The 109,013-nt window shown below is 54.8% G+C and overlaps 5 protein-coding genes and 1 long non-coding RNA gene across 15 annotated transcripts; 4 read left to right on the forward strand and 2 right to left on the reverse strand.

The window, feature by feature from the left end:
• The first annotated feature begins 670 nt into the window (after window positions 1-670).
• FANCE (FA complementation group E) lies at window positions 671-16,194 on the forward strand. 4 transcript variants are annotated; one of them, XM_066233580.1, is made up of 10 exons: window positions 671-1,106; window positions 4,631-5,261; window positions 5,797-5,841; window positions 6,133-6,192; window positions 6,486-6,632; window positions 7,449-7,572; window positions 7,693-7,771; window positions 10,197-10,263; window positions 13,207-13,332; window positions 15,678-16,194. In XM_066233580.1, exons 1-10 carry the CDS (start codon window positions 859-861, stop codon window positions 15,777-15,779), a joined length of 1,629 nt encoding a protein of 542 aa, XP_066089677.1. In that variant the 5' UTR covers window positions 671-858; the 3' UTR covers window positions 15,780-16,194. The 4 variants fall into 4 exon arrangements, with proteins under 4 accessions (XP_066089677.1, XP_066089868.1, XP_066089961.1 ...); XM_066233674.1 differs by having other exon boundaries at window positions 672-1,106; window positions 6,489-6,632; XM_066233771.1 differs by lacking the exon at window positions 5,797-5,841.
• A 1,151-nt stretch (window positions 16,195-17,345) lies between these two features.
• Window positions 17,346-19,778, forward strand: RPL10A (ribosomal protein L10a). The gene is made up of 6 exons (XM_066233939.1): window positions 17,346-17,451; window positions 17,751-17,825; window positions 17,902-17,982; window positions 18,331-18,479; window positions 19,112-19,284; window positions 19,576-19,778. The coding sequence occupies exons 1-6, from the start codon at window positions 17,447-17,449 to the stop codon at window positions 19,744-19,746; spliced, it is 654 nt and encodes a 217-aa protein (XP_066090036.1). The 5' UTR covers window positions 17,346-17,446; the 3' UTR covers window positions 19,747-19,778.
• A 5,854-nt stretch (window positions 19,779-25,632) lies between these two features.
• On the reverse strand, window positions 25,633-51,056 carry TEAD3 (TEA domain transcription factor 3). Of its 7 annotated transcripts, none has more exons than XM_066234008.1 (13): window positions 50,925-51,056; window positions 41,400-41,646; window positions 38,931-38,995; window positions 33,031-33,093; window positions 32,763-32,825; window positions 30,212-30,349; window positions 30,046-30,095; window positions 29,394-29,455; window positions 28,668-28,801; window positions 28,376-28,549; window positions 28,033-28,173; window positions 27,304-27,456; window positions 25,633-27,107 (listed from the first exon to the last, which is right to left on the reverse strand). In XM_066234008.1, exons 2-13 carry the CDS (start codon window positions 41,575-41,577, stop codon window positions 26,994-26,996), a joined length of 1,335 nt encoding a protein of 444 aa, XP_066090105.1. In that variant the 5' UTR covers window positions 41,578-41,646; window positions 50,925-51,056; the 3' UTR covers window positions 25,633-26,993. The 7 variants fall into 7 exon arrangements, with proteins under 7 accessions (XP_066090105.1, XP_066090290.1, XP_066090075.1 ...); XM_066234193.1 differs by lacking the exons at window positions 32,763-32,825; window positions 50,925-51,056 and adding exons at window positions 31,935-31,946; window positions 50,499-50,590; XM_066233978.1 differs by lacking the exon at window positions 50,925-51,056 and adding an exon at window positions 50,499-50,590.
• Window positions 51,057-51,199: 143 nt separating this feature from the next.
• Window positions 51,200-62,488, forward strand: LOC136307811 (uncharacterized). Its single transcript, XR_010726008.1, has 3 exons — window positions 51,200-51,314; window positions 53,070-53,143; window positions 61,973-62,488. It is a non-coding gene; the product is annotated as an uncharacterized lncRNA (long non-coding RNA).
• TULP1 (TUB like protein 1) lies at window positions 51,461-66,893 on the reverse strand. The gene is made up of 14 exons (XM_066233963.1): window positions 66,786-66,893; window positions 66,627-66,678; window positions 66,146-66,275; window positions 65,752-65,910; window positions 64,942-65,094; window positions 63,939-64,034; window positions 63,751-63,864; window positions 63,311-63,429; window positions 58,308-58,478; window positions 57,368-57,480; window positions 56,390-56,504; window positions 56,206-56,304; window positions 53,543-53,714; window positions 51,461-52,021 (listed from the first exon to the last, which is right to left on the reverse strand). Exons 1-14 carry the CDS (start codon window positions 66,830-66,832, stop codon window positions 51,888-51,890), a joined length of 1,674 nt encoding a protein of 557 aa, XP_066090060.1. The 5' UTR covers window positions 66,833-66,893; the 3' UTR covers window positions 51,461-51,887.
• A 5,026-nt stretch (window positions 66,894-71,919) lies between these two features.
• LOC136319159 (uncharacterized) lies at window positions 71,920-72,811 on the forward strand. The gene is made up of 2 exons (XM_066252555.1): window positions 71,920-71,949; window positions 72,185-72,811. Exons 1-2 carry the CDS (start codon window positions 71,920-71,922, stop codon window positions 72,809-72,811), a joined length of 657 nt encoding a protein of 218 aa, XP_066108652.1.
• Window positions 72,812-109,013: the final 36,202 nt, after the last annotated feature.

Consider the following 109,013-nt stretch of genomic DNA (forward strand, 5'->3'; position numbering starts at 1 on the left):
GACCCCATTCTCAGGGATATTTGTACATCAAATATGTCTGGAGACGATTGAAACCCGAATGATAGCAGTTGATGGCCCCGTGAAACAGGTGACGTTATCGCCGGGTGGTGAACTGTGATCAAATCCTATCAAAGCCCACGGTCTACAAGCAATATGGGCGTCAGCTAAAATTAAATGATGGTTTGCCGGACCTGTGGTGGTGCAGTCGATAAAGCGTTGACCTCAATGCTTAAGTTGCTGGTTCAAAACCCTGGGCTTGCCCGATCAATGCACATAGGAGAAGCAACTACTGAGTTGATGCTTCCCGCTCCTGCCCCCTTCTCTTTCTCTCTCTTTCAAATTAATAAATAAATATCTTTAAAGCAAAAAACGATGGTTGGCTTCTGAAGTACAACAGGATTCCTGACATCCATTCAGCACCCCTGTCCTACTACAGACAGCAGTGGAGGAAAGCTAGAGTACAGCAGGCGAAAGATCCGCCCCTCCATCAAGCCCCGCCCCGTCCGGCTAGCTCTGGGATGACCCCTCCCAGAAACAAACTCCGTTCGCTTTGGTCCCGCCCCTTCCAGAGGACCCACCCGATTGGTCTTCCCGCTGCCCTCGCTCCGGATGGCCCCGCCTCTTCCGGCCCACCCCCCCAGACCCCGCCCTGCCCCACCTGGCCTCTAGCTTCCTTCCCTTTCCCAGCGCACGCGTCTCCCGGGGTACCGTGCGTTCCGACGCACTTTGGACACTGAGGAGGGAATGTGGGCGGGTTCCCGCCGTGGCGCCCGGGCGAAGGCTGGAGTCCCTCTCCCTTTCTTCAGGCGTGGGAGCTAAGGCTCGACACGGAGCGCGGGTGACACGCAGGCCCCGGGCATGGCAGCCCCGGAGGCGGCGTCCGCTTCGACTGAGCGCGCGGAAGCGGCGCCCTGGGCTCCGCTGGAGGCCCCCGCCCGCCTCCTGCTGCAGGCGCTGCAGGAGGGGCCGGACGGCGCGCGGCGCGGCCTGGGGGTGCTGCGGACCCTGGGTCGCCGTGGCGGGGAGCCCTTCGCCTGGGGCTACCTCCTGGAGGCGCTGTGCCGGGAGGAGCCCGTCGCGGAGGGCCCGGACTGCCGGCTGCAGCTGTGAGTCGGCCGCGGCCGCCGGCGGGGCGTTGGGCGCGCGTGTCACCCTTCCCAGCCCGGCGCGGGGGGCCGGGGCCGCGCCTCCCCTGCCGGGCACCCTGCGGCACCGCATGGAGACCCTGTGTGCCGGCCTGCACGTGAGGCGTGCCCCCGGCAGGGTGTAAATGAGCGATTATAAGTCACTGGGCTCTAGTCGATTTTAATCGCACATAGTCCATCTCCGGAAAAAAACCGAGCTCGTACCTGCAGTATAGGCATACGTATGCACGATGTTACACGCGTGTTAAAATACGTGCATTATAAAGTACAGAAATGGACATTTAAAATGAGATAAATGACAAACTTCTGGTGGCGGTTGCTTTGTATTATCAGTTTTCAAAGTATGACATACGTTTCAGGGCAAGATCACTTTCGTGATCATTTCTAGTCTTTGGGTCCATGTGCACTTATTTATTTATTATTATTATTAGTTTTTTAACCACTTCATGAGGCTGGCAGTTCCTACTAGGAGCTGAAGTGCTGGCCCTAACCTTTTCTCGTTTGTTTGGTTGTGTTTCCTTATTGGTATTCAGTTGTTATTTTTCAGGCGTCCTTATAAAGTCATTTTGTAAGGGTTCTGGTTTTCTTTTTTTTTTTTTTTTTTGCATTTTTCTGAAGCTGGAAACAGGGAGAGACAGTCAGACAGACTCCCGCATGCGCCCAACCGGGATCCACCCGGCACGCCCACCATGGGGCGACGCTCTGCCCCTCCGGGGCGTCGCCATGTTGCAAACAGAGCCACTCTAGCGCCTGAGGCAGAGGCCACAGAGCCATCCCCAGCGCCCGGGCCATCTTTGCTCCAATGGAGCCTTGGCTGCGGGAGGGGAAGAGAGAGACAGAGAGGAAGGAGGGGGTGGGGGTGGAGAAGCAAATGGGCGCTTCTCCTGTGTGCCCTGGCCGGGAATCGAACCCGGGTCCTCCGCACGCTAGGCCGATGCTCTACCGCTGAGCCAACCGGCCAGGGCCGGGTTCTGGTTTTCTTAAAAAAAGATAATCCTGTATCCATAAATACAATTAACTATCATATTTAACTAAAATACCCAGAAAGTAAAAAAAAAAAAAAAGTGAGTAAGGTGCCACCTGCATCCCCTAGGCATCCGAAGATCCGGCCTTCCACTCTTGGAAACCCCTACCTCTGAATTAGGCTAGAGACTGGAATATGGAGGGCCAATCATATATTAAAAATTCATAATACTTAATTTCTTATGTTTTAGATAGGTAGAAACAGAAGTTGTTGTATTTTTATATTTTCTTTTCATACTCCCAAGTGATGGGTCAGGAGAACTTTCAAAACCCCCAAATTGGAGGCTATAGAAATATTTTCCAGATATCTGGTTTAGTCTAGGGGAGGGGATCTTAACGTAAGGCCCTGGATAGAACTTGTACTTCAGTATCATTCTTTTGTAATTCTATGTCTTCTTTTTCTACATTTAACACTTAACTCCAGTAAGGGTGACCATGCACACAAAAAAGCTAAAAGCCCACCTCTCTACTCCCAAATATCCACCTCAAACTTTTTTTTTTTTTTTAAGAATGAATTGAGGACTTTTTTTTTTTTTTTTTTTTTACAGAGACAGAGTCAGAGAGAGGGATAGATAGGGACAGACAGACAGGAACGGAGAGAGATGAGAAGCATCAATCATTAGTTTTTCATTGGGACTCCTTAGTTCATTGATTGCTTTCTCATATGTACCTTGACTGCGGGCCTTCAGCAGACCGAGTAACCCCTTGCTGGAGCCAGCGATCTTGGGTCCAAGCTGGTGAGCTTTGCTCAAACCAGATGAGCCCGCGCTCAAGCTGGCGACCTCGGGGTCTCGAACCTGGGTCCTTCTGCATCCCAGTCCGACGCTCTATCCACTGCGCCACTGCCTGGTCAGGCAGGACTTCTCTTTATTTTTAAAATGTTTAAGTAGGTCCTGGCCGGATTGCTTAGTTGGTTAGAGCATCATCCCAAAGCACAGAGGTTGCTGGTTCAGTCCCTGATGAGGGCACATACAGGAACAGATCGATGTTCCTCTCTCTCTCTCTCTCTCTCTCTCTCTCTCTCCCTTCCTCTCCGCTAAAATCGATAAATAAGCATTTAAAAATATTGCTTAAGTAAAGAAGATCCCTTCTGGGATGAAGCGGTGTGCATTTCTGAGTCCTGGCATATGTTGATATTTGTTAGGATGAGTCTGAAACCTGCACAAAAAGAAAGGCAAAACCAAGGGAATTTTACCTGATGCCTGAACCCTGTCTCCAGTTTAAATCTTTTTAACTTTTATTCTAGTTTTCTCTTTCAGTGTTTTTCACAAAGAAAATTTGGGGTTTTTTTTCCCCCTCACATGTATCCCCAGACCTGTGTGTGGTGTTGAACAGCTCTGCCCAGCTGTGTACAGAGAGGAGCCGCAGCAGGCTGGGTGGTGGGCAGGCTGCACCGTGACTAGCTGGCACCAGCAAGCCTCAGGTCACACAGCAGCTGGACTTGTGCCCTCACCACCTTACAGACAGCTATAACGCTTTGTCCACGGAAGCCCTGCTGGTATCTGACACTTATTCTCAGAGTCAGTTCATTCAGCAAATGTGCACCAGGTGCCCGCTGGGGACTGGTGCCGTGCTGGGCGCGGGGGCTCAGGAAGGAGACACGGCCTCTGGCTCTGGGGAGCTCATTCTGGTGAAGGGAGCATCAGAGCTGACAGATGGCACCCCTGAGTTCCAGGGCAGTGCCAAGCGGAGCACTGGGCCACAGACAGCCTTGCACAGCATCTGGGAGTATCTTTTTGTAAAGTTTGGGAAAGGACTTATTTTTTTTATGTTTATTTATGTATTTATTTTATTTTTTTTACAGAGACAGGAACGGAGAGAAATGAGAAGCATCAATCATCAGTTTTTCGTTGCAACACCTTAGTTGTTCATTGATTGCTTTCTCATATGTGCCTTGACCGCAGGCCTTCAGCAGACTGAGTGACCCCTTGCTCGAGCCAGTGACCTTGGGTCCAAGCTGGTGAGCTTTGCTCAAACCAGATGAGCCCACGCTCAAGCTGGTGACCTCGGGGTCTCGAACCTGGGTCCTCCACATCCCAGTCCGACGCTCTATCCACTGAGCCACCGCCTGCTCAGGTTTTTTATATTTATTGATTGATTTTTAGAGACAGAGGAAGGGAGAGAGACACAGAGAGAAACACTGACTTATTTGCTACCCGTGCCGTCATTGCTTTGTCTCTTGTATTTTCCCTGACCGGGGGTTGAACCCACAACCTCGGCCTGTCAGGAAGATGCTGTAATCAACTGAGCTACCCTGTCAGGGTCACTTTTTTTTTTCTTACTTTTTTTATGTAAAGAAAAAAGTGTGGGCCTATTATCGAGTAGTCCCGACAAGAATTTTTCAGCTGACTTAGGAAATGTCAAAGCAGGGCCCAGGGTAGGCTAGATGCCCAGTGAACACTTGCTGAATGACTCTAGCAAGTCTCTTAACCGCTTGCCCCTCTCCCCTCTCTGCCACCCAGGAAGCCACTGCTGCTGCTGTTGCCCCGGGTGTGCCGGCGGAACCTGATGTCCCTGTTGATGGCCGTTAGGCCGTCGCTGCCTGAAGACCGGCTGCTCCCTCTGCTGCAGGTCGCCCGGCAGGATCGGAGCCCTGAGCCTGACGCCTGGCTCCGGGCCCTGGGAGAGCTGCTGCGGAGGGACCTGGGCGGTGAGGCGCCCGCGCGGGGAGCATCCCCGCTGTCTGGCAGGTGCCGGAGACAGCTGCGGGACCTGTGTAAGCAGCTGGGCCCCGGGGGCAGGCGCTTCCCGGCGACCTCGTCTCCAGACCCTGAAGAGGAGGAGGAGGAGGAGGACGAGGAGGCCAAGGACCCCCAGCGGCCCGGGAAACGTCGAAAGGAGTCCGAGGAAGAGCCTCCCAGTCCCGAGGGGGAGAGGGCCCCCAAAAGGTTCCGTTGTTTGGAAAGGGAAGAAGAGGGAAGTCACGAGGAAGACAGGGCCAAACGCGAACCTTTGGAAACCTTGGCAGACGGAGGAGGCGCTTCTCCCACGAAGACCCAGCCGGCTGTGGGGGCCGAGCCCAGTGAGGCGGGTCAGAGGCCGCAGGATGCCAAGGGAGCCGCCGCGAGTCTGGAGCTGCCCGAAGCTGTCCAGGTACCAGGACGAGGAGGCGGGTGTAGAGTGGGCCTGCAGGAGTGGGGGGCTTTGTCCAGGGCAGAAGCCGGTTGGGACACTGCCCCTGCTAAGATAACTGGAGGCCGTGGAGCAGGGGACAGGAGGGTGGGGCTGAAGGAATGTGGTCTCTGCTCTACAGACTCTGCTGAAGGGAAGTCGGAAACCCTGGCCCTAATGATCTGTCCCATGAGGCTAAAGGGTACCAGTCAAGAGGAGAGGCTCGGGAGCCCCCGTTCTGTGGGAGCCAGGGTTAAAGCCGGCACCCCGCTCACGACCTGGGGCTGCCCCGTTAGGGTGGGTGCGGAGAAGAGCAGTCGAGACAGCTGGATTTGCACGGCCCCTGTCTAGTTTGAGTTCGTAAGCTCTTTTCAGGGTTTATATTCTTGGCACTCTTGAATCATCCTTGCCTGCCAGCTCCCACCGACGACAGGCCTTCTCAGGAGAGGGAGCCGGGACTGGGCTGGGGGCCGGCGGAGCGGGCGGGACTGGGCAGTGACCGGGCTCTCCTCCGCAGGCCCAGGTGCCCAGGCTGCAGCAGCTGCTCACGACCTTCGGGGAGGTGACTGGCCCTTCCATCTCCCCGGACCTCGGCTGTGCCCAGGCGGCCCCAGTGCAGGGAGGCCCCAGCTGGGTGGTGGGTGGCTGAAGGGGGGTGTGGAGTGAAGATCTGAGGACAGTCGCTGCTGCGCAGTTCTTGCCCGAAGTACAGATATCTCATCTCATCCCAAATGAGTCCCTCCCCTCTGGTAACACCTCCGGGGTCCTCAGCCACCCACTGTAGTCGAAGGGGTGACCTCAGTGACTGGTCCCTGGGCACTCTGCCAGCCCTAACCCGGGTTTGCCTCCCCAGGGGTTGGAGGGTGCCCCGCCAGCTGAGCTGCAGCTTCTCCATGAATGCAGCCCCGGCCAGGTGAGTCCAGAACGACTGCCTGGCCCTGAGCGCACACCCCTCTCCCTGCCCTCTCCGTTCCACTCCGCCTCCCTGTCTCCAGTGGCGTTTCTCGGGCGGGAGCTTGTTGGGTTGTTTGGTCTCAGGCAGGGCTCATCCTGAGAGGTTTCTTAGTCCTCTCCCACAGCCCGTAGGGAAGCCCGCCCAGCCTCACTTTACCCTGCAGTGTCCTTGCCCTCCCCCTCGGCGGCCCGGTTGGGCTGAGAGCCTAGCAGAGACAGAGTGTGTGTCCCTCTGTCCCCCTTCCTGCTCAGCAGGTGGCCCTGCTCTGTGCCCAGCTGCAGCTGCCCCAGCTCTCGGACACAGGTCTCCTGCGGCTCTGTACCTGGCTGCTGTCCCTTTCACCAGCTCTCAGCCTCGGCAACGCCACTGTGCTGGCCAGGAGCCTCTTTCTTGGACGGGTAGGCACATCCGGGGGCGCACTCGGGCGGGCAGGCCCGGCGAGGCACGCTGGGACGGCCGGGTACACTGAGGGAGAGGGTCTGAGCGCTCAGAAGGGTGGTGCTTGCGGGAGGCTGTCCCCAGCCTTGCGGGCATCTGGCCCGCCCAGGCAGCCTGGGGCAAGGGAAGGGCATGGACCCCAGGCCATCTACCCACATGGCCCCTCGTTCCTCCTTGAACCTCAGACCTTCAGAAGGATTTGGGAACTGGGGAAGGGAGCTAAGTGCTTCTTCCAGTGGGCGGGTCCATATAGTCCTCCATGAAAGAACTTTTCTTTCCCTCTGTAACACATACCACCATCTGAAATATGTGTCTAGTCAGCACTTAGTGAAGAGAAGAGGAAACGGATTAAATAGTATTTTCCTTGGCCCTGGCCGGCTGGCTCAGTGGTAGAGCGTCGGCTTAGCATGTGGAAGTCCCGGGTTCGATTCCAGGCCAGGGCACACAGGAGAAGCAACCATCTGCTTCTCTACCCTTCTTCTTCTCCTTTCTCTCTATCTCTCTCTTCCCTTCCTGCAGCCAAGGCTCCCTTGGAGCAAAGTTGACCTGGGTGCTGAGGATGGCTCCATGGCCTCCACCTCAGGTGCTAGAATGGCTCCGGTTATAACGGAGCAACACTCCAGATGGGCAGAGTATCGCCCCCTAGTGAGCATGCTGGGTGGATCCCGGTCGGGCGCATGCATGAGTCTCTCTGCCTCCTCGCTTCTCACTTCAGAAAACTACAAAAAATAAAAAATAAATAAAATAAATAGTATCTTCCTCCCTGTTGGCTGTAGATTCTGTCCCTGACTTCCTCAGCCTCTCGCCTGCTGACAACTTCCCTGACTTCCTTCTGTGCCAAGTACACCTACCCCGTCTGCAGAGCTCTCCTTGGCCCTGTGCTCCAGGCCCCAGAAGCAGGTGAGTCAGAAACCAGCCTCCACGGGTGGCCCTGGCAGGAGCTGGGTGTCCAGCGAGTGTAAACCTGTTACTTCTCGGACGAGGCCCCTGTAACGGACCGAGCGCTCTGTCCCTACCCAGGTCCAGCTCAAACAGAGCTACTGTGTTGCCTGGTGGAGGACGAGGCCCTGGAGCCAGACAGGCAGGTCCACGTGCTGGGGTGAGTGTATCCGCCGCCATGCCCCTCCCACGTGCTCCCTCGGGCCAAGTCTGTTCCTGGCGTTGTGGAGTGGGAGCCAACTGGGCATCAGACCCTGTGCCCAAAACACAGGAGGTGCCCCCTCTCGCTGTTGTTGAACCTGGCTTTTGCCTTCCCATGTGGGCCCGTGCAAGTTGCTGTTCTGTGCCCACTTCCCAAGCCCGGGCTGTCAGTCTTTCATGCCAGGTGCCTTGTGGAATGCTGAGATGAGGTTGGGGGTCCCAGCTCTTGAGGAGTTCACAGCGTAGTTGGAAACTGGCACTGTGTTGCCCTGGTCGAATAGCTCCATTGGTTAGAGCAGTGGTAGTCAACCTGGTCCCTACCGCCCACTAGGGGGCGTTCTAGCTTTCATGGTGGGCGGTAGCGGAGCAACCAAAGTATAAATAAAAAGATAGATTTAACTATAGTAAGTTGTTTTATAAAGATTTATTCTGCCAAACTTAGCGAAAATCCGACATAAAGTACTTGGTTAGTAATTATTATTATATGCTTTAACTTGCTGTAACTCTGCTTTATAAATTTTATAAAGTAAAGTGACTTTCTTACTTTATAAATCACCATTACTGTGGAACCGGTGGGCGATTAGAAAATTTTACTTCTAACAGAGATACAGAAGTGGGCGGTAGGAATAAAAAGGTGGACTCCCCGTGGGTTAGAGCATTGTCCTGATATGCTGAGGTTGCTGGTTCAGTCCCTAGTCAGGGCACGTAAAGAAACAGATCAATGTTTCTGTCTCTCTCCCTTCCCCTCTCTCTAAAATCAATAATTTTTTTGAAAAAGAAAGAAATTGGCACTGTGGTTGAGAGCAGTGGCTCTGTAGTCAGACATGGTTTCAGATCTCAACCTTGTCCTTTTTTTTTTTTTTTTCTGTATTTTTCTGAAGCCGGAAACAGGGAGAGACAGTCAGACTCCTGCATGCGCCCGACCGGGATCCACCTGGCACGCCCACCAGGGGGTGACACTCTGCCCACCAGGGGGCAATGCTCTGCCCCTCCGGGGCGTCGCTCTGTTGCGACCAGAGCCACTCTAGTGCCTGGGGCAGAGGCTGAGGAGCCATCCCCAGCACCCAGGCCATCTTTGCTCCAGTGGAGCCTCCACTGCAGGAGCAGAAGAGAGAGACAGAGAGGAAGGAGAGGGGGAGGGGTGGAGAAGCAGATGGGCGCTTCTCCTGTGTGCCCTGGCCGGGAATCGAACCTGGGACTTCTGTGCGCCAGGCCGACACTCTACCACTGAGCCAATCGGCCAGGGCCAACCTTGTCCTTTTTTAAAATGAGTAATTCAGACAGGTTATTTCATATCTCTGAGCCCCACAGAGCTTCTTCATGTGAAAGAAGGGGATAATATGCGTTCTGTAGGACTTCTCCAGATAGTAAATGCAATAATCCATGTAAAGACTGCAGTATAGTATTTGGCACTTAGTGAATACTCAGAAATTGTTATTAAATTGATATTAAAACTGGGGAATCAGGACACAGACATGCAGGAATAACGAGTAGGTAAGACCCCATTGGACACCAACATGCACTGTAGAATGCTAAGTCTAAAATAAAAAGGGGACAGTCTTGAAGACTATCAGCCACTACATAGCAAACCCCGTCTGTGCTTTGTTTATTTATTTATTCATTAGAGATTTTACTGAGTGATTCTACAGAGAGAAGAGAGTGGGGGAGAATGAGAAGTATCAACTCATAGTTGCTTCACTTTAGTTGTTCACTGATTGATTGCTGTATGTGCCTTGACCAGGCATGCCCAGGGTTTCAAACCGGCGACCTCAGCGTTCCAGGTGGACACTCTGTCCACTGCGCCACCACAGGTCAGGCAGCACTGTCTGTGCTTTAGAGTCATTATCTCAGTTAGTCTTCGCGCACCTGCTGCCACCATAGAGACGGTAGACTGACGCTCAGACAGGGTGAGGGGCGTGGCCAGAGTTCACGCAGCGAGCACGTGAGACAAAGCCGGGGATCAAATCCAGGTCCGCACCCGAGAGGCCACACTGTCCGTGTGACATGCTGCCTTTCCAGACAAGCCCAGGGCCGCGGTAGAACAGGAAGCCCGCTGGCGCGGGCCGCCCAGTGCATTGGGCCCCGCAGGGAGGACTCGCCTTCGGGAAGCCTCACGTGGGTCATCCCATCCACCGTCCTGTTCCCCGGTTGCCCGCACCTTTTGTACATCCCACTGCCAGCTCCTTATCGTCAGCTCCCGGGGTCTTGGGTTGTGGCCGGCCGGCACCAAGTGTGGGCGCTGCTGCAGCAGGGGGCTCTGACCCCTTCCTCTGCTAGCTGGGGATCCCGGCTGTCCCCAGCCTGTCCCTGCCTTGGGGAAGGAGCAGTAGAGACCCAGGCTGGGGTGGGAGGCCAGGCCTGACCCCGGCGCCTGTGCTTTGCAGGCAGATCCTGGAGCTGCCCTGGAAGGAGCAGACATTCTCGGTGTTGCAGTCACTCCTGGAGCGACAGGTACGGGGCTCCCTCAGGGAGCAGGGACAAAACAGTGCTGCGGAGCTGTGGACGGGCGTGGGCGCCTGGGCTTCCAGTCCCTTGGTGATCACTGCCCTACAGCAGGGTGCCTGTGGCAGCGGGAGGGTCCCGGGGCATCAGGCTGGCAGCGCAGAGCGGGCTGTGTGGTAAATCCCTTCTCTGCCTCTCACTGGCTCTGTCCTTGGGCAGGGACTTTCTGTGGTGTGTGCATAAATTTCATTTTATTTTTCAGGAGGTTATAAATTTATATGTTCACAATTTTGGAAGCTCAAAAAAGAAATAGCCTGATAGCTCTGTTGGTTAGAGCATTGTTCCGCTGCACAGAGGTTGCCAGTTCAATCCCCCGTCAGGGCCACATACAGGAATGGGTTGATGTTCCTGTCTCTCTCTCTCGCCCTCTCCCTTCCTCTCTCTAAAATCAATAAAATAAACTTTTTTTAGGGTTGTTTTTTTTTTTGTATTTTTCTTAAGTTGGAAACGGGGAGGCAGTCAGACAGACTCCCCCATGCGCCCAACCGGGATCCACCCGGCATGCCCACCAGGGGGCGATGCTCTGCCCATCTGAGGCATTGCTCTGTTGCAACCAGATCCATTCTAGCACCTGAGGTAGAGGCCACAGAACCATCCTCAGCCCCCGGGCCAACTTTGCTCCAGTGGAGCCTTGGCTGTGGGAGGAGAAGAGAGAGACAGAGAGGAAGGAGAGGGGGAGGGGTGGAGAAGCAGATGGGCGCCTCTCCTGTGTGCCCTGGCCGGGAATCAAACCCGGGACTCCTGCACGCCAGGCCGACGCTTTACCACTGAGCCAACCGGCCAGGGCTATTTTTTTTTTAAGAAAGAAATTTTCTTTCCTCCCTCCCTCCCTCCCTCCCTCCCTCCCTCCCTCCCTCCCTCCCTTCCTTCCATTTATTTTTTACAGAGACAGAGGGGGAGTCAGAGAGAGGGATAGACAGGGACAGACAGACAGGAACAGAGAGAGATGAGAAGCATCAATCATTAGTTTTTCATTGCGTGTTGCAACACCTTAGTTGTTCATTGATTGCTTTCTCATATGTGCCTTGACCGTGGGCCTTCAGCAGACCGAGTAACCCCTTGCTGGAGCCAGCAACCTTGGGTTCAAGCTGGTGGGATTTTGCTCAAACCAGATGAGCCCGCGCTCAAGCTGGCGACCTCAGGGTCTCGAACCTGGGTCCTCTGCATCCCAGTCCGACGCTCTATCCACTGCGCCACCACCTGGTCAGGCTAGGTTTTATTTATTTTTCAGAGAGACAAGAGAGAGAGAGAGAGAGGGCGGGAGGAGCAAGAAGTATCAACTCCCATATGTGCCTTGACCAGGCAAACCTTGGGTTTTGAACCAGCAACCTCAGCATTCTAGGTTCAGGCTTCATTTACCGGGTCATCACAGATCAGGCCAAAATGAACATTAAAAAAAAGGAAAGAAAGAAAAAGTTTGCCTGACTAGATGGTGGCACAGTGGATAGAGCATTGGCCCGGGACACTGAGGACCCAAGTTCGAAATCCCGAGGTCACTAGCTTGAGCGTGGGATCATAGACATGACCCCATGGTCACTGGCTTGAGTCCAAGGTCATTGGCTTGAGCCCAAGGTCACTGGCTTGAGCAAGGGGTCACTGGCTCAGCTGGAGCCCCCTGGTCAAGGCACATATGAGAAAGCAGTCAACTAAGGTACCACAGCTGTGAGGTGATGCTTCTCACCTCTCTCCCTTCCTGTCTGTCTGTCCCCCCACCCTCATTAAAAAAAAGAAAGAGCCTGACCTGTTGTGGTGCAGTGGATAAAGCGTCGACCTGGAAATGCTGAGGTTGCCGGTTCGAAACCCTGGGCTTGCCTGGTCAAGGCACATAGGGGAGTTGATGCTTCCAGCTTCTCCCCCCTTCTCTCTCTCTGTCTCTCTCCCTCTCTCTCCTCTAAAAATGAATAAATAAAATTCAAAAAATTAAAATAAAATAAAAAGAAAGAAAGAAATAGTGAAAAATGTCCCCCAGTCACCCAGATTCTGCCCCCCTGGGTGAACAGCTGCTAGTTTCAGGGGAACCTCCCAGAGATGCTTTGTATCGACAAAGACACATGTTTAAATGTGCTTTGCTTTTGATATAAGATGGTAACACCAAGCTCGGTGCTCTGTATTTTGCATTATTCACCTAACAGTATTCAGGTAGCAGTGGCAGTTTTCCTGTGTCAGTACCTAACCCTCTGCCTCACTTGTATGTAACTTAGGTGCTGACCTAACCTCTTTGCCTGCTCCTCATTACAGAGGGGAGTGAGGATAGCACCTGCCACTTCAGAATGGGGTGGAGGGTATTGTGTTTCTTAAAAATCTTTCTTCTTTTTCTTTAAAAAAAAGATTCTATTTATTGACTTTAGAGACAGAAAGTGAGAGAGAAAGGGTAGGGAGAAATGGGAAGCATCAACTCATAGTAGCTTCTTGTAAGGGCCTTGACCAGGCAAGCCCGGGGTTTTGAACAGGTGACCTCAGCGCTCCAGGTCGATGCTTTATCCACTGCGCCGCCACAGGGCAGCATTAGGTGAGGTTTGAACGGGATAACTGGTGTAAAGGGCTCAGAATGGTGCCTGGTGCACAGAATGTTCGCTAACTGATTGCTATGAAGCGCTGTTGTTCTGCGGGCAGGACCGCTCCTGTGTACCTGCTGCCACCACGCCAGGCTAGGCATCCTAATCTGAGCCTTTGCAGCCCGAGCCACCATTCCCTGAGAGCGCTGTGCCAGGCTTTCTCTCATTTAATCCTTTCCCCAGTCTTCCAAGTTAGCGTTTATGAGTCCCATTTCCCGGACGTGGAAACGGAGGCTTATCTTGGCTAAGTGATGGCATACGGTCACCCCGTTAAGGAGCGGTGGAGTTGCGAATTGAATGCAGGGCCTTTTCTTGTGCTCCTGTCCCATGTGTGCAGGTGGAGATGACCCCCGAGACGTTCGGCGTGCTGATGGAGAGGCTCTGTAGAGAGGGGCTGGCCGCTGCCACGTCCGTCGCCTATGCCAAGCTCATGCTGACAGTGATGACCAAGTATCAGGCCAGTGTGAGTGTTCACGGGGCCACGAGGGCTGCTCCTGCTGCTCTGAACCGGCCAGGAACCTGTCCATCTGTGTGCCAGGGTGAAAACCCCGAGTGTTAGCGGGGAAACCACAAGTTCACGCCCAGGACTAGGGAATGAGACTCCTTAGAAGTCTGCGCATCCAGCCAACACGGCTGTGGGCCAGATGCTATGTGGGGAGTCAGCAGTAACTGTATCACACTCCCTGTCTTTGACTTGACCCTCTCCCCTAACACTGGGCCAGCCAGAGGGGAGAGGGGATGAACAGATTATTGTAACATCTGCTAGGAGCCAGGTGACAGGTGTGCACAGGGTTTCCGGTGGCAGAGGAAGAGGGGACAACTAGCCCTTGTTTGTGGTTGTGAATTGGGACAGGGTCCCTGCCTCGTAAAAGGTGAGTGGTAGTTAAGGGCCAAGGTAGAGGAAAGGACGTTCCAGGCAAAGGCAACAGTGACCGTCCAGGGGGCTGCGGTAGCTCACTGTAGCTGGGCCCTAGAAACGTGGGACTCGGTAGGGTGAGAGGGCGGAGAGCTGGAGCACCAAGAGCGGGTACCTGCGTAGCCCCTGCTACCTCTCAGAGCTGAAGCACCAAGAGCGGGTACTCGCGTAGCCCCTGCTACCTCTCGGAGCTGAAGCACCAAGAGCAGGTACCTGCGTAGCCCCTGCTACCTCTCAGAGCTGAAGCACCAAGAGCGGGTACTTGCATAGCCCCTGCTACCTCTCGGAGCTGAAGCACCAAGAGCGGGTACCTGCGTAGCCCCTGCTACCTCTCGGAGCTGAAGCACCAAGAGCGGGTACCTGCGTAGCCCCTGCTACCTCTCGGAGCTGAAGCACCAAGAGCGGGTACCTGCGTAGCCCCTGCTACCTCTCGGAGCTGAAGCACCAAGAGCGGGTACCTGCGTAGCCCCTGCTACCTCTCGGAGCTGAAGCACCAAGAGCGGGTACCTGCGTAGCCCCTGCTACCTCTCGGAGCTGAAGCACCAAGAGCGGGTACCTGCGTAGCCCCTGCTACCTCTCGGAGCTGAAGCACCAAGAGCGGGTACCTGCGTAGCCCCTGCTACCTCTCGGAGCTGAAGCACCAAGAGCGGGTACTCGCGTAGCCCCTGCTACCTCTCGGAGCTGAAGCACCAAGAGCGGGTACCTGCGTAGCCCCTGCTACCTCTCGGGCACTGCACTAAACCTACCTCACATCCGTTCACTGGCTGGTTTCTTACAGGCGTTAGCACCAGGTGACAGTAACTGTATCAGCTCCGTTTCATGTATTTATTTGTATTGTAAACATTTCCCCATGTCATTACATTTTCTTATCTAGCTCATTTTTAAAAATTGATTTTAGAGAGACAGAGAGAGGAAGGGAAGGAGAGAGAGAATCACTCATTTGTTGTTCCACTTAGTTGTGCATTCACTGATTGCTTCCCATACGTGCCCTGACCTGGGATCAAACCTGTAACCTTGGCATTTTCGGGGGCGATGCTCTCGCCAACTGAGCTACTAGCCAGGGCCATTAGCTTCATTTTATAGATAAGGAAACAGACTCAGAGAGGTCAAGGTAACTTGCCTAATGTCACAGTGCCAGGCCATGGTAGCATCTTAGGAAGGGAGGGCCCTGTCGGTTATGGTGAGGAGCTTGGACTTTATCTTGAAGGTCTGGTATTCTTGGCTGTGGTCTCTTTACCCTTTTCTTGGGAGTCACAGGCCCATTTGATGGTTTGGTGAAAGCTATCGCTCCTCCCAGGAAAATGAATACATGAACACATATCAGACAGAAGGCCCCTGGAATCCTCCAGAACCTGGAAGGAGGAACTCCTGTACGAGGCCTCCGGAGCACACCCAGGGCCTTCAGTTGGAGTGGCTTGATCAGATTCGCATTTTATCAATAAACCTCTGACTTCTGTTAGGAGTGGGCCTTAGAGAATGAAGACGCAGGGTGGAGGCCTATCGGGAGGTTGTAGCAACAGGTCAGGAAAGAAACAGCGTGGCCCGGAAGGACCGTGGCAGCTGCAGAGGGGTGACCAGAAGCCGTCTGCTCACCTGTGACGGGGAGGGTTGTGAGGATCGTAGGTTGTCATGCCTGTGAGGTGCTGCCACGTAGGAAGCACTGGGCTGTCAGGGTTACTGACATGGCAGTTAGTACTTGGCCCAGGCCCCCCCGAATCCGAAGACCTCACCTCACCGTGGTGATACAGTGAGGTTCGGTGGCCCGGGAAGTCTTCGCCTCCTTCCATCATCTGTGTGTCCTGGTTCCTCTGCTTTCTGAGCAGAGCCCGTGGTCAGGTGGGAGGGGAGGGACCAGCCGCTAGAGTCCTGGCACGGTTCTTCCTTCTCCCTAGATCACCGAAACCCAGAAGCTAGGCCTGGCCAGCCCGCTGGCGCTCAACACCACTTTCCTGAGGAAGTCCCTGCAGGCCGCCCTGAGACGCCTGGCCCCCTGACCCTCCACCGCGGGGCGCTCTTCTACAGCTCCCTCACCAGCTCCCTGAAGGACACCTCCACCCTCCGCACGGCGCCCGGACCCCTGGGCTGGGGGTAAAGGCTGAGCCTGGCCCTCCCAGGCTCCAACTGCCTCCCTGTTCCAGCTGCAGAGAGGCCATCTTGGATGAGCTGGATTTCCAAGGGCTGCTGACCTCGGCTCTCTCCTTGTCACTTCTGCCTCAGGCTGCGGCGACAGAAACTCTCCTATAAACCCCATAGGGTCCCAGCAGACCCAGCACAGACAAATGGTGCTTCAGGAGCCCTGGGGGACCTGGATGCTCAGTACAGATCTCTTGTTCTCCAGTGTATGTTATGATCCTCTGTTTGTTCTATAATGTATCTGGTATTTAATAAAAAGCGAGAGGCTCAATAATATCTCATTAGAAGCAGTGCCCGCTTTCCTATGAACTCAGGGTATTTGTTGAAAATCAACTCACCCCCCCCCCCCAGCACTGCATCCTGCTCAGTGAGGGGGCATCTTTTCCCCAGTGAAATGTTTTGTGAGGGGAAGGTGGTCCAGTTCTGGAGTTCCTTCATTCCTGTTCTGTGTGGTCCTGCACCCCAGCCCTATTAGGTGCCTGTGGAGTAGGTGTGGGCAGTGACCACTGGGGGCCGGGGGGGGGGGGTGCTTGAGGTGGGAGTGAGTCAGTCTGGAGTTGGGGGCTGCTTTTGGGGAGATGCTTGAGTAGGGCTCCAGGGCTCTTGGGGTTACTGTGGGCCGAGAAGAGGGTGGTGCCTGAACAGGAGGGGGCGGACAGGGTGTGCAATACTGTGGGCATGTCTAACTTTTCTTTTTTAAGATTTTATTTATTGATTTTATAGAGAGGAGAGGAGAGACGGGTGGGGTAGTGAGAAGTATAGTTGCTTAACTTCAGGTGTTCTTGGCTTGCTTGATGCATGTGCCTTGACCAGGGTCTGGAACCCATGGCCTCAGCATTCCAGGTCGAGGCTCTGTCCACGGTGCCACCACAGGCCAGGCCTGTTTAACATCTTTATGTTCCCACAGCACCTAGCGAGGCGCCTTGTTCATAGGAAACGCTGAACAGGTAGATGCTACTGAAGCAACAGTCGGGTGAACGTTCATTCCAGCCCTTCCCCACTGCAGGCTGTCAGGGGCCAAGAACACAACTGGATGGCCATGTCCCTTCTCACAACTCTGTCGGGAGCGCTGAGCCCCCCATTAGAGCGAGGCGATGAGGATACAGAGGTCAGGAGTAAAGCCTGCTTTTGAGAACCGAGACAGGTGCGAAGGTGGGCAGAGGAAGTCTGGGGACAAACATGCAGGAGTTGCAGCACCCTCTCAAACGGCCATTACAAATGCGGTGCCCAGTATGCGTGACTTTTGAAGCTCGAGCCCTAGCCTCTTCCTTAAGGACCTGGCAGCTGCTGACGCGAAAGCGGAACGTCTCAGTGTGCCGCCTGGCGTCCCAGACTGCGGCATCTCTAGCGGTGCCACGTGCGGCTGCGCCCTCCAGCGGCCGCGGACGGCGGCGCTCCCGGGGATAGAGCGACCGACCACGCTCTGGAGGGAAGCGACCGGGCATCTCTCGCGAGAACAAGATCCCCTATTTGAGCGCCTGCGCGAGATCGTTGAATCTCTTTTCCGGTTTTTGCGGCGCGAGGAACCATGAGGTGACGGTTAGGGTGCTATCCGTACTCATCCACACTTCCAGATCTCCCCATGGGGAAGGAGGCCTCACTGACGGAGTCGGGGTGGCCTTGTCCTTGCTTCGCTGCGGGCCCCGCAATTCAAGTTCATGAGCCAAGCCCGGCCGCCAGGAGGGCCCCTCTTCCCCGGGGCCTGCGCCTGGTCCTGGGGCTCAGATCCTCCTACCTAGTGTCCAGAACCCCCAGTGGCTAGATCGGAGGCTCCTGCGACGCCGGGGGTGTTGGTCCGGGTCCTGAACGCTCGTCTCTCTTGTCTCCCGCAGCAGCAAAGTCTCCCGCGACACCCTGTACGAGGCGGTACGGGAGGTCCTGCACGGGAACCAGCGCAAGCGCCGGAAGTAAGCGCGGTCCTCCGCGGGGGGCGGGTGGGGGCCGGCGGGCGGCCGGCTCACGTGTGGTCCGCCCCTCCCCCAGGTTTTTGGAGACCGTGGAGCTGCAGATCAGCCTGAAGAACTATGACCCTCAGAAGGACAAACGCTTCTCGGGCACCGTCAGGTTGGCACCGTTCTGCCCCCACCCAGCCCTCAGTGCCCCCGCGGCCCCCGCCCGCCCGCGAGGCTCCTGTTGAGCCCGGGTGGGCGGGCACGCGCGGCACTGATGCGCCCGGGTAGTTCAGACCCCCTGCTCTCGGGGCAGGCGCGGCTGGACGGACCCCTACCCTGGGTCTTAAAACAAGAGGGGAGGCGTGGTGAGGCCTGGGCCGAGCCCGCCGGCTAGTTTGAGAAGCCAGACTAGCTGTTGGTGAACGTGGACGCTCTGGGTAAGGCTCGGTGGCTGCAGCGGTCCCAGACCCTGTCCTTGGGACCTGGGTCTGGGCCTGACCTGACCTGTCCCCAAACGCAGGCTAAAGTCCACTCCCCGCCCCAAGTTCTCCGTGTGTGTTCTGGGGGACCAGCAGCACTGCGATGAGGCCAAGGCCGTGGACATCCCCCACATGGACATCGAGGCGCTGAAGAAACTCAACAAGAATAAGAAACTGGTCAAGAAGCTGGGTGAGTGTGGGGAGAGGGTGGGCCGGCAGTTCTCCGGGGAGGGATCCAGACGAGGTACCAGTACCATTTATTTAAAGGCATTTTAAATGATACGGAGGGTAGAATTGTGACCCAAAGGATCTGTAGTGGTTGGTTAACTTGAATTAGGAAAGTTCTTTATGTATTTGCTTTGAGGATCGAATTTTATAAGGGAACGGGCTGGGCGGTGGTTCATTCTGAACAGGTGAGGTCCCGTTAAGTGGGTTGTCAGGTGCTGTTGTGCTGAACAGGAATTTCTACTACAAGATCCAATTTCATTTTTTTTAAATCTCTGTGGCCTAAGCGTTTTACAGTTAGGAAAGGGTGCCCCAGTTTCATGAAGCGAGAAACTGGGAAGGCAGGGGTACGCAGAGTGCGTTTCCCATTGCAGCACGGATTGTGGTCAGCCTGGGCTTCTGGTACTGGGGTTTGTGTGAGTGTTGGACCAGTAAAGGTCGGAGGGTGGAGCTGATTAGTACTGGAGTGAGGCGAGGATAAAAAAGACTTAGTACCTGGAGAAGGAATAGATTGCACGGGTGTGGTGGGCTCACAGCCCTGTTTAGACAGTGGCCTTGCAGGGTCCTAAGCGTCCCATGGCTTGCTCTCTCTATCAGCCAAGAAGTATGATGCCTTTTTGGCCTCGGAGTCTCTGATCAAGCAGATCCCGAGAATCCTGGGCCCAGGCCTGAATAAGGCTGGCAAGTTCCCCTCCTTGTTGACTCACAATGAGAACATGGTGGCCAAAGTCGATGAAGTGAAATCCACCATCAAGTTCCAGATGAAGAAGGTGAGGAGGGACGTGGGGCTGGTGTCTGGGTTGCGGCAGGGCCTGACGTGGGCCCACATTCTCCACGGGGGAATCCGGGTGTCCGTGTCTGCGGATACTTTGGATAAGTGATAGTCCCTGGGCGCAGTGGAAGCTTTTCCGGGAGCTCCCGTCTTCCTGGTGTGGAGCCAGAGTACTGCTCGTTAGGTTCCTGAGAGGGACAGGCAGGCCATCGGCTGTGTAGCTGTCCCACGCTTCCCGTATTTTCTTCCCTCCAGCCACCGACCTGCTCTGACCTTTGTCCCCCCATAGGTGCTGTGTCTGGCTGTGGCTGTTGGCCATGTGAAGATGACAGATGATGAGCTCGTGTACAACATCCACTTGGCCGTTAATTTCCTGGTGTCACTGCTCAAAAAGAACTGGCAGAACGTCCGGGCTCTGTACATCAAGAGCACCATGGGCAAGCCCCAGCGCCTGTACTAGGGTGCAGCCTAATAAACCAGAGTGCTACCGTGTCCGCCCTCTGCCTGTGGCTGGGGAGGGAGGTGCGGGTAGGCTGGTGCTGGGTGCCACAGCACAGCAAGGGGTCGTCTTACCCATCCTGTAAACCAGGGAGGGAAGGCCGACTTACTGTCAGCAAAACTGTCCTTACTCCCATCACTTGAATGTTTATAACCTGTGACGGCACAACACTAACCAGTACTGAGCTCCGGCCCTGAGAGGGCAGGTCAGGGCCAGGACTCCAGCCTGGGTGCTCGCTCCTGCAGCACAGGAGTCCACGGGCTGCTCTGACGTTGACGCGGCCCTTGGCAGCAGGCTTATATGGCCCGATGGGTGCCTGGCCCCAAGTAGGATATACTGTGTGATCAGGGTAGCATTTTACCCTGTGATGTTTGGGGAAGCACAAGATGACCTTTTTTAGGGGAACAAATGGATAGGATGGGGCTCTGGAGACTTCCAGGCTCTGCTCCTTCCTGACCTGGGGGACTTGGCTGCTGTTCCTGCCTTGAGTGCTGGACCCTGGAAAAGGGGCTTGGCCAACGGGGATTTATACCTGTGATTTAACCTTTGACCTGAACCTGCTTTATTAACCTTGCTAAATGAACCAGTCTACCTCGCCAGTCTGTGTGACAGATGGACAGACGGGAAGGGAGAGGGATGAGAAGTAATCATTTATTGCGGCTCCTTGGTTCATTGCTTTCTCATGTGCCTTGGGGGTGGGGCATGGGACCTGCAGCAGAGCTAGCGAGCCCTTGCTCAAGTCAGCGACCTTGGAGTCCTGTCTATTCAAACCGGTGACCTTAGGGTTTTGAACCAGGGTCCTCTGCACCCCAGTCTGATGCTCTACTGGGCCACTGCCTGGTTAGGCCCTCTCACCAGTTCTAATAGAGCTGCCCCTCCAAACAAGCTTCACCTGGCCCTGAACGAGATGCATACAAGGTTCTCAATAAAGAGCTTGAGCAGTTTTAGTTCTTTAGTTTGCAGGTGAAATAGCTACACTAATGGGGTGAGCCTAACTTGTTCTTAGGTTATTACAGTATTAGGAGTAATAAAGTAGGCTTGTTAGACGATGTTCCCTTTACTTAAGGAGGGACAAAGCTGGCTGTAAAGTTAGGACCTGATTTTATTGAAGTGTTTATGTATAGTAAAGATTATTGGGAGTTTACATAACATTTGTCCATGTTTAACTTAGGAGTTGGGATTTTTATTTGGGGATTTCTAAAGTTCTATAATCTGTAACCAAGGGGAAAAAAAAGGGCAATACTTAGAACGGCAAGAAAATTTGATTGGCTGTGGAGCGAAATACAAAAGTAATTTACAAGTGTGAATGTACTTTATGCCTTCTCTGGCACAAAGCTGTTTGCAGGGCACTGAGCAGTTAAAGAGAAAATAGAGCCACGAGGTAAAGGCTTGAAACACCCGTCGTGAGCGATGTCACACTGAAGCCAAGGGTCTTAGAGACCTCATGACCTCAGATGCATACTCAACTTTGTGGGTGCAACACCAGGCATGTGGCTACCTGTAGGCTGAAGGTCCTCCCACTGCCAGTTGGAATCCCAGCTCACTGGGGAGCCATGTAAGCCTGTTGAGCCAAGGGTATTAGGGTCTCTAAAACTGGTTGTCTGAAAGTTCAGGTGGGCCTGGCTGGTTGGTTCAGTGGATAGAGCACTGGCTCAGCATGCGGACATCCCGGGTTCAATCCCCAGTCGGAACACGTGGGGCAGCTGTGTTAGGCTTGCTCACTGGTTTACCTGATTGGTACATGAGCCACATTGTATGGTCCACGTGAGGCAATGGGCGCTTGTGCTCAGGGGGATTGCGGATGGTGGGTTGCCTGCCCGCCACTGTGAGGGGCCATTTTGCTGTTTGTTTGCCTGAGAAGCGGTTTCCCCTGCCTGTGGGCTTGCCCACCGTTGGGAGACTTGATTAAACAGAATGGCCCAACACTTTCCAGTTCCCGAGTTCCTCTACCGTCTGCCTGAATCCAGTGTGAACCTGCTTGGCCTTGGCCACTAGTGTCACAGCCTACATGAGAAGCAACCATCTCCTTCTCTTCCTCTCCCTCTCCTCCTTCTCTCCCTCTTTCTCTCTCTCAGCCAGTGACTCAATTGTTCCGAGTGTCGGCCTCAGGTGTGGAGGGTATCCCACTGGTCTGAGTGTCTGCCCCAGATGAAGGTTGCCAGGTGGATCCATTTGGGGAGCACCTAGGAGTTTGTCTCATTATCTCCGCTCCTCTCACTTAAAAGGAAAAAAGTGCAGGTAATGATGGTACTTACCTGAAAAACAGGAGTACCAACATAAAATCATCACGTGTTTTGCATTGCTAGGCACATAGCACTCAATTACACAACAGTGATAAGATGGTAATTTTGGCCTGACCAGGTGGTGGCGCAGTGAATAGAGCGTCGACCTGGGACACTGAGGACCCAGGTTCAAAATCCTGCTGGCTTGAGCACAGGATCACAGACATGACCCTATGGTTGCTGGCTTGAGCCCAAAGGTCACTGGCTTGAAGCCCAAGGTCGCTGGCTTGAAGCCCAAGGTCGCTGGCTTGAGTCCAAGGTTGCTGGCTTGAGCAAGGGGTCACCGGCTCAGCTGGAACCCCCTGGTCAAGGCACACACGAGAAAACAATGAACTAGAGTGCTGCAAGAAAGGTAATGCTCTCATCTCTCCGTCTCTCAGTTAAAAAAAAAAAAGTAATTTCATATAACCACATCCATAAATGTACTGGATGGACCTGGTACACAAATGTCAGACTGAGTGGAGGCGTCCCAAGGACACCTCAGCAATGTGCTGATGAATGGGGAGACAAACTCCATCACCCCTCCTGTCTGAAATGAGTCGAGGAGTAAAATCCTTAAAAAGTAGTTTTGGAAACTAAGGCAAAGGAAATGGGTATGTTTCAGAAATGCTTGGAAACTTGAGTCTTCCTGCATTATGAATCTGAACCTGAATCTAATGAAACCTACTCCACTTTACAAATCTGAGCCTTCTGTATTAGGGAAAAGAGTCTCTACAAACCAGCTCGATCTGAAACCCTGACGGCTTTCAGCTGGGCTCTGGGGTGTCTGATCAAACGCGTGGCTCCCTCAGGAGACTGACCGCACGTCAATCAAGAGAAAAGGTCGGCAGCGGAATGGTTCTCCCAAAGGGAGAACACGTGTGGGGCGGGCTGATTCTACTGTAAAGGAGGCTTGAACTATTTTCATCAAATCCCAGCCTCCAGAGCTCGGTGTGCAGCTGAGTTAGAAGTCGGGGTGCAGGTTTCTGGGGAGCCCGTTTTCCAGCAGTTGTGCTGCAGGGAAGTCAAGAGCCCTCAGGAACCCCCAGGACACTCTCGGGAGTTGACTGTGGAATTGACAACATGATGGCACCCCTCCCTCTTCCCCGGGAAACAGCGGCAGGAAAGACAGAACTTTGGGCTACAGCTTTGTTGGCCCTTCTGTGCAGCTTCCCACAGAACCGGAAAAGGAGAGAGCCACTTCCAGGAAAACCGTGGGCTTCTGGCTCCGAAGACCCGTCTTCTTACGCTGGCTCCTCTCCTACTTTGGTTGGGGGCAGGGAGCAGAGAAGAGAAAGCAAGGAGGCTGCTCATATTTCACTCCTTGAATTTTCTGCATGAGAGACCGTCACTTTTTATTATTTTTATTCAATGAGTGGAGAGGCAGAGAGACAGACTCCCGCATGTGCCCAGACTGGGATCCACCTGGCATGCCCACTAGAGGGCGATGCTCTGCCCATCTGGGGCGTTGCTCTGTTGCTCAGCAACTGAGCTCTTTCTTAGTATTGTGGAACCCAACCTCAGCGCCTGAGGCCAAGTGAGCCATGGCTGCAGGAGGGGAAGAGGGGGGGGGAGAGAGAGAGAAAGAGAGAGAGGCTAGAGGGGGAGGAGTGGAGAAGCAGATGGGCACTTCTCCTGTGTGCCCTGACTGGGAATAGAACCTGGGACCTCCACATGCCAGGCGGATGCTCTACCAACTGGCAGGGCCCGACATGGTGCTTACAGAGGTTACCAGACAGCTGATTACTCCAGAAGAGCAGCAAAGCCAGCAACCACATGACAATGCTTCAAGCACCCAATAGATGTAATCACGTATTAGTGCAGAGATTAGATTTTGCATCTAGCCCCAGGCCTCACACATGATGAGTCCGTCACAAACCAATTTCTCCAGAAACCGCTCCCACCTGGCTGGAGCTCTAACTAACCTCCCCATCCTGCTCGTGACAGTCCGGATGGAGTCTCCAATGTGGTGGACCAAGACCAAGGCCACCTAATTATTATTATATTTTTCAGAGAGAGAGACAAACAGGGAGAGAGATGAGAAGCATCGACTCGTAGTTGCAGTTCTTTAGTTGCTCATCGATTGCTTTTTCATATGTGCCTTGACTGGGGGGGCTCCAGCCAAGCCAGTGACCCCTTGCTCAAACCAGCGACCTTTGGACTCAAGCCAGTGACCTTGGGCTTCAAGCCAGTGACCTTTGGATTCAAGCCAGCAACCATGGGATCATGTCTATGATCCCACACTCAAGCCAGCGACCTCAGGGTTTCAAGCCTGGGTCCTCAGCCTCCCAGGTCGACGCTCTATCCACTGCGCAACCACCTGGTCAGGTAATTATTTAAGAAGTATATCAGATGCATGGACTTAGGAGTCAGACAGACCAGGTCAAATCCTGGTATTGCCACTGACTGGCTGAGTGAGGAGAGGGACCTGTGTGTTTTCCATCTGCCCAGTTGGAAGGTTGGGCCAGAATGACCTAGAAGACTAGATTCTGGAGCAGGGTTACCAGAGTTAGCAAATGAAAACACAGGATGCCCAATGAAATCTCGGTGTCAAACACTGCATGTCCATTGAGGATACAGTTCCCCCTCCCCCCACAGGGTCCCTGCTTGGTGCTTTTCCAGGCAGACAGGAGAAACTTGGAGTCTGGTTTCCCCTGCTAGGACCACCCACTTGGGAGCACTCTCCCTCCCTGAGGCTCTTTCCTCCTGAGCAGCATGGCGGCGGGTGAGAACAGCAGTGTACACTGCGAAGACCGTGGGGAGTTAGCACGGGGCCCGTCGCAGTGGGTGTATGACCTTCGGCAAGTCAGTTCACTCAGAGAGACAGAGCTATTCCTTGCCTGGCCTGGGGTGGTGCAGTGGCTAGAACGTTGACCTGGAACGCTGAGGTAGCCATTTTGAAACCCTGGGCTTGCCTGCTCAAGGCACCTGTGACATGCAACAAGCAAGCAATGAACAAATAATGTGAAGCAACTACAAGATGATACTTCTCACCCTGGCCTGTAAAAGCAATAAAATCCTAAAAAAATATACACAACAGAGTGAGACAAAGCTATTCCGTCCAAGTAACTGGTTCCTCTGAGGCAGAAAGATGCCAAAGGTGGTCTTTAGTTTGAATTTTAGATCATAAGACAAAAACAAATGGCACTGTTATCAAGAGAGAGAGGCAGCAACAGGAAAAGCTCAGGGCAGCTCAGGGTACAGTTCACTGTTCAACTCGTGGCAGGAGAGGCTTGGAGAGAGGTAGGGGCTGGACAGCTTCCATGGGACCCTGGATCACAGCTTTGTATTGATTTTAGAGAAAGGAAGGGAGAGAGCCAGAGAGAGAGCCACATCGATTTGTCGTTCCACTTATGTTTACATTTAATGGTTGATTCTTGTATGTGCCCTGACTGGGGATTGAACCTGCAACCTTGGCATGTCAACATGATGCTCTCACCGAGCCATTTGGTTAAGCCTGACTCATACCTATTTTGAATGTGGGTACGGCTTGGGGTCGCCCAGCAAAGATGGGGCGGGTGACACACCAATACCTAAGGTAGGAGCACCCCCCCCCGAAGCTGTTCCACACAACAGGTCACACGACTAACCCACAAACAAATAACTTTAATTTCATTTTTGAGCAGGCCTTGAGGGCGCCTGCCCCAGCCCTGCGCCACGTTTATGATATAACCCATCACAGCTGGATTTAAAAAATACACAAAAAATATATAATATACATTATAAAACCTAGGTTGGGTTTGGAGGTGGCCTGAGCGATAGGCAAACTGTGAGGACCTTCAGGAAGCTCAGGGGCGGGGCGGGTGAGGAAGGGAAGGCACAGTACTTCATATGAAACTCATAAATACCCGGCGGCCGGGGCTGAGGGGCCCGGGTGTCTGGGAGGGGAGGCAGGCGGGGTGAACCTTCCGCCCCAGGGCCAGGTCTGGGGAGCCGCTGCTCCAGGCGGGAGACAGGTGGGCATCACGGGGACAGGCACCCACCAGCAGTTCACCAAACCAGCCTCGGGCAAGAGAAAACACCAAAGCCTCTCACTGCCTCCTGTGCCCTGGCCACAGGCCTGCCCAGCGGCTGGGACGCCATCTTCTACCTGACCCTCAAGTCTACGTCTGAGCCTGGCCTGCTCCCGGAGGCTTCCTCCACCCGAGGCTGCTGGGTGGGGCCGGGGGCGCTTCACAAAGGGCCCGGGCCAGGGCGGCTTCGGGGAGGCGGAGCAGGCGGCCCCCGAGGCCGTGGTGGATTGTGGGCTGACAGGGTGCCCCACCGGTGCCCGATACCCGTTGCCCACCTTCCCGGGCCTGGTCAGACGCAGCTCTGCCGGTGTCAGGGGGCCCCCAAGCCAGCTGGCACCAGCGCCTCAGTGTGGGGCCGGTCCGCTGCAGGGAGGTAGTGTAAACCCGTCTCTGGGGGGACAGGCGGCCCTTGGTGGGAACTCCCACTCTGCCTACCATCTCTGAGACACCGAGCCCACGCCAGAGCCCACGCGGGCCTCGCAGGGTCTGAGGATGGCACACAGCAGGTGCACAGACAGTGCGGGGCCCCTCCCTCTTCTTCTCAAGCCAGCCGCAGCCCCTCGCTCCTTCCTGACCTCGGTCTGCACCAGATCCCCCCGCAGTCCGCCTCACCCGAGCATCACGTTCTGCCGATAGGCTGGCGGCCGCACACACCCAAGCCCACGCGGCCCTCTCATTCACGCAAGGCTGGGAAACTGGGTGGCGGTGGCTCGGCATCCCGGCCAGGCGGCCCCGCCGCTGAGCCGCCCCTCTCCGCCCACAAATAAAGCGCAGAACAGTGGCAGGGAGTGTGTGTGCTGGGGGGAGGTGGAGAGGCCTCCCGGGGCCGGGCCCAGCAGGCAGATGAATCCGCGATCTCGGGCCCACGGGGGTGCCAGGCAGGTGTGTGAAAGGACGCTCGCCCCGCATCCTGCTAGTGGGGGCAGAGGGCACCCTAGTCTTTGACGAGCTTGTAGACGTGGTGCTGGGCCCCGTGCTCGCTGGTGGAGACTTCGAAGACAAAAGCAATGACAAGCAGGGTCTCCTGGGAGTCGCGGCTCGTGACCACCTGGGGGCCGGGCAGGAAGATTCAGGTGGGTAGGCAGCCCACGGCCTCAGGGGATGGGGGCTGAGCAGACCCTGCTCCCCTCTGGGGCTCAGTCTCTGTCTCTGTCTCTGAGCAGTGGGCCTGGCCACCTCCGCTTTGAGGTCCCTGAGCCTGGCGCCCTCCTGGGGCCTCCACAACCCTCACCGCCGCCCCTCACCTGCAGGATGGTGAAGTTTTCCAGGACACTGTTCATCATGTACTTCTCGGGCAGGTGCTTCAGCTTGTGGATGAAGTTGATCATGTACTCACACATGGGCGAGCGGTGGATGCGGTACACGAAGCGCCCGTTCTCTAGCCGGGCGTATTCGGTCTGCGGGGCCGCGGGAAGGCATCACTTCGCCAGCCTGCGCCTGGCACCCCCATGCCGGCCCGCCCACCCACCAGCCTGCCTGCGTCTGGCCCCTCACCCCCCCACCCTCATCCCACCCCCCCATCCCCCAGCCTGCGCCTGCCCGCCCCCACCCTGCCCATCCGTCCCCCAGCCTGCGCCTGGCACCCCCATGCCGGCCCGCCCACCCACCAGCCTGCCTGCGCCTGGCCCCTCACCCCCCCACCCCCATCCCATCCCCCCCACCCCCATCCCATCCTCCCCCATCCCCCAGCCTGCGCCTGCCCGCCCCCACCCTGCCCATCCGTCCCCCAGCCTGCGCCTGAACCCCCGCCCCCTGCTCATCCATCCGCCAGCCTGCGCCTGGCCCCTCACGTCCGCCCACGCCCACTTCAACCCCATCCTGCTCGACCCCCAGCCTGCGCCTGCCCGCCCCCACCCTGCCCATCCCTCCGCCAGCCTGCGCCTGGCCCCCCTCGCCTGCCCACACCTCCCCTCCTCACCCCTCCGCCAGCCTGCTCCTGCCCCCACCCCTGCCCGCCTGCAGCCCCCACTCACCTCCACCTTCTCCACCACCTGCTTGCCGAAGGAGCACACCTTGGTGGAGACACTGATGGTCATACTATCGGCCGAGCTGTACTGGGAGCTGACCCCGTAGAAGGCGCCCGGGCCCTCCTGGATAGTGCTGTTGAGGTCCGCCTGGAGGGGAGGGAGGAGGTGGCATTAGGCGCTGGAGGCCGGAGGGCGGCTTCCCGCCACGCCACCTCCGCGTCCTGCCCAAGCACCCATCTCCAGTGCTGCCCGCCTGCCCCAGAGAGAGAGGTGGTCTGTCCTGTCGTGGCCCAGCTGCACTGCCCGTGGGGGAAGGGCTGTCCGCAGCAGGGAGGGTGGGGCAGCTCACCCAGAACTTGACCAGGAAGAAGGCGTTCGGGGGACCCTTCTCGTAGAGCTCCTTCAGTCCCCCCTTTTTCTCCGGGAACTTGTCGTAGATCTGACGCACGTCGACCGCCTCCAGAGGCGGGTCCGAGAAGGCAGGGTTCGTCTGGCCGATGTGCACAAACAGGTGTTTGCTGTACTGTGGGGAGGGCATAGTACCGGGTCAGGAGGGCACCCAAGTGTGCAGGCCCGGGGGCAGGGCCAGACCTGCCCTGTAGCTGCCCACCCCGTGACCACCGTGCCCACGAACACACTACCGTGTCAGGGTCGCGCTGCACCTCCATGAAGGCGGAATATTCGAGGAGCCGCAGCCGGGAGGAGGCGATGGTGCGGTCTTGCCACACGGGCACAGAGGCAGCAGCTGGGGGTAGTGGGGCCAGGGGCTCGTAACCTGGGTGACAAGAAGGACCCTCATTGCCATGGGTGCTTGCACGTGGTTACATACACAGCTGCCCCCTCAACACACACACGCAGAGCCTTTGTGCAAATTAGAAAATGGGAACCCAGGCTGGACCTTGACTACTCTGCCCGGTGTCCTTGTTCAGTGTACAACCTGCGGGACTGAGTGTGGTGGCCCCAGGGATGAACAGCGTGAATATCTCCTTTGTCACTACTAAGGTGTATTCAAACAGAAAATGTACAAGTCAAGAGGGAAAAATAAAAATTACCCAGAATCCTAACACCTAGAGAGACTGAGGCCCTGTTAAGACTTTGGTGGATTTCCTTATAAGGAATTTTATATCCAGACGGTCTATAAGTGTAATACTGTTAGTGCTGTGTGCTTCTAGCAAAGTTGTGGAAGCAACATTGTAAAAGGTAAGGGGGCTATTCCTGGTCTGTCCCATCCCTATAGAGGCCACCCCTCCCCCTTCCCAGTGTGCATGCGTGTGCACACACACACAGCAGGGCCCCAGGTCTTCTGAGCAGAGGAGCAGGTGCCAAGGGAGGGACAGGTGGTGGCGGCAGTCTCATGGGGCACTTACTGCTGAGCGGCGGCGGCAGGGGCGGCTGGATGGGGTAGGCTGGCTGTGCAAAGGGCTTGATGCTGCAGACGGGAGCACAGCCAGGTTAGAGGGTCACACCCTTCCCTACCTTCCGCCTGGTCTAGTCACTTGGGTTCTCATCTGGGATTTCCCAACAGGGAGCTACCCAGACTTCCTGCAGAGGCCCAGAAAGGCAGGCCCACGAGCTAACTCACTCACAAGCTTTTGTTTTCTTCACATTGTCACTTTTGTAAAAATCCTGCTGCATCTCACAATGGACGTGCGCAATACAGCATTTTTCAACCTCGCCCTAAACCGCTGCTCGTTACACTGAGGGTGTGTCTCTGATGGAAGTCATCTTAGAACTGAAGGAACCAAGTGTACTCGACTACTTGACTCACTGACTGAGAGGTGAATTTGGAGATGAACTGAGTGGAAAGTAATTGAAGGACAGAGGACGAGTGAGGCCATGAATGAACAAACACACGAATGAATAGACACACACATTAGCTCTCTTACTGGCCTTTGCCATCCCTCTGTTTTTGAATGTAAACTTTGCTCAGCTATTGCTGGAACCCAGATGGGAGGGGAAGTCTAGTGGGGCTGCCAGGGAAAAGAAGGGGGTGTGGGAGGGACGTGTCACCATACTCACTCCTGAGAGGGTCCAGGCTGCTGTCCCAGGAGAGGGGGGCTGCTCCAGAACTGGGGGGATGGGACAAGGCCCAGTGGTGAGGCGAGGTCGGTATCCACGACCCTCACCACGGCCAGGCCCTGAAGTGAGTGCCTCCCCCCAGCCCCACCTCCCGGGACCCCTGTACCCGTGAGGAAGTAGAGAAGACAGCCTGGGGCAGAGGGGAAGGTGGGCTGAACTTGTTCTGGAGGACACTGGCCGAGACGATCTGGGCGGAGGACATGGACGCCATGCTCTGGAGGGCCTTGTCCTTGGAGACTTGATCCTAGGGGAAGGACGGGTCCTGTGAAGCCCGGGTCAGGCCAGGGACAGGACAAGGGCTGGCTTCAGGGCCCCCCGCCCAGGCCCTCCGGGCTCAGGGAGCCCAGATCGGGACGACAGCCCCCAGCGCTGCTCTATGGCCTAAGGAGAGCCTCGCCCTTCTCTAGGCCTGTCTCCTAAGTGTGCCTCGCCCTCTAACCACAGTCCACAGTAAGAAATAATTTTGTTGTTATTATTTTTGCAAGAGGGGGTTAGAGACAGACAGACAGAGAGAGACTGATAGACTGGAATGGAGAGAGATGAGAAGCATCAACTCATAGTTGCAGCACCTTAGTTGTTCATTGACTGCTTCTCATATGTGCCTTGACCGAGGCTCCAGCTGAGCCAGTGAACCCTTGCTCAAGGCAGAGACCTTTGGCTCAAGCCAATGACCTTGGTTGGCTTCAAGCCAGTGACCCCGCGCTCAAACTGATGAGCCTGCACTCAAGCCGGATGAGTCTGCGCGCGAACCGGTGACCTCGGGGTTTCAAATCTGGGACCTTGGTGTCCCAGGTTGACGCTCTATCCACTGCGCCACTGCCTGGTCAGGCAAAAATAATTTTTAAAAAGATTTTATTTATTCATTTTTAGAGAGAAAAGAGAGAGAGAAGGGGAGAGGGGCAAGAAGCATCAACTCCCATATGTGCCTTGACCAGTTAAGCCCAGGGTTTTGAACCGGTGACCTCAGCATTACAGGTTGACCTTTTATCTACTGCGCCACCACAGGTCAGGCCAGGCAGAAATAATTTTATTTTATTCTATAACCCAGTATGTACCAGAATAGTTCCCCTTATTTTGTTTCATGCACTGTCATATTTTCTATTCTAGGTCACCAGTGGTTCTCAAAGTATGGTCCCTGGACCAACAGCACCAGCATCACCTGAAAGCTGGTTAGAAATGCAAATCCTCAGGCCCCAGCTCAGATCCACTGACTCAGAAAGGCTAGAGGGTGAGACCCAGAAACCTGTCTTTGTGTGTGTGTGTGTGTGTGTGTGAGAGAGAGAGAGAGAGAGACAGAGAGAGAGACAGAGAGAGGGACAGACAGGAAGGGAAAGAGATGAGAAGCATCAATTCTTTGTTGCAGCACCTTAGTTGTTCATTGATTCCTTTCTCCTATGTGCCCTACCTTGAAGGGGGGCTACAGCAGAGCGAGTGACCCCTTGGTCAAGCCAGCGACCTTGGGCTCAAGCCAGAAACCATTGGGCTCATGCCAGCGACCATAGGGTCATATCTATGATCCCATGATCAAGCCAGCGACCCCACATTCAAGCTGATGAGCCGTGCTCAAGCCAGTGACCTCGGGGCTTCGAACCTGGGTCCTCCGCATACTAGTCCGTCACTCTATCCACTGCACCACCACCTGGTCAGGCAAATGTCTTCACAAGCCTTCCAGGTGATTCTGGTACATGCTAAAGTTTGAGAACCACTATATTTCATTTAACAAAATTCCATTTGCAAACCTATGAAATTGATTTACAATCCATAATCTGAAAAGCTTGTATTATATGCTCTGCCCCAGGCCCCCCTGGAGGAGGGGCGCTGCTACTCACCAGGTTCATGGCCTGTGAAGGAGGGAGAACAGGTTAGAAGAGGCACGAATGAAGGTGACACGGGGTGGGGACGTGTCTTTCCCCCTCCCTCCGCTCAGTGTCCACCTGGCTCTCAGCTTCCAAGGAGCCCAGGGGAGCTCAGAGGTGGCTGTGGACCTCCGCCCCCCTCACTGCCACCCAAAGGGAGTGCTTGCCAGCTGGGGGTGCCCTGGACAGGGTAGGATGACGGAGGCCACCCTGGCACCCCTTCGTCCGTCCACGTCCTCAGGAGCTGTGCTGTGAGCACTGAGAGCGGGGGAGGGGCAGCCTGCCAGCCCGCCAGCCTGCCGGGCAGCGATGGGCAGAGAGGAAGGCGCAGCCTACAAGGGCCCCAGCACGGGCCAGGCCGCGAACCCCAGGATCTGACATCCCCAGGCGCAGAGCAGCCCAGTGTGAGTGTCCAATGCAAGGGACGGCCGTGTCCGCGGCAAGAGCGCTTCCAGCCCATACCCCGAGTCCGTCCCCCCCCTCCCTACCCCAGCCCACCTGCAGTCCCCATGCAAGGAGCAAGCAGCAATGAGGAGGAAGGAAAACAAGGAAAATGGAGAAGGGAAGCAGGGCTTCGCTGGTCTTCCCCTTCCTCACCGCCCCGCTGACTGTCCCCTCGGGCTCCCACCCCGTCTCTGGGGGGGGGGCTGTAGCCTCTGGGCTCCTTGTTGCTGCGTGTGTTTCTGAGACCCCACCCCCACCCCCAACAGTTCCTCAGCCCCCTCCCTGCCCTGACCTGGGGAGTCAAAGAGCAGCAACAGGCCTGGGCAGGGCCCGACCGAGCGGCAAGGGACCCCATACCTTCAGCTTGGACTGAATCTCCCGAGATTTCCGCCTGGCTAGAACCTGCAAGTGGCTAGAGACCTGTAGAGAGACAGAGAGAGAGACAGAGAGAGAGAGAGCAGAGAGTGGAAGGAGAGGCCAGGACAGAGCTTCAGCCAGAGGAGAGGCGAGGCGGGGCCGGAGAGCCGGCCAGGCGGAGGCCCGAGACGTGCGCAGACAGCGGCGGAAGCGCTGTGGGCGAGGGGCCGCGGCGGGGCTGGACGCCCCGGTCAGGCTCCCAACGTACCTTGATGCCGACCTGGTATTCCCGCACCTTCTTCCGAGCTAGAACCTGTATGTGGCTGGACACCTGGGGGCCGCCCCGCGCCCGGCCGGAGAGGAAAACACAAGACAGTGAGGAGGCGCAGCCTGGGGCGGCCGCGGGCAAGGGGCATCCCAGCCCTCGTCTCTGGGGACAGAGGTGAGTGGGGGTGGGGGGGTGGGATGGACTCCGCAGCCCTGACAGTTCTGCTTTCTGCTCAGCCCTGTTTAGAACCAGAGCCTATAGTGGCTTCTCGGGTCGCACGTATTTATAGTGGTATAGGTTGTTTATGGCATGAGAGCTCCCGGCCCAGTGAGTGCGGACACCCACTCCAGGCCCTGCTGGCCAAGCTGTGCGCCCCGCGGTGGACTGCATCTCACTCGGGGAAGAGGACCCACGCGTTTCCCCAGGGTGCTGACTCTCCCTTACTGCGCTTCTCATAGGGAGACATCTCTCTGATTCGCAACACAGGGGCCCGCAATCACCACGATGTTCCTGCAGGCCATTAGCTTGCACATGAGGCCATATTCTGTAAGGAAGCCCCCCACCCCCACCCCGTACCCCTGCCAAAGTCTCCCTGTCACCCCGACAGCTTGCTGGCCTGCAAACCAGGCCGGTCCTACTCCCGCTCTGCTCGGACAGCTGCTAACCCAACACGCCTGCCTTCTGCTCAGACTGACAAGTGGCAGGAAACACCAACACACAGTAGGTGCTCTTAATTACACGTCTTCTCCCAGAAGCTTCCCTTCCCCGGCAAACCCGCGCTAGTCACGGTCCGGAGCTGGGTGCCATGGGCTCGCACAGCGTCTTAGACCCTTGACCTCGTCAAGGGCCTGGCCTCGAGCCTCCGAGGACCGTAAAGGTCGCCGTTTCCCCTGAAACGCAAGGAAGCACACGGCTCCTCTCGGCTGCTTCACGCTTTTATTGTCAGCAATTGCTGCTGGCTTTCTTTGCAAGTTGGCTTTATCCCGCCCACACACAAACACCAGTTCCTTTCTCTCTCTCTCTCTCTCTTTTTTTTTCATTTTAGAGAGGAGAGGGAGAGACAGAGAGAGAGAGAGACAGAGAGGAGAGACAGAGAGAGAGAAGGGGGAGGAGCTGGAAGCATCAACTCCCATATGTGCCTTGACCAGGCAAGCCCAGGGTTTCGAACCGGCGACCTCAGCATTTCCAGGTCAACGCTTTACCCACTGCTCCACCACAGGTCAGGCACCCTTTCTTTTTTTAATGGCAGACTAAACGGTACTATGTATCTGATGCCGAGCAGCCCCCACACTCCGTGGTTAGGACACAGCGGACGCGCAGGAGTCCGACGCAGGTCCAGCCAGGTTACCGCCCACTTCGCGTCTGGACAGTGACCAGCGTTTAAGAGCACACCTCCTATGGTCCTCAGCACTTTCCCCACGCCAGAGCTAAGAAGGCGTTATTAGTATTATTTCCGATTTACAGAGCAGGGAGCCAGAGCACAGAGAGGTTACGCAGCTTATCCAACATCCCACAGCTGCAGGCGAGGTGGAGCTGGGAATCGAACCCAGCTGGCGGGGCTCCAGAGCCCGCCTGCTTCACCGCCGAGCTGTGCTAGCTGGACGCTTCCCGAGCCTTGGCACACAGGACCATCTCCAAATGGCCAACTCTGTGACAGCTGAAAGTCACACAGGACTTAATCCTAATGTCATATTTAGCTGCTGCTCTGGTTGTTTTTTTTAATATGGAGGCTTTGGGCTTGCTACCAATTACTGTAAATATCTGTAAAAAACAAAAACTGAAACTGTATTTTTAAAAAACTAAAGCGACCTAGCTTGTTCGCTGCTTGCTCTTTGAGACACACAGAGGCATCCTCCCAACCATAGGATGGGTCCCCCTTTAAGGAGCTATTAGAAGTCAGACTTCTTTTTCTTTTTTTTTGTATTTTTCTGAAGCTGGAAACGGGGAGAGACAGTCAGACAGACTCCCGCATGCGCCTGACCGGGATCCACCCGGCTCTGCCCACCAGGGGGTGATGCTCTGCCCCTCCGGAGCGTCGCTCTGTTGAGACCAGAGCCACTCTAGCGCCTGGGGCAGCGGCCAAGGAGCCATCCCCAGCGCCTGGGCCATCTTTGCTCCAATGGAGCCTTGGCTGCGGGAGGGGAAGAGAGAGACAGAGAGGAAGGAGGGGGAGGTGGAGAAGCAAATGGGCGCTTCTCCTATGTGCCCTGGCCGGGAATCGAACCCGGGTCCCCCGCACGCCAGGCCGATGCTCCACCGCTGAGCCAACCGGCCAGGGCTAGAAGTCAGACCTCTAAGAAAAAAAAATTAAGTGAGGGGAGGGTCACCCGTGCGAAATGACAAGGCCAGCGGTGTTTAATACTGAGGCGGCCCGCAGCTGGTTGTATTTATAATTATTGCTTTATGCTTTCATTTTGTAATTAAAATAAAGCCTTGCTGAACAGTCAGCCCTCGTGGATGCCTGGTCCAGAGCAGATCTGATGCTGGGCCCAGAAGGAAGGCCGTTCTGCTACCCTCTCTGGACCTCACGTCAAAGTGACCAAAGTGACAGAGCGCAAGGCCCCTCGGCCCCTCCCCGCTCACACGTCTTCCGGCTGCAGCAGGACCCGCTGAGTCGGTGCCTTCCCTCACATCCAGGACGGCTTTCTGGTTCTAACAACAGTACTAATAGACAGTACTAATAACCGCAGCAGCAGAACCTTGTAGAGCAGTGGTCCCCAACCTTTTTTGAGCCACGGACTGGTTTAAGTATTTTTTTTTTTCTCTTTTTCTTTTTTCCACCCTTTCTGAAGCTGGAAACGGGGAGAGACAGTCAGACAGACTCCTGCATGCGCCCGACCGGGATCCACCCGGCACGCCCACCAGGGGAGACGCTCTGCCCACCAGGGGGCGATGCTCTGCCCCTCCGGGGCGTCGCTCTGCACCAACCAGAGCCACTCTAGTGCCTGAGGCAGAGGCCAAGGAGCCATCCTCAGCGCCCGGGTCATCTTTGCTCCAATGGAGCCTTGGCTGCGGGAGGGGAAGCGAGAGACAGAGAGGAAGGAGGGGGTGGGGGTGGAGAAGCAAATGGGCGCTTCTCCTATGTGTCCTGGCCAGGAATCGAACCCGGGTCCCCCGCACGCCAGGCCGACGCTCTACCGCTGAGCCAACCGGCCAGGGCTGGTTTAAGTATTTTTTATTTTATTTTATTTTATTTTATTTTTTTCTTCACAGGGACAGAGAGAGAGAGTCAGAGAGAGGGATAGATAGGGACAGACAGACAGGAACAGAGAGAGATGAGAAGCATCAATCATCAGTTTTTCGTTGCGACACCTTAGTTTATTGATTGCTTTCTCATATGTGCCTTGATCGCGGGCCTTCAGCAGACCGAGTAACCCCTTGCTTGAGCCAGCGACTTTGGGTCTAAGCTGGTGAGCATTTTTTATTTTGCTCAAGCCAGATGAGCCCGCGCTCAAGCTGGTGACCTCGGGGCCTCGAAACTGGGTCCTCGGCATCCCAGTCCAACGCTCTATCCACTGCGCCACTGCCCAATCAGGTCCACGGACCGGTTTAATGTCAGAAAATATTTTCACGGACCGGCCTTTAGGGTGGGACGGATAAATGTATCACGTGACTGAGACAAGCGTCAAGAGTGAGTCTTAGACGGATGTAACAGAGGCAATCTGGTCATTTTTTTTTAATGTGAAAGGAGATCATAACTTTATTCCATAGATTTCTGTATATTTGAATTCTCACATTTATTTACAGATTACATTAATTTTTAAATGCCTTTTGGAGCCCAGTAAAACCATCCTTTCCATCTATCATGTTAATCAAAGCTACTGTGTCAAGCAGTCTGTTCAATAATTTCTAATTTCCCGCTATTTTGCTTGCCCCATTTATTTAGCAACTCAAGATTTTGAGCCTGTACTTTTTTTTTTTTGTATTTCTCTGAAGTTGGAAATGGGGAGGCAGTCAGACAGACTCCCACATGCGCCCGACCGGGATCCACCTGGCACGCCCACCAGGGGCGACACTGTGCCCACCAGGGGGCGTCGCTCTGCTGCGACCAGAGCCACTCCAGCGCCTGGGGCAGAGGCCACAGAGCCATCCTCAGCGCCCGGGCCAACTTTGCTCCAATGGAGCCTTGGCTGCGGGAGGGGAAGAGAAACAGAGAGGAAGGAGAGGGGGAGGGGTGGAGAAGCAGATGGGCGCTTCTCCTGTGTGCCTTGGCCGGGAATCGAACTTGGGACTCCTGCACACCAGGCCGACGCTCTACCACTGAGCCAACTGGCCAGGGCCAATCTGGTCATTTTTTAAAAATAAAACATTGTTCAGACTTAAATATAAATAAAACGGAAATAATGTAAGTTATTTTTTTCTCTGTGGACTGGTACCAAATGGCCCCCGGACCGGTACCAGTCTGAGGCCTGGGGGTTGGGGACCACTGTTGTAGAGTGCTTACTCTGCTCGGAGGGTCTTCCTGGATTTGCTAATCTACTGGCCCAGGAAAAGAGGCTGGAGGAGAAGCGCCCCCCTCTCCGCAGGTAGGGAGCAGGGCTTTGAACCCGGGGTGGGGGGGTGGTTCTGATCTGTCAGTGTTCCCCCTGCCGTCCCAGGCTCCTGGGAACAGGGCCCTTGACCGCCTGGTTCCCAGCTGCATCCACAGTGCTTGGCACAAGGTAGACGCTCAATAAGAAAATGAAAGGCTGTGTGACATGAGCTGGCCAGGAGGGTGTTCATAAATGCCTGTCCCATGCACGCGGAGGGTCTGCGGAGATGGGTGCAGAGGGCCCACCCCACCCAGACCCCAGGCAGGCGGGGAGGGCTGAAGGTCAGAGGCGGCCTCCACTCCTCTGGGTACGCGCCTCGCCTCCAGCCTGCCTGCCACCCCTCCCGGGCGCCCCCCGGGCACCCCACCCAAACCCACTCCCCTCAGCCTTCCCGTCCCCACACCGCCAGCCTCCCTGGACTGCAAGTCGGCTCATCTTTATCTCTCAAGTCGTCGTGTTTCCATGCCCACCACCACTACCCTCTCACCATTGCCACCAGCCGGACCACCACTGACTGCTGGTGATCTAGGTCCCTGCCTCTGCCTGGCCCTAACCTACTGCCCGAGGGCTCCTGGGCCAGCATTCCTGCCACCTGCCACGCCCCGTTCTAGCCCCTTCCAAGGCCCGCAGTGCTTCCTACCCCTCCCTCTACCCGCCACCACAGCCCACGCTGTGGACTGAAGGCTCTTCCCTGCCTGGTGGACTGAACCCTCGGTCCCCTGCCCACCAGCCGAGCGACCCCGAGGAGGTTACTTAACATTCCCATGCCTCAGTTTCCTCATGTGTAAAATGGAGATAATGACTGTACCTATCTCGTAAGGTGGCTGTGAGGACCAAATCAATTAATATCAAGTTCACTCTGTATGGATTCACAATTATTATCTGCGTACCCAACCTCCTCAGCCGGGAGGAACCCCACTCCCTCTTCCCGCCTGGCTAAATTCTGTTTCTACTTAAAAAGCTTCTTGAGTGTCACCTCCGCTGGGCAGCTTCCCAGTGCCCCCTCCCCCTGCGTGGGCTGGGTCAGAGGCTTGTCCCCCAGCCAGCGACAGCGCACACCCCTCTCCCCGGCTGCCTGCTCTGCGCTCACCCGTCCACCCGTCTGGTCCCTGCCCGGTCAGTGGGCCTCTCAGGGCAGGGACCACGCAGCTGCCACAGCTGCCCTGTGGGGCAGATCTGTGGTCACTGAACCAAAGGTCTTGGGCGGGGTGGGGAGGGGGTCAGACAGGACGGGCAGAGCGATGACGCAGCGCGGCGGGGTGTGAAGTCCCACGGAGAGGGCGGGGGCGGCCAGACAGTGGGACAGGTCGGCCCCTTCCTGTGCCGAGAGCGCGTGTGGGCAGAGGGGCCACGGCAGAGTCTCTTTACCTGCTTTCTGGTCCGAGTCTTCCCGGTCCTCAATTTGATGTAGCGTGCGATCAGCTCGTTCCGACCTGGATGGGGGCGAGGGGGGAGAGTGAGGAGCTGGTGGCGGGAGACGGGAAACCATGCTGGGCCCCTCCCCCCCCTCTGCACCACAACCCCCACCCTCAGGGGCACAAGCCGGCAACCGAGGGTGCTGCTGGGAATGTCCCGGGAGTTCCCCCCACAGCCTCAGGACTGGGGGCCGCTCACTGGGGGAGGGGGCTGGTAGGGGCAGTGGAGGAGGAGGAGGAGGTGGGACGATGTCAGGAGGCCAGACAGGTTCCCGCAGACAGACAGGAGCAGGTGTGGCCCAAGGGCGACGGGACAGCTGGGCCCCTCTCTCCCAGCCCCCAGCAGGGCTTCCTTCCTGCAGGGCTTGTCACCAGCTGCAGATCTCTGAGTGTACCTATTCCTGCGTTGAGTGAGGCCTGGCCCAGGCGTAGATGTCGTGGCGACATCGCCGTGTGTGTGTGTGTGTGTGTGTGTGTGTGTGTGAGAGAGAGAGAGAGAGAGAGAGAGAGAGAGAGAAAGAGAGTGTGTGTTCTGGACTGGGTCCTAGCTGTCCCACCATGTCCCAATCATTATGGGAGACCCTGGACAAGTCCTTTTCCTTCGCTGGTAAAACAGGCAGGAGAGAATAGTTCAGGGGGAGTCAACCTTTTTATACCTACCGCCCACTTTTGTATCTCTGTTAGTAGTAACATTTTTTAACCACCCACCAGTTCCACAGTAATGGTGATTTATAAAGTAGGGAAGTCACTTTACTTTATAAAATTTATAAAGCAGAGTTACAGCAAGTTAAAGCATATAATAATAATTACTTACCAAGCACTTTATGTTGAATTTTCACTATGTTTGGCAGAATAAATCTTTATGAAACAACTTACTATAGTTAAATCTATCTTTTTATTTATACTTTGGTTGCTCTGCTACCGCCCACCATGAAAGCTGGAACGCCCCCTAGTGGGCGGTAGGGACCAGGTTGACTACCACTGGGATGGTCTCCAACATGCTTCCTTCACTGATAATCTGTGTCACTGAGCCTGTCACTGTGACCTTGAGCCTGTGCCCCCCGTGTCACTGGATACCAGTGTCTCTCCCGCCCTGTGAGAGAACCCAACTGCCTGTCAGTCAGCCTTGGGTAGAGGAGACCACTCAGCACCATGGACTCTCTGAGTGTCCAGAAGCTGGCCTGTATCCAGGGGACTCGGCCCTGGGAGAGGGGGGCCCGGGACCCATGGCCGAGCCTATGTCAGCATCCCCATGGCGGGGTATACGTCTTACCCCCCCAAATCCTGGTCCCGGAACCTCACAGCTCCCCAGAATGGCCACATTCTCCAAATTCCTCTTTGATGACAGAACCAGCCCCGCTGCTCCTCCCTTCCAGCCTGCCCCTCTCCACCCCTTTCCCTCCACCCCGTCTAAAAATACCCTGTGGGGCTGCCCCGGCCATCTGGGTGGCGGCAGTGGGGGCCTGCCGCCCCCGCCCTGTGGAAGGCACCCGGGAACATCTGTTTGCCCCGGGAGTGGCACTCTGGTGCTAGGGGCGGGAGTGGCAAGTGGGTGGGGCAGGGGACATGGGGCAGCCCCGAGCCTCGGCCCAGCGGCCTCCTTCCGGCCTCCTTCCCGTGCCCGCCATGGTGCTGGACGCCTGGAGGGACAGGCTGAGGGCCTGTCTCACTCAGTCCTAGGCTGTCAGGGAGCGCTGGGGGGAGCTGGCAAAGAGCCAGGCCAAGAAGGGTTGAGTTATCCCAAAAATGCGGTTCTGGGAGAGCCCTCTCAGAGCTGGACAAGAGGGGGACACTCCCTCCTGGACGCAGGTGGTGGGCACGATGGCAAAGGGAGAGGCCAGAGGAGGCGGAGGGACCGGGGAGGGGTCCGAGGAATGAGCGAGTCTCCCCAGCCCCCCCCCCCCCCCGCCACCGACCCGTGTCACCGCGGGGCCTCCCCTCCCACAGGCAGACGTTGGAGGGAACTCTCAAGTGGGAAACCCTGCCTGCTCAGTGCGGGGACTCCCGCCCCAGGCCTCACCCCTCGGGCTCCCCCACACCCTCCCAGGGCCAAGGACCTTCTCTCAGGCCTAGCCCGGAGCACCCTGGGATGACCCAGTTTCCTGGGCCCACTGAGTCACCCCGAAACCTCCAGGCCAGCAGTGGGGAGGAGAGGAAGAGCAGATGGGGGTGTCGAGGTGTGGGCCCAGCTCTGGTGGAGGGGGCCGGCCTGGCTTGTTTGTGAGGAGGATCCAGACACACAGGCTTGCGCGCCCAGACTCGCCCCATGGCGGGCTGGCAGCCTCGGGACTTGGCCAAACCGGTTGGGTGAGGGGGCAGAGAGCAGGAGGAGGGGCCAGGAGGGCCCAGCTGGCTGGCTGCCTCCCCAGGACCCGGTCCCGTCTGCCCTGTCCCTGCGCCTCCCCACACGCACGCACCGTACATCTTGCCCTCGTCCGACAGGATGATCTTGCGGCGGCCACAGGGCGGGTAGATGGCCAGGGCCTCCTGGAAGCTCTGCTCGATGTCCGGGCTCCACACCCCCTCGGCGTCGTTGTCCAGCCCCTTGTCCAAGCCCTCGGGCCCGTCCTCCCGGGCCTCCCCGGGGCTGCTGCTGGCATTCCAGCTGTTGGACGCTATTGTGCTGGTTGCCCTGGGCTCTGGGCCTGAGCCCACTGGGGAGCCTGAGCCTGGGGAGCAGACACAGAGAGGTGAGGACCAGGGCCGTGCCCTTCCCCAGGTGCTGGGGCGAGGTGCAGGGCCGGCCCCTTCCCCAGGGCCAGGTGCTGGGGTGAGGACCAGGGCCGTCCCTTCCCCAGGACCAGGTGCTGGGGTGAGGACCAGGGCCGTCCCTTCCCCAGGCCAGGTGCTGGGGTTAGGTGCAGGCCACCGGAGCTTATGCTTATTCGGGGCTGCGTGGCCTTGGGGAGGGGGCGAGTGCCTTCACCTGTTTGCACCCCGGTCCTGTAGAAGGAGGAGAGGGTCCCCTGAGGTTCGGAGGGTAAAATGGAATGAGCTCACAGCAAGCACAAGTGCATGTCTGGCTCGTAACTCCACTCATGACAACACTGGGGGGGACCAGTAACAACACTACTGCCTTTTGTCGACCCAGCGCTGCTGTGGGGGTCAGAGCACCTTCTCATTCATTCAGTGCTCAGGGGCAAGGCAGGGAGGGCACGGGAGTCATGCCCACTACTCAGGTGAGAAAAATCGAGGCTCACAAGGTCACACAGCTGTCAAAGGCAGCATGGCATCCAAGGGGAAGGGGGTCACAGGGGGGCCCGGTGTGTCTGCAGCTCTCAGAGGGGCTCCCAGCCGTGGGATCCCCATCACACACCCACCCCACCCCCGCAACCACACTCCTCTGTCCACCCCCAGCACCAGCCCCCCAGCCGTAGGATCCCCATCACACACCCACCCCACCCCCGCAACCACACTCCTCTGTCCACCCCCAGCACCAGCCCCCAGCCGTGGGATCCCCATCACACACACACCCCATCCCCGCAACCACACTCCTCTGTCCACCCCCAGCACCAGCCCCCAGCCGTGGGATCCCCATCACACACACACCGCACCCCCGCAACCACACTCCTCTGTCCACCCCCAGCACCAGCGCCCCAGTCGTGGGATCCCCATCACACACCCACCCCACCCCTGCAACCACACCCCTCTGTCCACCCCACCCCACCCCCGGCACCAGCCCAGCTGTGCTGAGGACCTGCTGTGGGCTGAGGGTCCCAGGCCCAGGAAGGGTGAGGTTTTGCCCTCTCCAGGAGGTAACACTGGAGAGCCCTGCCAGGGAAGCGGGGCGTGGGGCAGGAAGTGCCTCGGGACTGGCAGCAGAGAGACATCGGCTGGCAAAGCAGCCACTGAGAAGGTGCCCGGCCAACAGCCTTGCTCAACCCGGCCGGCTCCTCCATCCCACTTCCTGTTCTTGCACCTCTGGGCCGACAGCGGCCGGCCCGTAAACCACCCGCATGCCCGCCCCTGCCTTGGCCCACATCGCGGGCAGGCCAGGGATCTGCGAACTCGGGGCTCCCTGCAAACGCCGGGCTGGGTTATTCATTCAGAGCACACCGGCCAGTGCCCTCAGCACAGGCGGCCCCTCAACCCTCCTGTCCCCCATCGACTTCGGAATCCGCGTGCCCCGCGTATACCAGGGTCCTGGGCGCCCCAGAGCCCCAGACGGCTAGATCCTGGGACTTCCTCCGGGCTGCAGGGTGACCAGGGGCAGGGGTAGGAAGGTGGGGATGCCCTCAGAAACTGGAAAAGGAAATTCTCCCCCCCCAGACATGAATTCCAAGTCCTGCCGAATGGGTGGAGGTTCTCTCCCTGTAGGGCTCCCTGTTTGCTTAGGAAAGCTGGAAGGGGCCGGCTCGTGGCATGGATGGGAAGGGCCCGGGGGCCTGAAGGCAGGGGGATGTGCCATTTAGACTTAATGACACTGCTAACGACAGCACCTGCCAAAGGCAGGCCCGTTCTGGGATGTTACACACACCGACTCAGTTCATTCTCATGATAAGCTTTAGGGCAGACACTAGTATTATTCCTACTTTACCTGTGAGGAAACCCATGATCAGAGAGAGGTTAAGCAACTTGCTCAAGAACACACAGCTTGTAAGTAAGCGCCAGAGCGGAGTTCTGAACCCAGGCAGTCTGGCTTCCATCTCCTAACCAAGGAGATGGGGCTAAGACACTCCACCATCTGAAGTGAGAAAGGAAGGCCAGCTGTCATGGCACCCGACCTGAGTCTCCCCACTGGGTCCAGACCAGGGCCCCGCCCAGTGTGAGTGGCTGGAGCAACCTCAAGTGTTACTCCCAACACCACGGCAGCCCTTTCGGTGGTCTCTTGGTGAGACCACCAAGACCACCAGGAACATCTCCTCGGGCAGAGGGCAGCCAGGCAGAGAGGGAGCCATGCCCCAGACCGGTCAGTGGCCACACACCTCCACTCCCCCTGCCTCTCACCCCAGGGAGCTGTCTGGCCATCACCTGTCCTCCTCAACCTCCGAGGCCAAGTCCTTGGAATAAAAACGTGAGGGTACAGGGACTCCTATACTGGAGAAACTGGGATACAGGGCCTCCCCCCAAGTCTGACACTGTCACAAGCTCTCAGGGGGGAGGCAGCAGAGGGGCTACAGTGAGCTCAGACCCCTCCCCCACGTTCCCCCCAATCCTTCCCAGCGGCCTCCCTCAGGGCAGTGGAGGCCCAGAGCATCAGGGGGCCCTGGCGGCCGACTTGTCAAAGCAACTTTCCTGCCTCCCCCAAGTCTCTGTCCCCTCCCCTCATCCAGGCGGTGGCCCCCCTTCTCGGGGTGATGTCAGCCCCGCCCCGCCCCCCGCAGGAGCACTGTGGCCAAATATGGCGAACACAGCGGAGCTTGGGAGCTGGGACAGACTTGGGGGGGTGGGGCGGCCCCTGGCCGGGACTGCTGGCAGCTGGTGAGGGGGAGGGGAACCCAGGGGGTGGCTGCAAGGACAGTCAAGGAGAGAAGAAGGACCACCTTCCGGCCCCTTCCACCCGCTTAGCGACACATACAAGACTCACTTTCTAGGAACACTCGTGTGGGCAGAGGCACCAACACAGGGGCGCACAGGTGACCCCCATGCCACACAGCCGTGCACAGAGCACATGTGCCCACGTGACACCCAGAGGAATCTATGTGTCCCCCAGGCCGAGGCAAACCCACGGGCAAAGGTGGGCAAGCAGCTGTACCCGGCTGGGGACTGACTGGGGTCTGGGTCCTACCGCACGCTGGGGCGGGGGGGGGGCAGCGTGAGGATCCGGCCTGCTGCTCGGGCTTCCCAGACTCACTGCTGAGGGAGGCACCGTCCTCCTCCCCTCAGACCCCCCAAACACCGGGTCTCAGCCCAGGGGTGTGAGGGGGGGCTGGGGCTCCCCCAGACAGACAGCTGCAGGGCTGGACACTCAGGCGTGGGGGAGGGGGAGGGGAGGGGGAGGGGAGGCCTCTCGGGCCCCTGCCTGGGGTGAGGGCAGGGCCCGGGCATGGCAGTCCTGGCCCAGGGCAGGGTCTCACTCCCCGTACAGAGAGGGGCTGGGAGGGCGGCAGGTTCCTCAGCCCACCCCACTCCAGCCCCCCAGCCCCTGCTGAGGCTAGTCCAGGACTAGAACCTCTGCCTTGCTGGGCTTTGCCCCTAACAGGGGACAGAGGGAAAGAGAACCAAGTGAGCCAGACTGGAGAGGAAGGGGGGACAGGGCGGGGCAGAGAGGAGAGGGGTGCGGGGCAGAGAGGGGAGAGCTCAGTGCCCTCAGATCCAGTCAAGTAGGGGGGCAGCGGGGGTGGGGAGCGAGGACAATGACAGAAGGACCCCGGGGCCACATCATGACCAGGAGAGCCCTGCTCCTGTCCCGTCTGCCCCTCCCCTCTTCACAGGTGACCTCCCTCAGCAGAGGCCCTGGTATGACACGAGGCTGTGGACCTCCTGTGGCCTCATCTACCTCTGCCCCCTGTCTGACCAGCGGGCCCTCTGGGGCCTGAGTGCACAGGCTCAGGAGCCCTGGGGAAGAGAAGGGGCCCCAGCTGCCCACTCCCCACCCCAGGGCCAGGCCTGCTGCCATGACCGGCTGGACAGCTCCAGGGCTGGAGGCCGGAGGCTGGAACTGGGGCGGCAGCAGAGGCCCCTGCAGCCTCCAGACCACTCTCCCCTCCAAGGTTAGGGGACAGTCCTGAAGCTTGGGCCCCCCAGAGCCAATGCCCTGGTGGGTGGGGAATGCGGACAAGACGAGTCCAGGCAGGGTCCCCCCACTCTCATCCCTCCCCCTCACCAGACCCACTGGAAGGACAAACTGAAGCTGGTGGCCCGACCAGGTCCAGTAGCCAGCAGCCGTCCCCTCCTGCAGGGACCCCAGTGAAATCAGCAGTTCCGTTCGACTCCCACCCCAAACTTGGGCTGGGCTGGCCAGCCAGGGGATTGAGGAGGGGGGGAGTTGATGAAGGCTAAGGGAGGCCTTACCCCCCCATCCCCCCACCCACCCCCACAGCAAGCCAGCTGTTCTCCAGCTGCCAGAGGCTCCCACCCTAGAAGTGGCCCTGCTCTGGTGGGAACCCGACAGTGGGGGGTGGGGGGGTGGGGATGGTGTCTGCCTCCCCCAGCTCCGATCCAAGGACCCCTGAGGGACCCTGCCAAGCGGCCACACCCTGCCAGGCTGGGGAGGGAGTACCCTCCTCCCTGGAGCAGGATTGGGGTTTTTACAGGAGGAAGCAATTTGCAGAGCCAACTAAAAGGGAGGTGGGGGGGGGCGGGGAGACAGCTCCTTCCCTCCCTGCTCATTAATGTGCTTCCAATTTGGGAATCAAGACACTGTGCACCCCCCCCCCAACTACCCAGGGCACAGGCTTCTCAGGGACAGGGGAGCCCATCAGGCTCCCTTCCTCAAAGCTGGTCCTCACTGCCAGTGCCTTCCCCCACTGCAGTACAGGGGGAGGTCGCCACTCAGAGCCCTCCGACCACCTGCAGGGAGAAGGGACCCGTTCCCAGACCTCCCTGCACCCCCACGCTGAGCTTCTGTCCTGTCTCCTCGTCTTGTCCCACTCCCGTGACAACCGGGTATCCAAGTTTGGGGGGAACGGAGATACAGCTGGTGGGTATCTGGGGAGACTAAGTCCCAGGTTCTCAGGTCACATGCCAGTGCCCCCCCCAGCTTGCCTGCACCCGGGCCCCTTGCCCTCCGAGTCACCCACTAGCTGCCACCAGTCAGTCCGTCCGTCCCCCGGCTGTGAGTCACAATGTCATCTATAAACACACAGGTTTCTCTCACTCAGTCCTCTTTACCCTGCCCTGCTCGCCCACTGTTACCCGCAGCTCTCTCCTGGCTTTTTTCTTTTATTGTGATAAAAAATATATAAAATAGAATGGATGATTTTAACCATTTTCTGTGCACCATTCCGTGGCATGGAGTACATCCCTTCCTGTTTTTAACAGCTGTCTATCTGATGGTCCTCCACATAGACGCCACAGGCATCGGGACCACAGGCCCCCGAGTTCGTCACACACGGTCTCCCACGCCGTGTCTGGTACAGCCCTGAAGGACGTCGCCCACACTGTCCCACAGTCCCAGGCAATCCCAGAGAGTGACCACCCACAGAGCCGGTCTCAGGCACACCCCAGTCCCTCAGCATGCTCAGTTTCACCTCCACACCTTACTGCACGCAGTGTATCACAGCAGCGTCTGAGCTCGCTTCCACGGCATGGGGTACAGCCCACCATGTCCCAGAGCTTACATACACATACATACACACACACACACACACACGCACACACCATCAGACTTTATATAAATGTGGGCCCATCTCCTACGCTGTTTGCACACACATAGCATCATAAGTGGTCACGCTACAGTGTCGTATGTCACACGTTACTCATTCCACTCCTGACACACACAGCAACATACAATCGCTGTGCCCCTCACACACACACAGCATCAGGATCCCAGCCAGCATCAAACACGGGTGCGCACTGACCATCAAGCGGACAGCAGCCTTCACAAACACCCCGTGTGATTGGCCACTCACAGTTGCACCCCGAGAACATCTTCCACACAGCATCTCTTCGGCACACGCAGTATCAGTCACACACAGAGAACGCCAGTTTCTCTCACTCACAGGCAGGTTACAAAATCACCGACAACATCCCATACAGGTTCTCTGTGTGTCCGTCCAGCCTCACGCGCAGCCGCACACAAGCAAACTGGTTTTACCTGGTTCTCCCACGCGGGCACCCACCCGCCCAGGAGGTCCCCTCCGTCTCTCTCACACACAGCCAGCGTCACTCACTTCCACTCCCGCTTCCCTCCATCACTTCCTGTCCTCTCGGGCCTGACAGAGAGCACAGGAAGCAATCAGCACTCTAGGAAACCTCAAGGGCTGGGACTTCGGGGACCTGCAGTGACAGGAGTTTCTGGCCCCTGCCTACAGTCTCCTGTGGGACCCTGAGGGGACAAGTGGACCCGGTGTCCCCTCCATGGGGGCAACACCTCTCCTGCGGACGAGCCTAGGCTGGAAGGACACCAGGAGGGAGGGAAAGGCAGGGCAGGGCCACAGGGACAGAGTCGAGGTGATCTGCTGACCTCTGCTCCAGCTCTGACCAGACATGCTCCTGCCGTGGCCCCAGGGCTTCCCCAGAGGTCCACGGGGACTCAAGGCCACCCGTGGGACCTCACAGCTTCTGCAGCCTCCGTGTGGGAAGAAGACAGTGTGACCTCCGGGCCACCTCCGCAGAAAGCTGCAGTCGGTAGAGCCACATGACCCCCCCAGCCCCTTGGGGCCTGGCAATACCAGCACCCCTTCCCCACCCTCCTCACTGGGAAACACGAACTTCTCTCCCCAGTTCCTCCTGAGCGAGGGCGTGGGCAGGAGGACTGACAGCTCCTACACCCTTCCAGCTGAACACTGAGCCCCTAGAGGGGTCGGGGAGTCAAGCAGAGGGGCCCGCTATCCAAGTGGCCTCTGAATACCAAGCGTCCCTCCCAGCGTGCCAGGTTCCATCGCTACTTCAGAGCGCAAGCCCCCCAACTCCGCCTGGCCATCCTGGCCCTCGCGGCTGCTGCCCTCAACTTTTTCAGCCACGCTCATGTGGTTTAGCTACTCCTCCGCGACCTTCTTCCTCAGCCCACGGGATCACCACTCACCTCTCCAGGGCCCGCCAGGGTCAGCTTTCATGATGGGAGGGACAGAAGGCTGACTGACCAGGAGACAGACTCCAGGAGGGGCTCAGAGAAAAGGGACCTGAGAAGTCATTTATTCCAAACAGGGAAACTGAGGCTGAAAGAGGCCCACCAAGATGACAGTTGATGCCCAGCTGGGACCAGATATCTAACTTCTTGACCTCTTCCATTGAGATGTTTCCTTCTAGTTTTTAATATTTCTTCAACTGACAGAATGTACCAGGTACACTCTGAGGGTGAGGGCAGGAGCAGGGCCCAGGGCAGGCAGGCAGGCAGGCAGACAGACAGACACACACACACACGACAGACAGACAAACACACAGAGCGCGGTCCTGCCAATCACCGACCATCCTACTCAGTCATTCCCCAGCCCAAATGCACTAATTAACATTAATCACTGTTTTCTCCCTAAAGGGCTAGGGAAAGGCCCAACAGGTCGGACTCCCATTGGCTCCCAACCTCTCTCTGAGGAGGGGGCATCAGGGCCCACAAGGTCACCCTCACCAGAGCCCTATTTCCTAGGAGATACATCTGTCCATCCCCTGCCCACAGAGTGAGCTGGGGTCCAGCGGCCCACAGGTACATGTCCCGGGGTGACACTTTTCAAAAAGGAACTACAAAAAGCTGGACGGCAGGAGAACATAGTTCTCTCAAACCTGCAGCTTTGGGGGACTTCGGATTTCCCTCCGTGACCAGGCCGCCCCGGCATTCGGGTCAAGGAGGTGTCTCCTCTGGGTGGATGGTGTGTATGTAGAACCAGGCCCCAGAAGACAGGACACAGCGCTGCCATGGGCACCAGCCCCTCAGGGCCGTGTCCAGCCCCCACCCCTATCCCCTGATCTCCCGAGCTGCAAGTCCAGGCCTGACCTGGCTCTGCCTCTACCTGGAGGGAAGACACAGAGGGAGGTGCCCCCTGAGAAGCCCTCCCCGCAGGGCCTCATTCTCACTTGTCCAGCAAGAATCTTTCTGCCCTGGACTGGGCCCCTCTCCTAGAAAGGGGACAGAGTGGGGTCTCAGTGACAGGGTCTGGCTAGGCTGGAAACCAGATGCAGACAGGCACTGCGGGCCTTCCCTCCCAAGGCAGGAATAAAGGGCAGGACAGACAATGGTGGTGGTAGTGGGGGCGGTGGTCAGGACAAGCCTCCTTCAAACTTCAAGTCTAAACAAGGGCTCCGGGGAAGTGTGGTGAAGAGAAGGCCCCAAATCCAGCCGCCTTTGGAGCGCGGCTCGCTGCGCTCGGGGCACAAACTCCGAACCTCCACCCCGACACGGGCAGCAGGACTGGAGGGACCTTAAGCCCCTGCGTCTCAGGGGGCACACGCCCAGGGAGCGCCGCTTTGCTCCCAGACACCCGCCACGATCCAGCGCCGCCGCGGGCACCGCGCGCAGGAGCCGGCCTGGGCGCCGGGAGGCCGGGCCCGCGGCCTGCGTGAAGCCGGGGCCGGGCAGGCTCCGGAGAGCGCGAGCCTGGAGTCCAAAGGGCGGCGGGGCCCGGGGCTCGGTGCCCTGGGTACCAGCGCCTCCGTGGCAAGACCCCCAAACCATGTGGCCCCCGGACCCCTGTCTTGACACCCCAAAGGCGGACTTTGGGACAGCCGACGGCACCGGGGACAATCTCCCGGCTTCCCTACCTCCCCCGACCGACTCGTCCGGGTCGCGGCGGGGTGGTAGGGTGGGCGGGGCTTCCCGGAGAGCTCCCCCCTCCTTCCCTCTAAACTTCCCGGCACCCAAATCCGGGGCTCCGGCTCGGGATGGACAATAGTTCGGGGATCCAGCCTCCCGCGAGTACCCCCTATTCCTCGCTTCACAACCGAGCCACCAAACCACGTCTCCCAGCAGGGCCTCCTCCCGGCTTACCTGGTCCGAGCTCGCGGGGGCGCTCCGGCCGGGCCGCTCCGCCGGGCCCGAGGGAGCGGAGAGGGGGGCCGGGGAAGGGGGGTCGTGGGGAGGGGGCTGGCCGGAATGTGCGGAATGAGCCAGGCAGGAGCGGGAGGCGCCGGGCGCGGAGGAGGGAGCGAGCGGGACGGAAAGTTTGTGTTGAGGAGCCCGGCGGGGGGTGGGGGCTGCGGGAAGGAGGGGGCGGGGCGCGCAGGGGGCGGGCACCGGCCTGCGGGGCGGGGCCACGCGGGCCCGCCCCCCGGCGCTCGCGCTGCGCACCCCGCGGCTTCGCTCCCCGCGGCCGCGGCCGGCCGGCCTGCCTGCGCCCGGGTGCCCCGTTCCTCGCCCGCGGGCGCGGTGCTTCCAACCTCCCCTTGCGCCCCGAGCCGAAGCCCAGTAGCCCACCGGAATCTGCAGCTCGGGCCTGAGCGGGGCCGAGGGCGGAGCTCCCGCCTCGGGAACCGACTCCCGTCGATGTCGAGGCCCGGGTGCCGCGTCACGAAGCGCCCGGAGCGCACGGGCCTCGGGGCTCCCGACCCCACAGCCCAGTCCGGAGCGGCCGAGGAGGAGCTCCCTTTCCCGCCCGAGAGCCCGCCCCCCACTCCGGGGCCCCGGACCTGGCCCCGCCCTGGCGGCTGCGCCCGCCCTGTCCGGACCCGGTTTGTCTGGTTCTCCCCGAGAGGCTTGTTTCTCGAATTTCCCCCTTTCCCCCTCTTCCCGGACCTCCGGGGCCCTCCCTCGCTGCCCGGGGCCCCCGTGGGGGGCGTCTTGACCCGGCGAGCTCGCCGAGTTTCGGTAGGACCGGCGCTGGGCTCTGGGGAGGGGATGCGGGAGCGCCCGGGGCCTGGGCGGGAGCCGGGAAGGGAGTCCTCGAGCCCGCCCTGCGGACCCCTCCCGCCGCCTCGTCCTCCGCACGCACTGAGGCACCACTGCTCCGCCTGGCCCGGGACACGGCTTTATTGGGGATGTGGGTGCCTGGCCCTCGTCCCCCACCACCCAGCCCCGTCTCCGAGCGGCCCCAGAGGGGGTTAGAACAACACTGACTACTGATCTTGGACAGGAAGTGACTGGGGCGCGGGGTGGGGGCGGGGGCGTGTGTGAAGCGGCGCAGGCTAACTCTGCGACCACATGTGCGGCTCCAACTCCAGATGTTCTTCATCTGCGTCGGACCTGCCGTCTGAGCTCCTCCCCTCCCTCGGCTTGGGCCAGGCTGGGGAGTGGAAGGAGGTCACCTGGAGACAGTGAGGGGGTCAAGCCCCAACAAAGGAGGAGTCTTGAGTGGAGGCTTTGGTGAAGGGACCCTACAAGCCTCCACTGAATCCTTGCCCTGGCTGGGGCGGGCACTGGGGACGCCGCGGGCTGCTGGAATCATTCGCAGGCTAGCTTCCCGTCGAAACTGGAGAGGGCGATGGCAAAGGCCTGCAGGGCGCACAGCGGGTACCGGTAGTCTAGGGTGAAGGCGTCCTCGGCCACGCGGCCGAACTGCAGCACGATGTAATCAGCTATGAGCAAACAGGGGTGCGGGCGTCGGGGGACCTCCTGGGTCCCATCCTGGCCGTCCCTGCCCTCTACATTGGGGAAGTCCCCCTCGCAGTGGGGCCCCCCCGATCCTCAGCCACTTCCTCAGTTGTTCACCCTCCACCCATCCCCCCTCCTTATCTTACCCCACCTGCCCCACCTGCAGCTCTACCATCCATGACTGCAAGCCCCTGAGGACAGGGACCCTGCCTTATCTTTTGCCGCCCAGGGCTGTGCATGCAACTGCCACTTAAGTATAGGAACCCGTCAAACTTCCTCAAGCCAACTTTTCCAACTATTTTTGCCCTCTCTTTCCAATGTTTCTGTTGTCTTCTGACCCCCTTTCTTCTCCCCGCCCCTCCCAACCCATCCCAAGTCCCATCTTAGACCACCAGCTCAATCCCTTGACTAACCCCCTGGTTCCCTTCTTCATCCAGTGGCCCCAATCATCCCCCACACCTCCCCCAGCATCCATAGGGACAGGAAGCTGCTAAAAATACTCCCAACCTCACCAGACCAGGCTCCACCAGAAATGTGATCTGGAGAGCAGTTATCCAAGGGCTGGGACAGGTGACACTGGGAGCACATCCCTAGGATGGAGTGGGGGATGGGGAAGTCGCTCGTGTTAGTGGACCCTGGGAACCAGGAGTCCCATGGGAGATACCTTTCCATTCCCAAGCGTCCTTACCCTAGTGCGGACTTCTCCCCCAATCTTCTAACAGGGACATTTTGACTTAATTATGTTAATGGGTACACCGTGTTTCCCTAACGCTTCAACAGCCGGTCTTTCCCCTCATTTGAGAGGAGACAATAGAGTAGGCACTCGGAAGTGCTTGATTAATGTTCCCTACTCCTAAAGGTCTAAAGCGGTTAGGGACTGAGCCCTGGAGCCAGACTCTCTGGGTCCCAGTTCCAGCTTTACCCCTTAATAGCTGTAAGATCTTGGGCAAGTTACTTAACCTCTCTGTTCCTCAGTTTTCTCACCTGCCAAATAGGGATAATAATAGGGCCTTTTTTTTTTTTTTTTAACAGGGTTGTTGAAAAGATGTAAGGATGCAATGTCTGTAAAGCCCTGAGAACGGTGCCTGGCACATAGGAAGTACTGTGTAAGTGTGTGTAAAGTTAAATGTGGGGGCCAGGGTAATGCGCGGAGGGGCTGAGAGACCGGGGGAGGCGGCCTCCGAGCCTCAGCATCCTCTGACCACAGAGGGATCGGGCTAGCAGTGGTTTTCAAACTCCAGTAGCTTAACTCTCCCTTCAATACAGAACATCCCAGTTTCTACCCCAGGACCCTGGTCAATGCTAGAATAAGGGCCTGGAATAATGACCCCCTAGACACCTGAGGCTCCTGAGACCACAGTGTCAATGTTCCTGGGGAAGAGAGCGACCTCCTTAGATGTTCTGGCTCCGGGGTGAGAGAGAAAGACGACAGGAAAAGCCCCGAGGGGGGGTTAGGGTCCTGGAGGTGGTGAGGAACAGCCTGGCCCAGGCCCTCAGATACTCACGGTCATCAGCGTGAACAATCTGGAAGTTCTTGACAGAGGCCTGTGTGACTCTGCCTTGGAAGTTGAGGGTGTAGGAGCCACTGTCTTCGTTCCAGACAGGTGGCTTGTTGTGCAGCTCAATGAGGCTCTCCAGGGTCTTGTTCTGCCAGCGCACCAGCAGCCCGTCGCTGGCCTGGGTGCCGGGGGGGGGGGGCGGAGAATTGAGGAGACGACAGTTAGGGGTGGCAGAGATATTTTAGGACTGAGGGGAAGGGGTCCGGGGACCTACGCATGGCCTTGCGCAGCCTGGATGTCGGCTTCCCATTCAGAGTGTCCTTCCTTGAGAGCATGCTAGGTCTCTGTGGCCCTTGCGGGCAGGGTGTGCCTCTGGGAGAACAGGGCTTTGCTGTGGGATGCCAGTATGGAGGGTGGAGAATGGAAAGGAGTGTGTGGCACACAGTTGGTGTCCTGTGCCATTGGTACCCAAGGGGTCCTCAGAAGGGCCAGCTGATTACAGGATGAACCAGACATCCTGGGGCCTACAAGGAACGCACAGTTGAGCTTGGGGAGGCGAACAGGTCAACCGTGGTTAAGATAAAATGCCCTGAAAGGGGGTTTCTGGGAAGAAGGATTGGCGTCTGTATGAGGTGCTCTGGAGACATTTCCTTCCCGGGTCTCCTTGCCGCCTGTCATGTTCACGGCTTAGTTAGAGCAAGTCCGCTCAAGATCATGTCCTCCAGGAAGCCTTCCTGACGCCATGTCTGATTTAGATGTCTTAGCTCCGAGCTTCCCTAACACCCGGCTCTTCTCTCTCCCACTGCACTGAAAGGGACAGAGTAAGATACTCTAAGGGCAGGCATAGTATTTGAGTAATGGCTCTGTGCCTCAGTTTCTCTCAGTTGTGAGGATTAAATAAGTTAATAGCACAGTTCCTGAAACAGAGTAAATGCTCAATAAATCTCTGATACTGTTTGGATGGTAAGTGTTGTGATGGTTTTGGATCTCCGGTGCCGGGTTTGGTAAATTGGAGTGGGATGAAGGAACTGAGATGGTGAAGAGAGACCCGAAGCAGCACCGGCTAGTGCTTACGGGAGACACAGCCTCCGGAGGGCATGTGTGTTTATTCCAGGTATGGACGGAGCAAGTGTGGGATCCACAGGGTCCTCCAGGCCAGAACCTCCCACGGCTGGTGCCCCATGGGCGGGTCGTGCCTGATTACCCTGTGACTTTTCAGCAGGGAAGTAGATGGGATCAGCTGATAGGGACATTATTTTTTACTGTAAACGAGTAAAGTGACTTTACTGTGAGTATGGGGCCTGCCCCCCATCTTGTCTCTGAAGTCCTGGGCTCAACGAAGCCACAGTGGTAAGGAGCAGGGCGGGGAACTGAGTCCGGAGGAGTCACCTTTCCGTGGGACACCTCTCCATCTTACCCTAACACCCCCACACACACACACAACAAACTTTGCTTTTAAAATATAAGTAAAATCATGTCACTCGGTGTTCCAAACCCTCCCCTGGCTTCCTGTTTGTCTCAGAGTGAAAACCAGTTCTACAGGCCCTATCTGCCCCTCACTCTCACCTCTTACCTCATGTCCCTCCAGCCACACTAGCCACCTGCTGCTCCTCAAGCCCATTAGACACCTTCCTGCCTCGGGGCCTTTGCACTGACTCTTCCCTCCACCCAGGTGATCTTTCCCTAGATAGCTACCAGATCGCTCCCTCACCTCCTTCAGGACTTGGCTCAAATTCGACCTTCCCAACGAGGCCCATGCTGACCACTGTATTTAATAATACAGAAACCTACAGACACCCACTTCTCATCTCTCTCACCTTGTTCAACTTTCCTATCCCCCCCACCATAGAACTTATCATCTTCTAACATACTACATCATTTACTTATATCTCACTATTTCCCCCCCCCCCCATTGATTTGAGAGGAGGGGGAGAGAGGGAAACATTAACGCATTGTTCCACTTAGTTGTACACTCATTGACTGTTTCTCATTCGTGCCCTGACGGGCTCAAATCGGTGACCCCGGGATGGAGCCGGTGTCCCCAGATCAAGCTGGTGACCTGGGGGCTCCAGGACATGGCTCTATCCACTGCGCCTGCGGCCAGGGCTTATTTCCCACAATTATGATCTACTCTCTTGCACCCAGAGGAGGCCAGCTTCCTGAGGGCAGATCTTTGCTTGGTTCACATGTCTTCCAGGTGCCCAGAATAATACTTAGCTCTCAGTAAATGGGTGCCGAGTATTATTCATGCGCGGAATGAATACATACAGGGTGGGACAGAAGTAGATTTACAGTTGTTTGCATGTAAAATCATACAATAAACAATAAAACAAGAATAAACTCCATGTTTTGTGTACTCACGACTGTAAACCTACTTTTGCCCCCCTCCCAGTAAATGGATGATTCGGTGTAAACATATATATATATATATGTTGTGCTTGTTTCAGTGAATTCAATTACAAAGACCTCGAATTCATTCCACAAGTCGCTAGAAAGAATTTGCACGGGGGTGGGGGTGTGCAGTGTGCTCAGGAGGTTGGGTGTTGGGAAAGCTGACCACACACACACACACACACACACACACACACACCGCCCTAGCTCCCTGGGGGTGATTCACGGAGTGAGTCACGTAGGGAGTCGTGCCCTCAGGGAGAGGGGTCAGGGCTCACATTTCGGGGCCGGATGGGGACCCTCTCGTTGTCCGCATTCATGCCCGGAATGATGACGGTCATCCTCCGGGGACCTCGAAAGCCCAGGACGTTGGTTTCCTGGGAGGAAGATGCGCATTAGACCAGCCCCTGCAAGGAGAGGGGCCTGCCACCGGGGTGGGGGTGGGTACAGGTGGAGTCTCACATAGATTACAGCGGCCAGCTCCTGCCGAAGGCTCCCCACATCGGTGCTGCGGCCTCCACGGTGCGGAGTCTGCCCATTGTCAAAGACAGTGAAGCGGTTGCCCAGGAGGTTGGACCTGCAAGCAGGGTGGGGCTGGGGGCGGGGCTTGAGGGTTCCACGCCCCTACGCTAAGACCCTCGCAGTCAAGCCGCTTTGAGAGCTCCTTGATCATCATCAAGGATGAAGATGTCTTAGTATTGAGCAATTCGTGTCCCCTGCCCGAGGCTTCCCCTAAGAGGTATTTAAAAAAGATGGACCTTGGAGACTGGGCGGCGTTCCAATCTCAGCTCTATTTCTTACTAGCTGTGTGACCTTAGACACGTTACTTTAACTGGTCTGAGCCTCAACTTTTCCATCTGTAAAATGGGTATAAGAATAGTATTTCCCTCATTTGGTTGATAAGAGGATTAAATGAGTTAATATTTAGAAGTTACTTAGAACTATGCTTGACAGATACCTACATTGGCCTTATATGGGTTTGTTAAATACATAAATAGAAGAAATAAGGTTGACTCAGGGGTCCACCCTCCACCTCTCAGATTAGTGGTGAGGATTAGATGAGGTATATGGGGAGATATACGTCAAACCTCTGCTCAATCATTCAGTTAGTAAATATTCATTGAATAGCTACTATGCGCCAGGTGCTAGGACCCCACATGAACACGGCAGGCCTCGCTCTCACAGAACGTGTTTACTCCAAGTGAGGTCCCTGGATGAGCAGTGCAGGCATCCCCTGGGTCATCACCTGGGTCATTATTAAAAATGCAGTTCCCCGCCCCATCCCCGACCCACTGAACCATTTTAACAAGCTCCCTAAGGGGTCTGTACAAAGTGAGAGAAGCCCTGGGCCAGACTGCTCCGTGTAGTGGGCACTCTCAGGCAACAGAGCACACAGAAGACTGGCATGGCCCTCCTGGAGCCAAGAGCTCCCCAGCCGACCTCAGTTTCCCGACAAAATTCTCTCCTCCTCGGGACAGGTTGGTAGGGTCACTGGAGATGAGGTAATTGGCTGTCTTGCTCCGTTTCCGTTTCCTGCCAGCCAAGAGGAACACCTGGGGAGAGGCGGAGATGGGAAGAGGAGGGGAAGAGGGGATGGGGCAGAGGAGGGGAAGAGGGGATGGGGCAGAGGAGGGGGAGAGGGGATGGGACAGAGGAGGGGAAGAGGGGATGGGACAGAGGAGGGGAAGAGGGGATGGGGCAGAGGAGGGGAAGAGGAGAGGAGATGAGATGGGGCAGAGGAGGGGAAGAGGAGAGGAGATGAGATGGGGCAGAGGAGGGGAAGAGGGGATGGGGCAGAGGAGGGGAAGAGGAGAGGAGATGAGATGGGGCAGAGGAGGGGAAGAGGGGATGGGGCAGAGGAGGGGAAGAGGAGAGGAGATGAGATGGGGCAGAGGAGGGGAAGAGGGGATGGGGCAGAGGAGGGGGCAAGGGGAAGAGAAAGCTTGTTTACCTGGTTGCCCGACTCACATCTTGGCCCCAACCCTCCCTCAGCCTGGGTCCTGGCCTTCACCTCCCCCTCCCCCTCTCCCTAACCCACCTTTTTCTTTTTCTTTTTTTTACAGAGTCAGAGAGACGGATAGATAGGGGCAGACAGACAGGAATGGAGAGATGAGAAGCATCAATCATTAGTTTCCGTTGCGCATTGTGACACCTTAGTTGTTCACTGATTGCTTTCTCATATGTGCCTTGACCGTGGGGCTACAGCAGACTGAGTAACCCCTTGCTTGAGCCAGCGACCTTGGCCTCAAGCTGGTGAGCCTTGCTCAAACCAGATGAGCCCACGCTTAAGCTGGTGACCTTGGGGTCTCGAACCTGGGTCCTTCCGCATCCCAGTCCGACGCTCTATCCACTGCACCACCGCCTGGTAAGGTTAACCCACCTTTTTCTCTGTGTCCAGGTGCAGGAAGTAGGAGGGATACAGGCCCCTGTCCATGCCCTTCTTGTCCCGGGTCAGCCGGCAGCGCACTGTCCGGCCCTGGGGGGCGGGCTGAAGCACAAACTCCCGGGGTTCGCCCACTTCCACAGGTGGGGACGGGGCCCTCTCCTCCTTCTGGGAGGGGGCAGAGGGTGCATCAGCCCCGAGCACTAGCTCCCCTGCCCTCTGCAGGTCCCCAGTGCTGGAACGCAGGCATGGGAGGCAGGACAACTCACCGCTTTCTGTGTGGGAGAGAACAGAGTGTGGCTGGCCTCTCAGCTTCCGGCCAGCTCTGCAGCTGTTCGGAAGAGGCTGGGAGGCTTGCGCTTTAATATTATTTCATTTAGCTTGTAGTTAAGAGCCCAGGCTCTGGAGCCAGAGAGCCTGGGTTCAAATCCTGCTTCCACCATTATCAGGTATGTTAAGTGCCCTGATTCAGTTTTTGTGACAGAGACAGAGAGAGGGACAGACAGGGACAGACAGGAAGGGAGAGAGATGACAAGTATCAATTCTTTGTTGCGGCTCCTTAGTTGTTCACTGATTTCTTTCCCTTATGTGCCTTGCCCAGGAGGCTACAGCAGACTGAGTGACCTCCTTGCTTAAGCCAACAACCTTGGGCTTCAAGCCAGCGACCTTTGGGCTCAAGTCAGTGACCATGGGACCATGTCTATGATCCCACGCTCAAACCAGCAACCCCACACTCAAGCTGGTGAGCTCGCGCTCAGGCCAGATGAGCCTGTGCTCAAGCCAGTGACCTCAGGGTTTTGAACCTGGGTCCTCTGTGTCCTAGTCCGACGCTCTGTCCACTGTGCTGCCACCTGGTCAGACCTGGTTTAGTATTATATCTAAGAAGTAGGTAGGCGAATCCCTGGGGCAGCCATTACTTAATTTATACATTTAACAAACACTCATATAAAGCTGACTAATATGCCAGGCATAATTCTTTTTTTTTTATTTAATTTATTCATTTTAGAGAGGAGAGAGAGAGAGAGACAGAGAGAGAGAGGAGAGAGAGACAGGGGGGAGGAGCAGGAAGCATCAACTCCCATATGTGCCTTGACCAGGCAAGCCCAGGGTTTCAAACCGGCGACCTCAGCATTTCCAGGTCGACGCTTTATCCACTGCGCCACCACAGGTCAGGCCCAGGCATAGTTCTAAGCACTTTTCAAATCCTAACTCATTGCTCATCTTCTTACCAATATCCACCGAGGTGACTAACTGTCCCATCGTATAGATGGGAAACTGCGTCTCAAGAGGTTAAGAAATGTGCCTGACCAGGCGGTGGTGCAGTGGATAGAGCGTTGGACTGGGATGCAGAGGACCCAGGTTCGAGACCCCGAGGTCACCAGCTTGAGCGCGGGCTCATCTGGTTAGAGCAAAGCTCACCAGCTTGGACCCAAGGTTGCTGGCTTGAGCAAGGGGTCACTCAGTCTGCTGAAGGCCCATGGTCAAGGCACATATGAGAAAGCAATCAATGAACAACTAAGGTGTCACAATGAAAAACTGATGATTGATGCTTCTCATCTCTCTCCGTTCCTGTCTGTCTGTCCCTATCTATCCCTCTCTCTCTGTCTCTGTAAAAAAAAAAAAGAGGTTGAGAAATGTGCCCAAGTTCACATGCTAGGAAGAGGTGAAGTTGGGATTTGACGCTGCTCAGTCACCTGTTGGATCAGAGCCTTTAGGAAGAGCTTCCTTCATGTGGATACACTCTCAGGTGGGGGGACGGAGGCGGAAAGTATCGATTACTATGTTCCAGGCACACAATGCAGTGGAAGTGTTAGCTACTGCTGTTACTGTGAGCACAGAGTAAGTACTCAGTGCTTGATGCAGGAGCCAGCCTCCACGGTCGTCCTCCCTGGTCCCTGCTTCCAGAAATTCACCCCATGTGTTGTCTCCGCCCACGTCACATCACAGCTGGTCCTTGTGACCAGCAAATATGGCAGAAGCAATGGGGTGGTCACTTCTTTTTTTTTATGGTTTGTTTTGTTGATTTTAGAGAGAGAAAGAGAGAGAGAAACAGGAACATCTGTTCCTGTGTGTGCCCTGGCTGGGGATCAAACCAGTAACTTCTGTGCTTCGGGAAGATGCTCTAATCAACGGAGCTACCTGGCCAGGGCAGGGTAATCACTTTAGTGCTAAATCATAAAAAATACTATGGCTTTTCTTTGCTCTCTCCTGAGCCATTCTTGGGCTCTGGGGGAAGTCGGCTGCCATGTCAGAAGGACACTCAAGCTGCCCTGTGACAGGCCTCCAGCCAACAACCACAACCGGGAACCTTTTCTGAGGTGCATCTTCCATTTCTAGTCAAGCTTTCAGAATGACTGCCAAACGTACATGACATTTTTTTTTTTTTCATTTTTCCGAAGCTGGAAATGGGGAGGCAGTCAGACAGACTCCTGCATGTGCCTGACCGGGATCCACCTGGCATGCCCACCAGGGGGCGATGCTTTGCCCCTCTGGAGCGTCGCTCTGTTGCGTCCAGAGCCACTCTAGCGCCTGAGGCAGAGGCCACAGAGCCATCCTCAGCGCCCGGGCCATCTTTGCTCCAATGGAGCCTCGCTGCGGGAGGGGAAGAGAGAGACAGAGAGGAAGGAGAGGGGGAGGGGTGGAGAAGCAGATGGGCGCCTCTCCTGTGTGCCCTGGCCGGGAATCGAACCTGGGACTCCTGCATGCCAGGCCGACGCTCTACCACTGAGCCAACCGGCCAGGGCCACATGACATTTTTTTAAGTTAATTTTAAAATTGATATGAGAGGGAAAGAGAGAAAGAGAGCGCAGCATCAATTTGTAGTTCCACTTAGTTATGCATCCATTAGTGGATTCTCATATGTGCCATACTGGGGATTGAACCCACAGCCTTGGTGTATCAGGATGGCACTGTAACCAACTGAGCTACCCGGCTAAGGCCCTCGATGACACCTTGACTTGACTGCTAATTCGTAAGACCCTGAGCCAGAGCTACCTTACTAAGCTGCTTCTAGATTTCTGACTCACAGAAACTAAGGAAATATGTGTTTGTTGTTTTAAGACACCAAGTTTTGGGGTGGTTTGTTACACGGTAACACATGGTTTAATATAATGAATGAATATACAAGCAAATTGTGCTTATGGAAAAGCTAGTAACAGTTTGGTTGTGTTAGGTTCTCGGGGGGCCTGGCTTGGTAACCCACACTGTCTCTGCTGTTCTTACAGACCTGGTGTCCTTTCCCCCGTGTTCTATCCCTCACAAGCGGGGGAGCAAAGAGTCTCTAACTCCCAGCTTTCCCAGCAGGGGAGAGAGTGGCTCTCTGCCTGGGTGTGTGGTTGAGGATTGGACACTCTGTGAGCCTCGAGGTCGCTCTGCTGGGCTCGGGTGAGAGAAGGTTTGCACTCTGTATGAGGGGAGACAGGTGTTAGGAAGCGACCCCGTAGCCTGTGGGCAGATGAGCATCTCTCCTGCACCCTAGGTGGCTCCAGAAGAAATTCGTGAAACCCAGGAGTATGCTCGGAATGTGATGTGGAGAAAGCCAGCGCGTATTCAAACACTTGTGCAGCTGCGAATTTCAAGGGCCTAGGGCACCGATGGCTGTCCTGCCTTTGGCTCCAGTCCTCCAGGGACAGAATAACCTGCTCTTTCTGTTTCTACATCAGGACCTGGTGAGTGTGGCTAATGTGAATCAGCCCCCACGACCTGACCACACCTGGACAACCTAACCAACCCACACGGCGAAAACCCTGGCTCTGCCCTCCTGGCCACCTCTCCACATGAGGAGACCAGTTTCTCACGCTTTCTCTCTCCGGTTGGCCCTCTCTCTCTCTCCTGCTTACTTGAGTTTGTGCATGTTGGTGCCTGAGTTTATAAAAGCAATATTCAAAATAGTTAACAAGCGCCCTGGCCGGCTGGCTCAGTGGTAGAGCGTCGGCCTAGCGTGCAGAGGTCCCAGGTTCGATTCCCGGCCAGGGCACACAGAAGTGCCCATCTGCTTCTCCATCCCTCCCCCTCTCCTTCCTCTCTGTCTCTCTCTTTCCCTCCTGCAGCCGAGGCTCCATTGGAGCAAAGATGGCCCGGGTGCTGGGGATGGCTCCTTGGCCTCTGCCCCAGGCGCTAGAGTGGCTCTGGTCGCGGCAGAGCGTCGCCCCCTGGTGGGCGTGCCGGGTGGATCCCGGTCGGGCACATGCGGGAGTCTGTCTGACTGTCTCTCCCTGTTTCTAGCTTCAGAAAAATACAAAAAAATAAAATAAAATAAAATAAAAATAGTTAACAAGCTGCTTTGCTGGTGGAGAATGCCAGTCAAGAGAAGGAAAACCAGTAGGCCTGGAGGAGACGAGGCCCCCCCAGACAGCTAGCTTTAACCCTTCAGTTGCTGGAAGGCTGGGAGGTCCCGAGTGGGGGAGCAGAAAGCATTTGGGAGTTCAAAGCAATGGGGTGGAAATAGACTAACGCCTCGTACAGCTGGCGATCGGTCCCTCGGTGTGCCCAAGGGTGTGTACACGTGTGCCTGCTGGCCTGTGTGCCTGCATCTCCCTGGCACAGAGAGCGTGCGTCTCCATTGGGGCATCTCTGGCTGCAGAGGGGAGCGCTTAGAGACCAGAGGACAGAAGCCCCTGGGTGGCCAGTCCCAACCTGATGACCCCACAAGTGCTTCTTCTGCGCTCACAAGTCTGGTGCCCTTTGTCCTCATACCCTGTCACCAGAGGGGGAGCCACGAGGCGAACCCCAAGTGCACAAGGTCCCACACTCGAGTCCCCCAGGCCCAGGCCCCAGACCTGCTCCCTGCACTCGAGTCCCCAGGCCCAGGCCCAGCCCTGCTCCCTGCACTCGAGTCCCCAGGCCCAGGCCCAGCCCTGCTCCCTGCACTCGAGTCCTCAGGCCCCGGCCCAGCCCTGCTCCCTGCACTCGAGTCCCCAGGCCCAGGCCCAGCCCTGCTCCCTGCACTCGAGTCCCCAGGCCCCGGCCCAGCCCTGCTCCCTGCCCCTCTGAGACCCAACCTTTTTGCCTTTTCCTTTCGCTTTGCCCTTCTGATTGCTGTTCTTGGTCACCGCGGCGCCCGCCTCTTCTTCCTCATCTTCTTCCTCCTTCTTCTCCTCTTCTGAGCCTTTGGGAGGGCCTGGAACAGAGCGGGGACAAGCGTCTTAACCCTGGCAGAGCACTTCATGGTTTGCAAAGTGCTCCTAACCGCCACTGGTCACTTGAACGCTGCCCATGATGCCAACAGAGTAACCCAATCCTATCGCTATTATCAGAGCCTCAGAAAGTCAAACACACCTGCCTGAGCCCACACAGCTACTAAAATGGTGGTCAAGAGGTCCCCCAAGTGTTCTGACTCTAGAACCCATACTCCCTCCCTCACACTGTGTCCCAGCTCCCCGCCCCCAGGACAGCTGCTCAGTGTCACGCACCAGAGGCACCCAAGACCGCTGCCACTCACCTTTCTTCTTCAGCGCTTTCTCAGCTGGGCCATCGGCCCCAACCAGAAACATGGCTGGAATCTTCTGCACTCTGGATGAGCTCACTGAGGGGTCTTTGTCAGCTTCCCCAGGCCCTGTGTGTGATTGGGAAGGGGTCAGAGCCCTCATCACGCTCAGAGTCCCCTGTTCTTCCAGAGACCAGACTCACCTTTCTTCTTCGTCTTTCTGGTCTTGGGCCCTTCCCCTGTTGGCACCTTCTTACTGCGCAGAGGTTTTGGTGGGGGGACAGGGCTTTCCAGGTCCCCTGGGAATGAAGGGTAGGGGTTAGACAGTCCCCAGGGAGGCAAAAGCCCTGACTGGGGCACAGAGTCTGCCTTCTGCTCAGTTCATTTCTAACACAGTGTGAAAAGGGCACCTTTGGACCAGACCGCGGTACTTGTAAGACAGATGCTCAGGCCAGGGAGCCGCTGTGGCATGTAGTTACTGATGGACTTTTACTGTAATCACTTTGATGCTTTTATAAAAATCATAACAGTAATTCATATTGGGTTTTAAAAAGAACTAAACAAAGGGGCCCTGGCTTGTTGGCTCAGCGGTAGAGCATCGGCCCAGCTTGTGGAAGTCCCAGGTTTGATTCCTGGTCAGGGCACACAGGAGAAGCGCCCTTCTGCTTCTCTACCCTTCCCCCTCTCCTCCCTCTCTGTCTCTCTCTTCCCCTCCCGCAGCCAAGGCTCCACTGGAGCAAAATTGGCCTGGCACTGATGATGGCTCCATGGCCTCCACCTCAGGCGCTAGAATGGCTCTGGTGGCAACGGAGCAACGCCCTAATGGGCAGAGCATCGCCCCCTGGTGGGCATGCCTGGTGGATCCCAATCAGGTACATGCGGGAGTCTGTCTCTCTGCCTCCCTGCTTCCCACTTCAGAAAAAGAAAAAAATAAAATAAAATAAAAAGAACTAAACAAAAATCACAAAGAAAACCCAAATTCTCAGCCTCCCTGGCTCATGGAGCACATGGGGCAGGGACCGGGGATAGTGATGGGAGCGCATATTGAGTACGTCCTTAAGGACCATCAGGGAGAAACCCTCAGGTCCAGGCACCGGTTACGTTGATGTTTCAGCTCCTGTGGATCATTGAGAACAGAGGTCCCCAAAGGGCAGGGCTAGATTTACCTGTCTGTCTGCTCCCTTTGTGCTCTCAACACCCACCCACCTTTGGGAGCCTGGGCCTTGGCCCTCCTCTCCCTGATGTTTGCAGAAGCCTTCCCTTTAGGGGGTTTCTTGGAAGGCAGAGATATTTTCTCTTTCTTTTCCTCCTCCTCCACCTCTTCCTCTTCACAGTCCTCCTCTTCCTCCTCCTTATCTTCTGTGGGTAGAAACTCCTCTTAATGGGACCTGGGGTGGTCCCCATTATTTGGGGAGCCCAGCCCTCCAGGTTGGTGGGAGAGGTGAGTGAGAGGCAGGGGTCGGGTTTTCTTCTGGGACAGGGGAGAGGAAAGGGGTTCCAGCACCTTCCTTAAAGAATGGGGGTGACCCCAGTCTTCAGAGGTCTACAGGCTGGGAGGGCAGCTGGAGTGGGGGTGGGGCGCTGGGGCTTGGTGGTCCTGCTCTGGGAAAGCACGCAGACCGTGGGTCCTTCTCTCTCTCTCTCTAGGATCCTTGCCTTCTCCCCTCCCTCTCTTCTCTCCCCCCCGCCCCCCTGTCCTCTCCCCTTCTGTACGGTTATCCCCGCACTTGCGCTGTTCCTGGCCTGTCACAGTTTCTGACCTTGAGCCAGACCCGCCGGGCTACTTCCGGCCCCTAGCTGTCGTTTAAGGCAAAATTCTTAAACAACTCTGTGCCTCAGTTTCCCCACCCTGAAAATGGAGGAAAGAATAAAAGAATAAAGTTTTTCTTTTTCTGGCTCAAAGACGAAGTCAGAGAAGTGGGGGCTGTTTCCCGATGCTGGTGCTCGCCCAGCCCCGCCCGCCCTCTCTGCGCCCCGCCCGCCCGGCGCGCGCCCCGCCCGCGGACCCTCCCTCACCGTCCTCTGCGCCCGCGGCGCCGGCTACCCGGAAGGTTTCTCGCGGGTCGCGCTTCTTGGCCTCGGGGTCCCGGAGGAACTTGGTGTAGACGGTCAGCGACGCTCCGGCCTCGGCGGGCTGCGGGGCGGGCTCCTCCCGCGGCCGCCCCCTCCGCCCGGCTGAGCCGAGACGCGCGGTCGGTCGGGGGGACAGGCTGCGCCGACCCCTGCGCCGCACGGACGGCACCCCGACTCCGCCCTCGGGGTCCCCCCCACTCCCGGCTCGGTTTCCACCGCGGACGCCCCGCCCCCGGCTCTCACTCGCCCCTGCGCACACCCTGCACCCCCTCTGCCCCTGCCCCGCGCCCCGTCTCAGCGCCCCCTCCACCGGGTCGGATCCCCTGGCGTCCCTCACCCTGCGCGGCGCCCCCGGGCTCGGCCCCCCGCCCGCCTCCAGGTCTCCGAGGCTTGGATCCCGCAGGGCAGGGGGACTCGGGGGACTCGGGGGACTCGGTCCTCTTCAACTTCTGTCCCCGGGCGAGTAGCTGCGGAGTGGGGGGTCGAAAGGAAGAACAGGAAGGAGAGGGGGGCTCCACGGCTGCCTGTCACCCTCTAATCCCTTGAGCCTCCAGAATTAACCGCGGCTTATCGAGAGGGGACCGGCAGCCTCCCTCTAGGGGCGAGGACCCCTCCCAGGCGTCACGGCCACCGCCAGAGCCCGAAGTCCTCCTGTGGACGCCCCCGCCCCCAAACACCCCTTCCTCCAAAGGGAAAGACAAACGCCCTCCGGGAAGTACCGCCCGGCGCTGCTGGGGGGGGGCGCCCCCTTCAGGACCCACCCGCGCCGGCTGCCTGGGGGCGTCTCTCCGCCTCCTTTCCAAGCGGGGGTGACATACCTGCTTGGGGCGCCGCTGGACCTCGGGGCTCCCGCCTTCCTCCTCGTGCCCGCTGAGGGGAGCGAAGGAGTCAGTTCGCCGCCCCACCCTTTCCTGCCCCTCCCAACCCCTCCGGCTGGGACCCCAGGGCTCAGCTGGGCCGCCGGGGTCTTTCCGCACCTGTCGGAGTTCCACACCTCCCGGAGGGTGTCGTTCTGCAGCGGCATGGTGCGCCCGCCTGTCCGCACCCCGGTCCGTGGCCGCCCCGCAGCTCCCGGAGCCGCGCTGCCTGCCCGCTAATCCGGGCTCAGCCTCACCCCACCTCCGGCTGGCTCAAGCAGGTGGGGCCCTGCCGTGCTGAGCGGGTGCTCCCGCTGCGACCCGGGCCCCAGGGAGCTCACGCTGCGGCCAGACCCGGGCCCCACGGGGCTCACGCTGTGACCCGGGTAGTGGGGCCCAGGCTGCGGAGTAGAGGCTGAAGCCCCAGGTTCTCAGACCCTTAAAAGACTGAGGATGGCATCACTATACAATACCAGCTCCCCTCCACCTCCCCGCAGCTTGAGGTAGAGTCACTGATTTGTAATTTGTACATCCGATCCTGTGTCTTTATTTTTTCATTAAAAACTACGAACTAGAATTGACTAATATATAATACATAGGGACTGACAGAAGTAGGTGTATACACTTTATAAAAAATATGCCTATATGGTGGGTGTACAGTTAAATATATTTGCTGATAGGCGACACGCTTTTTTTCTTTTGCTTAAATATATTTTGCTGATAGGCGACATGATTTTTTAAACTTTAGAAACCAGTCTGGATTTAGAAGACAGACACGGCTGTCTAAGAGGGGATTTGTTTTTTTAAAGATTTTATTTCTTGATTTTAGAGTGAGGGGGGAGGAGAGAATAGGGGAGAGGAGCCAGAAGCATCATAGTAATTGCTTTCCATATGTGCCTCAACCAGGCAAGCCCAGGGTTTCGAACCGGCGACCTCAGTGTTCCAGGTTGATGCTTTATCCACTGCACCACCACAGGTCAGGCTTAGAGGGTAATTTTTAAATTTTTATTTATTTATTTATTCATTTTTAGAGAGGAGAGAGAGACAGAGAGGGAGAGAGAGACAGAGAGAGAGAAGGGGGGAGGAGCTGGAAGCATCAACTCCCATATGTGCCTTGACCAGGCAAGCCCAGGGTTTCGAACCGGCGACCTCAGCATTTCCAGGTCGACGCTTTATCCACTGCGCCACCACAGGTCAGGCTAGAGGGTAATTTTTAAATTGAGACTGGAAGGATTTCAAAGATGGGAAAGAGAATGTTCCAGGCATAAGGCACAGCTCAGGCAAAATGTTTGTTGGCAACCAAGAACTTGGCACAATGCAACAGTACCACTGCCTTGACCAGGGCAAGTGTGTTCCTGCCTAGGACATTCACTTCAGAGAGGTCCTGATAATCTGAAACTCGAAACAAACACAGAACTAACCACCACAGGCACCGGAGGGGTGGGGCACAGACTGTAACCCTAAACATCTGCATCCTATCACTGCCAGGCCCAGGGAGCACGTCTCCACACCTCCTGCCCACTGTCCCCCAAACCAAAGTGGATGGCAGGGGTAGACATTGCTTTGGAGTGCCGTCAGGAGAAGCTCTTAAGCAAAAAAAAAAGAGAGAGAGAGAAATTCATTTTTCAGATCTTCCCTCCCAGGTTGCATGGATGTGATAGATACTTGCATCCCAAGTATCCATTTTCTTGCTTCTTTTTGTGTTTTGAAGGTTCTCATGAATTAGCACGAGCCTGACTAGGTGGTGCAGTGGATAGAGCATTGGACTGGGATGCAGAGGACCCAGGTTCGAGACCCCGAGGTCTCCAGCTTGAGCATTGGCTCATCTGGTTTGAGCAAGGCTCACCAGCTTGAGCCCAAGGTCGCTGGCTCAAGCAAGGGGTCACTCGCTCTGCTGTAGCCCTCCCACCCCCCCCGTCAAGACATATATGAGAAAGCAATCAATGAACAACTAAGGAGCCTCAACAAAGAATTGATGGTTCTCATCTCTCTCTGTTCCTGTCTGTCTGTCCCTATCTGTCCCTCTCTCTGACTCTTTCTGTCTCTATCAACACACACACACACATGAAAAATAAAATGAATGAATAAAATCTTTAAAAAAATGAATTAGCACGGTATTCACAAAAGTGCACATGGCAACCAAGGGGCATTTTGCCATATTAAACAATTTATACGACTGTTCGTTTTGTCTGTAGGTCGGTCTGGACATCATGCGTGGAGCACGGTAGCAGTTCTTCCCGTAGGCAATAGTGGGGCACTGGATGCTATTTTGTGACTAGTTTTAAAAATATTTAAGAAGATGGAATTAAATTTTTCCAAAACCATTTAAATTTGGTTGAATTGTTTTAATGATTATCTTTTTAAGTTTACTTATTGATTTTAGAGAGAGAGGAAGGGAGAGAAAGAGATGGAGACAGGAACATCACAATCTGTTCCTCTATGTGCCCTGACCGGGGATCGAACTGGCAACCTTCATTCCCAGGGACAATGCTCTAACCAGCCAAGCTATCCAGCCAGGGTGATTAAACTTTTGATATTCATTCATTATAAACTATATCTGTCTTTTAATTTTAATACTTTTTTTTGGAGGGGGTGAGAGAGAGGCAGACAAACAGACAGGAAGGGAGGGAGAGAGATGAGAAGCATCAACTTATAGTTGCAGCACTTTAGTTGTTCACTGATTGCTTCTCATATGTGCCTTGACTGGGGACTGTGTCTTGACCCCTTGCTCCAGCCAGCGACCTTGGGTTCATTCATATCTATGATCCTATGCTCCAGCCAGCGACCCCGCGCTGAAGCTGGTGAGCCCATGCTCAAGCCAGTGACCTCAGGGTTTCAAACCTGGGTCCTCAGCGACCCAGGTCGACGCTCCACCCATTGTGCCACCATCAGTCAGGCTTTTTTTTTTACTACAGGGACAGAGAGAGAGTCAGAGAGAGGGATAGACAGGGACAGACAGACAGGAACGGAGAAAGATGAGAAGCATCAATCATCAGTTTTTCATTGCGACACCTTAGTTGTTCACTGATTGCTTTCTCATATGTGCCTTGACTGTGGGCCTTTAGCAGACTGAGTAATCCCTTGCTTGAGCCAGTGACCTTGGGTCCAAGCTGGTGAGCTTTTGCTCAAACCAGATGAGCCCGCACTCAACCTGGCAACCTCGGGGTCTCGAACCTGGGTCCTCTGCATCCCAGTCCGACGCTCTATCCACTGTGCCACTGCTCTGTCAGGCTCAGTCAGGCTTTAAAACATAATTTTGAATATATTAGAAAAGTCACTTTTAAAAACATGTGAAAAATAATTGTAATTTAAAAAATATTTTAACCTTTATCTTTGTTTCTTTTGAGAGAACATATTCAAATTTTATATGCTTTGAATGCAATTACACTTTTAAAAATCCTTTGAGAATTAGTACGGGTCCAGGCAATGACAGGAAGTAGCTAAGTGAAACTCAGAAAAGAATGAAAAGAAACATCTGGGTCTCAGTGAGGCTGAGCGGTGAGCACATGTGGGGAACTTAGAGACAGTGTAAATGTTCAGATTTTGTCGGGCACATTTAAGATCAGGCATCAAGGGTTTTTGTTTTTACTTTATTTATTCATTTTAGAGAGGAGAGGGAGAGACAGAGAGAGAGAAGGGGGGGAGGAGCTGGAAGCATCAACTCCCATATGTGCCTTGACCAGGCAAGCCCAGGGTTTTGAACCGGAGGCATCAAGGTTTGGGTTAAGCCCTGGCTGGAGGGCTTGGTTGGTTAGAGCATTGTCCTGAAGAGCAGAGGTTGCTGGTTCGATCCCCGGTCAGGACACTTACAGGAGCAGATAGATGTTCCTCTCTCTCTTTCTCTCTCTCTCTCTCTCTCTTTCTCTCGCTCTCCCTTCCTTCTAACTAAAATCAATAAATAAAAATAAAAGATTTTAGTTAAAATGAGGGTCAGTTTAGGGATAAGATTCAGGGTAGGAACACTGGTAATCCCTGGGACCCTCTAATCTGACACCAGGACAACAGAAAACCAGGCTTGAGGCGCTATAATTACCTTGTTTGGATCTAAAAAATGACATTTCTCTACTTGATCACCAGCATTAGTCACCAGACTCAATTCCATATGAATTTTAGCTGTTTGCTCACATCAAATCCACTTTCAGAAGACAGAGATTTGCGACCACCAACGATGCACGCTGCAGCTCAGCCATGCGTCCTGCCATGTGCCAGGCACTGGGCCCGGAACTTCCGAGCCACCCTCCCAGCTCACAGAATGTCTGCAGCTCAGACGGGGTCAGCAGCTGCCCAAGGCCACACAGCTGGTGCGGTGGAGGCGCGCCCCAGACCGGACACCTACTATGCGCCTGTTATGTGCTATTTCGAGTCCCCGTGGGAACTTTGAGAGGAGGGTGGGCATCTTATTTCACCTCTCCCTGCCTCTGTTTTCCGGCCTTCGTAAAGTGGTGACAATAATTGCCCCTGGCTATATGGAAGTTGTTGTGAGAACCGAATGGTTTGCACATGTGTGCGCAGTGTCTCGCGTGGCGTCTGGCACAGAACGAGGGTCCTGCCACCACTGGCTGTGTGTTCCTTCACTTTCCATTCACAGACCAGGCGATCGAGGCCCAGGGCCCTGCCAATGTGGTGCGAAGGTGCAAGAAGGGGCGTTCTCCAAAGTCTGTGGCTGCGGCTGCGGCAGCGGCAAAGAGCCAAACAAAGGCTTTGCCCAGAAACAAAGCTACCAGCTGGGCACTCTGGCAAGCTCCCCCCTTGCTCAGAGCCTCTCGCCCTGAACCTCAATTTCTTGATCTGGCAAAATAATAAATTTACATCGCAAAAGGATCCGTTCAGGTGGGTTGACCAGCAGCCTGGGAATTCTGCAGCCTGAAGGTGTCATGTTTGGGCTCCTCCGAAATGGAACCCAGGCCTGAGCTCGGAGTCGGCGGCCTTTTGTCGGCTCCATTTTTGTCGCGGTTGTTCGAGGCTTCCTTTGTCCATCGGCGTTCTCTGGTGTCCCACAGCCCCTCGCGGACTGTTCTAAAGGGAAATTTCTCTCAGCGAACCTAGACCTGTAGTGCCCGTGTCCTGGTCCTGTCCTTGCTTCTCAGAAAAGGAAAAGGAGGCTCAGAAAGGGTAAGTCACTGTCCAGGGCCCCATGGTGGCGGTGGGGGGACAGCGCTAAGGACTCAGGCCCGCTGTCTGAGCCCAGGGCCCCTGGGCAGCACCGCAGTGGCCCACGGGGGCTTCTCTATGGCTTGCTCATGACACCCTGGGGATGGCTGCGTGCTGGCTGCGTGAGCTGAAGGTGGGACTCGAACCCAGTGTTTCTTTCCCAGAGCTCATCACCTGGGGATGAGGGCTGGTTGTGGGGAGCACAGAGAAAGAAACAAGTGTACTGCTCTCTCCTCTAGAAAGTAGAATGTGACAATTGATGTTATTGGGGGATTCCATGGCTTTTCACAGAGTCAGTGTGAGGCTGAGCTTAAAGGGGCCCTGCAGATTCTGCACTGTGGCCCCTAGTCCTGCACCGTGGCCCCCAGACCCATACCCGTGGCCCCCAGACCAGCATCGTGGCCCCCAGACCCGCACCGTGGCCCCCAGTCCCACACCGTGGCCCCCAGACCTGCACCGTGGCCCCCAGACCTGCACCGTGGCCCCCAGACCTGCACCATGACCCCCAGTCCTGCACCGTCACCCCCAGACCCACATCGTGGCCCCCAGTCCCGCACCGTGGCCCCCAGACCCGCACCGTAGCCCCCAGTCCCGCACCGTGGCCCCCAGACCTGCACCGTAGCCCCCAGTCCCGCACCGTGGCCCCCAGACCCACACCTGTGGCCCCCAGTCCCGCACCGTTGCCCCCAGACCCACACCTGTGGCCCCCAGTCCCGCACCGTTGCCCCCAGACCCACACCTGTGGCCCCCAGACCCGCACCGTGGCCCCCAGACCCACACCTGTGGCCCCCAGTCCCGCACCATTGCCCCCAGACCCGCACCGTGGCCCCCAGACCCGCACCCGTGGCCCCCAGTCCCGCACCGTGGCCCCCAGACCCGCACCGTGGCCCCCAGTCCCGCACCGTGGCCCCCAGTCCCGCACCGTGGCCCCCGGCCATCAGGACTCCTCTGCCACACGCAGTCCCCACCCTCTGCTCACACACCTCCAGGCATAGGCCGCTCACTGCCTTCTGACGCCACCGTGCTACACAGAGACAGGAGATCCCATCTGTCCTGTGCCAGTCAGCCACATGGACCCAGTGCGGGAGACCTTCGGGGAAAGGGACTGACACGAGAGGTGGATGAGGGCTGGGGCCAGAGGGACAGACAGCAGTTGCTGTGGCTCAGAATGAGGGCTCATGGGGTATCTAGTCATCGAGCCCTATGTGTGCCAGGCACGGCTCTGGGCTCTCAATGAATGGCCGAGAACAAAATGAACTGAAGTCCCTGCCCTCGTAACGCTGACATTCTAAACCACCGCGCCCTGTGTTAAAAGGTAATGCACACCGTGCAGAAAATAAAGCCGGACAAGAGGGAAATGTGTAAAAGTGTGAGAGGACAGAGGTCGCAAGTCAAACAGAGTGATGGGGCAGGTCCTTCGGAGAAGGTGACATTTGAGCAAAGATCTGAAGAGGTGAGGGGTGAGTCCCATCACTGCCCGGGGGAAGAGCATTCAAACAGCTGGAACAGTGAGTGCAAAGGCCCCGACGCAGGAGCGTGCGCAGCCACAGTTGAGGCTGGACCCGAGTGGGTGAGGGGACAGTTGTAGACAAGGCCAGAGAGGTACCAGAAGTGTGACGGGGGCTGGGGAGCAAGGGGGCTAAGGTAACGTTGGGTTCTACTTGGTGAAAACTGGGGGACATTGCAGGGTTTTGAGCAAGATCCATCAAGACCACTCTGGCTTTTTTTTTTTTTTTGCCTTTTGAGAGGTGAGGCATGGTTGCTTTTATTTTATTTATTTATTTATTTATTTTTTACAGAGACAGAAAGAGAGTCAGAGAGAGGGATAGATAGGGACAGACAGGAAGGGGAGAGAGATGAGAAGCATCAATTTTTTGTTACAGTACCTTAGTTGTTCATTGATTGCTTTCTCATATGTGCCTTGACCTTGGGGCTACAGCAGACTGAGTAACCCCTTGCTCAAGCCAGCGAGCGGCCTTGGGTCTAAGCTGGTGAGCTTTGCTCAAACCAGATGAGCCTGCACTCAAGCTGGCGACCTCGGGGTCTCGAACCTGGGTCCTCTGCATCTCAGTCTGACACCCTATCCACCGCGCCCCCGCCTGGTCAGGCTAGACCACTCTGGCTTTTGTGTGGAGAGCAGATTTAGGAGGACAAGGGGCCAGCAGGGGGGCTGTCGCAGTCCCCCAGACACTGGCCAGGTGAGAAGACAGTGGACACGACTGACTACTCGGGCACATTGGGTATGGGCAGGAGGGGTCAGGGTGACACCTGGGCATTGTTCCCAGCAACTGGAGGGACAGAGATTCCATTCACTGGGACGAGGAGGACTGCAGAGTCAGGCGGGGGAGGTCCAGAGCCGGTTGTTGGACATTCAGGTTTAAAGTGTCAACTGGACACCCGTGGGTGATGTCACGTGGCGGCTGCACGTTAAGCCTGGACTAGACATGTGAAGTGAGGAGTCATCACCTGGCGGAAACAGCTGAGGGAGCCGGTGAAGTCAGAGCAGATGGGGACTGGGGCTGAACGGTGCCGGGGAGGGAGGATGGGCAAGATGACGAGGAGAGACCACCCAAGGGGCCAGGGAGGCAGGGAAGCCCGTGTGTGGCAGGAGGGAGTGACAGGTGTCAGGTGCTGCCCAGAGAGAAGGTGACAGTGTAATGGGCTGTCCAAGCTCAGACAATTGTGAGAGGGAAGGGGCACTATTCATAATCACATCAGAGGCCTTGGCCGGTTGGCTCAGTGGTAGAGCATCGGCCTGGCGTGCAGAAGTCCCAGGTTTGATTCCCGGCCAGGGCACACAGGAGAGGCGCCCATCTGCTTCTCCACCCCTCCCCCTCTCCTTCCTCTCTGTCTCTCTCTTCCCCTCCCGCAGCCAAGGCTCCATTGGAGCAAAGATGGCCCGGGCGCTGGGGATGGCTCCTTGGCCTCTGCCCCAGGCACTAGAGTGGCTCTGGTCACAGCAGAGCAACGCCCCGTAGGGGCAGAGCATCGCCCCCTGGTGGGCAGAGCGTCGCCCCCTGGTGGGCGTGCCGGGTGGATCCCGGTCGAGCGCATGCGGGAGTCTGTCTGACTGTCACTCCCTGTTTCCAGCTTCAGAAAAATATAAAAAAAAAACAAAAAAATCACATCAGAGCAACAGACACAAACCAGGGCTGTCCCAGGGAAGCCAGCACGCCTGGACGCCTGATGGGATGGGCCATGGCCGGTGAGCAAGGAAACCAGTCGCTGGCCTGCGTACCATGGTGGTTGCCGGTAGCATAGGCAGGGGCAGTTTTGCAGGAGTGGGGTGGTGCCAGTGAGAGTCTGGCTTCAAGAGAGAATGGGGGCCCTGGCCAGTTGGCTTAGTGGATAGAGATCAGCCTGGCGTGCGGACGTCCTGGGTTCAATTCCCAGTCAGGGCACACAAGAGGAGCAACCATCTGCTTCTCCCTCCCTCCCTCTCCCCCTTCTCTCCCTCTTCCTTTCCCGCAGCCAGCAGCTTGATTGGTTCAAGCATTGTCCCCAGGTGCTGAGGACAGTCGGCTGGTCCGAGCATCAGCCCCCTACAGGGGTTGCCAGGTGGATCCCCGTCGGGGTGCATGCGGGCTCTGTTTCTCTATCTCCCTTCCTCTCACTTAAAAGAAAAAGTGAGAGAGAGGGAGGAGATGCACTGAACAGGACCAGGGGAAAGCAGAGAAATGGGTAGGTTTTTAGAGGGGAAGTAGTCTCAAGAGGGAGGTTTTTGCTTTTAAGTTGGGAGAAATAACATATTTGGAAGCTGAAAGGACAGGGGAAAAGTGACAGATCCCTCAGTAGACGCAGTTTCTGGGGAGGCTGAAAGCGGTGGGAGTCGGGGAGTGAGAGGGAGAGAGTGGGGTTAGATAGTGGGAAGGATCACATGGGAATTCTAGGGGGTCAGTCATGACAAAGGGATGATAAAGTCGTGGCAGGAGGAAAGCGGAAGACAAGATCATTGAGGCAAGGGGGCCAAGGAACAGAGAGGGTGGGCACTGGAAGAGTTTGTTTGGAAATGGCCATCACCAAGAACCAGGACAGGGACATACATGCTGGAGAGCCAATGAATTAGCCGGGAGGCAAAATCTTCCAAGAACGGCAGTCCGATGACCTGAGCTTCAACACTACCATCCTTCTTAGGGGCGGGGCGGGAGGGATATTGGTCTGGACGCATCTGCTTGTCATCTAATATGTCTTCTTCTTCTTCTTTATTAATAAAACCCCCAGTTTTCAGCTGAGCATGTGGACACCCAGAAAAACACATTCCCCAGCTGTCTGGCAGCCATATGGTCATGGGGCCAAATTCTGGCTCTTGGGATAGAAGTGGAAGTATTTGTACCACCTCTGGGAGGTGCCTTTACAGGAGGAAAACACCCTTCTCAGATACTCTTTCCTTTCCATTGGCTGACGAGAGGACCCAGTTGTTGATCCAAATTCGGAGGGACCCGAAATATGGAAGACAGGAATAAGGTCCATCGTTTACACATCAAAGCTTTATTGTCTAGCTTGGCCAAGCAGCGGGAACCGACAGAAATCTGATGGAGAGCGTGCCGGCCCTTTGTTCTACTTATTTTTTATAGTTTTGTAAGTGGGAAGTACAGAAGCAAAAATTGCAATTAGGAGCCCCTTACCGCTATTGGTTATAGTCATATGTCCTTTAACATGATAGGACCACGTTCAATTTGCAAACCATACATCATTTTGGAGAAAACAAAATTTACAAGCCAACACAATGGTAGAAAGATGTTTCTTTACATATTAAAGTCATTCCTATATTATCTAGTGTTTATCTGCTATCTCTCTGTCCAGAGTCACACACGCATTTTCATAGGAGAGGTAGTTTCGGTGGGGACAAATGCCCGCAAATGGCTCATTGCTATAAGAAAAGGTTTATTTTGGCTTTTCTCTTCCTGCACCTGGCTAGCCATTCACCCCTTTCCCCACAGGTGTGGTGGAATGTCTGGGGATCCATGTTTTCCTCCCCTTGCATTTACAATACAATGCCAAGGGCCATCCTGGTTATACCAATCACACAGTACAGAGACTATTCTCACAATTTCTCTGCACACCTTAACCCAAATTAATAAAATGTTCTCGGCCCTGGCCGGTTGGCTCAGCGGTAGAGCGTCGGCCTGGCGTGCGGGGGACCCGGGTTTGATTCCCGGCCAGGGCACATAGGAGAAGCGCTCATTTGCTTCTCCACCCCCCCCCTCCTTCCTCTCTGTCTCTCTCTTCCCCTCCCGCAGCCAAGGCTCCATTGGAGCAAAGATGGCCCAGGCGCTGGGGATGGCTCCTTGGCCTCTGCCCCAGGCACTAGAGTGGCTCTGATTGTGGCAGAGCGACGCCCCGGAGGGGCAGAGCATCGCCCCCTGGTGGGTAGAGCGTAGCCCCTGGTGGGTGTGCCGGGTGGATCCCGGTCGGGCGCATGAGGGAGTCTGTCTGTCTCTCCCTGTTTCCAGCTTCAGAAAAATACAAAAAATAAATAAATAAATAAATAAATAAATAAATAAAATGTTCTCCAAGCCTCCTAAAATATTAATATTAATTCTGTAGCCTTTGGTACTTTACAACACCTGCGGGTGAAATGGCTCAGTGGCTCCTCGCCAATGGCTGGCACTCTAGCAGCCATCTTGAACCATGAGGTAACCTTGGGAATGCGAACTGTGATGGGACCCTACTTTGAGAATCACTGCTTTACCGACAGGAGTAATTTAAAGAGAGAGAGTTTCAGGCCCCACGGGAGGCTGTGATCACCCAAGGAGCCTTTGAAACTCGGTGTCACTTGGGAACACGCGACAAGTGCACATTCTCAGACCTCACCACTGACCACCAGACGCTCAGGGGTGGGGCCCGGCCATCAGCATTCCAGCACACCTTCTAGGGGATTCCGATGTCCACTCTGGGGTGAGACCCACCGCAGCATGGTGCTGGCTCTGCGGGGGCCTTCACGACCAGACTGCCCCTGTTTAACCTCGGGTGGTTCTCCACACTTCTCTGAATCGTGGAGCAGGCCGCGTCAGCCAAGACTGGCCGTGGAAGGCGAGCTCCACGAGGCCAGGGGACCTCGTCCATCCGCTCAGAGCTGTCTCCCCGAGGCCTGACCCGGAGTCCGTGCTGAGCAAGTGAACGAGGAGAGAGGCCCACAGAGAGACAGAGAACCACTGTGAGCTGGGACAGGAGACCCTGCCTTTCCCTTGTTCTGTCCTAGTCCCACAACACGCGAGTTTAGTATCTAAAGAGACAGATTTCTGGCACACCCGGGCCCGGAACCGCCTGCCTCTCCAGCCCGCGCCCAGGAGCACGGCCCGCGGCATTCCTTCCCAGTCGCTGCGCGCCTCCAGTGGGCTGCGTGAACGCGGTGTGGGGTCCTCTGCCCGACAGGCAATTCACGAGCGCTTTTCTTTCACTTTTTGTTTTGAAACTATTTCAAATTTACACATAAGCTGCAAGAATAGTATCATGACTTCTGGAATACCCTTGACACATGGACATTTTTGCTAATTGTCCCAATAGTGGCCTTTATAGTTCAGGGACCACACTCTTTTTTGGCGCCGTCTCCCCCATCCTCTTTAATCTTTAATCTATGGGGGATGGTCAAGGGCAGTTTCCCTAGCTGCATTTTCACTTGTGGGCAATTAATGTGACTTGAAAGTTGCCCTCAGGACCCAGCCTCCAAGGACAGAGCCATTCACAGGTCCTCTCCCCTGAACCCCCGCTGGGCCTGCTCACAGCAGGGGCGAAGAGTCCACCCTAAAGCCAGGCAGGGCTCTGCTGATGACAGGCGACAGAAGTCCAGCGCCAACTACTGATTGTCCCCTTATCTGGGCCAGCTAGTAACAATCTCTCCTCCCGCATGGCTGGGCTCAGGGGCTCAAAGGTGTCCTCGAGTCTCTCTCTCACCCTCTCTGCTTCCTCTGCGTTTGGTGGGAAAGGTGACCGCTGATGGATCCATGACCCTACCAGCTCCCCCACGGGGCCCTGACTGGCTCCCTTGGATTCACCTGCCACCCAGGGGTTAGTCTGTTTAGTTCAAAAGGACGGGGTGGGGGGGGTGCACTCTGACTGGCCAACTGGAGCCATGTGCCCGCCTCTGGGCGGGGCTCTATGAGATTGATAGTCCACCCTAGGGCAGAATGGCAGTTTTGTGTGCTTATTTGTTTTTAGGTTTTCATTATTGATTTTAGGGAAAGGAGAGGAAAGAGATGGAGGGAGAAAGGGGAGGAGGAGCGGGAAACATCAACTCGCAGTTGCCTCTTGTATGTGGCAAGCGGGGGTGGGGGTCGGGGGGTTAGGACCAGCGACCTCAGCATTCCAGGTGGAGGCTCTACCCGCTGTGCCACCACAGGGCAGGCCGAAGGGCAGTTCTAAAAAGGGAAAGAGGTTCTGGCCCGATAGCTTGGTTGGTTTAGAGCAGCGGTCCCCAAACTTTTTACACAGGGGGCCAGTTCACTGTCCCTCAGACCGTTGGAGGGCCAGACTATAAAAAAAACTATGAACAAATCCCAATGCACACTGCACATATCTTATTTTAAAGTAAAAAAAAAAAAAAAAAGGGAACAAATACAATATTTAAAATAAAGAACAAAAGCCTGACCTTTGGTGGTGCAGTTGATAAAGCGTCGACCTGGAATGCTGAGGTCGCTGGTTCAAAACCCTGGGCTTGCCTGGTCAAGGCACATATGGAGTTGATGCTTCCTGCTCCTCCTCTTCTCTCTCTCTCTCCTCTCTAAAATGAATAAATAGCCTGACCTGTGGTGGCGCAGTGGATAAAGCGTCGACCTGGAATGCTGAGGTCGCCAGTTCAAAACCCTGGGCTTGCCTGACCAGGCGGTGGCGCAGTGGACAGAGCGTTGGACTGGGATGCAGAGGACCCAGGTTCAAGACCCCGAGGTCGCCAGCTTGAGCATGAGCTCATCTGGTTTGAGCAAAAGCCCCCCAGCTTGAACCCAAGGTCGCTGGCTCCAGCAAGGGGTTGCTCAGTCTGCTGAAGGCCCACGGTCAAGGCACATATGAGAAAGCAATCAATGAACAACTAAGGTGTTGCAACACACAATGAAAAACTAATGATTGATGCTTCTCATCTCTCTCCGTTACTGTCTGTCTGTCCCTATCTATCCCTCTCTCTGACTCATTCTCTGTCTCTGTAAAAAAAAAAAAAAAAAAAAAAAAAAAAACAAAAAAAACCCTGGGCTTGCCTGGTCAGGGCACATATGGGAGTTGAAGCTTCCAGCTCCTTCCCCTGTTCTCTCTCTCTCTCTCTAATAAAAAAATGAATAAATAAAATCTAAATAAAAATTAAAAAAAACAATAAAATGAATAAATAAAATACTAAAAGTTAAGAAAAAATAAAGAACAAGTAAATTGAAATCAACAAACTGACCAGTATTTCAATGGGAACTATGCTCCTCTCACTGACCGCCAACGAAAGAGGTGCCCCTTCCGGAAGTGCGGTGGGGGCCGGATAAATGGCCTCAGGGGGCCGCATGCGGCCTGCGGGCTGTAGTTTGGGGACCCCAGGTTTAGAGCATTGTCCCGAAGCACAGAGGTTGCCAGTTCAATCCCTGGTCAAGGCACATATAGGAGCAGATCAATGTTCCCTGTCTCTTTCTCCCTTCTCCTCTTCCTAAAATCAATAAATAAAATTTAAAAAAAATAAAAAAGGAAAAGGGAGTTTCTGTCACTCATGATTAATTGGCCAGTATTCCACGTGGGAAGCTGGTGTCCAGTCAGGACCAGCAGTCATAGTGGTTAAAAAATTCATTGAGAGCTTACTGGGTTTCGGGCACGCTAATTAAATGCTTTTTATCTGTATTAGCTCGTTTACTCCAACCATTTTATGCCATTTTTATGATCAACAATTTTTCAACCTTTTTTTCACCTCATGGCACACTAAAATTCTGTGGTAGACCAAAAAAATATATGTTTTTGCCGATCTGACAAAAAGAAAAAGGTATAATTTTGATTGATTTGCCAAAAAAAAAAAAAAAAGTAATTACCTATACTTTTTCCTCCAAAATGACCTTTTTTTTAATCAGGTGCCTAAACTTAGATATAAGGATCTCTGTACCAAGAATTAATCAGTTAGGCCCTGGCTGGTTGGCTCAGTGGTAGAGCGTCGGCCTGGTGTGCAGGAGTCCCGGGTTTGATTCCCAGCCAGGGCACACAGGAGAAGCGCCCATCTGCTTCTCCACCCTTCCCCCTCTCCTTCCTCTCTATCTCTCTCTTCCCTTCCTGCAGCCAAGGCTCCATTGGAGCAAAGTTTGCCTGGTTGCTGAGGACGGCTCCATGGCCTCTGCCTCAGGCGCTAGAGTGGCTCTGGTTGCAACAGAGCAACGTCCCAGATGGGCAGAGCATCGCCCCCTGGTGGGCATGCTGGGTGGATCCCAGTCGGGCACATGAGGGAGTCTGTCTGACTGCCTCCTGTTTCCAACTTCAGAAAAATACCAAAAAAAAAAAAAAAAAAAAAAAAAAAAAAAGAATTAACCAGTCAGAAGCAACCTTGTTATGTGATGTGACTCAAAATTTGCAACTTTAGCCTGACCTGTGGTGGCACAGTGGGTAAAAGTGTCGACCTGGAACACTGAAGTCATCGGTTCAAAACCCCAGGCTTGCCTGGTCAAGGCACATATGGGAGTTGATGCTTCCTGCTCCTCCCTCTGTTCTTTCTATCTCTTTCCTCTCTCTGTCTCTTTCTCTCTCTGTGTCTCCTCTCTTTAAAAAAATGAATAAATAAATAAATGTAAAAATAAATAAAATTAAAAAAACACTTTCTTTAAAAAAAATTGGCAACTTTAGTAAAAGACCTATATACAGCTCAAGACAGGGCATTCGCAGGAGATGGATGTTGTGTTGGCTGTTGTTATTATTATTATTTTTTAATTTGACAGTCTAAGGAGAAAGAGGTCAGTGCTCCTGACTAAATAGTCAGGTATGCATGTTTTTTTTTTGTTTGTTTGTTTGTTTGTTTTTTACAGAGACAGAGAGTGAGTCAGAGAGAGGGATAGACAGGGACAGGCAGGAATGGAGAGAGATGAGAAGCATCAATCATTAGTTTTTCATTGTGCGTTGCAACACCTTAGTTGTTCATTGATTGCTTTCTCATATGTGCCTTGACCGCGGGCCTTCAGCAGACCAAGTAACCCCTTGCTGGAGCCAGCGACCTTGGTTTCAAGCTGGTGAGCTTTTGCTCAAACCAGATGAGCCCGCGCTCAAGCTGGTGACCTCGGGGTCTCGAACCTGGGTCTTCCGCATCCCAGTCCGACGCTCTATCCACTGCGCCACTGCCTGGTCAGGCAGGTATGCATGTTTTAAAAATACTTGGGGGCCTAGCTGGTTGGTTTGGTGGTAGAGTGTAGGCCTGGTGTGTGGACGTCCCAGGTTCGATTACTGGTCAGGGCACACAGGAGAAGTACCCAATTGCTTTTCCACTCCTTCTCCCCTCCCCCTCTCTCTTTCTCTCTTATCCTCCCGCAGCCGCGTCTCAATTGGTTTCAGTGCATCAGCCCCAGCGCTGAGGATGGCTCCCTGGACCCTCCACTTCAGGCACTAAAAATAGCTGGGTTGTGAGCATGGACCCAGATGGGGGTTGCTGCGTGCATGCCAGAGTCTGACTGTCTCCCCTCCGCTCACTTGGAAAAGAAGATAGAAGCATCTGGGGTTCACCTGTTGGAAACCGCTGCTGTAGATGCTTTCATGCACGGTTTACACAGGAGACAGTTTCACAGAGGTGCAGCCTCTGACCCGAGGCCTCACAGTCATACTCAGCAGAAGCGCGTCCCACATTCCCCAGCTCGCTCCAGGGCAGATGATGACTTGCTTCAGAGCACACCCTGCAGCATCCTAGGTGCAGAAAAACCCAGGTCTCTCGCTGCGGGCGGGGGATGTCCTCGGTTACCTCCGGTGCACCTGTGAGGGCGGAGGGATCCGAACATCTCAGTGCAGACGTCTTACGGAAGTTTGCCATTACCCCAGACCAGAGCAAAGAGCAGAGCCTCAAGGTACAGAAAACAGAATGGGTGTTTAGAGCCGCCGTGAGAACACTTACCTGAACTTTACAAAGCCCAGTGCTCAAGCCGCACCCCAGACCAATTAACGAGGCATTAGTGGTCTTTAACATCCCCCCAGGTGACTTCAACGTGCAGCCAGGGCAGGGAAACACTACCTTAGATGCCTTGTGGTTTAAGGGAAATAGTCATGGGTTAAGGAAGATCCACCTGGGTTTGAGGCGTGGCTCCGGCACTGCAAACTGTGACTCTGTGGCAGTCACTTAACTTCTCTGCGCTTCAATTTCTTCATCTGTGGAGAAGGACTAATTAAGTCCTTCTGCCTTACACAGGGGTTGTGAGGGCCTCAGGCGACGAGGTCTGTAAGGTCCCTAGCGTAGAACTAGCACTCAGCTGCAGCATTACTTGAGGGGGCAGAACGGAGAAGCCCCCTGGTGGCTCGCAGGGTCAGGCCTGCGCAGGGACCACCTAGGGAGGCGGAGTGTAGTCAGAGACTCAGCAGCACCGGGATAAGGATGTGGAATAGACTTTCGGAGCTGTTGGTACCCTCGGACCCCTGGCCCTCCCACGTTGGGCTTCTGCCTTCACCGAGGGGCTTCTGAATGGGGTGGACTTGCCATGGACCGGGGCGGGGGAGTGGGGGTGGATGTGAGCTGGGGCCAAGTGGGGTTGGGGATTGGGGAGGAAATGGCTGTGTGAGTGCACTGGCTAATCTCACCACCAGGTGGCAACAGGAACCAACCCACTGGGCCAAGACAGCCAGGCTGAAGGACGACTGGGAATAACACAAAGATATTAGAGGCCTTTTTTTTTCTTTTTTAATTGATTGACTTTAGAGAGAGAGAGAGAGAGGAAGGGAGAGAGGACAGAAACACCCATCTGTTCCTGTATGTGCCCTGAGCGGGGTTGCAGCCCTTGTGTATCCTGAGGATGCTCTAAGCCAACTGAGCTATTCAGACACAGCTAGGGCTAGAGGCCTTTTATGTTATTTCTCTTTAGTACTAGTTAGTGTAGGCTAAACCCTCGTTTTCTTTCACTTCCATTGACATTGTGCAACAGCCCTATGGTAGGCGTCATTACCTTCCTTCAGGGAGTGGAGAAGTGGTAGCTAGAAATTGAACCCCGTCAGTCTGACTCCAGATTAATCTCTTAGCCCCTGAGGTCACGGAAGATCACAGCTGCAAGGGCCTTTGGAAATCCTCAGGCCCTGTTATTCTGAAACCTGTTTGATGATAAAAATCACCTGAGTCTCTTTTTTAAAACATTCCAAATTCCTAGGCCCCAGGCCAGGCACTGAATTTAGGATCTCCCAGTAAAAGGGGCCTGGGAACATGTGTGGTTTACAAGAGCCCCTATTTGGAAATATAGATCTGATCTCAGAGACGGAAAGTGACCTGCGCAAGGTCACACAGCTAATTCCCTCCAAGTTCCTAATACCCTCTGCGGGGAAGCTGGTCTCCCCAGGATTGGTAAACAGCCTGCACAAGATGGAGTCAGCGTGGACAGGTCCCATAAACCCTCAGATCCAGCCATGCATGACTAAGGGAAACAGGCCGGGACAGTGCGCATGCGCGCCCATCTTACGTGACCTTCACTTATGTAACCTCTCTGTAATCATGGCTCGGTGCCACTTTCCTGTAATTTTACTATAAAATACCTGCGCACTGCGTCAGGCTGCCGCAGCGGCCCAATAAAGCATGTCCTATCTGCCTACTTTAGGATCGGGCTGCTTCCCCGCATCCTTTTTCAGCTCCCAGCCCTCCTCGCAGCCTTCCATCTCTCGCATCTGAACTCGGACCCGGCACCCTCCAACCCAGAAGCCAGACCACGATGGGACCTCCAAAACGATGAGCTAATAAACCATATGATCCAGCAATTCCACTTCTGGATATCTACCCAAAAGAATGGAAAGTGGCACTAAATAATAACAATAATAATAAAGGCCCTGACTGGTTGGCTCCGTGGTAGAGCACTGGCCCAGAGTGTGGAAGTCCCGGGTTTGATTCCCGGCCAGGGCACACAGGAGAAGTGCCCACCTGCTTCTCCACCCTTGCTTCTCTCTCTCTCTCCCTCTCTCTCCCTCCCTCCCTCCCTCTCTCTTCCTCTCTCTCCCTCTCTCTCTTCTCCTCCCCTCCTGCAGCCATGGCTAGATTAGAACAAGTTGGCCCCGGGCGCTGAGGTTGGCTCCATGGCCTCCACCTCAGGTGCTAAAAAATGGCTTTGTTGCAAGGAGCATGGGCCCCAGATGCGCTGAGCATCGCCCCCTAGTGGGTTTGCCAGGTGGATCCCGCTCATAGCGCATGCCGGAGTCTGTCTCTCTGCCTCCCTCCTCTCACTAAATAATAATAATAATAAAAAGAATGGAAAGTGGGGTCTTGAGGAGATATTGGAACAACCATGTTCATAGCAGCATCTTTTCCGCCAGCCTAAAGGCAGAAGCTGCCCAGGTGTCGATCAAGGGCTGCATGGGACAGATGTTGCCCACATACAATGGCATGTTATTCAGTCTGAAGGGAGAGCATTTCGGCAGGTGCTGTAAAATGGATGGACTTGGAAGTCATGACGCTAACTAAGAAAAATAAGCCCATTATTAAAAGACACACACTGCATGATTCCACTGCCATGAGGGACCTAGAGTGATCGAATTTGTAGAGACAGGATGTAAATGGTGGTGCTGGGCTGAGGGGAAGGGGGGGGTGGCCGTTTGATTGGGAAGCTTCAGTTTTGCCAGATGACAAGAGTCTGCAGATGGATGGTAGTGAGGACTGCACAACGATATGCATGTACCTAATATCACAACTGTTCACTTAAAATGGTTAAGAGGGTTGATATGATGTTATGTGTATTTTATCACTACAAAAAAGTTGGGGGGGGGATGAGATAATATGTGCCCAGACCTGGAGGGTGATAGTGGTGAGAATATAAGTATGATTTTCTTCATCTTTTCAGTGATTTTGTGAATAAATATACAAAGTTTGATGAGTATTGTCAAATTGCTTCTCTGCTTGAAAAGGATTGCACATACTAATGCATGGAGAGCCTGGCCGGTGGTGGCGCAGTGTACAGAGCATTGACCAGGGACGCCGAAGTCCCAGGTTTGAATCCCCAAGGTGGCTGACTTGAGTGCGGGTTCACCAGCTTGAGTGCAGGGTTGCTGGCTTGAGCGTAGGATCAGGGACATGATCCCATACTCATTGGCTTGAAGCCCAACGTTACTGGCTTGAGCCCAAGGTCTCTGGTTTGAGCCCAAAGTTTCTGGCTTGAGCAAGGGGTCACTGGCTCAGCTGGAGCCCCCTAGTCAAGGCACATATGAGAAAGCAATCAATGAACAACTAAGGTGCTGCAACTACGAGTTGATGCTTCTCTTCTTTTTCCCTTCCTGTCTCTCTCTTTCACACACACAAATTAGTATGGATACACTTTTTCCTAAATAACTTCACCAACTTTGTGTTTTATTATTTAACTTTTTCTTTGTGTTTTGTTTTGTTTTTGATAGAGACAGAGAGGGACAGACAGGAAGGGAGAGAGATGAGAAGCATTAAATCTTCGTTGTGGCTCCTTAGGTGTTCATTGATTGCTTTCTCACATGTGCCTTGATGGGGGGCTACAGTAAAGTGAGTGAGTGAGTGGCAAGCGACCTTGTGCTCAAGCCAGTGACCATGAGGTCATATCTATGACCCCACACTCAAGTCAGTGACCCTGTGCTCAAGCCGGATGAGCCCACGTTTAAGCCGGTAACCTTGGGGTTTCGAACCTGGATCCTCCACGTCCCAGTCTGACGCTCTATGCACTGCGCCACCGCCTGGTCAGGCAACTTTTTCTCTGTTTAATGGGTGAGTGCTGGTACTTCTTTATTATTTAAATTTGCATTAAAATGTATTAGATCTGTACCGGAATGTCTATATCATTGACAGTCTCAGACTCATTGTTCTTCCAAATGTCAATTCCCAATTTATTATACTAAATAAAAACAAATCCAGGTTTATTGTTAAAGTAAATCAAAACTGCTAGGTCTGGCCCTGGCCAGTTGGCTCAGCGGTAGAGCGTCGGCCTAGCGTGCGGAGGACCCGGGTTTGATTCCCGGCCAGGGCACACAGGAGAAGCGCCCATTTGCTTCTCCACCCCTCCGCCACGCCTTCCTCTCTGTCTCTCTCTTCCCCTCCTGCAGCCAAGGCTCCATTGGAGCAAAGATGGCCCGGGCGCTGGGGATGGCTCTGTGGCCTCTGCCTCAGGTGCTAGAGTGGCTCTGGTCGCGACATGGCGACGCCCAGGATGGGCAGAGCATCGCTCCCTGGTGGGCAGAGCATCGCCCCATGGTGGGCGTGCCGGGTGGATCCCGGTCGGGCGCATGCGGGAGTCTGTCTGACTGTCTCTCCCTGTTTCCAGCTTCAGAAGAATGCAAAAAAAAAAAAAAAAAAAAAAAAAAAAGACCCATAGTGATATGTTGGGGATAGAAAAAATAAAAAAAAACGAAAAAAAAAACCAACCTGCTAGGTCTGTTATTGGGGGGGAGGGGCAGGGTGACTGTGGCCCCTGCTCAAGTTTCTGCCTTCATTGCTTCCTGCTTGTTCAGCGTGAGTTCTAGGTTCTCAACCAGAGGCTTTCCAGGTGGAGGGCTGGGGCTGGGACCACAGGTGTAAATCCCCTGTTCATGTGGCTGTGCCCACCGCCGGCCCTTCCAGTGGCTGTCATCTAACTCCTAGGCCACTGTCTCGTGACAGGACACAATGATCCCTGGCAGCTGAGCACAGACTGGCCCCTCCTCGGTCCGCCAAAAGGAGTCCTGTAACCAGGCGTCCCCAAACTACGGCCTGCGGGCCGCATGCAGCCCCCTGAGGCCATTTATCCGGCCCCCCACCGCACTTCCGGAAGGGCCACCTCTTTCATTGGTGGTCAGTGAGAGGAGCACTGTATGTGGCGGCCCTCCAACGGTCTGAGGGACAGTGAACTGGCCCTCTGTGTAAAAAGTTTGGGGACCCCTGCCACTAGTCCGATTTCTCCTCCATCTCCCTCTCCTTCCTAAAAAAGACTGAAACTTGGTGGTGGGGGGGTTGAGCTGGATACAGAATAGGAACTTTTTGTTTTGTTTTTAATTTTGTTTGGTGGGAAATGAGCAATGAGCAGCCCAGGATCACTTCAGGGCACAGAGAGAGGAGAGAGGAGGGGAAGGGGGGGAGAGGAGAGAGAGTGTGGCTTTGAGCTGTGTACACGAATCCCTTCAAAGCCCTTTGAGACTGTGACAAAGAATGAAATTGTGTGTTAATTGCTTTAGCCTATTGAGCTGTAATTCTCGTCTTAGATACCATTCCGAGACCAAATCACACGCCAGGGCGCTTTACTAGGGTTCCACCCTGACTAATGAACCCGGGCACTGGCTCTCCAGCGTCCAACACCCTGGTGTCTGCCACCCACCTCCGAGGCCACGCCCTGGACCCTGTCATCACCCGAAACTGCTCCACCTCTGAAATTGCATTTCCGACGTCCCACTCTGTGCTGACAGCCTGCGCCCTCCCCCTTGCCCACTCTACCCGCCACACCTCTCCTTTGACCCCATTGGGAGCTGCTAGCCCACGGATCCCAACTCTCACGCCCCAGCATCTTTCTCCTTTTGTCTTGGTAAGGGCACCATTTCTCCTGGATGGAAACTTCATTTTTCACCCCCCTACACGGGTAATACGATTCCGCCGAGGCTGACCCTACCCTCCCTCACTCCAGGACAGGGACATCCGGGCAATCAGATGTCCAGCCACAGCAACGGTCAGGGCACCCGAGGGCTGTTGCTGGGACTCCAGAGAAGGGGACACTTCCTCACTGCACAGGTGGCTCAGCTGGCAGGACATGACAGCTGGGACTGCAGGGGCAGGAGGGGGCCAGCTTGGGGAGCAGGGCCCCGAGGAGGGGGAGAACAGCCAGGCGAAGAGGGGAGTTCTCTCACAGCCGTCTCTGCACCTGGCGTGGGGTTTCCAGGAGCGTGACTGGCTCTCTGGGATCGTGAGTCAGGGCTGGATTCCTGACACCTGAGACATACCTGATTACTCTAGTGTCACTGCAGCTCGGCTCTCCATCAGGGGTCCCTAAAGGCGGGGCTCGTCGGAATCACGGGGGAGGACTTGTCTCATAAAACCCTTTATGTGAAGGATAACAGAGGTATAGAAAAACGCACACAGCATGAAGGTACAAGTTAACGCGTCCGTATAAAGCCCCCTTCCACGGAACCGCAGCGAACCCATGGAACAGACCCTGGTCAGCCTCCCCGCCCCAGGAAGCCGCCCCCGACCTCTCTGGCCCCGCCGGCCACGCCCCCTCCACCAGGTCCTCACACACCACGCAGAGTTTCGCCTGTTCCAGAAGGTTGTAGAAATGGAGTTATTTATTGATCTTGATGGCACCAAGTGTGTCAGACTTTTCACTTAAGGTTGATGCTTTGTGTCATGAAACAAGATCCGTCACCACCCTGAGGTGTTCATCCTGCAGCTTTTTTTTTTTTTTTTTTTTTTACAGAGACAGAGATAGACAGGGACAGACAGACAGGAACGGAGAGAAATGAGAAGCATCAATCATCAGTTTCTCGTTGCACGTTGTGACTTCTTAGTTGTTCATTGATTGCTTTCTCACATGTGCCTTGACCTTGGGCCTTCAGCAGACCGAGTAACCCCCTGCTGGAGCCAGCGACCTTGGGTCCAAGCTGGTGAGCTCTTTGCTCAAGCCAGATGAGCCCGCGCTCAAGCTGGCAACCTCGGGGTCTCGAACCTGGGTCCTTCCGCATCCCAGTTCTATGCTCTATCCACTGCGCCACCACCTGGTCAGGCCCTGCAGCTTTTCTTTAACGTTCCTTGACCTTCCAGAGTCTTTGTTGTCTGCCTTCCCTAGGGTGACAACCCACAGGGGTGTCTCTGTTTGGGGTGTCGGATAAGGGTCAAGTTTCCGTGTTTTCTCTTGGGAATCCTTGCTGCGTTTCCGGAAGGGGCTCGCCTTCCCCGCACGCTGTGGCATCACGTGTCTCAGCAGCCCGGTCCGTCTCCATGTCAGGCTCCAGTCTATCCCTCAGACCGCCTCTCCTTGCTCACACCCTCCCTCCCCTCCTCACTGCACTTTTACAAAAAGTCTCGGTCTTCAGTAGAGCAAGGTTCTCTTTTAGGGAGCTGTTCCTGGCCCTTCCACTTCCACATGTATTTTAAAATCAACCTCACAAGAAATTATTCTTAAAAAATAAATAAGAGGGGCGGCCAGACCTGTGGTGGCGCAATGGATGAAGCGTTGACCTGGAGGTCGCAGGTTCGAAACCCTGGGCTTGCTCGGTCAAGGCGCATATGGGAGTAGATACTTCCTGCGCCTCCCTCCTTCTCTCTCTCTCTCTCTCTCTGCCTGTCTCTCTCTATTCTCCTATCTAAAATGGAAAAAAACAAAACAAAAAAACCTGTCTGACTGGTGTTGGCACAGTGGATAGAGTGTCAACCTGGGATGCTGAGGTAACAGGTTTGAAACCCGGAGGTCACCAGCTTCAGCACGGGGTCGCCAGCTTGAGCGAGGAATCATCGATGTGATCCCCTGGTCACTGGCTTGAGCAAGGGGTCACTGGTTCAGATAGAGCCCCCTGGTCACTGGCTTGAGCAAGGGGTCACTGGTTCAGATAGAGCCCCCTGGTCACTGGCTTGAGCAAGGGGTCACTGGTTCAGATAGAGCCCCCTGGTCACTGGCTTGAGCAAGGGGTCGCTGGTTCAGATAGAGCCCCCTGGTCACTGGCTTGAGCAAGGGGTCGCTGGTTCAGATGGAGCCCCCTGGTCACTGACTTGAGCAATGGGTCACTGGTTCAGATGGAGCCCCCGGTCAAGGCACGTATGAGAAAGCAACCAATGAACAACTAAAATGACACAACTACAAGTTGATGCTTCTTGTCTCTCTCCCTTCCTCTTTCTTGCTAAAATCAACAAATTAGGGCCCTGGCCGGTTGGCTCAGCGGTAGAGCGTCGGCCTAGCGTGCGGAGGATCCGGGTTCGATTCCCGGCCAGGGCACACAGGAGAAGCGCCCATTTGCTTCTCCACCCCTCCGCCGCGCTTTCCTCTCTGTCTCTCTCTTCCCCTCCCGCAGCCAAGGCTCCATTGGAGCAGAGATGGCCCGGGCGCTGGGCATGGCTCTGTGGCCTCTGCCTCAGGCGCTAGAGTGGCTCTGGTCGCAATATGGCGACGCCCAGGATGGGCAGAGCATCGCCCCCTGGGGGGCAGAGCACCGCCCCTGGTGGGCGTGCCGGGTGGATCCAGGTCGGGCGCATGCGGGAGTCTGTCTGACTGTCTCTCCCTGTTTCCAGCTTCAGAAAAATGAAAAAAAAAAAAAAAAAAATCAACAAATTAAAAAAAATTTTTGAAGTTGATTTTAGAGACAAACATGGACTTGTTCTACTTATTCATGCATTCATTGGTTGGCTCCGGTGAGTGTCCTGATTAGGGATCGAACTCACAACCTTGGCATACCGGGATGATGCTCCACCCAGCTGGACTACCCAGCCAGGCCTCAACTTGAGCTTCTTAATCCTTCTACCTCCTACACTGGCCCCCGAGCACTCTCCGCTCCAGCAGCCCTCAGTCCGCTCTCTGTGCCTCGGAGTCTGTCTCTGCTGTTCATCGATCCTGCTCTTCACACTCCACAGAGCAGTGCAGTCACACGGTATTTGCTGTTCTCTGCCTGACATCTCAGCACAATGCCCTCCAGGTCCATCCGTGCTGCTGCAAAGGGTAAGATTTTGTTCTTTTTATGGACAAGTAATATTCCACTGTATACATGCCCCCTTCTTCTTCATCCGCTCGTCTGTCGATGGGCACTTGGGTTGCTTACATAGCTTGGCTACTGGAAATAGTGCTGCAATGAACATAGGGGCTGTTTGCATTCTTTCGAATTGGTGTTTTGGGTTTTTTCGGATATATATATCCAGATGCGGAATCACTGAATTATAAGGCAGTTTCATTTTTAATTTTTTGAGGGACCTTCACACCCTTCTATGGTGGCTGCACCAGTCTGCCTTTCTACCAACAGTGCGCGAGGGTGCCCTTTTCTCTACACCCTCACCAAAGCTTGTTGTGTGGTGATTTATTGATGAGCGCCATTCTGACAGGTGTGAGGTGATAGCTCATTGTGGTTTTAATTTGCATTTCTCTGATGATTAGTGACACTGAGCATTTTTTCATATGCCTATTGGCCATCTGGATGTTCCCTTTGGAGAGGTCTCTGTTTGGATCCTTTACCTACCTTTTTTAACTTTTATTTTTTAATGTTTATTTTTATTGATTTTAGAGAGGAAGGGGGAGAGAAAGAGAGAGAGAGAGAGAGAGAGAGGAACATAAATCTGTCCTGTATGTGCCCTGAATGGGGATCAAACTGGTAACCTCTGTTCTTCTAGACAACATTCTAACCAACTGAGCTATCTGGCCAGGGCCTGTACCCGCCCCCCTCCCTTTTAAGAGGAGGGGAGATAGAAAGACAGACTCCCACATGCGCCCTGACCAGGATCCACTGACAACCCCTGTCTGAAGATGATGCTTGAATCAACTGACCTATTTTTAGCACCTGAGGCTGATGCTCAGACCAACGAGCTATCCTCAGCGCCCTGGGCCAATGCTTAAACCAACTGAGCCACTGGCTGTGGGAGAGGAAGAGAGAGAGAAGGGGGAGAGGGAGGGAAAGAGAAGCAGATGGTTGCTTCTCCCGTGTGCCCTGTCTGGGAATCGAACCCGGGATGTCCATACTCCAGGCCGACACTCTATCTGTTACTATCTATTTTTTTTTAATTTTTTAAATTCATTTTAGAGAGGAGAGGGAGAGACAGAGGAGAGACAGAAGGGGGGAGGAGCTGGAAGCATCAACTCCCGTATGTGCCTTGATCAGGTAAGCCCAGGGTTTCGAACCGGTAACCTCAGCATTTCCAGGTCAACGCTTTATCCACTGCGCCACCACAGGTCAGGCTGTTACTATCTATTGAGCCAACCAGCCATGGCCTCTACCTACCTTTTTTAAAATTGATTTTAATTTATTGTGTTTTCATAGATTCTAGTGTCGCCCCGAATGCATTCCCCCTCCCCCGTATTCCCCTCAACATCTCCCTTGCCCCCCTCTCCATAGTGCCCTCTCCCTTCAGGTTTATCCCATCCTATCATCCTCTTTCCCTCTGTCCTCTTTTCCTCTGGTCCCTTTGATCCCTCCTCTGTCTCAATTCTTTTATTTTTTTTTATTTTTTTTAAATTTTATTTATTTATTTATTCATTTTAGAGAGGAGAGAGAGTTAGAGTGAGAGAGAGAGAGAGAGAGAGAGAGAGAGAGAGAGAGAAAGAAAGTGGGGAGGAGCAGGAAGCATCAACTCCCATATATGCCTTGACCAGGCAAGCCCAGGGTTTTGAACCGGTGATTTCAGCATTCCAGGTCAATGCTTTATCCACTGCACCACCACAGGTCAGGCATCCTCTGTCTCAATTCTGTTCCTCAGTCTACCCACTTTTAATTACATTGTTTCCTTGGTGTTGAGTCACTGATTTAAAAAAAAATCCTGCAAAGGTATTGGCAGGAGTCAGAGTCCTGGAAAAGCCCCTTGTCCCCATGTCCTTGGCCAGACTTGAAGGGTGGGCAGCCCAGATTACTGCTCTGGTAAGACCCCCCATTCCTGCCCCTGCACATGCAGGATTGCTTCTGCTTGCTTATGTATACGCTTCCCCGCACCCTGCTTTTCTCCCCCAGTCTTCCCAGGCCCCCAGCCGGGCCACCGGGCTAATCTCATTACACCCTTTATCCCTGTTTACTCCTGTGGCCTTCTGCCTGAATCTAATCCCCATTTGGCCTCTCCCCTCCCCAACCCTCTCCCAACCCTCACTACTGCAGCTCTCCACCGAACCCCCTGAACTCAGCCACGGGAAGAGCCCTAGGACCGTCTTCTATGGAGAGTCCCTTCACCTCCAGCTCTTCCGGAAACCGGCCCCTCCCCGAGGACACCGCCCTCCCTCCCCCAGCTTCAGTGGGCGGGGAGGTGTGGGGGTGACCTCCTCGCTCCACTTCCAGAACTTGGCCCTCCCCTCCCCGCCCCTCTTCTCCCCAGACCTCGTCCCAGCTTTGACCCCCACGCTGTCTGACAATGCAGCTGCCGAGAGCGCTGGTCGCTCCTCACTCACCGAGTTCAGCACCTGACTCCCTGCCCTTCTCTGGACCACGACTGTAGCCATAGCTGACGTGGCCACAGTCCCCTACCTCTCTCCACCTGTGACCTTGCCCTTCACCTGGCCTTGGCACCTCTTCGTGGTCACTCCCGAGGTTTTGCTGTTCCCAACCCCGGGCCTCTCGCTGGCGACCCCTCCCTGTTGGCTCTGCCCGAGGTCCATGCTGCAGGCGTTCTCTCTCCACTGTCTCCCCACCAGTTCCTCGTCGTCATTGCTCTGGGTGCCCTCTTCACCCATTTTGTATTTGGGCTTCTAGCTATCGGCTGGATTTGGTGACACGAGGTCGCTCACCAGAGACTCTGGGTGGAGCGTGTGCCCATTTTATGCTCGGGAGCGTAAGACAACAGCTGTTTTATTTTCTCTTGCTTCTGTGGGTTGGCTTTTTGGCTCGGCTCAGTCAGGCGATTCTTCTGCTGGTCTCCGCTGGGATCATTCGTGTGGTGGCCATCATCCGGTGGCTCGGCTGGGGCGGGCCACCAGCTGGGACAGTCTGCGCACGGCCTCCCGTCCTCCAGGAGGTCAGCCTGGCTTCTTTCCCTGCCAGTCCCAGGGCAGCACGAGGGGAAGAAGGGGACCAGCAGGGCTTCTGAGACCTAGCCTCGGAACACCCACAAAATCATATCTGTCGTGTTCTGTGGGTCACAGCATGTCACAAGGGAGTGGAGACATAGGCCCCACCTCTTGATGAGAGTTGAGTCCAGTCACGTTGCAGAAGGATGGGAGGTGGGCCGGGGGCTGTTCCATCCCGCCCACCGCAGCATGCTAGCTGGTGCAGCGGGGAGAGGAGGGAGCAGTGTGCCTGGTTGATTGACTAGAACCTGGACGCAGTGACGGCCCCACTGGGTGAGGTGAGGTGCTCAGACTTCCCTGGAATTACGTAGAAGGAATTCAGTAGACACACAAAGGGAGACATGGGAGGTGGATTGGTCACATATGACCTGCACATCTCCTTATTGTCTCCTATGAGAAGTCCCAGAGGACACAGCCAACACAAGGGCATTAGAAATACGGCATTGAACCTGACCAGGCGGAGGCGCAGTGGAGCAGTGGATAGAGCATTGACTTGGGCCGCAGAGGACCCAGGTTTGAAACCCTGAGGTCTCTGGCTTGAGCGCAAGGTCACTGACTTGAGCCCAAGGTCGGTGGCTTGAGCAAGGAGTCACTGGCTCGCCTGGAGGCCACCCCCACACCCCACCCCAGTCAAGGGACATATGAAAAGGCAATCAATGAACAGCTAAGGTGCCGCAACTAGGAGTTGATGCTTCTCATTTCTGTCCCTTCTGATCTGTCTGCCTCTCTCTCTCTCTCTCTCTCTCTCTGTTAAAAAAATGACGTCGAGGGGAATGCCAGTGTCTCCGAAAAGCTCCACACAGCTCAGGAGTGGCGGAGGAGACCCACCCTGCGATGGGCTCCCATATTTCAGCAGGAAAGCTGGACTCCCAGGTAGGAGAGGCCAAGTGACAGCATTTAGTCACCAGAGACACAGTGGACACCAGAGGATGGTGATGAGAATGCTTGCCCTGCACAGGTTTTGAGGGGGGCTCACTGACCTTGGTGTCCCTAGAAATAAAACAGACGTTTAGACTGAATTGGGTCCAGGATCCTCTTGAGACAGGACCTTGCAAAATCCTGTAAGCACGCATTACAAATCTCCAAAGCTTCCCTCAAAGGGCCCTGCATCGTTTGCTAGCACCTGATGGGGTCCCGAGGGAAAGGACATTCTTAGAGTTTTTGGAGATTACTAATAGACCGGCTTGAATTGTCATTAATTCCTGCGGGGGCGGGGGGGGGGCAGTAGGGGTTTATGGTAATCCAGATGCTAAACGGAATTTTGGCCCGGGTCTAAATCACAGTGCGCCAAGTAGGATCATAGACCCATCCTGTGGTTATTTCTCGGGTTCTTTAATGACCACTTGGCCAGTGGCAGAATCCTCACGCTGGCTCTGGGAACCACTGAATAAAGCCTATTATGGTGCGTGCAGGACCACAGGGAAGGACCCCAGAACTTCCGCTCTCCGTCTGGAGAACGAAAACGACACAGACGCGCATGCGCGGAAATGCTGCAGGGGTTTGCTACCTGCCACGCCCCCGCCCCCCCTCCCCCTCCAATTCCTCTCACCTGTTTAGCTTCTGCAGAGGCGGATGGCTTTTTAGAGAATTTCTGTCATTCATTGTAAACATAAATCTGTTCCAGATGGGATATCTTTACTGGAGCAAAGGAGCATAGCCCCTGGTCCTGCCGGTATATTGATCGGGCAAATGATTTTTTTTCCCTTTTTTCTGTAACAACTTGTATTAGCAAAAGCAGTTTAAAATCACCAGTATACGTATACCTTCCCAGTCTAGCCTCAAGACCCTGTCTATCCTTGGGCTCTCTCATAACCCAGCCTGCAGAGATTTTAATCATCCTGCTGTCTCAGGGAACGTCACTTTGCTGATGACGTTACTCTAATTGTACCTAATGAGCAGGTGGCCGCAAGGACTTCAAACTCCTTAGGAAGGCCAATCATTCCAGAGAGTGGGTGGCAACGCATAAAAATGTCGGAACATGCCTGACCTGTGGTGGCGCGGTGGATAAAGCGTCAACCTGAAAACGCTGAGGTCGCCGGTTCAAAACCCTGGGCTTGTCTGGTCAAGGCACATATGGGAGTTGATGCTTCCAGCTCCTCCCCCTTCTCTTTCTCTCTCTCCCCCCCTCTTTCTCTCTCTCCCCTCTCTATAATGAATAAATCTTTAAAAAAAAATGTCGGAACATGACATCTCAACAGACTTCTGGGGGGTCCAGTGATTTGAAGCAAACTGAGTTATTTCTTTCAAGGTGAATGCTGTACGTTGTGCCACCTGTGATGGAATATGAGGCCCGGTGCTTTGTAGGTCTTTTTGGACTCCGGGGTGTTATGGTTTGGATTGTGTTTCCCCAAAAGATACGTTGATGTCCGAACCCCCAGTACCTCAGAATGTGAGCTGATTTAGCAGCTTGGGCTTTGCAGACGCAATGAAGTTAAAATGAAGTCATGAGGGGGCTCTGTTCCGACGTGGCTGGTGTTCTTGAGAGAGGGGGAATGTGTCACAGGAAGGCAGTGGCCCAGGGGGAGCGCTGTGTTCCCGCAGAGGCAGAGATCAAAGTGGCATGCCGACAAGCCACGGACTGCCGAGAACCACCAGACGCTAGGAGAGAGCCTGGGACAGATTCTCACCCACACCCTTGAGAGAGAATGGCTCTGGCACCTGGATTTCAGACTTCCAGCCTCTAGAATTGCAAGAAAAGAAGCTTCTGTTTTTGTTTGTTTGTTTTGTGACAGAGACATACAGAGAGAGGGACGGACAGACAGGAAGGGAGAGAATTGAGAATCATCAATTCTTTGTTGCGGCATCTTAGTTTCTCATTGATTGCTTTCTCATAGGTGCCTTGACCGAGGGCTTTCAGCAGACCGAGTAACCCCTTGCTCAAGCCAGCGACCTTGGGCTCAAGCTGGTGAGCCTTGCTCAAACCAGATGAGCCCGCGCTCAAGCTGGCGACCTCGGGGCCTCGAACCTGGGTCCTCTGCGTCCCAGTCCGACACTATCCACTGCACCACCGCCTGGTCAGGGAGCTTCTGTTGTTTTAAGCCACCTATCTTTGTGGTTCATCGCAGCTCTAAGCAATGAAGACAGGAGGAAATAAACATCGCCTGTGAGCATGCAACTGACCTATTTACTGAGTTTTTGTAAATAACAGAGAGAGAGAGAGACAGGAAGGGAGAGAGATGAGAAGCATCAACTTGTAGTTGCATCACTTTAGTTGTTCACTGATTGCTTCTCATATGTGCTTTGACCTGGGTGGGGGACTCCAGCTGAGCCAGTGACCCCTTTCTCAAGCCAATGACCTTGGGGCTTCAAGCCAGCAACCTTTGAGCTCAAGGCAGCGACCCTGTGCTTAACCTGGTGAGCCTGCACTCAAGCCGGATGACCTCCCCCACACCTCAAACTGGCAACCTTGGGGTTCGAACCTGGGACCTCAGCGAATGAGAGTATAAAGCCGCGTGGACATGGACGTGGGCCAACAAGAGAGTGAGTTGCACATGTGGTCAGTTAGTTCTTGGGGTTTTACGTTTTCAACGTTGGGGGGCGGTGTTGTCCCCAAGCTTTGTGGTGCCACATTCTGGCTGCACCTTCTGGTTGGGAGGGGATCTTGTTTCTAATTCAGTCCCTTCTTGGAAGTGCCGTGGCATTCACCCTCCTCAGTCCCTCTTTTACATGTGGTGTCAATCTTCGTTTATAATGAAAGGAGCTTCTGGGTCACTCTCTGGTCAGTTTCTCCTCCAGCTTGGATTAATCTGGATCTAACTGCTTTTTGTATCCACCTCCCTGACTAGGGTGATTTAAACCACGGCTCTTAGGTATGTATCTTCAGTTAGGAAGGACAGAGTCTTGTGACTTATTTTTCTTTTGCTTTATGATTTAAAAAAATTTATTGATTGATTTTAGAGAGAGAGGAAGGGCAAGAGAAAGAGAGAGAAATAAAGCATTGATTTGTTCCACTTATTTATGCATTTATTGGTTGATTCTTACAGGTGCCCTGACCAGGGATCGAACCCACAACCTGGGTGTATTGGAACAGTACACCAGCTCTAACCAACTGAGCTACCCCGTCAGGTCTAGGGTCTTGTGATTTACTAGCTGGTTGTTCAGTGCTCAACTCTTCCGGACACTGGTTTAGCCATTGATCTTGGTTTCCTCATTCCACTTGCCAGGGAATTTTCCTAGAGTCTTACTAACCTGCCTTGGTTAATATCACAATTTCGTCTCTGGGTGCAGAATATTCAGCTATAACTGTGGCTGAGTTCAGAAGCAGTTAACATCAGTTAGAGAGGACTGTAGGGGGTTTGTGTGTCCCCTTTGGGGGACAGGGTCAGAGTGTCTTCATTTGTTAGGCAGAAGCACACAGTTATCTTGTTGTTTGATGGAAGTTCAAACACAGTGAGAGGGGTGCGTATGGAGGCTGAGTTACTGTATTTTATTTTATTTTATATTTTTGTATTTTTCTGAAGCTGGAAACGGGGAGAGACAGTCAGACAGACTTCTGCATGCGCCCAACCGGGATCCACCCGGCACGCCCACCAGAGGGCGACGCTCTGCCCACCAGGGGCGACGCTCTGCCCCTCCGGAGCGTCGCTCTGTTGCGACCAGAGCCACTCCAGTGCCTGGGGCAGAGGCCAAGGAGCCATCCCCAGCGCCCGGGCCATCTTTGCTCCAATGGAGCCTTGGCTGCGGGAGGGGAAGAGAGAGACAGAGAGGAAGGAGAGGGGGAGGGGTGGAGAAGCAGATGGGCGCTTCTCCTGTGTGCCCCGGCCGGGAATCGAACCTGGGACTTCTGCACGCCAGGCCGACGCTCTACCACTGAGCCAACCGGCCAGGGCCTGAGTTACTGTCTTTTAGCTCTTAATCTAGCTTTCCATATTCTGCCTTGACACATCAGAGGAGGAACTGCCACCTGTCTCCTGTCGGGTGGCGTCCTGTGAAGTTCTGCCAGCAGGGGGCACTAGAGGGAGACCTAGGGGCAGAGTTGGGACGTGTCCTGTGCACTTTCTGGGTCTTCTGGGCATTGCATCAGTAAGGGACGCGTCGCCGCAGGCAGCAGCAGTTGGCTGCAGCCTCCAGCCTGTTTTGGGAGTCTCTGCTCCATGCTCCCCACGGCCCTACACCATGAGGCATTCTCAGCAGGGACACATCTCTCTCCACGGAGGTCTGAGCCCCTCAGTGGGAGGCCCCTCGTGTGAGCTGTTGGGATAGTGGCAGCAGCTGGACACCACCTCTCCTCAGAGGTCCGACCCTCACCTCCAAGAGGCCCCTGCCACCATGCATTTAGGATCTTCCTCTCTGGGTAACATCCCTGGGCCACCTCAGGGTCCCATTTGTGCTTTTTCAGTCCTCCAGCCTCTTTAACCAATGTCTTACTTTACATTCCCCCTTGAAATAACTAGTGTGGCCTAACCAGGCAGTGGTGCAGTGGATAGGGCATTGGCCTGGGATGCTGAGGACCCAGGTTTGAAACCCCGAGGTCGCTGTCTTGAGCACGGGCTCATCTAGCTTGAGTGTGGGATCACAGACATGACCCTATGGTTGCTGGCTTGAGCTCAAGGTCACTGGCTTGAAGCCCAAGGTCGCTGGCTTCAGCAAGGGGTCACTGACTCATCTGGAGCCCCTCAGGCACAACGATGAGTTAGTTGAAGCTTCTCATCTCTCTCCCTTCCTATCTGTCCCTCTCTCTCACTAAAATAATAACAAATAATAGTAATAATTAGTGTGGTGTCAATTTTCTTGACTGGACCCTGGCTGATACAGATAATTTCTAGCGAAGGTGTGGGGAGGGGCACAGAATATCAACTTTACTGTATTAAAATCAGAAGTCATGGATACTGGTTTATAAATTTTTGCCTATCAACAAGACTGCAAGAGGACCCATACCAATATGCCATAAATGGTTGAGTAATGAACACTGAATGAATCAATGTGTCCATAAAAGATAGCCGTGTCCTCGCCTATGGAAGCTGGAGATGTTCCCTTTCTTTTTTTTTTAAATTATTTTTATTTATTCATTCATTTTAGAGAAGAGAGACAGAGAGAGAGAGAGAGAGAGAGAGAGAGAGAGAGAGAGAGAGAGAAGGGGGGAGGAGCAGGAAGCATCAACTCCCATATATGCCTTGACCAGGCAAGCCCAGGGTTTTGAACCGGTGACCTCAGCATTCCAGGTCAACGCTTTATCCACTGCGCCACCACAGGTCAGGCCAAGATGTTCCCTTTCATAGGGAACAAGGAACTCCTTGTGGATAGGATCCAGTTCAGGATTTTGAGCAGGGAGATCACCCTGGGTCACCCGGGTGGGCTCGGCACACGAACGCACGTGTCCCCCTTACCAGAGGGGTGTAAAGGAAGCTCTGATGGAGAGGGGTCAGGCAGAGGGAGAGCCTGAGAGGCTGGCTCGGAAGACCGGATTGGCAGCTGCCACAGCCCGGGGCAGGCAGGGAGCCCATTCAGACCCTGGAGCCTCGAGACTCCGCTTCTGTCGTTCTAAGCATCGGGTTTACGGTGGTTGGTTCTGGCAGCCACAGGAAGCTAACCCGTGAACCCTGGACTGGAGCAAACTGTTTTTGGGAGCACAAGAGGCCACAGCCAAGGCATTCATTCCAAGTGAGAAGCAAGGAAGAGGGGAAACCCCCCCCCAAAAAACACCCAGGACCACACCATGACAGGGGAGATGACGCCCCTAAGGAAAACAATTCGGAAGCCACAGCCAGGGGGCTGACCAGGCAGCTCGGGGTCCTGTCTGTTTTTGTTCCGTTGGGGCCCCCCATTTTAACCCTCCGACCTATTTCATAGTGTAACCCACCCACCACCTAAGAGGATTTGGGGTGGTGGGTAGTGCAGGCAGTTCTCAGTGGACAAACAATGACCTGGGGGTTCCGAAGGCGTCTCCCGGAGATGAGCACGTGTGGCATGCGGATTATTTTGAGATAAAGGTAATGGAGACCTGCGGGCTCCAGAGGAACTTCTTTTCCTTTTCTTAACTACCTAGAAGAATTTGAATTAGGGGCCTTGTCTATGAGCAGGGTTATTACCAGAGATAACCTTTTTTTGAACTCCCTGTATGGTAGGGCACACGGCTAACTACAGAGCAGCTGGTCTTCTTGTGGCCCTAGAAAGGACCCTCTTCTCTTCTGGAGCCCCAGGCCCTTACCCCATTCCTTAGCGCAGGACGTCAGATATACCTCATTTCACCTTTTTTTTTATTTTAGGGGAGGGGAGGGGAGGTAGAAAGCCAGACTCCTGTATGTGTCCGGACTGAGATCCATCCAGCAAGGGGCTGATGCTCAAATCAACTGACCTGTTCTCACCTGACCCCGGGCCACACTCGAACAAATCGAGCCACTGGCTGCAGAAGAGGGAGAGAAGGGGGAGAGGGAGGGGTGGAGAAGCAGGTGGTCACTTCTGTGTGCCCTGACCGGGAATCGAACCTGGGACGTCCATATGCGAGGTAGACACTCTGTTTCCTGAGACACTGGTCAGGGCCCATTTCTTCTTTCTGTCCCTGAACCTCTCACATATGTGGGATCTTATGCACACAAAATTATCCAACCAGCCAAAGGAACCAGAGGAGGGAAAAGGGAATCCCCTACCATAACACAAAGGCAAGAACTGAAGTCCCACTTTGGCAGCCGTCACTCATTCATTCATTCAACCTTAGACTCGTTTTTTTTGTTTGTTTTTTTTTTGTGTGACAGAAACAGAGAGTCAAATAGATACAGACAGGAAGGGAGAGAGATGAGAAGCGTCAATTTTTCGTTGCGGCACCTTAGTTGTTCATTGATTGCTTTCTCATATGTGCCTTGACTGGAGGGCTCCAGCAGACCGATTGACCCCTCGCTCGAGCCAGCGACCTTGGGTCCAAGCTGGTGAGCTTTGCTCAAACCAGATGAACCTGCGCTTAAGCTGGCCACCTCGGGGTCTCGAACCTGGGTCCTCCGCATTCCAGTCCAATGCTCTACCCACTGTGACACCGCCTGGTCAGGCTAGACTCAGTTTAAATATGCTACACACCACATGAACACACTCAGCCCTGTGCTTGATTCAACAGAGATGGTCCTCAGGATGTAGGGTCTTGGCCTGACCTGTGGTGGCGCAGTGGATAAAGTGTCGACCTGGAACACTGAGGTTGCCGCTTCCAAACCCTGCACTTATCTGGTCAAGGCACATGTGGGAGTTTATGCTTCCTGCTCCTTCCCCCTTTCTCTCTCTCTCTCTCTTTCTCTCTCTCTCTCTCTCCCCTCTCTAAAATGAATAAATAAAATCAGTAAGGTAACTCTTAAAAAAGAAAGCCAGGAACTTGACCTGTGGTGGTGCAGTGGATAAAGCGTCGACCTGGAAATGCTGAGGTCGCCAGTTCGAAACCCTGGGCTTGCCTGGTCAAGGCACATATGGGAGTTGATGCTTCCAGCTCCTCCCCCTGTCTCTCTCTGTCTCTCTCTCTCTCTGTCTCTCTCCTCTCTAAAATGAATAAATAAAATAAAATTAAAATAAAAAAATTCATTTAAATATTAAAAAAAAAAAAAAAAGAAAGCCAGTCCTGACCTGTGGTGGCGCAGTGGATAAAGCGTCGACCTGGAAATGCTGAGGTCACCGGTTCAAAACCCTGGGCTTGCCTGGTCAAGGCACATATGGGAGTTGATGCTTCCTGCTCCTCCCCCCCCCCCTTCTCTCTCTCTCTCTCCTCTTTCTCTCTCTGTCTCTCCCTCTCCTCTCTAAAAAAAATGAAAAAAGAAAAAAGAAAAAAAAAAGCGCCAGGATGTAGGGTCGAGATATATAAAAACTATGAAACTAATGTTGAGGTAAGAAATGTCCAAACCTGTGGAAAAATTTTAGTTCATTTGAGCCAAACCGATGACAACTGCTGGGAAGCAGAATCTCGACGAATGGAGAAGAACGCTCCGGAGAACGCCAGTCCCGCCCTGTATTTCATACACGGCCATCAGAGGCCTAAGGAGGGCTGTGGAATTACTGGAGATTGACTAGGGAGGCGGAGAGAGCTCAGCGGGGAGGTCTCTGGACTGGGTCAAGTGTGACCCGGAGACACACGCCTCTGTGACATCGGTAGGCACAGGATAATGAACACTCACAGCCCGTGGAGACAGACAGACCCGCTGGGAGAACAAGGTAACAAGGAGGGGGTTATGTTCTGCGGGGAGGTTGTGCCCTGAGGGGTCTGGAAAAAGGGAGATGACTGACATTCCAAAGATACGGTATCTTAGCTGTGGCAAGACAACAGGTTCCAGTACGGTCAAGACTGACCTCGGTCAAGGAAAACACCAGCTGAGGACATGCCTACCCACCATTAGTTAGGAAGTCTTCATTTCAGACCATCCCACGTGGTCTTTGAGTTTGTAGAGCCCACAATGCAGGCCTGCCCTGGGCTTGTCCGGTTTAGCCTGTGGCCCCCTTTTGATCCACGTTAATGGACTTAAGCAGCTTGGTGTGTGGGCTCAGCGTGGATAAGGAACTGGGTTCTAGGCCAAACATCAGGCTGCCGACGTCTTAGCCCCCACTATGCTCTTTGTCTAGCTACCGGGCCTTAGTTTTTTCCAACGCCTGGGTACCTGAATGACTGCATGGAAGAGAGCTGTTCACTGGCTCACCACTGTTACAGTACCACACAAAGAAATCTCTATTCAGGGGTCCCCAAACTATGGCCCGCGGGCCACATGCGGCCCCCTGAGGCCATTTATCCGGCCCCCGCCGCACTCCCGGAAGGTGCACCTCTTTCATTGGTGGTCAGTGAGAGGAGCATAGTTCCCATTGAAATAGTGGTCAGTTTGTTGATTTAAATTTACTTGTTCTTCATTTTAAATATTGTATTTGTTCCCGTTTTGTTTTTTTACTTTAAAATAAGATATGTGCAGTGTGCATAGGGATTTGTTCATAGTTTTTTCTTATAGTCCGGCCCTCCAACGGTCTGAGGGACAGTGAACTGGCCCCCTGTGTAAAAAGTTTGGGGACCCCTGCTCTATTGTGTGTGTCTTACATAATTTTGGGGGCTGTTGGCGGTAGCAGCTGGCCCGTCCTAATACAACATTTCAGAGCAGCAGATTGGCCACTGATTGGGGACGGAGCGCTCTGCTGGTGACACCTGTGGAAGGTCAAGCAGCCTGTAGCATTGTGACTGTTAGGAAATACGTATTTGGTCCCCCGTTTCTGGCCCAGAGCTCCTGACACCCTTAGAATGTCCTAAGGGACAAGAGCTATGGGAGCATCTTTTGTTGTAATATTTGGTCTTTTGTCCCAGGTTCCTGAAGCAGCAACTCCAGAGCCAGGAAGGTGAAAGGAAGTGTCTTATTGTACACCTGAAATGAATATAATATTGTAAGTCAACTATACTTTAATTAAAAAGAGCCTTAGCTTGACCAGGCGGTGGCGCAGTGGATAAAGCATCGATCTGGGACGCAGAGCACCCAGGTTCAAAATCCCGAGGTCGTTGGCATAAGTGCGGGGTTGCCAGCTTAAGCACAGGATCAGACACTGACGGGTGTGTGTGTGTGTGTGTGTGTGTGTGTGTGTGTGTGTAAGCTTCAGCTAAGCCAGTGAACCCCCGCTCTAGCCAGCAACCTTGGGCTTTAAGCCAGCAACCTTGGGGTTTCAAACCTGGGTCCTCAGCACCCAGGTTGATACTTTTATCCATGGCGCCACCACCTGGTCAGGCAAGAAATGCTATTTTCATGAGCTCTTCCTGAGGAAGACAGTTGAAGGTGAAATTCAGCCATCCAAGGGAATGTCAGAATGGAAGTCTGTGCAGCCAACCTCCTAGGATGACCCCGTTGAGGGCCCCTGCTCTGTGCTTTATGGCCCTACTTGTCCTCTGATTCCCTAGATGAATCATTTTAACACCCCCTTCTCCAAAGACAAAATTATTTTCAGTAATAATTATGTTCTAGTCAGTCATGTTTTCTTAATTCATTCTTCAATTTTTAAACTTTTTTTTTTTTTAAGATTTCTTTTATTATTTTTTTATTTTTTTATTCATTTTAGAGAGGAGAGAGAAAGGGAGAGACAGAGACAGAGAGGGAGAGAGAGACAGAGAGAGAAGGTAGGGAGGAGCTGGAAGCATCAACTCCCATATGTGCCTTGACCAGGCAAGCCCAGGGTTTTGAACCGGCGACCTCAGCATTTCCAGGTCAACGCTTTATCCACTGCGCCACCACAGGTCAGGCTTCATTCTTCAATTTTTAAAGTTAAGAAGCACTTCAAAATTTTAAAATATTCAATCGAGTAGAACAATCCATGTGTGAATTAAAATTTTCAGTCACCAGTGCCCTGGCCAGATAGCTCGGTTGGTTGGAGCATCGTCCCAGAGTGCAGAGGTTGCTAGTTCAATCCCCGGTCAGGGCACATACAGGAATAGATTGATGTTCGCTTTCTCCCTTTCTCTAAAATCAATAAAATAAACGTTAAAAAAATGTGTAGTGACCAAAGACAATTTTACCTTGGGCTTACACTCTATTTGGCTGTTTTATATTTACAAAGTGAAAGCGGTAGGCTGACCAGTGGTGGTGTAGTGGATGGAGCACCAGCCCAGAGCACTCGGCTCAACAGCTTGACATCCAAGGTCACCGGCTTGAGCGTGGAATCATAGACATGACCCCAAGGTCACTGGCTTAGGCCCAAGGTCGCCGCCGGCTTGAGCAAGGGGTCACTGGCTCAGCTAGAGCCCCCAGTCAAGGCACGTATGAGAAAGCAATCAATGAACAACTAAAGTGACACAACTACAAGTTGATGATTCTCATCTGTCTCCTTTTCTGTTTGTTCCAATCTCCTTCACTTAAAAAAAAAAAGCCGATACAGTACTCCAGGACCTCAAAAAAAAAACCCCCAAAAAACCACAGGTAGAAGAGGAAGAGGGGGGACAACAATCTCTATTATATATTCAAGCTAGACACACGTTAAACCACAAGATAAAATTGTAACAAACTTCCACAGGCTGGGCACCCCTACTGCCCATGGCCTCAGGCTACTAGCCAGCACCAGGCTGCCCCCACGCCTCAGCTGCAGACCCACAGCCTGAGGGCAGGGCGGCCGGGCCAGAAGGGACTCAGCTTTTACCCAGTAACCTCGGGGTCAGGTACAGACACACCTGCAGTGAGGAAAGGTGTCCCACTGGGCGCCCCCCAAGTCCATGCAGGAAAAGGAGCAAACCCAGGGAACCCCGCGGCTGCAGACAATGGTGCATGAGAACGTGGGGGGCGGAGCCTCGCAGAGAAGTGGTGGCTCTCTGCTGGGGGCGCTGAACGAGGCTTCCCGCGGGGGGCGGGGACAGGAGTGCTCCAGAATGCGGCCAAGAAACAGCTGAGAAGAGCTAGCTGGCCTGACAGCCCAAGGAGAGGGCAGACGTTTGAGCCCCTGAACCCCTGCTTCCCACAGGGGACCCCATGAGCCTTACTGGGCACTGCTGCCATTCTCCTCTGGGAGAAGACATATGTCACTGAACAACAGGCTCCGCAGAAATCTTTTTTAATTTTTCTTAATTTTATTTATTGATTTTAGAGAGAGAGGAAGGGACAGAGACAGAAACATTGATCTGCTCCTGTATGTGCCCTGGCCAGGGATCGAACCCATAACCTTTATGTCTCAGAAATATGTTCTAACCAACTGAGCTATCTGGCCAGGGCAGAAATCATTTTTTAAGCAAGAGAGTGGGGGAGGGGGGTGTTGGGGCGCTGATAGGAAGGGAGAGAGATGAGAAGCATCAACTCATACTTGCGGCTCTTTAGTTATTCACTGATTGCTTTCTCATAGGTGCCTTGACGAGGGGGGTGGGGCTCCCTGCTCAAGCTGGAGGAGTCAACCTTCAAGTCAGAGATCTTGGGGTTTTGAACCTGGATCCTCAGCATCCGAGGCTGCGATGCTCTGTTCACTGTGCCACTGCCTGGTCAGGCTCAGAGTACATTCTACTGCACCACGCTAAGAGGGGAGCTCAGTGTTGCTGGAAAGACCAAGTAAGTATGGAGCAAGCGCTGCACCGACAGTCCTCACGCTGTGGAGCCGGATACAGGCTGCCTTGAATCACCCCGATCACAAACTTACAGCCTGGAAACGTTCTCTGGCTCTTCACCTCAAGACTCCTAGGTGATCATTATTTGCTTAGGAAACGATGTCAAACAAAGGGAATGATCTCATTATCAAATAATTTAGCAGCCAGGGGGAGGGCTGTGCCTCAAACCCAGAGATGGAGCAAGGAACTCGGAGAACCAAGGGAGCCTGCATCGACCAGTCTGTAGACCTCGATGGCACCGCCGGGGGTAAGGTGTGCCACTGTCCTGGCCCCATGCCACCTCCCTTCTATAGTGTAACGTGTGAATCATGACTCGTAGGATGTGACGTCGCCTACCTGAGCCTTCAGAGCAGAGGTCAGGAACCTATGGCTCATGAGCCAGATATGGCTCTTTTGATGGCTGCATCTGGCTTGCAAATCTTTAATAAAAATAATGTTAAAAATATAAAACATTCTCATGTATTACAGTCCATTCATTTTCTACAGCTCATGTTCATGGTTGTGGGTGGCTGGAGCCAATCACAGCTGTCTTCTGGGACACCACCAAATTTTTATTGGATAATGTGTAACATACACGGGTTGTTGTATGGCGCTCACGGAATTATATTTTAAAATATGTGGCATTCATGGCTCTCTCAGTCAAAAAGGTTCCCAACCCCTGGTTCAGAGTATGTTAGCATGGCGATCTGATAAAATATTCAATTTAAGCAGAAATGCATGCTTCACACAGAGCATCACCTGACACAGACGTACTTATATTTCACACACTTTTAATACAGGGCAAGTTAAACCTCTTTATTTCCCAAACTGAACCTACCTTACAATCACTTAAAATGGCATATACTCACTGGTTAGCAGAAAAAAATCCTCTTGTTTTTCTGATTACTCGGTTCATTTGAACAAAGACGCCCGCAGCCCCGGAGGGTCTCAGGCCGAGTTACGGCAGAGCAGGTCAACGCCGTCCTTGCCAATTTTCCGTCTCATTTCCACTTGGGCCCCCACTCCCTCTAGTTTTCCAACCAAAACAACCTTTCCTGAAGACTATTTGAACAATGTGAAATCATCTTTTTTATATTTAAGGAACACAAAAAATGTGCATCTGATTGCTTTTTTTAAAAAAACTTTGTTTTTAATTCATCACCAGTCCATATGCAGTGTAAACGGTGGTTCAAAGACATCTGCTGATTGCTAGACAAACTGTTTAGGGTGACTGGATCTGACACGAGAATGTTGTGAAGTGTCTTTTTCTCGAGTGGTGATGGGCACCTTCCACCTGCTAAGGTCTACTTGCACATTTGGGAGACAGCTGCTGGGCTGATCTAACTTCGGATACTTTTTCTCTGTTACCTGCAGAAAGTTAATGGCCTTTTCAGGATCAAATCTCAATCTTAGGCCCCCTGAAATCAAGCTCTTGGTCGCTAGAGCTACAAA

This window comes from Saccopteryx bilineata, chromosome 1 (assembly GCF_036850765.1).
Source record: "Saccopteryx bilineata isolate mSacBil1 chromosome 1, mSacBil1_pri_phased_curated, whole genome shotgun sequence".
NCBI classification, from domain to species: domain Eukaryota; kingdom Metazoa; phylum Chordata; class Mammalia; order Chiroptera; family Emballonuridae; genus Saccopteryx; species Saccopteryx bilineata.

What these genes read in the sequence shown, in the direction of transcription:
- FANCE (XM_066233580.1), top strand. Translation starts at nt 859, where the DNA reads ATGGCAGCCCCGGAGGCGGCGTCCGCTTCGACTGAGCGCGCGGAAGCG. An exon ending in TGCTCACGACCTTCGGGGAG is followed by an intron (nt 5,842 to 6,132) that starts GTGACTGGCCCT and finishes TTGCCTCCCCAG; the next exon opens with GGGTTGGAGGGTGCCCCGCC. An exon ending in TGACCAAGTATCAGGCCAGT is followed by an intron (nt 13,333 to 15,677) that starts GTGAGTGTTCAC and finishes CCTTCTCCCTAG; the next exon opens with ATCACCGAAACCCAGAAGCT.
- RPL10A (XM_066233939.1), top strand. An exon ending in AACCAGCGCAAGCGCCGGAA is followed by an intron (nt 17,826 to 17,901) that starts GTAAGCGCGGTC and finishes CCCCTCCCCCAG; the next exon opens with GTTTTTGGAGACCGTGGAGC. An exon ending in GAAACTGGTCAAGAAGCTGG is followed by an intron (nt 18,480 to 19,111) that starts GTGAGTGTGGGG and finishes TCTCTCTATCAG; the next exon opens with CCAAGAAGTATGATGCCTTT.
- TEAD3 (XM_066234008.1), bottom strand. Translation starts at nt 41,577, where the DNA reads ATGCCAGCAGCAGCCCCGGGGAGGCCCGGGAGGACGGGCCCGAGGGCT. An exon ending in CAGCCTGGACCCTCTCAGGA is followed by an intron (nt 29,456 to 30,045) that starts GTGAGTATGGTG and finishes TCCCGTCTGCAG; the next exon opens with CATCAAGCCCTTTGCACAGC. An exon ending in TCTTCCTGGTCAAGTTCTGG is followed by an intron (nt 28,174 to 28,375) that starts GTGAGCTGCCCC and finishes CCTCCCCTCCAG; the next exon opens with GCGGACCTCAACAGCACTAT.
- TULP1 (XM_066233963.1), bottom strand. Translation starts at nt 66,832, where the DNA reads ATGCCGCTGCAGAACGACACCCTCCGGGAGGTGTGGAACTCCGACAG. An exon ending in GCCCGGGGGCGCCGCGCAGG is followed by an intron (nt 65,911 to 66,145) that starts GTGAGGGACGCC and finishes GTCTCGGCTCAG; the next exon opens with CCGGGCGGAGGGGGCGGCCG. An exon ending in CGAAAGGAAAAGGCAAAAAG is followed by an intron (nt 58,479 to 63,310) that starts GTTGGGTCTCAG and finishes GCCCCCTCCCAG; the next exon opens with AAGGAGGAGAGGGCCCCGTC.
- LOC136319159 (XM_066252555.1), top strand. Translation starts at nt 71,920, where the DNA reads ATGGCTGCGTGCTGGCTGCGTGAGCTGAAG. An exon ending in GCTGGCTGCGTGAGCTGAAG is followed by an intron (nt 71,950 to 72,184) that starts GTGGGACTCGAA and finishes CGTGGCCCCCAG; the next exon opens with ACCCATACCCGTGGCCCCCA.